The sequence below is a fragment of the Staurois parvus genome, unplaced genomic scaffold, assembly GCF_062004578.1.
Source record: "Staurois parvus isolate SC_StPar_1 unplaced genomic scaffold, SC_StPar_1.0 ptg000694l, whole genome shotgun sequence".
Taxonomy (NCBI): domain Eukaryota; kingdom Metazoa; phylum Chordata; class Amphibia; order Anura; family Ranidae; genus Staurois; species Staurois parvus.
The window spans coordinates 5,218,825-5,363,003 of record NW_028318490.1 but is presented as its reverse complement, the minus strand read 5'-3'; the positions used below and the strand labels follow the sequence as shown (position 1 = coordinate 5,363,003).

The following is a 144,179-nucleotide window of genomic DNA, read 5'->3' as shown; positions in this document are numbered from 1 at the left end:
TGATGCTCACTAAAGCGATTTTCAGCCTTTAGGGGCATCCAGTGGTTATGGCTCATACATACTTACATTGGTCCAAGCTGGCCAAGCAAAAATACAAGATGTTTATGTGAATTGCAGCAGTGACAAGTGAGTGAACCCCTGTGGTCAGTATGCAGTGGGGCAGCCACTCAGCAGAAGCCCGGAAGTTTGCTGCGTTCACTGTAGTAGCACTAACTACTACAGTGATTGTCAGAATCCACAGCGGTTTAAGATATGCATAATTACACTGGTCCAAGCTGGACGAATGTAACTATGCAATAAAAATCATACATAGAGTTCATATTAAAATGTTTGGAGATCAAAGTTCTTATTAATATGATTTGGTTGATATGTAATTGTATATTGCAGTGATTCTTGCAGAACCAAAAGGTTTGCCTCTTTACCCGCCTCCTTCTGCTGGCAAAGTATTAACAGTTACTGGGTAGTATGGTGGCATATGCCATACTGTACAAGGTCTTCATTGGTCAAGAAGCTGTGCTTTCACTGAATAAAGTATGTATATAATAAATATATCATATTGTAACGGGAGTCACTTTGGGTGGGGGGGCTCATGGAACCCAGCCCACTTTGGAGAGGTGGGGAGACCCCTGTGTCAACTCCCCATATCCCTATTATGTGTAAGTCACCCTGTGCCTGTTAGGGGTACAGGGTGATCTGTCCTAATATTGTGTAAACATGTATAGGTGGGGTGGGGGTTGTAGATTGTTTAATGCCATGTGGTTGCATCCCATTGTTCTATTGTGTGTCTTGCTTGGGAGCAAACTATTATGGGATGTATGTGTTTATGTGTATTGGCTTGGTGGGTGGGGGGGGTGTCTCCAGCAGCCCTCCCTCCTGATGGGACTGTCTGCTGGTGTGAAGTTTGAATACCTGTGTTACTAAATGTAATTGCCCCGCCCTGTGTCATTATGCAGGGAGGGGGGATTTGTCTCGAGTGTATATATCTTCTATCTGTGTTCAAATAAACTTCTCTACCTCTGGCTTACTTCAAATCTGGTGTCATCTGGATCTTGGGGTAACCATAGCCAGATTCACTGGTCTCATGTTCCAGAGCCTGAGAAGCAGCGTCTTGATGGGGATACCCAGTCGTGGGTGTCTGGGGTCCATTACACATATAAATATATAATAACCACACAGCAACATCCAATCACAGAAATGCTATTTTTATTCATGGAATATTATTCTGACCTTAATGCTTTTCTCCCTTTTAACTAGTCCCTCCACTAACACACAGAAATCAGCAGAGGAAAATCTTTATCAAACACTGTGCAGCAAACATTTATATTTGTATGAAAAGAAAATCACACAAGCACAGCAATGTGCACAATTAATATTCATAATGTTAGGAAAAAAGAATGAAAACACACTCCATTTATTGCTATTAACGCGTTTAAAGAACCTCTTGCTGTATAAAGACCTACCTGAAAACCTATAATGCTGCAGCAAATGTTACCCTTTTGCTGTTATGGTGAATGAAAGGGAGGGAGGAGTGAAAGGGATTTGGTAAGGAGTAAGGACATGGCTACACATGAAATGTATGTCTATAAAACTCTATAAAACCAGCTATATGCTATTAATCATAGACGATCACCCATTGACTTGTGTCCGCTACCATAGAGAAGGTCTACCATCTCAGCTGTTTTTCATTATTATATATTAGTGTGATCGCACGTGTAGCCACTTCCTTATACATTGAGCCTCTTTATGTGGAATAACAGGGTCAGAATATGGAATGTGAAAGTTCCCCTTTTACAGGAGGATTATTTAACTGCTGTAGGGGTACTTGAGCATCAGAGCCTCTCCTGGCACTAACTTCAGATTCTTTATTGGGATACTACTACCCTCCTTCCTCTCTGAATTTGAGCTCAGCACCACCGTACACTGCTCTGGTAGGTTTTTGTGCTTTATGGTCACACTTATCTCCTCATCTGGGTCAAAGTTTAATATGGACACAAATCTTTCATTTTGGTCCCAACTGCGCTCATATGCTAGTGATTTGTCACATTGATGAAGTAGTGTGAAAGCTCCATGTAGAAGTGATCGCTCTTTTCCACGCAGCTCACTCAAACGTTTGTACACACTGAGGATTGAATCCTTGTTGTCCTCTTGTCCCTAGAAACAAAGTGAATAGGTCAGATTTTTTTTTTTTGAAGGTAACCAAAAGTGATGAATATAAACATATGTAAGCATGTCAGGATCAGGGGCGGACTGACCATTTGGAAACTCAGGCACTGCCCAAGGGCCTAGGGTCAGTAGGGGGCCCCATGAGATGCCCTTGGTACCTTTTTCATAGGCTTTGAGTTTGGGCAAGGACACAGGGGCCCCATGATCCCCTATTGCCCGGGGGGCCCCATGAGTTGTCAGTCCGCCCCTGATCAGGATTATGTCAAAAGGTTTCTGTTAAAGCTAATAGTATGAGGGGAAAGGTTTATTGCAAAAGAGCAAGCATCCTCCCATAATCCTCTCTGAAATCCAAATTAGCTGAAATCTAAAATGTCAGAAATATCTAATTTTCTGTTAGGGTATAGGGAGCTAAAGAATACTGCATGTAAAGTCAACAATTCGTATTCCTGATATGTGCCTGTTGTACCATGTACGTGAAAAGATATCCTGATCTCTTTGCATTGCTTCCTTTGTGTGAAATCACTGGTGCTAGCCCCTCTGCTTTCCTATCACAAACTGACCACACTAGGCAGGATAACACACCATGGTCAGTTTTTCCTAGCGTACCCCCCTCCCACGTGCACAGCTCCACTTTTGCTAAGAAAACAAAATAGCTGTTTGTTTCACCATGTCCTCTTATAGACTGATTTATAAATGGAAGGGTCTGTGAGGAAAGCTGCAGTGTCTGCAGCATCACTTTAGATGTAATTGAAGGAGACATAAGGCCAAAACTTCATTCTGCACTCCTATGACCCGTATTCATCAGCTGATGTTATTGAGCTGGTCCAGGCTTTGGGAGAAATCCCACCTTTAAATTCGGGATCCACCCAGTTTCCTGACTGACAGTCACCGGCTCTCTGCTCACTGAAGACTGAGAACTGAGTGATCAGCAGTCTTTGATCGCTCAGTTCTCAGTCTTAGAAGCAGCAATGGACAGATACAGCATCGGACTGATTCTTCAGCCACTTACGTGAGTATGTTTGTTTGTTTTTTTTTACATCCCATACCTCTTTTAAAAAAACTATAGTATCTTACCAAAAATGAAATTCCGATTGCAGAGGACACCTAAAATGTTTTTTGCATCTTAGTGTAAATGTTTAAGAAAATCAATGATCTAATCACACAAGCAAGAAAAAACATTTATATACACCTTTAGGCTATGATTTTGTATTTGTTTTTCTTTTGTTTTGTTTTTTAAGCCAAAAATGGGGTTTAGCTTTAGCAGCATAAGCCTATATCCTTTCATAAACAACTTAAAGCAGCTTTTCTATTAAGCTAAACTTCTATAAATAAAAAAAAAGCTCCCAGGATGCTAAAAGTACATTTTGCAGGTCAGAAGTTAACACAGCTTTAGAGTTTTCACATCAGAAATATTAACAAAGCCTTTAGAGGTTTAAGTTGGGAAATGTTTTTTCCCTTTGGCGGAAACTTGGTTTCTAAGTAGAACAAAGATCCAAGAACTTGCTGACACCAGATTATCTGAGAACAATGATATCCGCTGAGTCAGGAGGAAGGAAGATCCCTGCTGCCTGGAATACTAAAAGCAGAAATGAAAATAACTGCCTGGCTAGAGGACTTTAGTATAGGCAGGGGGCATTCATCATAAAAGGAATACATATATAAAGAAAATATTGGTAGTTAAATGCAGGGAATAATATTTGTACTACTAGAATGACGTTTGTACTGCTAGCTTTCTAATCAAAACTTATTTGAATTCAGCTGTCATTACAGAAGGATGTCTCCCATACTCATAGTAAAAATACCAGATTGTATCTCTAAAGTTACTTGTTCATGATTTTTGTACAAGTTTGAAATGTATTGTTTTTCTAATGGTATTTAAAGCTTTGGATGAGGTGGAGATTGTAATATCACCACCCCACTTCTCCACCTTGTCCAATCAAAATCTTGCATTTATTGAGAAAAATGAACAGTACCCTTGCCAATCTTTAGGGCAGCACCTCAGCACAAAATCTGGAAGACAAAGATGATCACTGTAGTAGTAGCAACTACTACAGTGATTCTCCACTAGACATGTGCATTTCGTTTTGTAACAAATGGATTTGTGTCCGATAATTTAATTTTTGGATGTATACAAATCTCCAAATGGACAATACAAATTGGCAGATACTCAGAAAATAAAACTCTTATAGAAGGATTCAGGTTGTTTAATGTACTGAGTTACTAATAGACATTAGATGATTTTCATCTACTCCTGCTAACAATATTTGGGTGTGTATGAAGTCCCTGAGGCTGTTAGAGACATTATAGGCAGAATTTAATACTCATACTAGTCCACTTTGACCATCCCTGTTACTCATAAAAAAAAATTCAGCCTGCAGCATCATATGAAAAAATAAGCTACATACTTATCTCTACATTAAGTGGCCAAATTTTTTGTTTGTTTCCACTGGTGCCAGTGCCATTCAGCACTTTTGACATCTCCCTCACTGGCTGCTGGGTTTCCTCCTACCAGCTGTTGTATAACTACTTTGTCTAACAGCAAGGCCGCTAATAGGGAATACTGGCCCTCTTGCACCGGACCCAATTGATTCAGCAGGAAGGGGGGGGGGGTCGCTGGGACCATGGGCATTGCTAGCACTGGGCATGTGTTTGTTTGGGGTAAAGGGGGGTCCTATTGCAAGAATTTTTCTTTGGAAGTGAAAAACTTCCCCAAGCAATTTCCCCATTGCTTTCTAATTGAATTGAGATTGCTTGAAAGAATGTGGGGTTTACTTTGGCCATTAGAGTGGTTGCGGAGACAGCTTGGAGGAAGAGTGAGGCCTATCAGGTGGGCTGTACAGAACTGGGAGAGGGACCTTGGGGCCATGTTAGGTAGCATATGCATGTTTGTCACCTCAAGAAAGGGGTCCAATGTGGCACATTGAAGCATATCCTTATTCTTTACACTTAACTTTTGCATTTTGCATTAATTAAATCTCAATACATTATGGGACCTTTGCTGTTTATTTCTGGTGTGCTGGCTATTTATAAATCAGCTATAATAAAATGTATTGGACTGCTACAGGATCAGTCTAAATTATTTATTCCTCTACCGACACTTGGTACGTGGACTTCCATTTCATACCTATCAGTATTTTAACTAGTTTATCCACCTTGAATTATACAGCAATTCTCACCTTAAATGTGATGTTCTCATTGACATTTGAGCTCTTTTCTGGTAATCCTTTAGAAAATCCATGGTTTGTGCTATCATCCCACTGCATGTAAGGAGAACTGGCTGCAGGCTGAGGGGAGAAAACATGTCAGAGATAGAGTACTCTTTGAAATCTACACATATTACAGGGTTTGGATATACAGTACTGCAACATAATTTTAAAATAATATTTCATTTGACAGAGTTCATAAAAATAATGAGCAAGACAGCCTGCTTTCTGCTGCTTGACTTTAGTATGGAATAATAAGTATTTATAAAGAAAAACGCTAAAAAAAGTTACAAGTGATTGTACAATTTACACTTACCTGCCCAGGTAAGTCTTTGAGTCCAATTTCATCCCCATACAAAGTAAGAGGTGTGCCTTGAAGAGTGAAAAGCAGTAGCTGGTAAACACGTAGCAAGTTCTCGTGCACCGCAGAGGCCATGTGTCCCAACCGTGGTCTGACCTGTGGGGAAGGATTTAACACATGATTGCATAAAATATCATGGATAGGTATTTACAATTATTAATATGGTGAATTTATAATTTGCTGGCAAAGGTTCTAGACAAAGAACACAAGTACCTTATCAATCGGCCAGAGGTTCCATACTCCAAAGGCTATTGATCATTTGTATGACATGGGATAAAGAGGTCTTCCAAGTGTATGTTATTTTATAAATGAACACAATGGGGTTGATTTGCTAAAATTGTAGAGTGGAAAATCTGGTACAACTCTGCACACAAACCACTCAGCTTCCAATTTTTTTTTTATAAAGCTTAATTGAACAAGCTGAAGTTAGGAGCTGATTGGCTACCATGCACAGTTGCACTAGATTTAACACTCTCCAGTTTTAGCCTGTGAACCCTACTGCATATCAAATAAACTACCCACAGCCTGTGTATCATGGTGCCATTGGAACTTTTCAGTCCAATGTCAGACGTCTATGATGATTCCTATCTCTAAATACATTTCTAAACTGTTGCATCACTTATTCAAATTTTTTATTGGATGAGCCACTGACTTGTATGGGTAATATGAGGGTACACAACATTCAAGGATACAAAAGATCATCTGAACAGATCAATATCACATTTCCACCCCATATATTTCTATGGCATTCTAGTACATTTTAAAATATGAAAGGTGAGATCTTTGGTTACTGTTTACCAAAGTCCTACATTTTCATTACATAAGAAAAGCAAAACAAACTATTAAAGCGGTTTCACACTTTAAAAAATTGTAATGTACGCATGTAAAACAAACTTTGGTTGAAAGGCGACTGCTGCAATGTAGATTTCGCAGAATGCATTAAAGAAAGATCTTTTATCAAATTAGTGATTGTCAGAAAATTGTTCTGCATTGCTTATACTCTCCTTGATACTGTATGTTGGATTATACATTACTCAGCACCAAATGCAAAGATACTGTATATGGGATACAGTTTTATTAATTTCTCGTGTGCAGCATGCAAGAACACCAATCTGTTCCCAATGTAATAAACACACTTTTTTTCCTTTAGTGTATATAACTGCACCCATGGCCTCTCCATTATCCTGCTACTAAAGCTGCCCTTACCGCCCAGAGGATCCTGTCCTGTTCACTGGCAACTTGTTGGTACTGCTTGATGCGATCTCCTAGAGAGTTTTCACTGGAGTTGTCCTTGTGGATCAGGTAACGTGCAGTTAACATGCCGCTGGCAGTGTCATTAAGAATTGTTAGAACGTTGTCATTGTGAGGGTCATTAGCTGAGGCAAGCAGCACCCTGTCAAGATGAAAGATGAAACATTATGGTAGCAACTATATATCTAACCAAAATACAGTTAAAATAAGCAAGTTATGGTCAGACAAAAGCTGCCAATAACACAGGAAAAATTAGATTTGCTATTCACCTTGCTTTCCCATCTGAGCTGTGGTTGGTAGTAATGTTCCTCAGTTCTTCAAGAACCTCACCTGGCTGTAATATAGGAGATGTGATTGAATGTCAGCAAAAAAAACAACAAAACATAAAACAAACAGTCACTTTTGTCAGTAAATTGCAAATTTCACTCTGATTTTACATACATTATCTATGTTCTCAATCCCATTGAAATGAATTCCTCCAATGCCAAAATCGAGCCAGAAGTTCATGGCTTCCTACAAAAGAACAGAGTTTTTTTAAATAAACAGCTTTTTCGACAACATATGGCTATGTTTTTCTTACATTATTAAAAAAAAAAAAAGTGGCACAATACAGTGGCATGGTCGCCAGCATCTAGGGCAAAGCAAGTATTGTCCCCCCTAATCCGCTGAACGTTGGGGCCGAGTCCCTTCCACCAGCATGTACAAGCTGTAGCTAGCCCCATTGACTGAGAAGTATAGGACTTAAGAAAGGAGAGGGGGATTTCATACAGTGACAACAAGGAATTCCTCACCTAGTGATGTGTCAGATTTCTCACCTGTCCTGTCAGACAAGAACAAATAGGGTGCTGGATTCAGATTTTCTAAGGGACACTGCAATTGTCAATAGGTACATTGGCTTCTGTTTTACAGCACGTTACAACCACATTTAGGGCCTAGCATGTAACATGTTCCAATACCTGCCCCGCTCAACCCCCTCACATGTGACAACATGGATCCTCTCCCCTGCACAGCCGCATCTTTCAGTCACAGAAACCTGTTAATGAATAAACTACAAGTTCCTTCTGCCACTGCAGCAGATGGCTTGATGTTCTCAATGGATTGCAAGGACACTGGTGAGCGCCCTCATAGTCCACGGACACTTCCTCCAGCTTTCAAAAAGAAATCCCATACAGGAGGTATGAGCAAGAATTCTGGAGGACGTGTCTGCAGGAGTCTGACGTTGCGCCAGCAATTCACTAACCGCGAGTTCCATGCACTGTAGGCTCCTGTAGGAAAATATAATAAATGCACATTTTTTCTGCAAAATATATGTGCATTTTTTTTTTTTCCAGAAAGGTGAACTTATCGTTTAAGAATTCTGACTGCTTAAATGGATACTAAATAAAACTGCAGTGTGATTTACTGCTTAGAAAGTTTCAGGAGGGCAGGTTCTGCCAGTGTTGGTGAATGCAGCAAGCCTTTGCATTCCCTAACACTAGCGTAACCTGCCCTCCTGAAACTTTCCAAGCAGTAAATCACACTGCAGTTTTCTTTAGTAGCTTCTCACCTGAGTCCATTAAGCAATCCGAATTTTTAAGTCCCAATGAAGGGGAGGTTGTTTGGCCCCCAAATCACAGTGGCTATATTCTGCAATTAATCAATTTTATCATTAAATTGCCATTGACTTTTGGACATTTTGAGCTCTCATTGGATTGGATTGTCAGATAAGCACAGTGCAGTACAGGCAGGCAGCTGCAGGGTGATGAGGTGTGCGTCTATGGGATCAGGGAGGTGACAGCACTGGCTCCTCCTCCTCCAATACTTCCTTAGGACACGGCTCTGACAATCATCTTCAATATTGCTCTGTGCCTGCCTGATTATCTCTGCTTGTCAGGAGACGGTCCAAACCCCATGTCCAATTTGTCGCTTACACCAGTGAAGCCAGGTAATAGAAAGGAGGCCCCCTTAACCCCACCTTTAAGAATTTTGCTCTCAGGGCAACTGCCCCTGTGGCCCCGCCAAGCTACACCATTGGCACAATATAAACATGGAGTCATTTAGTGATAAGGGAATATATTTGGAAGCAAGACAATCCACAAGCACTAAAGCTCACCTTAATTTGGTTCAGCAATTCACTATCTGGTGATTTCACATTGTAATGAAACCAAACATTGGTGCCACGGTAGTTTGGAGTGAGATCCAAAACAATCTGAATACCTGACAAAAAAGAAAAGTGTAAGACAGATCTGTTGATTATATCAGCTGCTGGGCTGTCATTTATACATCTTAACCCCTTAAAGCCGGTGCCTTCTGGCCCTTTAAGGGGTTTCTGACACCGGGAGGTGGGGTGTGGTTTATGATCATGTTACCCCCATGATAGGCTGTCACATGATCTAGTGTTAGTGATCTAGAACTAGTGATCGACAGCTTTTCGTTAGGTACCAGTAACTGTGCCGCAAGTGCGCACGGTGCGTGCTTTCGGCACAGTTGTTTTTCTTTGGGTACGTAAATATGTGGCCTTTCAGTGTCACAGCCCACCCACCAAAAGGCCACATATATACATACTCACATACTCAGCACCAAGAGGTTAAAATATAACTGAAGACTGATTTAGACTGAGTGGAGAGTAATTGGAACATCAGTCAAGTTTGCGGTCTGTGTCCCCATTAGGGAGATTGACCCTCTTCTTTCTTGTGACCATTATCACAGAAAGTAAAAATAAAAAAAAAATCCAAATTTTCAGTGGTCACAGGAACAAAGGAGAAATCTTATAATGGGGAGACAAGTACTGATAACCCAGGTGACTACCAGAGATTTCCCTCACTTTGGAAGGATTTCCTCTCACTTCTTGCTGTGGCTATGGGCCAAAAAGTGATGGGAAATCGCACCATGGGACACAAATGCCAAAAAAACCTACATGGGTTATAGTCCTTCTGTACTTTATCCATAATAAGTCAAAAAAAGGCTTGTCTTCTGTTCTACTTTAACACAGAGGAGACATCCAGTTTGTGGGGAAATACAGTAATTAAAAAAATCTAATAATTCATCACAAGTGTTCTTTTAAATTGGGGAATGCGATATATGGACATTATGGACTTCTCCAGGGTGTCACCCATCCTCTGGAACTCCCTGCCCCAACCCATCAGATTATCACCTACTCTCCTCTCCTTTAGGCGCACCCTGAAAACCCATCTCTTCAGGGAAGCCTACCCCACCCCCTGCTAACCTGCCGACCTCCTCCACTCTTCCTACCACTCCATCCCCCACAGCTATCTCCTCCTGTACCACTATCCCCTCCCTCCTAGATTGTGAGCTTGAAAGAGCAGGGACCTCGATCCCCTCATGTTTTGCATTGTATTGGTATTGTTCTGTCACATGTTCTGTCCCCCTTTGTAATGTACAGCGCTGAGCGAACCATTGGCGCTTTATAAATACTGTATAATAATAATAAAAAAAAAAATTTGCAAACGTTTAAGGCAGTTATCCATTAGCAAGAAGATATCAGTTTTGTGTGGTTATATGAGAGTCCAAGTACAATATTCCCAATGCACATGTTCCTGAAGTTGTCTGTAAATGTAAATGACTACTGCAACGACCAACCGGCTGGAAATTAAAGACATTCAAGGTAAGAAGTATGTCACCAGCACACCAAGGATCTCGAGAATGGGTCCAAAGCACGTGCCTGGTGAAGGGCTCCTGCAAAGTTCTGAAACATTGCTATTGCATTCATGATATGATCACTGAATAATGCTTTTGACCCATTCTGGAGATCCTTGTTGTGCTAGATCGGGGGACAGCAACCAGTAGATCGTGATCTACCCGTAGATTTTGGCCAGGTGACTGGTAGATCACAGTCAGGGCTTGCTGACCCGCCATATCAGAGCATCAAACAGAGTGCAATGCAAAAGGATTACTGTCTCCTCTGTAGTGCCGGCTCCTGCACCCTGTCATGGTTGGTGGGTATAGCACCTGCCAAGCATGACCCATTCAAGTGAATGAGGCCGCTGTTCAAGTGCCCTGAAACCTTGTGCAATACAGCAAACAAGGGGTTAAACAGACAGTGGTGTGTTGCTTTCTCACCACCTGCCTTAACCCCTTGGACCCTGCAGAAGCATGCAGTTGCGGGGCACTTGCAGAGTGGCCCCATTTACTTGAATGTGTCTCGATTGACAGGCAGTAGCACCTACCAAAAGCAACAAGGGTTGTAATTCCTGCTGTAACACGTTTATACCTTTGGCTGCTGCCGCAGCATCTAAAGGGGGTAGGGATTGGTAGCAGTAAAACCATGACTCAACCACAGAGTTTTATTTCCCCCCCCCCGCCAACTTTACATGTGAACGAGCCCTAAGAGTGCCGCTGCCAGATGCAACTAAGGGCTCATTCACAAGTTCAACAGACACTACTGCTCCTCTGCATAGCAATGTTTGACAGGTAGTGAGGAGGTGATATGTTGCCTCCTCAACACATGATTTAAACCAATGATTGCCGTGCAAAGCACGCGATTGTGACATGGTAGTACTGCAATTAAAGGTTTAAATCAGGTGTGAGGAGGTGACACTAACCAACACTGTGCCCAGTGATCTTTGACTTATTCCATGTTGTTCAGGTAGATCTCCACCTCTTTAAGGTTGCCTACCCCTGTGCTAGATACATACTTCTTGCATTATATGAAAGAGGGTTGCAATCAGGAAGAAGGGTTAGCCGCACACCGAATAGTTGATGAAATATCACAATAGTTTACTGAATCCATAGGAGATATAAGGCACCAGGACAAGTACAGAATTGTTGACGCGTTTCACATGACCGCGTTCTTATTCATAACCATGATATGAATAAGCACGTGATCGTGTGAAATGCGTCAACAGTTCTGTACTTGTCCTGGAACCTTTTATGTCCTATGGATTCGATAAACTATTGTGATATTTCACCATCAACCATCCGGTGTGCGGCTAACCCTTCTTCCTAACTGCATTATGTGTGGTGGTGAGCCAGAGCCTGCACCTGCCTTAGTTTGATGTGGATCGTTTACCGGTAATTTCTTTGTTTATGAAAGAGGGTTACTAAAATTTACTAACTTTTTTACCTAAATAAAATCCAGATAGATAAATTCCATAATAAGTCTGTTATGAAATGAAATGTTAGGACAATTAGGGGTGCTATGTTAAAATGGCTGCTTTAGCAATGTAAAGGTGTAATATACGATCCTGCTTTAAAAATTAAAAAAATATTTATTGTATAATAATTAAGAACACAGATTTATAGAGAAAGCATACTCACTCTTCTTACGAGCTGCCTCTAACAAACTTTTAAATTCATCCATTGTGCCATATTTCGGATCAATTTCTTTAAGCTTGGTATCTGAAAGCTTGTTTGCAGAAGTAGTATGCAGGGGTCCAATCACCAGTCCTTTAACTTTAAGGGTGGCGAGGGAATCCAGGCGCTCTTGTATACCTAAACAAAGTAAAAATGTAAGAATTAAAACTTTGCCTGGCTAGTTATGATCATGATTACTCCTTACTCCCAAACGCTAGCACCCATCTACAAGTATACAACAGTATGCTGAGATACTTGAAATCCTTACACATCTTATAGAAAAGCAAATACTGGACTAGTGTGTGACCAACAGATACAGTCACTTCTCTCCAGTTACCAGTGTCTTTAATAATCAATTGAAAATTATAAACTGTAAAAATAAGGAGGTTTCCATTGATGACCTTCCTCTGAAAATGCTAATTGCTTCACTGTCTCTGGACTCAAAATTCTCCAAGTCACTGCATGCTGCGGGTGAAGTCAAAAGTTAGAACTCCTGATCTCCAAAATTGTTCCCTCAAAAATAGTGAAGCCACTGAATCAATATAACAGGCAGACACTTGATACAGGTATAGATTCCATGTAGCACCATAAGTCCTTATGCACACTGGACATTTTTACAGCGGCTGTATTTGGCATTTCTTCTACAGCCAGTAAACTCCCCAGCATGTTGTCCTATGTGTCCATGCACACATAGGCTGTAATCAGCGTTTTTTGGCTGGAACCCCCCCCCCCCCCAGAACTAGTGGATTTCTAGGAGTTTTGAAAAAACGCTCTATAGCTAAAAAATGCGGCAAACCAGTGTTTTTGGACATATTTTGAGCAAAAAAAAAAATCTTTTTTGGGAGGTTAAAAAAAACAGAAATGTGGCTAACCGCTAATGCAGAAACACTAATAAAAAACTCACGTTTTTAACGGGACTTTACACAGCTAACGCTACCCGCACTATTAAAACGCCCAGTGTGCATGGAGCCTAATACTAAGCATTTTATGATAAATATACCATATAAAATGTTCAGAGGTCTTGGACTTTTTGTACCCTTTTAAACATTTAATATTGCACCAATTTGAATATCTATCTTTAGCGGCATAAGTAGCACATTAGCTACACAAAAATATATGTAGTGATTGAACCTTATATTTCATGTAAAATTCAGTCTTTACCATGGAATTTTTGGACAGAATTCACACGATTTCCAAAGAATTATAAGCACAGTACTATGCAATAGCTAATGCAATATACTCCCTCCGACCACTTTATTATTAGGTACACCTTGCTAGTACTGAGTTCAACCCCCTTTTGCCTTCAAAACTCCCCTAATTTTTCATGGCATAGATTCAACAAGGTGTTGGAAACATTCCTCAGATTTTGGTCCATATTGACATGAGTTACTGTTGTCCTTCTATCATCTTGAACCAGTCTGCCCATTCTCCTCTGACCTCAACAAGGTATATTCAACAAGGATTTTTTCATCTTTTTCGGACCATTCTCTGTAAACTCTAGAGATTGTTGTGCATGAAAATCCTAGTATATCAGCAGTTTTTGAAATACTCAGACCTGTCCATCTAGCACCAACAACCATGCCACATTCAAAGTCACTTGAATCTCCTTTTTTCCTGATTCTGATGCATGGTTTGAACTTCAGCAAGTTGTCTTCACCACGTCTAGATGCCTAAATGCATTGAGTTGCTGTCATGTGATTGGCTGATCAGCAATTTGTGTTACAAAGCAATTGAACAGGGATACCTAATAAAGTGGCTAGTCAGTGTATTTTCAGACCAGCTCAGACTGGTACAGAACAACTTCCTCTATTATATTGGGTTTTCTGTGCAATCTTGTGATTCTGTGTCACTCTTACATTAGCAAACTAGTAGCCTGATGTTAAGACACTTGAGCTAAATACATATTTTCTACAGAGACCTGAAAATTAGTGGAGTGATAATTTATAACAAGCACCAAAGGGGTCAGATGTCCACACATATTAGAAAACGTCTAGGCTCCTGTAGAAAGATATATGTCCATTTTCACATTAATCATTCATAATCATCCTCACTGCTAGTAATCACTATATTTCTTTTTTACTCACCAGCGATATCACCAACTCCATCAGCATTTGAATCCTGGAAGGTCTTGGGGTCTCCTAGCTGATAAAGAGGTCCCTTGTTCCACCACTCCAATACAGGTAAAGGATGGCAGCGGGGAGCTTGGACAATGATAACGACTGCCCCAGCCAGCATTCCTAACCATCCTAGCCAGAACAGGATCAGAAGAGCCCAGCGGACTCTCACCCACCCTGGGGTGTCAGCCACTTTCAGAAGCTCTTCCTTGGACAGGCCAGTAAATTTCTTGGCTCGGCTGTTGTTATCATCTTCATCCGCCAGTTTAACTTTAACAACGCCATTTTTTTCATTGCCATCTTCAACTGGAGGATCCTCCGTCCCTGCAGCCATAGGTTGCTTCTCTGGGTCAATCTCATTCAGCTCAACATCCTTCATGTCTAGGGCTGTATCTTGTGTCATGTCTACTGCGGCTGATCAAGCTAACAATGTAGAAAAAAAAAAAGAGAGAATGTAACATAAGCATATACATCAATCAATGGTACAACATGACATATAAACACAGTATTATTATAGAGAATGTAGGTATATGTCCAACTATGGGTTTTCTCAATCCCGTAAGACCAGGCTATAGTATTCATCTGGCTAAAACAAACACAATTAGAGCTATCTCACCAGTTTCTGCTATGTTCTCAGGCAGCTGTCGGGGTCCAGTCTGCTATGCTTGAATGGCTGTCCTTTAAATAGATCCTCTGCCCCTCCCTTTACTGCAGATACAGCCTCTTTGTTCTCTTAAGGGGGGGGGGGGCTGCAATGCTTAAATGTTTTCTCTCATGCAAAATACATATGTGAGCAAGAAAGAGGTTACAGTAAAATAAAAAAGAATGTATAATTTAAAACCAACCACATGCACAGGATGGATGTTATTGAGCAATTAAAAAAAATAAGCCACTAGAAATAATATTAATCACATCTAACAATCCTTTTATTATTATATTAATTTTATTATTTTATAATTATTATTTATTATAGGTACTTATATAACACACACACACTATATATATATATATATATATATATATATATATATATATATATATATATATGTCTATACACATTTATATAGACATACATATGAAGCCTACCCCACCTCCACCTAAGAACTGTACTTGAATCACCTTCGCCAGATCATCCCCCGCAGCTATCACCTTTTGTATCACCTTCCCCTTCCTTTAGATTGTAAGCTCCACGAGCAGGGTCCTCCTATTCCTTCTGTACTGAAATGTATTGTAATTGTATTGTCTCCCTTATATTGTAAAGTTCTGCGCAAACTGTTGGCTCTATATAAATCCTGTATAATAATAATAATAATAATTATATATATATATATATATATATATATATATATATATAAATGGGCGGCACAGTGGCTTAGTGGTTAGCACATCTGCCATGCAGTAAATGGGTCATGGGTTCAATTCCCAACCATGGCGCCTCCTGCATGGAGTTTGCAAGTTCTCCCTGTGCTTGCATGGGTTTCCTCCGGGTACTCCAGTTTCCTCCCAAACTCCAAAGACATGCTGGTAGGTTAATTGGCTCCTGTCTTAATTGTTCTAGTTTCATCCCTGGCTGTGCTGGATCTCCTGCATGGTAGGGGTTTGGGAAAGACCTGAGATATATATAAATATTCAAATCAACCCCTAACCCTCAAGGGGTGTACAATCTAAGGTCAGATGCCTTTACTAGAGTATGGGGTCTTGTGAGCTACTATGGTGTATACAAAGTGCTAGTGAATATTGAAATAATTAAATATTTTAAATATGACTAAAATGAATGTGAAACCAATGCAATGGTGAAAATAAAATTAAGTTGTGTGTAAAAACTGTGAAGAAATGTGGTTCGGTTACACTCTACACATACCCATACCATTGTGTTATAGAGAATACAGTCAAAAATAGTGTCGCGCTCCACTACCAATTGCAATAATATAATTGTGAATTAATTATCAATTCACAATTTTATTATGGCAATTGGTAGTGGAGCGCGACACTATTTTTGACTGTATACATCAGATGCCTTGTCAAACATTTTCTTGCATGTTTTAGCCTGGGTTCACATATATACGGGTCCGGTTTGCAGTGCGATTTGTAAAAGAGTCCAGTGCGATTTATTTATCTCAGGTGCAAACTGTTAAAGTGTATGACACTGGACATTGCACCTGATCCGGGCTGAAAATCGTACCTGACTCTTTGTTAAAATCGCACTGCGGACGGCCTGCACATGTGTACTGGCTCCATAGAAAAACACATCCAGTTTGCATATATGTGAACAAGGTCCTAATCCAGTATTTCTAAAGGGGCCTGTTTTCACCCCTGTATTAAACTGCAATATGTTGAAAAAAGTTCTTTATGCTGCGGTTTTGTGATTCACAAAAATGTAACACTATGCATCTGAAATGTATGTCAGTGCTGCACTGGTGTTATTGGCCCTTAGGGCCCATTCAGACCTGTCTGGTTGTATGCATTTTGTTAACATTCAAATGAACTGGCTGAATAAGCAAATTAATAGGCTGCCAATGCACTAGAACAGGGGTATCAAACTGGCGGCCCTCCAGCTGTTGCAAAACTACAAGTCCCATCATGCCTCTGCCTTTTCGGAATCTTGCTTGTAACTCTCAGTCTTGCAATGCCTCATGGGACTTGTAGTTTGGCAACAGCTGGAGGGCCGCCAGTTTGACACCCATGCACTAGAAGGTGACAAAAATTTCACATGCAAACTGACATGCAAAGTGTTTGGACATTTTTTTGACCAAAACATTTTTTTTTTGTAAAACAACGCAGGAAAACGCCGCTAAAGGCAGCAAACGCCGCTAAACGCTAATGCAAAAACGCTTAAAAAAGCAGAAAAACTCAGGTTTTTAATGCAAGTTTACCCAGCTAATATTACCAGCATTATCAAAACGTCAAGTGTGCATGGAGCCTCAGAAGCAATTTATAACTAATTTGTCAATCCAATGATGCCAGCTTTTTATGAGCAGAGGATTCACTTAGGGTGGTGAATGCAAATGACAGTACAGTGCCAAAAATAACAGATTTTATCAGGCTCCTTATTATCATTCATTCACACAAATGCCTTTTTTCCAGGCCCCCCCCCCATGACTAGGGTTACTGATCGTTTTTGGGAAACTGCTAATTTTGCTCTGAACAGCAGATTTGGTACCAAAAAGCTAGAAAAAAACATCTGTGAAATTCAAGTGTACTGAATGTGGTGCAAAAAATGATAAAATCCATGTGAGTTCAGAATTATGTGCATAAATGTAATTATGCACATATACAGTAATTCTTGCACAGCTCTTTAAAGTGATACTAAAGTTTCAAATTAAAAAAAAAAATACATGTTATACTTACCTGCTCTGTGTGGTTTTGCACATAGCTGCCTCTATACTCCTCTTCTCAGGTCCCCCACCAGCGCTCCAATCAGCTTGCTATAGGGGTACTCATGCGTGCTCACTCCCAAGCCACCTCTGTGTGTCTATAAGACACAGAGAGTGCGGCTCAGCTCTGTCCCTTCCTCACTGGCTGTGATTTACAGCAATGGGAGCCAATAGTTCAGCCAATGTGGAGGGAGAGACCTGGGAGAGCTGAGGCTCCCATGCACAGCGCTGGATCGAGATTGCATGAAGATTATTTACCTTCATGCACAGAAAGCACCACTTTGCATTTGTGTAACAAAGACCAATCGCTGTTGCTTTCTCATTATGTGCAGGGTGACTGGTCTTGGTTCCCACTCCTGCAGTTTTCTGCAGGCAGCCTGTGATGAGTGCAGCCTGCAGTTCCTCCCACAGTTCTGCTCAATGCACATGCTCTGTACAGCACAGTGATGATGTCACTCCTACTACTACGAGGTTGGCAAAGGAATTTGGTGCACACAAAATGGATTTATATACTTATGTACTTTGTGGCTATTGTGAAATATATCTAGCTGAAAGTTCCACTTTAATTGAATTCCTCTAAATATCTTCACGAGCTTCACAAGGCCACATTATGTATTATTTCACTGAATTTTCCACCACAACAGGTAATACTACGCACTTTTGGAATTGTGGTGACTGTTTAAAATACACATTTAGCAGGTGTCCTAAATTACAAACAAATTCATAATATGAGTATGTAGCATATAGTGAATTCCCACAAGACACTGATCAAATACCTAATATTATGTTAAGCACCACAATGTGACCACCACTGATTTTGGTAAAGAAAGTTTTATGGTATAGTTGAGTTTTGGGTTAAATATTATTATTATTTTACAGTATTTATAAAGCGCCAACAGTTTGCCCAGCGATGTACATTAAAATGGGAGACAGATCATGCGACAGTACAATAACAATACAATGCGATACACGAGGGGTTCGAGGGCCCTGCTCCTTGGAGCTCACAATCTAGGAGGGAGGGGATAGTGGTACAGGAGGAAATAGCTGTGGGGGGGATGGAGTGGTAGGAAGAGTGGAGGAGGTCGGGAATTAGCAGGGGGTGGGGTAGGCTATTGAATATTCCTGAAATTATTAAGTTCCTGAAATTTAAAATTTTATTTAAAATTTTAATAAAAATTTTTACTGAGGTATGAACATTAAATGTGTTGTTAGAATGATGCGTGGCAAGAAAGCTGACAGTCGGAACAGCACTTCCCACAAGTAAGCGCTCAAATACCTAATATTCCGTTAAGCACCACAATGTGATCCGTGAGTCACTCTCCCCTCCAGACACCTCGCTCACCAGATACAAAAGCTTGTCTAGCACGGAAATTAAATTGCCCAATAGTCACTTGATGCTTGATAAATGTTTCCCTCAGTGGTCAAAAAAATTCTAATAAAAAATTTAAATCAAATTTTCAACTTCAGGAACTTAATTTCAGGAATTTTCCATTTTTAACCCAAAACTCAATTATACCATAAAAGTTTCTTTACCAAAAGCCATTTTGGGGAGTGGACAGGGTCCCCCCTCATGGAGAGGGTTTAAAGGCTTAAACGTAGAAATAGACATTAATAGCTTTAGAAGTGAAAATTAATAGAGAAATAAGTTTTGCCAATTTCCCAATTATTATAATAATTTTACTGATTTTGTTAAAGAAAGTTTTATGGTATACTTGAGTTTTGGGTTAAATATTGAATATTCCTGAAATTATTAAGTTCCTGAATGTTAAAGTTTTATTTAATATTTTAATTAGAATTTTTATTGAGGTATGAACATTAAATGTATTGTTAGAATGATGCGTGGCAAGAAAGCTGACAGTCAGAATGGCATGTATAGAGGCACTTTAGCCCTTACATGATTGGGATATTGTAGTGGCAGTGAGGGGTTTCATTAATGAAGATTTTAAACTGTCATTTGGTTGACAACCACCAGAGGTTTACTGTGTTATATATGTGGAACCTTGAGAGGTTGGGTACTTGGGGGCTTAAGTCCATGGTAACGCTCCCTATAAATATCGGCCTCTCACGTGGTATGGTCACACTTCAGAGAAAGTTGTGATGACGAAACGCGTCAAGGTGTGACCATACATGAAGTCAGTATGCCGGCTGGAAGTGACAATCGTCCACCAACTGGAAGTGACGCAGCATGCTGAGAGATTCTGGTCACATTGTCCTAACAGTGGTTTATCATTTTAAGACTATATGTATCAAGCGTTTTTATCTATACATTTGTGAGTGCAATTTTATTGGGGGATTGATTGTGCAATAAACCTTTAAATGGGATTACGCTATGTGGCTTGCTTTTTTCCCCCTTTTTGAGTTTTAGTGATTGGTTATGACCACTGAGAGGTCCATTAATCAAGCATTAAGTGACTATTGGGCAATTTCATTTCCATGCTAGATAAGCTTTTGTATCTGGTGAGAGAGGTGTCTGGAGGGGAGAGTGACTCACGAATCACATTGTGATGCTTAACGGAATATTTGAAGAGTAAATTCATTAGTGAAGGAGTCTCACCTATATAATTAAGAGGACTTTTTATTGGTGGACTGTTCTTCTGCTCTTGTCACACACTTTATGTCACCTGGTGGTGGAGAGTATATTAAGAAAAAAATAAAAGAATGTCCCATGGGGTGGGGTCCCATGCGTGATGTCCCCAGGTGGCCCCGCCCCTTACATATTTAAGAACTATCCAACCACCGGAGCAGGCAGACTTCCGGGGGCCATCGTTGGGAGTGTAGCCTTTTTTTAAATTCTTTTTTCGGGGCAGTGGCAGACATCGTGATTGACGTTGGATCTACTGCTGGGGACATTCTTTAATTTTTTTCTTTTAATAAAGGACTTGTCAAAGACCGTGTCCTGCCTTTTTTCACACTACACTTTTGTTGTTTTTGAATGAGTAGCGGGACCATGTACCCCATACTCATTCACATAGGGGGGGGCGGGATCTGGAGGCCCCCTTGTTAAAGGGGGCTTCCAGATTCCGATAAGCCCCCTGCCCGCAAACCCCCACAACCACCAGCCAGGGTTGTGGGGAATAGGCCCTTGGCCCCATCAACATGGGGACAAAGTGCTTTGGGGGGGATCCCCCCTGCCCCAAAGCACCTCCCCATGTTGAGGGCATGTGGCCTGGTATGGTTCAGGAGAGGGGGCTGCTCGCTCGTCCCCCCCTTTTCTGACCTGCCGGGCTGCATGCTCAGATAATGGTCTGGTATGGATTTTGGGGGTGACCCCCACGCCATTTTTTTTTTTTTAATTTTGGCGTGAGAAAATCGATACCAGACCCGAAGGGCTTGGTATGGATGGGAGGGGGGACCCCATACCGTTTTTTTTATTTATTATGGTGGTGGTTTTTAAATGTAATTACCTCTTTTTTTTTCTTCACTATAGCACAGAGGTTCAGCTGTCACTTTCCCCCCAGCTAAAAGAAAGAAAGTTTCCTTTTAGTTTATTTCCCCGGAGTTAAAAGAAACAATGTTTTCTTTTAGTTTCTTAAAAAGAAACAAAGCTTCCTTTAACTCCGGGGAAAGAGACAGCTAATTCTGTGAGCTATAGTGAATAAAAAAAAAGCCAGCAATTGCATTTAAAAATCAACAGCAACATACACTTTGAATTGCGAAAAAAAATCGTAAAAAATACGTAAACCGAGGCATTATTTTCAGAGGCAATCAAAGGCTTAACTGTGTGCCTATTAAATGTAATGTGTGCAATATGTGCTGCTTTTATTAGGCAATGTGGCTGTTTTATCTCCCTGCTTTGCAGGGAGAAAAAAAAACACCCGCTCTCCAGTTTTAGTAAATCAACCCCTTGACATAAGATTTGCTTGTTAGCAAACACACACATCTTTTATTAAATCAGGCTCAATTACCTATATTTGCATGTTCAAGCATTTCCCACAACAAACCTTTCCTAGCCTGAAATAGTGTCGCTTGTCCTTGCACACTGGCGGCTGAGACAGTTCAAATGTAAATGACGTTGTCTTTCCCACACTTGGGCAATGTACAGCTTCCCATAGAGTTCTTGTACATGGTACTGATGTGTGAACATCAGATATTCCAGGCAAAAGTTTGACAAGGGGGTGTGATGTACACATGTATACACATCTATGCGTGTCAAATATTGCCCATCAATACAGTTTTTTGTATTTCCTTCACTGATCTATATGCAGTGTAAGTTTATACGCCTGTGTGTACAGACCCATTAAAAACAATGGGCTGCATTTAGATCAGTAAAAAAAGGCCTAAATGCCTAATAAACACGGCTTTTTTGGTATCCGTGTGCAAAACCCAATAGACAAAAATGGCAGTTCACTGCTGTTCACGTGTATATGACGGTACTATTGTCAACACAAGCACAGTGTATAAATGTATGCATAAAAAATAGAAAATGTTTTATCTTCTGTACATGCCTATACGGTGTATGTTTAACTAGATGGCACCATTTTATACCAAGTACAGCAACGCACAGCCATTCATGTCCATGGGCTAGGGTTACCACCTTTTCAAGCCAAACCCAAACACTTTAATGGCACGCAACAGTTTATTTTTGTGGTATACACTATGCATATATTTTGTGATTGAATATAAAAATCTAATAGAAGACTTGTCAGGAGGAGACATCCGGAGCATGGTGTGTTAGCCCCATTATTATCTATATATATTCACTACGCTGCTGCCACATCCCTAATGTCATAGGACAGTCACCTCTTAACCAAATTTAAAGAACATAGCAGATTTTTTCACAACAATCCCTTTTTTCTTGCTAATGAAATCCTATATTTATTTTCTTTTTATGGGCTCATATTTTGACATCTATGTGTATTAAAGATTTGAAGACTTCATTAGACCTCACACACAGCACTGACCACATAGAGCTCTAATAAATCAAAACACTCACTGTCATCAGAAAGTTTCTCCCTGTCACTATAGAGACTGCCAGTCTACCAGGCTTCCATGGTCACATGACCTGGGGCTGTAAATCTATCAATGGTCACTCCCACATGGAAGAAAAATATATTTGAAATATATGTTAAAAATATTCTTCCCAAATATATTGCCATAAATTTGAAATACTACAATTTTGTCCATATTCAATATATTTCAATAAATATACATATATTCTCAGGGGCGGACTGACAACTCATGGGGCCCCCGGGCAATAGGGGATCATGGGGCCCCTGTGTCCTTGCCCACCCTCAAGGCATACCCAAAAAAGCCTATAAAAAAAAAAGGTACCAGGGGCATTTCATGGGTCCCCCTACTGACCCCGGGCCCTCGGGCAGTGCCCGAGTGCTCGAATGGTCAGTCCGCCCCTGTATATACTGCATGTTGAAATGCGTTTTTATTACAAAATATATGAAAAATATTTTTAAAAATACATTTCAAATATACTGTATGTGTTTAAAAATACAAATCTACATTTTTGGAATGCAGTTACAAATATATGTAAAAATATATGTTACAATTACTTTTTATGTTAAAAAAATCTGAAGAATATATTAAAGTATATATTTTTTAAATATATTCTTCAGATTTTTTTTAACATATAAAAAAGTCATTTTAACATATATTTTTACATATATTTATAAATGCATTCCAAAAATGTAGATGTGTATTTTTAAAGACATACAGTATATTTGAAATGTATTTTTAAAAATATTTTTCATAGAATTTGTAAAAATAAATGCACTTCAACATGCAGTGTATATATATATATATATATATATATATATATATATATATACACATACTGTACATACATATATATACACACACGCACACACATATATATATATACACACACACATATATATATTTATCGAAATATATTGAATATGACCAAAATTGTAGTATTTAAAATCTATGGCAATATATTTGGGAAGAATATTTTTAAAATATATTTCAAATATATTTTTCTTCCATATGGGCTGAAACACCGTCCTGCCCACTTCCTCCAGAGCCCACTCTTGCGGCTGAGACCAGGGCACTATGAGAGTTGTAGTTAACCCACGGAGCTGTGTTGTGCACCAGGGGAAGGATTTCCTGATTATAGAGATGAGAAGGGTGGGAGAAAGTGGATTTGATTGCGGATGGCTTCCGCGCTCGGTGGTTGTGGTCAGGGCTATTGTTAGAAATTGTGGGGCCCTGTACACCCTACATGACAAGGCCCCCTAAACTTGACAGGGTCAGAGTCTGGGTCTGAGCCCCCCCTCCCCCCTTCCAGTCTGCAGGCAGCCAGCAGAGAAAAAGGAGGTGGTGAGAACAGTGAGCTGTGAAGAAGTTAGGGTGTAACAAGATTTCGCTGACAGTAGTAGGGGTTTAAAACTTGTACAGAACCAGGGTTCAAATATGTGTATATAACATACAAAATGCAGGTGTCAGGAACATGCATTGTATATAGTTCAGGGGTCAGCAGTGTTTAACGCACATAGTGCAGGGATCAGGAGTGTGTAATGTACATGGTGCAGGGGTCAGAAATGTGTAATGTACATAGTGCAGGCAACAGGACTGTGTAATGAACAAGGTGCAGGGGTCAGGAGTATGTAATGTACATAGTAAAAGGGTCAGGAGTGTGTAATGTACATAGTGCAGGGGTCAGGAGTCTGTAATGTATAGATTACAAGGGTCAGGAATGGTAGTGCTTAGAGTGTAAGGGTCAGGAGTGTTTAATGTACATAGTGCAGGGGTCAGGAGTCTGTAATGTATAGATTACAAGGGTCAGGAATAGGTAGTGCTTAGAGTGTAAGGGTCAGGAGTGTTTAATGCACATAGTGCACGGGTCAGAAGTCTGTAATGTATAGATTACAAGGGTCAGGAATGGGTAGTGCTTAGAGTGTAAGGGTCAGGAGTGTTTAATGCACATAGTGCACGGGTCAGAAGTCTGTACTGTACATAGTGCAGGGGTCAGGAGTGTGTAATGTTATGCAGGGTCAGGAGTGTGTAATTTACATAGAGAAGGGGTCAGGAGTGCATAATGCACATAATGCAGGAGTCAGGAGAATGTAATGTATAGACTACAAGAGTCAGGAATGGGTAGTGCTTAGAGTGCAGGGGTCAGGGGTGTGCGATGTACATAGTGCATGGGTAAGAAGTGTGTAATGTGGTGATGAGGCGATATGAAACCTCACTGCTTATCAAGTGCGCTCTGAAGAGCAATCCGAACATGGATTGGTCTTCGGAGTGTACCACAAATAGAAATGAGCCCAAAGGCTGTCCAACCATTCCACTAGTTTCTGTCAATTCAGCGGGCAACTGGGGACAGGAACAGGGCTAATACTGTTTACTTTGGTTCACTGCTGAGTAACCTTGTAGTCTGCAGCAATTAAAAAAAGAAAAACTTCCCTGGGCCCCATCTGCTCAGCTGGAGGAAGGAATAGGCGGATTTAATATTTTTGGAGCACCAGGGGAGCAGGGGCGGACTGTCAACTCATGGGGCCCCCGGGCAATAGGAAATCATGGGGCCCCGGTGTCCTTGCCAACACTCAAACCACACCCAAAGAACTCTATGAAAGGTATGGGGGGCATCTCATGGGGGCCCCTACTGATCCCGGGCCCTCTAGGGCAGTGCCCTAGTGCTCGAATGGTCAGTCCGCCCCTGCAGAGGAGTAATCCTTGTGTTGTGCAGCATTTCCAACAACTTGAGTCCTGGCCTCCTCTTCTATACCAATCCACTGGGGCGTATAGGATAATGCCGGCCATAGACGGTTCGAAAATTGGGCGATTTTGTGTCCGAAAGATTAATTGCCCGATTTTCGCACTGTTAGTGGGTTAATTCTTTGGCTGTTTTTCGCGTTTTCTCCACTTTTGGATTATCGGTCATGTTGGAAAATTTGTGGAAAATGACCGATTTTCGCGTCAATGATGGTCAAATCGTACGATCGTTTTTACGAAAAAAATATGCGCATGAGCTGTGACCTGGAAGGAAAAGAAGTTTTGGCTGTACGAAATTTCATTTCCGGGACAAAGTTCAAAGCTGTTGAATGTCAACAAAACATTATTAGATGGCTTCCTGTGTGTGAACAAATGTACAGCTTTCTGTGTGTGATGTACAGAACATGCATTTGCTATGGTTATTGCTCTGTGCTACATTGTTTGAAGAATCCCCCACAAAGTAACATTAATTTATGTCCAATCTCACCATATATTAACCATTATTCAAACATTTACACCCAGAATAGTGAAATATACACAAATATTTCATTCAGATATAAAAAAAAGTAAAATAGTCAGAGATCTTTTAAAGCAGCACTGCTTTATTGAGCTACTTTGACCATTGAAGAAGCCAGTCTTTGGACCATACTCTGCTCTTCCTTTTTTTATTCTTTTTTTGCTCCTCCAGTGCTACCAAGCCAAGCACCATTATGGCAATTTTTCTTTGACATGTTGTACGATACGATAGTGATGTTCGTTTCGTCAGGCTCTCTGTATAGTGTGGGAGGGTCTGAAAGGTCAAAAATGACATAATTTCTTGTTATATGGCATGATTTCTATGACTTGGTCGGTTGATTTTCGTAATAATTGATGGTTACGTTGGTTTAACGAACGACCAAAGTTTTGTTTATCGGACATAAAAACGCTCAGTTTTCAAGCCGTCTATGGCCTGCATTAGTCACTGGTCACACCACTGTGATTTAACATCACACAATTTGTGTGTGATTTCAGCGTGATTTCAGGTGCAATTTCTGAAGACTTTATTGCTACTTGTGAAGATTTTCAACAATTTCTTGCAATTTGCTGGGCTTTTTCCATTATATTCTATGTATGTGAAATCGTAATAAACTGCAGAAAGAGTAATGCAAGAACTACTTTATATATCGCTCTGCAGCAAATTGTACATGTGAAGACACTGACATTCACATTCATTAGATGCGATTTCAGGTAGCATTTCAATTCACAAATTGCACCGGTATGACCGGACCCTTACTCCACTGGACTATTTGAAGATTTTCGGGCAAAGGTGGAGTAATCCGTGTGCTGTGGTCTCAGGCAAGTACAGGGCCTGGTGGATTGGTATAGAAGAGAAGGCCAGGACTCTAATTTAATCCCTTGATGCTGGCACCTCCCAGCCCTTTAAAGGGGTTTGTACCGCAGGGAGGCGGGTTTAGGTTCATGTGACTGCCGTCACAATTACAATGTAAATACAGTTGCCGCTTATTGGCTGCACTTTTCCACATGTGGTTTGGGTAAAGTAGAGATGGCCGCCGGCCTTCTTCGTGGCCGTGTGCGGCGTGATGTCACTCTGGTAGGCTCCTCCCTAAGGGAGAATGTGAGAACGTGCTGTAGCACGAAATGCGTCATGGAGGAGCCTACCAGAGTGACGTCATGCTGCACACGGCCACAAGGAAGGCCAGCGGCCATCTCTATTTTACCCAAACCACATGTGGAAACCCCTGCATCTGGAACCATCACTGGCTGTTGTCTTGGAGCTGTTTCTGGAGGTGATATGAGCAGAGTATGACCTGTGTGATAGCAGTACCATCCTGAGTGTCCATGTTATGCTTGATGACCCCACAGCCCCTGCCCAGATCCAGATGACCCCCTACAGGATATATCACATATATGCGCAATATTAATGCACTTCTGGTAAGTGCATAAGTTTACTGGTCCTCGTCACTGAAGTTCACCAGCATAGAACACAGATTATTATTATCTCTCCTGGAGCTGCAATATATTGATCTGAACGAACTATTTCACTCCTGTCACATTATTATATCTTCTTGTACTTTGATATGTCATCATCAGACGTAATGTCACCTCACCACTAACCACTTGAGCCCCAGAGGATTTACCCCCCTTAATGACCAGGCCTTTTTTTGCTGTTTGGCGCTGCACTAATTCAAATGATAATTGCGTGGTCATGCAATGCTATACCCAAACAAAATTTACGTCCTTTTTTTCACACAAATAGAGCTTTCTTTTGGTGGTATTTGATCACCTGTGCGCTTTTTATTTTTTGCGCTATAAACAAAAAAACCACAAAAATTTTGAAAAAAAACAATATTTTCTACTTTCAGCTATAAAAAATATATCGTAAACTCAAAGTTAGTCATAAATTTAAGCCAAAATGTATTCTGCTACATGTTTTTGGTAAAAAAAATCCCAATAAGTGTATATTGATTGCTTTGTGTGAAAGTTATAGCGTCTACAAACTATCGTATAGATGCTGTAATTTATGCCTTTTTTTGCTATACAGCGCTGCACTAATTCAAATGATAATTGCACGGTCATGCAATGCTGTACCCAAACGAAATTTACGTCCTTTTTTTCACACAAATAGAGCTTTCTTTTGGTGGTATTTGATCACCTGTGCGCTTTTTATTTTTTGCGCTATAAACAAAAAAACCACAAAAATTTTGAAAAAAAACAATATTTTCTACTTTCAGCTATAAAAAATATATCGTAAACTCAAAGTTAGTCATAAATTTAAGCCAAAATGTATTCTGCTACATGTTTTTGGTAAAAAAAATCCCAATAAGTGTATATTGATTGCTTTGTGTGAAAGTTATAGCGTCTACAAACTATGGTATAGATACTGTAATTTATGCCTTTTTTTGCTATACAGCGCTGCACTAACTCAAATGATAATTGCGCGGTCATGCAATGCTGCACCCAAACGAAAATTACGTCCTTTTTTTCACACAAATAGAGCTTTCTTTTGGTGGTATTTGTTCACCTGTGCGCTTTTTATTTTTTGCGCTATAAACAAAAAAACCACAAAAATTTTGAAAAAAACCAATATTTTCTACTTTCAGCTATAAAAAATATATCGTAAACTCAAAGTTAGTCATAAATTTAAGCCAAAATGTATTCTTCTACATGTTTTTGGTAAAAAAAATCCCAATAAGTGTATATTGATTGCTTTATGTGAAAGTTATAGCGTCTACAAACTATGGTATAGATACTGTAATTTATGCCTTTTTTTGCTATACAGCGCTGCACTAACTCAAATGATAATTGCGCGGTCATGCAATGCTGCACCCAAACGAAAATTACGTCCTTTTTTTCACACAAATAGAGCTTTCTTTTGGTGGTATTTGATCACCTGTGCGCTTTTTATTTTTTGCGCTATAAACAAAAAAACCACAAAAATTTTGAAAAAAAACAATATTTTCTACTTTCAGCTATAAAAAATATATCGTAAACTCAAAGTTAGTCATAAATTTAAGCCAAAATGTATTCTGCTACATGTTTTTGGTAAAAAAAATCCCGTGCATTAGTGGGCAAACTGGCGCTATCTAGGAGGGGCGCTAACACTATCGGAAGTCACCAGTGACACTAATACAGTGATCAGTAAAAATCTGTTCACTGTAATCAATGACACTGGTGACAGGGCAGTGAAGGGGTTAACTGGGGGGGGTGATCAAGGGGTTAAACGGGATTACTGGTGTACTGGCGGGCAATCTGGCGCTATCTGGGAGGGGCGCTAACTCTATCGGAAGTCGCCAGCGACACTGATACAGTGATCAGTAAAAATCGGTTCACTGATCAGTGACACTGGTGACAGGGCAGTGAATGGGTTAACTGGGGGGGGGAGATTAAGGGGTTAAATGGGATTACTGGTGTACTAGCGGGCAATCTGGCGCTATCTGGGAGGGGCGCTAACACTATCGGAAGTCGCCAGCGACACTGATACAGTGATCAGTAAAAATTGGTTCACTGATCAGTGACACTGGTGACAGGGCAGTGAAGGGGTTAACTGGGGGGGGGGTGATCAAGGGGTTAAAAGGGATTACTGGTGTACTGGCGGGCAAACTGGCCCTATCTGGGAGGGGCGCTAACACTATTGGAAGTCGCCAGCGACACTGATACAGTGATCAGTAAAAATTGGTTCACTGATCAGTGACACTGGTGACAGGGCAGTGAAGGGGTTAACTGGGGGGGCGATCAAGGGATTAAACGGGATTACTGGTGTACTGGCGGGCAAACTGGCGCTATCTGGGAGGGGCGCTAACTCTATCGGAAGTCGCCAGCGACACTGATACAGTGATCAGTAAAAATTGGTTCACTGATCAGTGACACTGGTGACAGGGCAGTGAAGGGGTTAACTGGAGGGGGGGGGTGATCAAGGGGTTAAACGGGATTACTGGTGTACTGGCGGGCAATCTGGCGCTATCTGGGAGGGGCGCTAACTCTATCGGAAGTCGCCAGCGACACTGATACAGTGATCAGTAAAAATTGGTTCACTGATCAGTGACACTGGGTGACAGGCAGTGAAGGGTTTTACTGGAGGGGGGGGAGGGGGCGATCAAGGGGTTAAACGGGATTACTGGTGTACTGGCGGGCAATCTGGCGCTATCTGGGAGGGGCGCTAACTCTATCGGAAGTCGCCAGCGACACTGATACAGTGATCAGTAAAAATTGGTTCACTGATCAGTGACACTGGGTGACAGGGCAGTGAAGGGGTTAACTGGAGGGGGGGGGCGATCAAGGGGTTAAACGGGATTACTGGTGTACTGGTGGGCAAACTGGCGCTATCTGGGAGGGGCGCTAACTCTATCGGAAGTCGCCAGCGACACTGATACAGTGATCAGTAAAAATTGGTTCACTGATCAGTGACACTGGGTGACAGGCAGTGAAGGGTTTAACTGGAGGGGGGGGGGGGCGATCAAGGGGTTAAACGGGATTACTGGTGTACTGGCGGGCAATCTGGCGCTATCTGGGAGGGGCGCTAACTCTATCGGAAGTCGCCAGCGACACTGATACAGTGATCTGTAAAAATTGGTTCACTGATCAGTGACACTGGGTGACAGGGCAGTGAAGGGGTTAACTGGAGGGGGGGGGGCGATCAAGGGGTTAAACGGGATTACTGGTGTACTGGCGGGCAAACTGGCGCTATCTGGGAGGGGCGCTAACTCTATCGGAAGTCGCCAGCGACACTGATACAGTGATCAGTAAAAATTGGTTCACTGATCAGTGACACTGGGTGACAGGGCAGTGAAGGGGTTAACTGGAGGGGGGGGAGGGGGCGATCAAGGGGTTAAACGGGATTACTGGTGTACTGGCGGGCAATCTGGCGCTATCTGGGAGGGGCGCTAACTCTATCGGAAGTCGCCAGCGACACTGATCAGTAAAAATCGCTTCACTGATCAGTAACACTGGTGACAGGGCAGTGAAGGGTTAACTGGAGGGGGGGGGGGCGATCAGGGGGTTAAATGTGTCCTAGAGTGTTCTAACTGTAGTGTAGTGCTTGTGTACTCACTTTTTGGATGTCTTCTTCTCTGTCTGGAACGGAATGTGTCCAGGCAGAGAAGAATGACATCATAACCTGCCCTGTGTATGTCAACACAGGACAGGATAGGACAGGGACCGATCATGTGATTTCAGCCAGAAATCACTGGCTGAAATCTAATGATTGATCCCTCCTGGATCAAATAGTGTCACCCGCGGGTCGGCGGGAGCGCGCGCGCGCGCCCCCTGCCGGCGAAAGTGTCGGGAGCGCGGAACCCGTTTTTAAACGTGGTTTTGCGCTCCACTGCCGCCCTGCACACGTATATACACAGTGGCAGGGCGGCAAGCGGTTAAATATGTGCTTCAGTAGCGATCACTACAATATATGATTTGTTTTATATTATATGTTCTTATCATTTTTAGTGCTGCATATATTGATTATATTTAGTCAGTGTCCATTAATGCCGCCAGTCAGTGACCATCAGAGCCGCCAGTCAGTGCTGCCTATCAGTGACCTACAGCGCCGCCTATCAGTGACCATCAGTGTTGCATATCAGTGCAGCTTTATCAGTGCCACCTCATCAGTACCCATCATTACAGCCTATCTGTGTCCACCAGTGCTGCATATCAGTGCAGCCTCATCAGTGCACATCAGTGAAGGAGAAAAATTAGCTGTTTGCACAATTTTATAAGAGAAAATAAGAAAAAAAACTTTTTTTCAAAATTTTTGGTCTTTTTTCTGTTTGTTTAGCAAAAAATAAAAAACCCAGTGATGATTAAATACCACTAGAATAAAGCTCTATATGTCTCAAAAAAATTATAAAAATGTCTTATGTGTACAGTGTTACATGACCGCGCAATAGTCATTCAAAGGGCCCGGTAGGCACGTGGTTAAGGTGGTAATTAAACTCAATTAGTGTTTTATCTGCAGTCAATTAGCCTCAGAACCTGTGTAATTAACCATTTTCTCTCTGCCCAATAGCAGTTTTACTGCTACAGGGTGGTATTCCTGTGCAAAATCATGTATATAAACGTCATTTTGCACTTTTGCTACACGGGGGCACTTGTGCCCCCGGAAGAAATTTTCAGCTGTGAACTGTCACAGCACAGCACAAAACGATCTGCGAGCCTCCGCGAGCAACACCTACAGATTGTAAGTCAGGAAGCAAGAACAGAGCTATGGCTATGTTTACATAGCACTGTTGTGACGGGAAAGTCATGAATCATTTCTCTCTGTAGAGCTGAGAACACGATCCATCACTTCCCCAGTAAAAGCACGACGTACATCAAGCACATAGCTAGGCACACACTTAACCCTTTGATTGCCCCAGATGTTAACCCCTTCCCAACCTGTGTCATTAGTACAATGTCTGCATAATTTTAGCACTGATCACTGTATTAGTATCACTGGATCCCACAAAGTGTCAGTTAGTGTAAAAATGTCTGCCACAATATCACAGTCCCGCTGATCGCCACTATTACTGGTATTATAAAACAAAAAAAATTCCAGTATATATACTAAAGTTTGTAGATGCTATAACATTTGTGCAAACTAATCAATATACACTTATTGGGATTTTTTTACCAAAAATATGTAGCAGAATACATTTTGGTCTAAATTTATGAAGAAATTAGATTTTTTTAAATTTTTTATTGGATGTTTTATAGCAGAAAATATTTTTTTTTTCAAAATTGTCAGCATTTATTTGTTTATAGCACAAAAAGTAAAAACTGCAGAGGTGATCAAATTAGAGTTGCCGACTCATCCCTTTAAAACCAAACACATATTACTTACACAGGTTCTGAAGCTAATTTAACCACTTAAGGACCGCCCTATAGCACATATACTGCTACAGGGCAGCACCTGTGCGCAAAATCATGTATAAATACGTGATTTTGCATTTCCGGGTAGGAATGTCAATCACCGGGTCCCTCCCGGTAATTACCCGCCGGGGCCTGGTGATTACCGACAATCATCAACAGGGAGGAAGACTATTTTATTTAGTCTTCCTCCCTGTCAGCTCGAGCCTTCCTGCCCAGTGCCATTAGTACAGTGTCAGTGCTTTTTTTTTAGCACTGACCACTGTATTGGTGTCACTGGGGATGTCAGTGACACCGTTAGTTCCCCCCCCAGTGTCAGAATGTCCACTGCAGTCCCGCTAAAAATTGCTGATCGCCGCTATTACTAGTAGAAAAAAAAAGTCCCCGTATCTATACCGCCATTTGTAAATGCTATAACTTTCACGTAAACCAATTCATTTACATGTATTGGGATTTTTTTCAGCAAAGACGTCGCAGGATACATTTTGGTCCAAATTTATGACGAAATTTGATTTTTTAAAATTTTTTTACTGGACATGTTTATAGCAAAAAGTCCAAAATATTGTTTATTTTTTTCTCAAGATTGTTGGCCTTTTTTTGCTTATAGCGCAAAAAAAAAAAACCGCATAGGCAATCAAACACTACCAAAAGAATGCTCAATTCCTAAAAAAAAGATGTAAATTTAATTTGTGTGCAGCGTTTCATGACTGCGCAATTGTCAGTTAAAGTACCGCAGCACCGTAATGCAAAAAATGGCCTGGTCAGGAAGGGGGGGGGGGGGGAATCCTCTGGAGGTCAAGTGGTTAATGCAGATAAGGCACTAAGTGAGATTAATTGCCACTGTAATCAGCCACAGAACCTGTGTAATTAATATGTGTTCGGGTTTAAGTGGATGAGGTGGCAACCCTAGATCAAATACCACTGAAAGAAAGCTCCATTTTGGGGGAAAAAAGGACATAAATTTAATTTGGGTGCAGCATTGCATGACCACGCAATTGTCAGTTAAAGTAATGCGGCACTGTATCGCAAAAAATGTCCTGGTCAGGAAGGGGAGTAAATCCTCAGGAGGGCAAGTAGTTAATGAACAAACACATACCAAAGAGCATCACAACAAAGGCATATTAATTGCAAAAGGGTAGTCCTAAGCATGCATGTACATGATGGATAAAGTACCAGTTTGGCAAGTGGTTAATACGTGTTCAGGATATGTGTTCAGGTTTTACCCTCGGTTCACACCTAAGCGTTTTCCTCAGCGTTTTGCAGAAACGCACTACAGTCCATTTAACATGATTTCCTATGGGACACGTTCACATCTTTGCGTTTTCACCCGCTGCAATTTTTGGAAAGGGTCAGGGACTTTTTTGAATGCAAAACGTTGCATTTTTGGTTCTATAGACTTCAATGCAGAAAAGCATGTAGTGCATAAAAAATGTGGCAAAAATGCAACGTAAAACGCACTGCAGAAACAGATTATTATACAGGATTTATATAGCACCAACAGTTTGCTCAGCACTTTACAATATAACGGGAGACAATACAGCAACAGTACAGTTCAATACAAGAGGGATAGGAGGGACTGCTCCTCAGAGCTTACAATCTAGGAGGGAGGGGCTAGTGGCACAAAAGGTAATAACTGTGGGGGATGGACTGGTTGGAAGAGTAGAAGATTCCATTATTAGCTGAGGGCAGGATGGGCTTCCCTGAAGAGATAGGTTTTCAGAGATCACCTAAAAGTGAGCAGAGTAGGCGATAGTCTGATAAATTGGGGTAGAGAGTTCCAGAGGATTCGGGAAGCTCTGGAGAACTCCTGGAGACGAGCATAGCAGGAGGAGACAAGAGAGCTAGAGAGCAGATCTTGCGAGGAGCGAAGAGTACGGTTTGGGTGATAAGATCAAGTGCAAACTGCATAGGTGTGAACCCAGCTTTACATCCCGGTCCCGACTTTGAAATTGTGTGACTTACAGTGAAGTCGTATGACATGCCGATTTCAGGTGTGATTTGCAAGTCAACTAACACAGCTGTCTATGCAAATCGTACCAAAGTAGTGAAAGTACTACTTTAGAAATCGGTGTGGCTCCAAGTCGGAACCGCACTGATATGACCTCTGTAATTGCAGACAATAGGGTGCGACTTGTCATGTGATTTGTATGTTGTATAGCATGCCATGTCGCACCCAGAGTGAGCGGGGACTAAAGCAATGAGGTGACAACCTATTTATGAGCCATGATAAAAGTATGAACTCCTCCCTCTGTGTCATGTGTACACTACAGAGGATGAAGGATGAAGCCAGACAAAGCCGTTATACTTCTATCAGGGGATTGCTTTCTCAGTTTATCAAGTACAGTTACTCTTCACTTCCTATTTATTATCACATGACTCGACAACAGCGCGCCTTATAGAAGACGGAAATCCGGCTCAGCAGAGCGGGGAACTATGTGCGCATGCCCGTGATCATTCCCAGAGGGCCATGCGTGTCCCGTGCTGCTATTAAAGCCTCCGTCCCGCCTCCAATCGGCCATTTCGTTTGACCTTCTCACCACGGAGGTAAGGAGTACGGTGGTCTGGGTTATGGCTGCAGGCACACGTGGCATCTGATACGGGTGGAGGGGATTCCTGACCTGGTGATTGTTCTTTATACCTGGTGGGGCTTCCATGGGGAGGAATATGCTGATAGCTAGCTGCATGCACGCCCTTCCTCCCGGGATGCAGAAGTCATGAGGATAAAGGGACATGCAGCATCAATGTGATGAGGCCTGTAATGTGTACCCTATGGGCTGCTGGGAGGTTTCCATCTCAGTGATGTTGGGCCTGTGGAGCAGAGGGTGAGGCTCACGTGTGTACCCATGCATGTGCCCACCCTGTGCAGGAGCATGCTCCTTACTCCCTGTACACAGGGAGCAGATGTCTCCTGTGCAGGAGTGTCTTGAAACTGGCGTCCCATTCATTTCTAATGACACACAGCTTTTGTCATAGAACATGTGGCTCCCTGTGGACCTGCATTTTATATTTAGATACATTGGCTGTGCCCATGCAGATGCATGTCTCAATGAATGGGACACAGGCATGTGATAGATCTGCATCCCCAAGCTGGTAAAAGATCGGGATGCATGTCTGCACCCTGTGTGCTATTACAGGCATTTATATAGCCTCATCAGTGCTTTACATATAGTACATTCACATCATTACCTAACCCTCAAGTACGGTACAATCTGAGGTCTCTTTCATGCATACTAGGGCTGATTTAGATGGGATCGAATTAACCTACCAGCATGTCTTTGGCGTGTGGGAGGAAACTGGAGTACCCAGAGGAAACCCATGCAGGCACAGGGAGAACATGCAAATCCCAAACAGGTGGTGCTGTGGTTGGAATTTGAATAAATGGCCCTAGTACTGCCAGGCGGAAGTGTTAAGTACTGTGTGGGCCCTTAACCAGCTCTTGTTTGGCCGTACATTATACAACTTTCCTTTAGATTTACCAAAACCATAAAATGAGGTCAAACCATTTGTATGCAGTTGGTCAGACCCATGCATATAATATAAGGGTGGGCTTTTTTTTTCTAGGATTTGCCACTGCAAGGCTGCATGTCTGTCCCTTTTTCAGAGGGTTCTCTGTATAAAGTCCAGGTGTTTTGCATTTCTGAATTTGCCTCCATATAGCTGCTATGTCTATTCCTGCAATGGAGAAGCAATATGCTCTTTAGAGGGATTGTATAAAGCCTGGTTGATTTTTATTTGTGGTGAGTGCGTAGTGGAGGATCTACTCTGCACGGATGTCACTTCAACGTTTTAGTCATTGATTTTTCACAGTGATGGACACTTCACCCTTTGGTCTTTATTATTTCCACTTGTTTGACTAATAAGTCCACAACTATTTTGTTCATAGATTTTATTTTCCATATAAGCACTGCACTTTTATACATATAACTGGGTACAAACATTTAGAAGTTTAAGTTGATCCAGGGAATATCTTATTGCCTCATGGGGGTCAGGAATTTTTTCCCCTGCAGGCGCAAGTTGGATCATGCTTTGCTGGGTTTTTTGCCTTCCTCTGGATCAACTGTGGGTGTAGGATTATACCTTTTTATGGTTGAACTATATGGACTTGTGGGTTTTTTGCTTTTTCAGCCTGACTAATGTAGCATACCTGAAGGTAAATCTAAAGGAAACAGGACAAGAAAATTGTATAATCTATGGCTAGCTTTAATGGCACCCATGTTTGTTCTGTGGTGCTGGAACACCATGTGCTTCCATGCAATGTATTTAAAAAGGGTGGGGCCTTTTCTTGCAGGAACAGTGGCCCACTTAAATGAATGGACTGCTGTACCTGTGATGTGAGCCTAGGCTGTGATTTTTTTTTTTTTTTTTGGCCCCCCTCCCATGGCCTATTCACTAAACTAATAGTCTTCAGAATGCAGTGTAAAATGAAGGAGGGGGTTCTCCCCGTCTCCCCTTCATCAAATCATTCACAGAATGCAATCCGTTCTCAGAGAAAAATACTGGCGTTAAGCTTATGCCAGATCTGCCTGTACATCAGTGACAAGACAAATGTAAAGCATCACTCTTTCAAATAAAAATTTGGTTGTCCTTCCACTGGGGGTTGTATGAGGACTAACACTCATGGTTTTTCATCCCTTGGTTTCTCATTTCTGGGTGGGCTTTATTGATTTATTAAATGGTGGGTGTAGACCTGTGCCATGCTTTCCCGTGCTGGCTGAGCACATGGCTCATTCTCCTGGGCTGGGTGGAGGGTGTAGTCCTTGTGTTGTCTATGATGAGACTAATCACAGACCTGTTCTGAACTCCATGAGGACAGCTTTCATCTCTGAGCAACACATGTTGGCAGGGCTAGTACACTAATGTAAAATGGCTTTATTGCTGTAGTTTAAAATTTTTAAACATTTTTGTCTTTTAGGTGTCAGCCATGCATAGCAGAATTGGCAATGGTAAGTGTTTGCTGTTGAGGTGACAAATCTCTAGATGATATATATGCAGGCCTGCCACAAAGATGATAGACTTGAACTCTCTCTTTCTGTATTGGCAGTGGAGATAACCTCACTGGCTGAGTGGCAGCTGTAATAGGAAGTCACTCCATCTAAAACATGTCTGTGGGTGCTCATCCCTGTTTAGTAAACTGCAGCATATGTCCTTGCAGATGTTTAATTTGGCATATTGCATTCTCCTGCTATAGCAGGGGATCTGGTTTGCTTTTGAATAATTAATAATCAAATATCCGCAAAATTTCTGGTCTGTTGAAATGTTGATTGTCAGAGGCCGTTAACCACTTGACAACTGGGCTATAGCCGAATGACTGCTACAGCTCGGTTGTCCAGTCCTGGGAGGGCGCCATATGACTTCCTAGCGGTGCGCATCTGTGATTGTTGAGTCCTACGGACACAGCTGATCACATGACATGGTAAAAGGCCAATCACAGTAGCTGATCACATGATATGGTAAAAGGCCAATCCGTGGCTTTTTATCACATGATCGGCTGTGTCCAATGACAGCAGATCACTGGGTAAATGCAGTTGGCTGCACAGCGTGAAGAAAGTACTGCCGATAACTGGCAATTGTCAAAAAACAGATCGGCACTGGTGATCAGTGCCGCCTCATCAATGCATATCAGTGAAGGAGAAAAATTACCTGTTTGCAAAATTTTATAAAGGAAACAAACTTTATTTGCTTTTTGTTTATAGCACAAAAAATAAAACACCCAGTGGCAATTAAATACCACCAAAATTCTTTGAAAAATCTCATATGGGTACAATGTTGCTTGACCGCAATTGTCATTCAAAGTGCAACAGTGCTGAAAATTGGCCTGGGCAGTAAGGGGGGTACAAGTGCCCAGTAGGCAAGTGGTTAAGCACAAAATTTGGATACAGGCTGTTGGTCTTCAGTTTAGAAGGTCCCTGCATTTTAAAGTGTAAGTGTGCCTTCCACAGTTTCCAGTTAGTGATCCAGTTGTCTGTCTAGCTGGTCAATGTCCTAAAATGATCTGTTTAGATACAGCATGTCTGCAAAATGGGTGGGTATAGGCTAGCTATCCTCTGGTAGAAGACTGTACTTTGCTCATCTGCTAAAGTGTTCTCTACCCCAGGAGTCTCGACTTTCTAAACAAAGGGCCAGTTTATTCTCCTTCAGACCTTAGGGGGCTAGAAAGTGGCCAGCAGAACTGGAAATTTTCCTGGCATCAGTGGGGGGGGGGGGGGGGGGGGGGGAACATCACCACATTTGGCATCATTGGGATTAATGGTGCCCCATTTGCATCAGGTGGAAAAATGGTGCCCCTTCATTATCAGTTGGCAGGATAGCCTCTTCAGTTGGAGGAATAGTGTCCAAAGGGCCAGATCCAGCCCCTGGGCCACAGTTTATGGACCCTGCTGCAGCCCATAAGCCTGTCCCAGGGATCTTGGAAAGAATAGTGTCCCAGTGGGAGACATTTTGCCCCTTTATCAGTTGGGCAGAATAGTCTTGTCATTGGGAGACGTGGTGTCCTGAGGGTTGAATAAAGGGAAACAAAGGGCTGCGGTTTGGAGACCACGGCTCTAGCCCATAAGTCTGTCCCATGGAGCTTGCATGCCAAGTTATGTTATAACTTGGTTATCAGAAATCTACAATAGAATATTGGAGTAACTTTATGATCCCTGTACTGTTCAGACTATAAAGCACTACCTCCCAATTCTCAAAATTAGAGCTTCTTTTGAGCACAAATTCCCCTGAGTGATCTATGTACATTGCAAGGAGTTGCCATGTCCTACCTTTTCAGAATTCTGAGGACATGGTTGTTATAAAATCCCTCCCATTCTCCACGTTGTGTCCATGTGCAATCAGCTGCTGCACTTGCAGGGCACTGAGGTAAAATTGCAGGGCCTGCATCCCTTTAGACATTATTTCCCTTTGGGAATATCACCAAAAATGACTAGTTGAAGGGGATGCCCAAAATCTGACTTGTATCTTAAATTTCAGCTTTTTCTAAAATAAACATGCCAATCACACAAGCTGGAAATTACATTTTTTGGGGGCATCTGTGTACAGAATGCCTACAAGTAACCATATTGCATTTTACAGAATTACAATGCTTAATCCAGTACACTGGAGAACACAACTTGTATGTAATCATTCTTGCACTGTTCATGTTTTCTAGGATATGAAGATGGCTCCCAACAGCATCACAGGTGAGCAGTGAACACATGCAGGGTATAATGTGGTGGACATCGGTGATGATTTAATATAGACAAGCATATATCTGACTTATCAGTGAATGTTACCTTTGTTCTGAGATGCTGTTAATGACCAGAAAGGCCTGCTTCCATTTTACTTTAAACACTAACAAGTTTCTCTCTCCTCAGGGTGCCTTTTCATTTCAAAGTGTGGCACAGACTACATCAAATGGGTAGGTGTCATGACTTTCTAAGGGGGTTACAACAAGGTTTTTTGGGCATGCTAAATCTAGTAACAAACAGCAAGTGACCGTCACTATGCAGAGCTGAACCTAGTTTGTGACCAGTAAAATGGGTAAACCTTCTAGCGCATAAACAGAACCCTGAGATTTCTAGGCATCTTTTAATTCAAACCTCAAACTACCTATTGTTTTACTTGGTAAATGCCACCTACTTCTGCTTTGATTACTGGATTACATTGTTAGGGGGATGGGTTATTGGAAAAACCGCTATGAAATAGTTGGTGTAATGATTGCTACATTAGTTACTACTTTGCTCACTGTCCTGTCCTAGCCATGGGCAAAGACTTTAAAATCTAGTGTAGAAATCATCAGTATGTGGTCACAACCTGAAATGTGAATTTTGTGTGCAAAAACCAGATTAGGGGACAGTGTACCAACAGGAGCTTTCTGCTAGGAAATTGAGTTTGGGTGAAGAAAGCTAGTTTGATGAGATTTCCAGGCCTCAGGTAGTATGGTGACCATACCATGTAGATGTGTTTGAGACCAATTTCCCAATAAATGGGTCAAGATGGTCATACCAGTGAGCTGCCATTTTCAGTTTTTTGTTTTATATCATTAATATGCTTGGCAGAATCCCCTCTTTAGCCTCTTGGTTAAATGTGTACTTTCAGCGCTGGCCATACTTGGTTCTTTGGTTAAAAATCCCATTTGACATGCATGTAAACTTCATTGCTCTAGGCTTGTGTAATTAGTCTTGCTCCAAATGATGACTTAAAAGTCTCGTTCGTCTGAAATATTCTGAAGAATATTCCTAGCATGGTGGAGTTCTGATGGAGTGTAGGATAGGCTGTTAAATTGTTGCTGCTATTATTACAAAGCTAATGATCCTGTGTTCACAGCAGGTTAAATGTGGTGGAACATACAAAGACAAGACTTCAGCAGGATAAATCAAGGTAAGCATGGATTATGGCAGGTGTTAAACTTGTGGTCTGAAAGGATGAAAGCTTAACTATGAACATGGACGACACAAGTCTCATGGCAACTAGTCACCAAAGCCCTGATCAGACTAAATTTTGTCAAAGTACAGTAAGCTTGGCTGTGCACACTATAACTTTGACTATGAATTTTGTCTTACAGATGTCTATGGCCTAGAAAAGACCTTGATGGTATAAGACAGGTAAATGCAGTATTTTACTTCATTTCTGCTCTTACTTAAATGCACATTTGAGTTGCTGATTTGCAAAAATTGTTGAAGGCTTATGGGATTTAATCTACCGCTAATGCACTAAAATAACCAGCAAAAATATGAGCCTGTTATGATGACATTTTACCGCCCCAGTCTGATGTCTTGTGACTGAGTGGTATGTTCTGATAGCCCATATTCAGGGAAGTGCTCTGCAATTGGTTAAACTGCTGTACATACATGCACTTAGTGTTTGGATTGACAAGTCACTTTAAATTTTTTTTTTTTTGTAGGTATACCTGGGAATCTGGTGACACTGGATTTGTGTACCAGGTAAGTTGAGAAGCCTTGTTCAGGTTTTGACTATTTGAGCCAGTTTTGGCATTTTGTGATGACTTCTTTACCGCCCCAGTCTGATATTTAGTGATGGAGTGGTATGTTCTGAGTAGCATCTATTCAGGGATGTCCTCTGAAATTCTTTCACTGTCTTAAGGAATATCTTTCTCTTCACAGAAAACTGTGCGCTGTCCTGTGGGTAAGTAAGGAATATTTCTCTTTTGGGGGTGTGGGGTTCACTGCTGTGATGAGTCTTACTAGCTCACTTTGAAATAATAATGAAAATGTTTGAACTCCTGAGCAGTAGCCACTGTAAAGATGCAGATCTTGTGTACTTGTAAGAGTAAGTTAACTGACTATATTTTTGATTGCAGGTTTCTCAAAATGGATTTGCGAGGAAATAGGTGAGCAATATTAAAATAAAAAAACTTGACTAGAAAAATGGTAGCATGGGGGCTAAAGCTAGGTAACCTGAAAAATGGCAAATGCATAACTTGACTGCACATCTGAACAGTGAATCTGCAACTTTGTGGCGCTGCTGTCATATGGTGGATGTTGCCCAGGCATCAATAGAAACCATTTTTGGAATTGGGTGTCAGTTACCTATATCCCTGGTTAGGGTGTTCCCATGTGCAGCCTTGGATACAAACTGCCTCTGGTAAAGGGATCTACTAATGAACTAAACTTAATAGCTGCATACTGGCTGAAGTGAAGGTAATTGCCTCAGTTACAGCTGGCAAGTGGTAAAGATTTGCTCATGGATTGTGGTTGACAAGCTAGCTTATGTGTTGCCTATTTAACATCAAACTGATGATGATTTCTCATGGAATCTCGTTCGTCTGAAATTCTGATGAGACCTTATTATAACTGACAGTTTAAAAAAAAACAAATTGGGTGTATGCTTGCTTTTTTTGGCAGTGTCTGAATTGATTATCTTTTTACAGGAATTGATGGGACTACATGGAAATGTCCAGAACGGGAAAGCATGATGCATGTAAGAAGCTATACACATAAAATATGGGATGTGACTAGGACCCAAATGGATGTTAACCTGTAAACTAGTCTATCATAAAACTGAGATTTTATGAGAAACTTGAGGGGACACCAATGATGAATCATCCACTATACCCTGAGCTGGCATTGTGCTGGCTGTGACAAGGATTGTCGCTATACTGAAGAGATCCCCCTGTAGCTGTAGAGAAGGGCTGACTTTGAAAGACATTGTGTTAAATATTTCATTTTTTGTTTTCAGGTTTTAACTGGAGGGGAACATTTTTAAGGTAAGCTTTGTGGAACAAAACTCTGTATAGATTAAAGCAATTTTAAAGAATTTTTTTTTTCTTTGGGGAAAACACGTTTCTGTACTTGCCTACTGTGCAGTGATTTTTGCACAAAGCAGCTTGGGTCCCCTGCAGGTTCTCCTGGCCCCTCATGTCTGCCCCCATTGAAAGAAGCTTGCTATGGGGGTACCTTCTGCTCCATGTCAATTCAGAGCTACTGCTTAGCCCCTCTCGCCTCATTGGGTGACTAGCTGTGGACAGTGGTGGGAGCCAATGGCTCCTGCTTGCTTTCTGCCAATGAGGCAGAGACTCAGGACAGCCAAGGCTCATTCATATCACTGGATTGCAGTGAGGCTCAGGTAAGTTTTGGGGGTACTGCTGCAGTTCACCTTCATGCATAGAATGCATGAAGATAAACCTTCAGCCTTTACAACCACTTGGTTTTATCCAGTCTTTCTGCCTTTATGTATAGAAGCTTGGAATTTGCCTTACTACAGTGTGGGGTTTTTATTTATCTGTTTGGGAGATCTTACCAGTAAGTTTCAATTTGACAGTGGTAAGCAACTTGCAGTTGGCAATGGTGTTGGTCTACCTTGACTGCTGGGCATACTTTGTAGGTCTGCATATGCCTCCTATAGACCTGATATGTGGCACATTGGTTGGATTGTACACCTGCAGAATATTTCTGATTTCAAAGCTGTGGCTAGCATCAAAGTGATCTTACTGGTAAGATCAAAGGCAAACTTCTTGCAACATTTTTCTTAGACTGTTGTACACACAAAGGAATGATGCAAAACATACTAAAACATCAGTGTGCCTGCTTGTGTGGATGTACAGTGGTATCTTGGCTAATTGGTATGTTGAGGATATGGTTTTAAAATCAAATGGCTACAAAATCTTAACTAGCTAGAGTTAAATTTTTTAATCACCTGGATGCTGCCTATGTCCCCTGCCTGCTCTGCACTGAACTGAGCAAGTGAACTCTAATCTCTTCTCCCACTCTGGTGTTTTGCCCCTCCAGCACTCACTGGAGAGCTTGGCTGTGGAGGGGGTGAGCATCAGCTTGATTAGATTTAGCCAGGCTTCTGAGTGGATCCTGACCATATAGTTGGGATCTTTTCAGAGCCTGGACTGGCTGAGATCAGCAGACTAGGCTTTAGCCCATGGTCAGCTGAAAACTGATCACAGGAGTGCAGCGCTAACTGCACACCTGTGATCCATAGAAGTATAGCTAAACATTTTGGCTAGAGGTCTGATTTCCATAGGTCAAGAACTGCTCCCCACAGGGCTTGGCATAAATGTACATTGTACTGTTAAAATTTACAAGTTAATCATGCACTCCATAATCTGAATGCAGTGATGGCACAGAATGCTGATGTGGCAAGATTTGACAGTTAACTGGCTAAGTCAGTATCTGCTTGTCTTGAGCATGTGTTTATTTTTATTTTCTAAAGTGGTCCTAGAGAAACTTTTTGGCTTGGGCAAGATCTATGGGCAACATACTTGTGCCTCAGTGTATAGTTTGGGGTTTTTCCTTTCTCTGGGGCACACCTGATGTGGAGGATAATGCTGGTGGCAATGGCTTTTTGTATCTTGTAAACTATCCCCAAGGATGAAACCTTCACATGTCCGACCATCTGAACTCCACCAGAGCCTGAAAAGGTGAACCCACTGGTGTAGCCATTTGGAACAGATGGATAACCTGTTCCTGATGGAACAGTCTGAGGGGATTGCATTCTGAACTGTCAAGCAATGTTAAATAACTTTTCAAGTTGTGTAATAACATTGTTCTTTTTGTAGGTACAAGGACTTGTAAGGAGCATGAGAAGCCATTCAATAAAACACCACAAAAGCACTTTACACTTTAAAACTGCCCTATTTGTGCTCACATCTCAGGCCTGAGGGCAGTCTTGCTCACCAGCAGCATTTACAACACTTGTTAACTCTAACCTCGACTCTCAATGTATATCCTTGTCCTTAAAATACTATTGAACACTGTACTGGATGGACTTTTGAGATTTAACAGTTTACTATATTGTAGCTAAATAAAAGTTTGAAAACAATTTGTGTGGATCATTGGTTTTAGTGGGTTTCTAAGGATTTTGTACAATACAAGGTAATATGTGCACACAATGCTCCACAAGAGAATCTCAAAACCTTTAGGAGTTTAAAGAACTAAAGGGGTGGAGGGGGGAATCTGTTGTGGGTGAAGTCACTCCTTGGCCAAACCAAATCCACCTGGCTGGATGTAATATATACAGCTTGTCCTTTTTTGGATCAGTTCTTCATTCAAGAGGTACCATGACATCTACACTGGGTTGGAGAACCTCCAGGGTTAGTCTAGTACTGCAACTGTAATGGGGGGGTTATCAATCTGTCTAGTGTTTAGCCAGTGACAGTCTGTTTAGGAGGAATTCAAAACACTGGCTTTGCTGAGATGGGGTCAAATTCTAGAGCTGAATGATGGTGATAGTTGGGTGGTGTGTGCTACAATCTTTCACATTTTATACTTCAGTGTTACAGTACATAACTTGTACAGGCTTCCAAGCTAATACATAAAATGGACTCAGGAGAAACAATCTGCAATTGGTAAACTTTTTTAGCAGTTGATAAACTATATTGTATGTCAGATCAGTGCTGCTTCCTGTGACTCATAGGTAACTTTTTTCAATTGCTGGTGCATGATATCAGAAGGGTGTAATAAGGAAATTATAAAATGGAGATGTAAAGTAGAGGATCCAGTAAAAAACTAGATGGGTAAGGGCAAAGTTCTGTGGCAGCCTGTTGCTAAATTGCTTGGCAAAGGCAGCAGCAAATTGAGGAGTAGACCTCGTCTGATAGGTCTATTGAAACCTTTCTTTGAAAGCAAGATTCTCTAATTTGCCAGGCATGCATAAGGTATTCTATTCTAATTTCCTCTAGCTTGTTGAGCCACAGTGGTGGGGACCTTCCATTTTTCAGGGGGTTTATAGGCATTGGCTTTGTTCAGTAAGCGAAGGACTGACTTGAGGGCTCGTTCACGCTTGACTGTTATACCAACACTTGCCAAACGCCCCTATAGCATTTGGCAAGCGTTGGTCCGGTGTTTGCGGAGCGGTTTTTTAACACTCGGTAAACATCGCATGTGCGTTTTTAGCAGTGGTTGCTAGGCATTTGCCGAGCGTTAAACTCTCCCCAAACACCTATAATGAAGTTTAAATGGTGTTACTGCTCCGCAACCGTCGGGTGTTTGCAGAGCGGCACCATAGACTAGAATAGGAGGCTTCAACACCTCCTGACTCGACCAGAGGTGTCTGTTATTCCGCAACGCTAATGCTCCCATTAGAACAGCACCATGTGCAGAATTGTCAGGCGTTTGGGAAGCGGTTTTACTGCTTCCCAAATGACTGCTGCCTGCACACGACACTAGTGTGAACGTAGCCTAAGACTAATGGAGCTGTGTAGAAGAGGCAATGATCATCTGGGAGTATGGAATCTGGACATGACCAGAATATACAGTAGTCTTTCCCTGTGTTGCAGTGCCAGCAGATGTTTAACATTGGAATAGGAGGTATGTAATGAAGAGGTCAAGTAATTGACACTTGTCTCCTGCATTTTTGTAATCTGATTTCTGCATATACAGCCATGGCCAAAATATTTACTAAAGGTTTTTCTTTTTTATTGTTACAACACAAAGTGAAGAAAAGCCAAATCTGACATTCTAACCCCCAAAATGGACTGAATAAGATTATTGGCACCTTCTTAGAATTGTAAAATTGCATTCTGAGTTTGCTTCTGAAATGAAACTCGGCTTTGTTAACAGATATTAATGTTCCTATGTCTACTGTACACTATCAAATTTACAGCCCATTGTGCTGTAGCTAATCTCAATGTGGGCAAAAGGGGAACTTGTGCAACACAGGATTGTTTGGAAGAAGAACCTTGATCAAATATAAGCTGACCTCCAGGCACATGGTACAACTGCTTGCACTACATGTTGCTATCTGAATGCAAAGAGAGGGTAGACCCAGGAGGACCCCCCCCCCCGGCTTACAAATTAAAAAAAAAAGCCAGGTTAGTTTGCCAAAACTTAACTGAGGAAGCCAAAATCCTTTTGGGAGGATGTGCTGTGGACAGAAAAGACAGCTTTTTTTTTTTTGGTAAAGCCAATCATTCTGTTTTCATTAATTAAAAAAATATTTAACCACTTGCCTACTGGGCACTTATACCCCCTTCCTGCTCAGGCCAATTGTCAGCTTTTGCAATTTGACAATTGCATGGTCATGCAATGCTACCCAGATGAAACTTTCTTTTTCACACAAATAGAGCTTTCTTTTTGTGATATTTAATTGCCGCTGGGTTTTATATTTTTTGCTATAAACAAATGTGAAAAAATCTGAGTTTCTATTTTACAAATGGTTGGTTCATCTCCACTGATGTGCATTGATGAGGTGGCACTGATCAGGTACAATCTGTATGCTGCTAGTTGTCTGCAGTACTTTCCTCACTCTGTGATGGTGAGGTAAAAGGCTGCTGTGATTGGCCTTTTACCATGTGATCAGCTTTGTCCTTGGGACACAGATTACTGAGGGTGCATTCTAGGAGGATTTCATGATGCCCTCCCAGAACTGGACAACCGTGCTGTAGCTGTCATTTGGCTATAGCACAGTTGGCAAGTGGTTAAATAGCCAGCTATAGTGGAGGTTCACTGTTTTGGGGGTTGCTTTGCTGTTTCAGGCACTGGATGTCTTGACTGCATGGCATTATGAAATCTGAAGACTACTGGGGTGCAATGTAGAGCCCACCCACTGTCAGAGTTGGGCCTCCATCAGAGGTCATGGGTTTTACAGCAGGACAATGACTCTAAGCACTCAAATGGTTAAAGACAGCGCTGGAGTACTGAACTGGCCAGCAATGAATCTAGATCTCATAGTACACCTGTGGAGAGATCTCAAAACAGCAGTTGGGGAAAGGAACCCTTCCACTCGGAGAGACTTTTTTTTTTTCTTTTCCAGTCAAGGCACCCTTTAAAATAGTCTTGAGACACCCCATTCTAAAATGTGAAAACTCTTCTAATAGTTCTATGTAATGCAGCAACATCCACACATGTAGGACACCCAACATTAGAAGTGGATTTTTTTTCTACCAAAGCAAATACACGTTTGCACACTGGTACTGACTAGTATTCTAATGTTTCTCTTCTCCCTCAGTTTTTCTCCATCACTGAGCTAATGTGACACCAGCACTGATGGAGAGGGGCAAGGGTGGGTCAAACTAGGATGCTGTGCAGGCAACTGACATTCTTATCAACTTATGATGTCATTGGTTGTCAGGATGCTGGTGGCTAGAAGGTCATAATGGTGCACAATGAAAACCTGTGCCTTTGTGTAACTAAGAGGCAAGCTTGTTCCACTCATTGGCTTGTATACAAGTTTTGGGAAATTATGCATTTTGCCAAGGCACCCTGGTTGAGAAAGGTTGGAAACCGTGCCATACATACTGTGTATGCATAAAGTATTCAGACCCCTTAATTTTTTATTTTATGTTGCAGCCTGATACTACAGTTGTTTAAATTAATTTTTTCCTCAATCTATACTCCATACCCCATAGGAGCAAAGTGAAAACCAGAATTTTAAAAATGTTTGCAAATTTATGAAAGGAAAAACTGAAATATTCTATAGGCATAAGTATTCAGACCCTTTGCAACAACACTTGACATTTAGCTCAGGTGCCTTCCATTTCTGTTGATGCTGAGAAATTGATTGGACATGATTTGAAAAAGCACACACCTCTCTATAAAGGGTTTCACAGCTGACAAGGCATACTATCAGAAACAAAAGCTGTGAGGTAACAAAAACTGCCCGTGGAGCTCAGAGACAGGGTTATTGAAAGACAGATCTGGGGAAGGCAAAATTCTGCACTGAAAGTTCCCAAGAGCATAGTGACCACTATAATTCTCAAATGGAAGAAGATTGGCACAACCAGGACTCTTACAATAGCTGGTCGCCCAGTCAAACTGGGCAATTGGTGTGAAAGGGCCTTAGTAAGAGAGGTGGCCAGAATGGTCACTGAGCTCCAGAGATCCTGTGTGGAGATGGGGCAAAGTTTCAGACGCACAACCATCACTGCAGCCCTCCACCGATCTGGGCTTTATGGCCGTGTGTAGGTGGAAGCCTCTCCTCAGTGCAAAATACATGAAAACCTACTAGGAGTTTGCAAAAGCTGCACTGTACTGTCTTTTGGCTGAACTTGTACAACTCCTGGCTGTACTGGGCACACTTAGGCAGTATATCATGCTCCTGGCTGTCTTGCACAACTCTTGGCTGCACTGGTATTGAGCTGTAAGGTAAAACACCCCACAGTCACTTCTCCACTTAGCAGCAGGACCAAGTACTCGCTCAGTCCCAGAATAGTAGAGCTTCCTTTTTTTATGGCTCTATTCAGACTCTGACCCAGGCTCTGTTTGGTAGGCCGCCTAGCTGAAACCTTGATGTCTGCACAAGACTCATCAGCTTCCACTCTGTCTCTCATCCTTTGCCCCAGGGCTAGAGCGCCTAGCACAGGGGTTTCCAGAAGGCTGGACCCTGGAACTCTGCACACTGGCTGCCAGGCCCCAGACTATTTATGGGCTTTCCCTCTGCCTGCTGGGCATGCCTTCCCAGGGATTGGCCGAAGGCTGCTTGTCCTGCTGTCCCACTATATTTCTAGAAATATCTAGAAGATGGGGAAGTAGCAGAATAGCAGCCTGTGAGGCAATGAACAGCCCCAAGCAATTAAACCCTGTTCCGTTGATTACGGTGAAACTAAAACTAAATTTAGCTAGAAACCTACTCTGACTAGGAGGGTGCTACATCTCTGCTGTTTTAGAAGAGTTAAACTTATTGGTAACACTATTTCCAATAGTCTTTAAGAACAGTAGGGTTCCTGTATTTTTTTTGTTGACTGTCAGAATAGCCAGAGTAAGGGTTAACAATTTTCCACCTGGTTCCTTTGTTTTTCAGATTGAAATATAACAAATATATAGAGCGGGATGGTGCTGACATATTTGTTATATGCACTATATTGCCAAATGTATTGGGGCACCCCTTCAAATCATTGGATTCAGGTGTATAAAATCAAGCACCTAGGCATGTAAAATATATAGAGTAAGAGTGAGCGCACATAAAAAATTGTAAATAGCTGCTAGAACATAGGATAAAACCTCTTAATCCTCAAAACAGAACATGTAATATAAATATAAATATGCAGCGCTGTATCAAATAGTGCACAAAAGTGAAAAAAATAGGGTAAGGGTGCGAGATCTGACCAGTGATCATGCTATGGCTGTATTTGGGAGTCTCTGGGGCCCATAATCCTGGTGTCCTATGTGGGTTACCTGTCTGGCCCAGGAGGGCCTTTGGACAGTGCCATTTTCTTGTAGCCCACAGCAGCCTTCTCCTGGCTTCTGAAGGTCGGGAACACATGGCTGTCCCCTGGTAGCACCTTGTGATCTGTGGTGAGCCCTTCCTGGGGATTCCATTATCTCCTTCTCTTCTGGGCAGCTTAGGGGTGGTCTTCTTTCCAGCCTAGTACCCTGGGATACCTAGGTGCGGCATCGCCTGTTGGATAGTTTGATCCCTATGGAGTCTCAGGAACATGTTACACCCGGACCCCCTCCTGGATATGGTAGATCCTTCCTTTCCTATAGACGTGCTGTCGGCCATCCTCCCGCATGGAGACAGCGTTTGGACGCAGGGTTAGTAGGAGGCCCTCCACAATCACCCTCATACTTGGACTACTCTGAGCCCCAGTCAGGCTCTTTTGCTGCCAGTCCCATGTTCACTGCGGACCCAGATAATGACCCCCCCCCGACTCCTCACATGAGCAGGATGGGTCCTCTGCCTCTGTCATTGCACAGGAAAAGGAGTTAGTTTCCGCTCTCATTGATTCTGTGCAGGAGATGCTGAAGATTGAGGATCCCCTGGGAGCATCTGATGTGGTACTTGTTTCTTTTGGTATGCACAAACCAGCACGGACTGCTAAGGTCTTCCCTTACCCCCCATATTTTGTAAAAATTTGTCTATAAAGACTGGGGTCACCCAAAACATCCGTTTGTTCTCCCAAAGTGCTTTGCGGTATGCTACACCTGTGAGGAGAGCCTCCTGAAAAAGTGGACCTCTCCTCCTGTTGTGGACCCTCCAATATCCCAGCTGAACAAGGCTACGGTGATCCCAGTGGAGGAAAACCCCCCTCCTTTAAGGACCCTGCGGATTGCAGGGGGGAGACGGTGGCTTGTTCCATGTTCTCCACTGCTGGTTCTGCACTCTGGCCTGTCCTGGCCACGGCCCTGATTTCCCAGACCCTGACCGAATGGGCCAAGGTTCTACGGCAAGCCTTGACTTCTAGCCAGATGGCTCAAGTGTACGTGTAACTGGTGGACCAGTTGGTCCAGGGGCTAAAGTGTGTTTGTGACGTGTGTCTTGATGCTTCCCCACTCCTCTCCAAACTTTCTATTTCGGCAGTAGTGCGGTGGCGATTCCTGCGGCACAAGTATTGGTTGGCTGACCAGACCTCCAAAAAGGCTTTGGCGGATTTGCCCTTCCTGGGGGTCCGGCTGTTTGGAGCTACGCTGGATGACATTATCAAGATCCTTACAGGTAGCAAGCGTACCTTTCTACCACAGTCCAAGAAGAGAAAAGAACTACATAGTAGGACAGGGCCGACTTTAATAGTACGTAAGCAAATTTTTCGCTCCCTGGGTCCTCCGCAAAGATATCCAAATTCTTCAAGGCTCCCGTGGGAGGAGCCAATCACCCCTGGACCCAGAGACCCTCTAAGCCCACGGACAAGCCTTGCTCAGCGTGAAGGTTTGCCACCACCCAATTCCAGGGTGGGGAATTGCATTCGCTGGTTTTTGGGCTCGTGGACTTCCATTCTTGACAAGTGGATCAGGACTTCCATTCTTGACAAGTGGCTACAAAGTAAAATTTCACTCCTTTCTGCCGGATAGGTTCTTTCCCTCCAATCTGTGGCTTTCACTGGCCCATCTGCAGACCCTGTACAGGTCTGTGCAGGATCTGCTTCTTCATGGAGTGATTATCCCGGTTTCTGAGTTGGAGCATTTCAGGGAATTTTACTCCAACCTGTTCACCGTTCCCAAGACGGATGGGGTTCACCTGATCCTGGACCTCAAAGCCCTGAATGCCTGTGTGCGGGTTCACAAGTTCAAAATGGAATCCATTCACTCGGTGGTGGCCTCCCTTCACCAGGGGGACTTTCTGGTGTTTATAGACATCAAGGACACTTACCTGCACATTCCCATCTACGTGGGGATCACCATACATTCCCTACAGGACGGGTGGATCCTGAACCACAGAAAGTTGGTGTTGACCAAATTCTTGGAGTATCTGGGGATGATCTCGATTTGGAGCAGTCCAAGGTGTTCCTCCCAATGGACAAACTACATAAACTCTGGTCAGTGGTCTGGCAGCTTTTGGCCTCCAAACAACCCTCCCTGCAGATTTGCATGCAGGTCCTGGGCCTGATGGTGGCTTCCTTTGAGGCAGTTCCGTATACCCAGTTCCATATAAGAACTCTGCAGAAGGAAATAATATCCTAAAGGAACAGGTCTTCCTTGGCCCTGGACATTCGAATTCACCTGGGGCAATCGACGAGGGCCTCTCTCCTCTGGTGGCTGCGGTCTCCGGCTCTTCAGAATGGAAAGTCCTTCTTTCCTCTACAATGGATTGTAGTCACAATGGATGCCAGCCTGTCGGGCTGGGGAGGAGTCCTGGGATTGGAATCTGCTCAGGGTCTCTAGACTCCAGGGGAAGCTTGACTGCCCATCAATGTTCTGGAGCTTTAGGTGATCAGATTGTCGCTGGCGCATTAGATGGATTGCCTATGGGGTCTGCCGATCCAGTCAGACAACGCCACTGCAGTGGCATACGTGATCCATCAGGTGAGCATGAGAAGTGCAGCAGTGGCGCTAAAGGCATCTCTCATCCTGAGATGGGCAGAAAGGTTTGTTGCTCTGTCCACCGTACATATTCTGGGGGTCAAATTGGCAAGCAGATTATCTCAGCCATCAGACATTGGATCAGGGCGAATGGTCCCTGTACCTGCAGGTGTTCCATCAGTTCTGCCTTTGCTGGGGGATGCCGGATGTGGATCTTTCGGTGTCCTGCCTCAACTGGAAGATTCCAAGGTTCATAGCAAGATCGTTAGATCCTCTGATGGATGCGACAGATGCATTGGTGGCACCATGGGATCAGTACAATCTCTTCTATGCCTTCCTACCCCTCAGGCTGATTCTTAGCCTACTACATAGGATAAAGACCAAAGTGATCCCGGTCATCCTGGTGGTTCCGAACTGGCCTCACTGCCCCTGGCACACCAATATGGTGGCGGATGCTTCCCGGCGGCAGCCTTTTTGAGAGGACCTTCAATCTCCCTGGGTGCCTGGGGTGGTCTAGTGTTCCATCCTGGTCCAGGGCCAGTGTTCCACCCTGCTTTACTGTCACTGGCTTTGACGGCATGACTATTGAAAGCCAGGTTCTGAAGGACGGGGTTGTCTGGCTTGATGATTTAGACTATGCTAAAGGATCGTAAGTCTACCTCCTGGAAGATTTACCATCGCACCTGGAGAGCTTTGGTGTGCAGCACTGGGGTTCCATCCTCGCTCATTCTTGGTGGCTCAGGTGTTGGCTTTTCTCCTGCATGGCGTGGATCAGAATCTGGCCTTGAGCACAATCAAGGGTCAAGTCTCTGCTTTGGCTGTTTTCTTTCAGCATCCCTTGGCCACGTATTCTATGGTTTGCACTTTAATTCAGCGGGTTCATCATGTGGTGCCTCCTGTACGCTCACGTTGCACCCATGGGACTTAAATTTAGCACTGTCAGTTCTTCTGCAGCCTCACCTTGAGAGAATTTGGGATAATCCCTTACACTTTAGCAGAAAGTTGCCCTTTTGGTTGCTATCATTTCAGCTTGGAGGGTGTCAGAGTTAGCGGCCTTGTCCTGTAGGCTGCCTTATCTGGTTTTGCATAAAGGATGCTGAAGGTGGTGTTGGATTTCTACCTAAATAAGGATATTGTCCTGTCTTCTCTGTGTCCTCAGCTGACACACCCTAAGGAGGTGGCTCTGCACTCCCTGGACGTGCTTAGTGCAATTTGTGTGTACCTTTCTGTAACAGCTGCCTTTTGGAGATCATATTCTCTTTTTGTGCTCACAGATGGTCCGAAGAAAGGCCTGGCGGCCTCTTCTGCCACAATTTCCCTGTCACTGCACACTCCACCCGGGAGGTTAGCGCCTCCTGGGCATTCCGATATCAGGCATCTGTTTCTAAAGTTTGCAAAGAGGCGACCTGGTTGTCTATGCACACGATTACTAAGTTTTATAAACTTGATGTGTTCCGATGCTAGCTTGGGCCACAAAGTTTTGCAAGTGGCCATTTAGGATACCTGAGCACCCCTTTGGGTGGTTCGGAGTGTTGGCATGTTTACCTGGGTTTTGCTCCATTAGTTGGTTTATCCTCCCTTCATTATGACACTGCTTGGGTACATCCCTGTTTGGTTGTGGATAAAGAAGATGCTGTGTCCGTCAATGAACGTAAGAGAAAACGAGATTTTTTTGTTACTCCCCATAAAATCCCTTTCTCTGAGTTCATTGATGAACACAGCACCCACCCATCTATGGATTTTTACACCCTGACACTGCTTGTGACTGACTGAAGGCCTATAGCAGAGAATGGGTTTTATGACCAGAGAGGACTGCCCATAGGAGGTGCCAAAGTTTTTTTTCTGCCTAGTGTCCTACTCCTGTAGGTGGGGCTATAAAACCCTGTTTGTTTATGGATAAAGAATATACTATGTCCACCAATGAACTCAGAAAAAGGGCTTTTATGGTGAGTATCAAAAAAATCAATTTGTTTTCCATTTTGGATTGCATAAGGGAGGGTTTTAAGCCCTGTCCATTTATTTTTTTTTTCCATCTGTGTCCCATTGGAGAGATTTACCTTCACTTCCTGTTCTATAGCCAAAACAGGAAGTGAGAGATAATCCCCACAAATTAAGGGAATTCCTTGGGTACTTCTGGATCACCAGAACTAGTGTCCCCATTGGAAAATTTCACCTTTATTATTTTGCTTGGGATAGCCCACAGTTTTTTGCTTTTCTTTTACTTTCACTTTCAATGATAATGGTAAACAGGACAAATAGAGAGGGTGGATCTCCCTAATGGGCACAGACAAGGTTTGCAATAAAAACCTAATAGGTGTCCCAATCTCTCTCCATTCTGTCCAAACCTTTTAAAAATTGCCTTTTGTTATATTTGAATCTTTGCTGCAGCATTTGGCAACAAATATAAATCTAAAAGAGCAGAATATTAGGTTTATTTTTTGCCATCTCTGTCCCATTAGGGAGATTTACCTTCACTTCCTGTCCCCTAGCCAAAACAGGAAGTGAGAAAAATTCCTTGGGGACCCCCAGGTCACCAGAACTAGCTTCCCCATTGGAAAATTTGCCTTTAAGTGGTTCTCAAGGCAGAAGGGTTTTTTTTGCCTTAATGCTTTAAGGCAAAAACCTAGCTGCTGCTCCCCCCATCTCGAGCCCCATCTTGATCCAGCAATGTACATGAAACATGAGAGCAGTGGCTCTCCCAGATGTGTCTCTCCTCATTGGCTATAAATTCTGAAGAACCCTCTGCACACTGGTATATACCCTTTCAAGCAGACTATGCAATAAATAGGGATATTTAGTTCACACATATTGCAATACATGCCTAAACTGGCCAACTGCGTCAAAGTAATCCCTCTATGGCCAGTCCTACTCTGCTCTGCCTACGCAAATGCTACTGTGGACACAATGCTAACATAGGGGAAAAGACACAATGGGGGAGAGCTACAAGGTCCAGGTCTGGCTACTGACCCAACAATACAACAAACAAGAGATACCTGTGCTCAGGTATCTCTTGTTTGTTCTCCTCATTGGCTCACACAGTAGTGGGAGCCATTGGCTCCTGCTGCTGTCAATCACAACCAGTGAGCCAATGGAGGGGGGATCAAGTCACACTCTGTGTGTGAATAGATAATGTCCATTCACAAGAGGGCAGCTTGGGAGTGAGCCTGCTCAAGTGCCCCAGCAAGAGGCTTGCTATTGGGAGCACTCGACAGAAGACGTAGAATCCACATAGTGTAACTGTTCTTAAGTTTATTTAATAAAAACAGACTAATATGCAAACAGGGAATAAAGTTACAGCATCAAAGAACAACCCGCCACTGCCTGTACGAGCCAGTGTAATGATGTCCATGCAATGCTCTGCCCTAATGTATTTCAATCCAAAGAACGTCTACACGAGAGAGACATACATCCATCTGAGAGCAGTCTAAGCCACGCGCTAATCATTTCTGATATTTATGAGTCACTCCTAGTGTGTGTGGTCGGCCATGAGTGGCACAAGTGGAGAGCCATCCATCCATCCATGGGCATCATAAAGCTTTATTAGACCTTTTATGCTTTAGGGGTCTAATTTTCCGGTAAACTGATCGATGTGATGGTGACCCGGAGCACTGGTTTGGTGGAGGTGGAGCAAGGGATACACTTCACAGTGGACTTTTTACTTTATAGGGTTTTTTTTTTTTATTTCACCAGAACTTGTTGCATTTATGCAGTTAGTTGTTTAATGAATGTATAACAATGCAACACATTGTTTGTTTGCATTCAAATATTTATTGTTTATTTGGTATACAGTAAGCGTGGTTTGTTTTCTATTTTTTATTTTTTTTTAACCACTTGCTTACCAGGCACTTTTACCCCCTTCCTGCCCAGGCCAATTTTCAGCTTTCACCGCTGTCTCACTTTGAATGACAATTGCGCAGTCATGCAACACTACACCCAAACAAAAATGTTATCTTTTTTTTTAGATATATAGAGCTTTCTTTTGGTGGTATTTACTCACTACTGGGGTTTTATTTTTTTGCTAAACAAACTAAACAACACTGAACATTTTGAAAAACAAAAGTTTTTTCTTAGTTTCTGTTATAAAATTTTGTAAATAAGTAATTTTCCTCCTTCACTGATGTGCGCTAATGAGGCTGCAGTTATGGGCACTGATAGGCTGCAGTGATGGGCGCTGATGAGGAGGCATTGATGGACATTGACAGGCATCACTGATGGGCACTGAAAGGCAGCACTCATATATGGCACTGATAGGCAGCACTAATAGGTGGCACTGACTGACACTGATAAGTGGCACTGATTGGCAGCACTGATAGGCGTCACTGACTGGTACTGATAGTTGGCATTAAAAGGCAGCTATGATGGGCACTGATTTGTGGCATTAATGTGCACTGGTAGGCACTGATATGTGGCATTGATGTGCACGGATGGGCACTGGTATGTGGCATTCATGGGCACTGACAAGTGGCACTGATCAGTGTAGATGTCCCCTCTGAGGAATGCCACTTACCGTGATTGGACACAGCCGATTACATGACAGAGCCAGTGTCATTGGCTTTTTACTGTGATCGGTAATCCGCTGTGACCCAGGGACACAACGCACCACCGATCGTTGCGCCGCATGCCCCCCGGGGGGTGCGATTAGAGTCGGAGGACGTCATATGAGGGAGAGCCGCCGCCCACACATAATTTCCTTATATGGTGGGCAGGAGGCGGTTAAATTGCCTGATTGCCATTCAGTCCAGCTTATTGCTGGACACAGCAATAGTTTTCTCATCCATAAAATGGTATACGTATAAAAGCTACCAATACAGTGGCTAAATGGTTAGCACTTCCTCCTGTCAGCACAAGGGTCATTGGTTCTAATCCCAGCCATGGCACCACCTGCCTGGAGTTTGCATGTTCTCCCTCCATCTGCGTGGGTTTCCTCTCACACTCCAAAGACTTGCTGGTAGGTTAATTGGATCCTGTCTAAATTGGCCCTAGTATGGGAGTCAGGGACCTTAGATTGTACGCTCCTTGAGGGCAGGGACTGATGTGAATGTACAATACATATATAAAGCACTGCATGAATTGACAGTGCTATATAAGTACCTGTAATAAATAAAATAAATAAATACCAAATAAAACCCAATGAAAAAATACCTGCCAAAAGGCAACACTTAGCAAGTGAATTTTGCATCCTAAGGCTTACTTTTTTTCCATAAAAAACATCTGACTTTGCTGAGCTATAAATGAAATGTGTTCCTAAGAAAGAATCAAGGGTTAATATCTAAACTGGCACAGTGTGTGTAACTCTTGCCAATTTTTTCATATCTGGCATAGTGTCAGGGTTATTAATATGAAAAGAGGGAAGGTACACGGGGGGACATAATAGAATGGTTGCAGGCTGGCTGTGGGGCACTCTGACCATGTTGTGGGCACTACTGGATGGGGTACAAGGAGGTAAAAAGTGTGGTAACCCGTTTCTGGGCCCCCAGGGATTCAATCCACCAAGACCGAGTCAGTGTTCTCTGCGATGTGCCACCCTGACTTACTACAAGCTTCTTGCTGGAGAACAGAGAGGCAGTGTTCTGTTTACAGAAGCCACCGCAAGTAGGGCAAATGCATTGTGTTTGTGTTGCTGCTATATTAACTGCATGTTAATGAATAATATACAACTAAATGGTTTATTATTAGTGATGTTAGAATTTGTATGATCAGCATGAAGACATTAATCTATAGTTTATATATTATTATGAGTCCAACATTAACTTGGCATGGCCATTAAAGCACGTGCTGTGCAAATGCTGTACCTGGATTCCTCACTAATCCAAGTCTTTGAAGGAGTTCTATGGTCACTGTATACACTTTCCATTTATAACATCAGCATTGTATTAGGAATACAAAAAAAATAGTTATTAAGTACAATGCAATATAAGCTGACTTGAAAAACTCCATGTTGTGAGCTTTTCCTGTCAGCTGTCCATCTCTTGCCATATGTCCTTGGAGTCCCAGCATGCTTTGCAGCTTCTCCTCTGCTGTTTACCTTAAATTTATAAGGACTACATCCTGCCTGTAAAGCAGTGATTCCTGTACTGACTCCGCCTCCTAAAACTCCTCCCCTCAGGACCTCTTTAAATCAGAAGGCAGGCTCTGTGAAATGTGTGACAGCAGTGCCTATCAATGGGGCATCAACAGAGCATCACAGAATTCAAGGAAATACATGTGTTGGGATCGTTGCAAAGTAAGTTCACAAACTTCAACATACAGTCATGGCCAAAAATATTGGCCCCCCTGCATTTCTGTTAGATAATGCACCACTTTGCCCAGAAAATTGTTGCAATTACAATTGCTTAGGCATTCTCATGTTTATTTCTTTTTTTTCTATTGGTATGACACAAAAAAGTGGAAAAAAAACAAAAAGCCAAATCTGACACATTCCATGCAAAACCCCAAAAATGGACTGGAAAAAAATATTTGCACCCTCAATTTAATATTTGGTTGCATACCCCTTGGAAAAAAAATGAAATCTACCACTTCCTGTAACCATCAATGAGTTTCTTACACCTCTCTACTGGAATTTTGGACCACTTTTCTTTCGCCAACTGCTTCAGGTCTCTCTAGATTGGGAAGGTTCCTTTTCCCAACTGCTGTATTGAGATCTCTCCACAGGTGCTCTATGGGATTGAGATCTGGACTCATTACTGGCCAGTTCAGTACTCTCCAGTGCCTTGTCTTAAACTATTTCTTTTGTGCTTTTTGACGTGTGCTTTGGGTCATTGTCCTGCTATAAGACCCATGGCCTCTGACAGAGACCCAACTTTCTGACACTGGGTCCTACATTGCACCCCAGAATTCTTTGGTAGTCTTCATATTTCATAATGCCATGCACACGGTCAAGACATGAAGTGCCTGAAGCAGCAAAGCAACCCCAAAACATCAGTGAACCTCCACCATGTTTTACTGTAGGGACTGTATTTTTTTCTTTAAATGCCTCATTGCTTTTTCTGAAAACAGTAGAATGATAGGCTTTACTAAAAAGCTGTAATATTGTTTCGTCTGTCCACAGCACATTCTCTGAAAAGGATTTTGGCTTTCTCACGTAAGTTTTGGCAAACTCCAATATGGCTTTTTTTTTTGCTTTTGTGTCAGCAGTGGGGTCCTCCTGGGTCTCCTACCATAGTGTCCCTTTTCATTCAGATGGCAAGTATAGTGTGAGCTGACATAGTTGTACCCTGTGTCTGAAGGTCAGCTTGAGATTGTCTGGAAGTTGATTGAGGTTCTTTAGCCACCAATCAAATAATCCTTTATTGCAATCTTTGATCAATTTTTGTCTTTCGTCTACATCCAGAGAGACTAGCTACAGTGCCATGGTCTGTAAACTTGTTGACAATGTTGCACACAGTGGACACAGGAACATTAAGATCTCTGGAGATGGACTTGTAACCTTGAGATTGTTCATGATTTTTCACAATTTTTGTTCTTTACTGCTCTTTCTCTTCTCCGTGGTCTATGTGCCACACAATGACACACAACAGAAAGGTTGAGTCAGTTTTTCACCATTATAACTGGTTGTCGATGTGATTTCAATATTGTCAGCACCTGTTAATTGACACAGGTGAGTTTTATTACAAATTGCAGGAGTATCACAAACTTGAAATGCAATTATTTCTTACAATTTTGAGAAGGTGCCAATAATTTTGTCCAGTCTATTTTAGGAGTTTTGCGTGGAATGTGTCAGATTTGGCTTTTTGTTTTTCCACTTTTTTTGTGTCATACCAATACAAACAAAAGAAATAAACATGAGAATGCCTAAGCATTTGTCATTTCAACAATTTTCATGGTAAAGTGGTGCATTATCTGACAGAAATGCAGGGGTGCCAATATTTTTGGGCATGACTGTAGTTCAGATTTCTAAGAGTAGGCTAGAAATAATTGAAAACAATATTCTGATGAAAACTGTATTTTTTGTTTTTATTTTGCCCTTTGATGCGCTTTAAGTATGGTTGTGATTATGAGCCTTTTTTTTTACGTTTATTAACTGGTATTAACCTCTCTGGGAGATCTGATCCTGCCACTAGAAAAGCTGATGCTTTTTCTTTTTGCTGACTTGTACTGTACAGTTCACTGAACACGATCGGATATGCTTCTAGCTATTTGGCTTATTCAACGCAAACATTGCTGGCAACCAATTACATTTCAATAGTTATTTTACAATGAAAGTTAAATCTAGTTTTTATGCACTATTGTACTTTGAAACTATAGGTGTCCGTTTATGAACAAGTGGTAAATGATCGCTGCTCAGTTCTTCGGCATTCTCGGAGAACACAGTTCTCCTGTGAATGCCTTTTTATGAAGCGGTATAGATCAGTTCTCCGAATGAAGGGAGAACGGTCTACAAACGCTGGAAAACGGCTGCTTTACTATAATCTCATGAGATTACAGTAAAAGATCAGTTTACTAAGCAAAGGTAAATTATCGCTGCTTAGTTTGCGGTTCCTCCGATTCTCGAGCTCTGGGCTGGAGAAGCTGGAGGAAGAACACAGATTTCCAGTGAAGGGCTGAACATGTTCTCCGCTGATCTCCTGAGTGTCATAAACTGTGAATGACCAGAGAGTAGCTGCGATCCTCTGAATCACAGCTATTCTCTGTGTCATAAACGGACACCATAATCCATAAACCATAATTAGGTAAAGGCTCACATACACATAAATGCCAAAATGTGTGTAGCTTGTCAAAAAAGGTCCACCGAGAAAAAAATACACATACAAATATATTTAAAGTGTAAATTAATAATGGAACTAGGACCCAGCCGATGTCTTAGGAGCTCAACAACAACCTTAAAGTGCAACTACACTCCATCTGAGCACCACAAACCAAAAATGCTATTTAATTCATTGTTAATATTCAAAGCAAACTCCCCCATTCATCCATGTCTCCATGATTTATTTTGCTGCGAATTCCTTTTGAAAAATACCCCAGGTATTTCTGGCAGTGGCCATCTTGAGTAAAGGCAGATGATTCCTGTAGCATTAACTTCCTGGAATCCATCTGCCCTTAGCTCAAGCATTGGCTGAGCTGAGAACCCTGCCCCCCCCCCCCTCCTGAAGACTCCTGAACATCATCTGCCTAGGCCTATGACATCCTCTACCTAGGCCTGAAAACCAGGAAGTAACTGAAGAAATGTAAAAAGTCAAAGTTTAAAACAAGTAAATGTGATATACTTTCTTATCTATTTACTAATGCTAGCTGCATAAGGATTAAAAATAGTCCATGTTAATTAAGAGAGTGAAGTTCCACCTGCAGTAAACCAAGCAGATAGTGCAGGGTAGGGATGCACCAATAACATTTTTTCCACAGCGAGTACCGATACTTTTTTTGCTACTTGCCAATTCCAGGGGTGGACTGCCAACTCATGGGGCCCCCGGGCAATAGGGGATCATGGGGCCCCTGTGTCCTTGCCAAAACTCAAAAAAGCCTATGAAAAAGGTACCAGGGGCATCTCATGGGGCCCCCTACTGACCCCAAGCCCTCGGGCAGTGCCCATTTCCAAATGGTCAGTCCGCCCCTGGCCAATACCAATTACCTTTAACTGCGGGCAACTGTTTTGTTTGCACTTCAGCTGTCCGCAGGGGAACCCTGCGGACAGCTGAATGAGTGATTGGTTGTTAAGGACGTGGTGGCCGTGCTCTCTAACCACTCCAGCTCTTGCACCAGCTCACCCCTCATGGAACAGAGCAATTTTTACATTTCATCTATGGACCTGTTTATTTAGCGTTAAATTTGTCATTACTTAAGATAACATCGTAATACATATATTGTTTTTTTAAGGACAAACAAGGCTTTCTTTTTGTGAATATTGTCATGCAACAATTATGTTTTTTCACAATCCGTAGACAATTAAATGTAACAAAACTAAAAAAACACACTTTTTTCTTTTTTTGAGCGCTGTTAGTTTAAAAATAGTGTTACTGTACATAAAAAGTGTCCATTTTATTCTGTAATTTGTCTTGTTTAAAATTGCACTAAAATTATGATTCTGGCACAAAGCATTGAAAATAATTTTTTTTTCATTTTTGCACTTTTTTCAATGTGAAACGTATAAACACATGTTAAAGGTGCAAAAATATTAACAAACAAAGCAAACCAAAACAAAAAAAAGTTTTAATTATTAATAGTTTATAAAATAGAAATGAACAAAAAAAACCAGCAGGAAAATAATAATTAAATGGAGAAAGAGAATAAATAGTTAATTAGGGCTGATTAGAGTAAACTAAGGGTTAATAGGAGGTTAAACAGAGGAACATTTAAAGCAGAGTTCCAGTCAGTTTTGTGTTTACTAAAAGTCAGCAGCCACAAAAAACTGTAGCTGATGACTTTTAATAAACACACACTCACCTGTCCCAAAGTCCAGCGATGTGCTAACTCGCGCCTTCCTTTCTCTGCCTCTTCTCTCCTCGGCACAGGCATCACAACTTTGGGCACCAGGCTGTAACAGCTTGCGGCTTCACAGCCGAGTGCCCACTGTGCATTCTCATTGGTCCGGCAGTTTTCTGGGACCTGTGAAGGTTCCCAGGAGACTGCGGGAGAAAGGAGGGGGTCGGACATCCAGCTCACTTCGCCGCTGTGAACTGAGCAGGAAGTGGGAGCGGGTACCTGTCAAAAACAGGTATCCGCACCCCCCTCCCCCCAAAAGGTGACAAATATGGCAGTGGAGGTTGGAGGAGGCAAATAATTGAGTGGAACACCGCTTTAATTAAAAAAAAAAACAACTTTTTTTTTCCTTGACAGATTGCTTTTAACTGACCTCAACTACAGATCGGAAGTTCATCCCTTTGATCTTTAGATGAATAACAGAAAGATACAAAAAGAAACAATGTTTCTTTTTAACTTTCTGTTTTAGTGGCTGAGCAATGTTGTTAATAAACATTGTGAAGCTGCTTTTTTTTTTTTTTACAGTTCCTAATGCATGTTTACACATCAGCTGTCAGCTGTCATCGGTTGTTAAGGATGTGGCAGTCCCGCTTCTTAACAACCAGTAATTGCCAGCTTTTATTTAAATTTACATTTCGGAGATAACCAAAGCTGAAGGTATCGGTTTCAGGTATCAGAGCATTTGCACATGTACCGATACCCCTGAAAATGCTTAGTATTGGCAGCCATACCAATACCTGTATCTGTATCGGTGCAACCCTAGTGCAGTTTATAAAAGCTGTGCACCTGTCTGTCATTTCACAAAGGACAATGCAATTGTAGGACGTTGGTGTCTGATGAGACAGGCATAGCTTCTCTAAATGTTTGGTAATTCTTGTCAATATAAAGGAAGGAGGAGTCATATCTACTACCATGCCCAGGACTATATTCTCACTTAATCTGTAGAATGGGTTACACACTTACTAAATACATAGACAAAGAGGACATCTGAACTCTTTTCAATCTAAACATTTAAAAATTGGTTTTACTGTGTTTGCTTGTTATTGTAAGGGCTTTTACAACTCGGTGATTAGATCAGGGGTGTCCAACCTTTTGACTTTCCTGGGCCACATTGGAAGAAGAGGAATTGTCCACACATAAAATACACTGACAATAAGCATAGCCAATGAGCAGAAAAGGTTGGGCAGATCATAAATTAACAATCACTAATAATTGTTTTCTAATATTTTTATTATAAAAGTAAAAAGAGGGCAAAATAAAACTAGTGTGATATTTCACACTGTTTTTAATAAACTAACACATCAATATCTGGTTTAATGGATGTAGTAGTAATTCTCAATGAATTCTGAAGGTGCTGATCAGATATTTTGGTTCTAATTTTGCCCTTTGTGTCGTTCATCCTTGAAAATAGTTGCTCACAAATACAGGCGCTGTCAAAAACTGATGACATGAATAAGGTGTGATTATGAAGAGTTGGGTATTTTTCTTGCAGAATATAAAACTTATAAAAGTCCAGTAAAGAGACACTGACAAATGTTTCTTCTGCCACGTGTTCGCTATCTGTAAATGCATTTTTACAAAACAGTTAAAAAAATCAACATTTTAAAGTAAGTTTATGATTTTGTGTTGGGCCACATTCATAGCTTTCTTGGCCCGTGGACCACAGGTTGGGCACCCCTGGATTAGATAGCGGATCTCACATTACGTATGGCTGCCATAAACTGCAATCTCTTAACACTTGTGCATAATTCTGTTTGTTCTGAATCAGCTACTTTTTATTTTCTGGACAGGGTCTGAGCAACACTTCTGCTGGTTCTTATCTCAAAGCTGTGAGGATGAAGAAGTTCTTGGGATGGCCTTTGTCATGGTGGATACTGACCTTCCACTCTGTCAGCTCATCATTGACCACAGTGGCTCTGGACAGCAATGGTTGAATCCAGACAGGGAAGCTCATGCACTACTGAGCCCATTGTGTGGTCTGAGATTTGAAGTGACCTTACCATTTCAAAAAGCACAAAATGCAGCTGAATTTTGTGTGCGACCTTTGTGTCCTATGGGAAACAAAGAATCTTCCAACACCGGGACTTCTGGACGTTGTCCCCCTTTTTTAGTCACCCTGTGGAACTAACATCCAAGCCCATCTATGTGTGATGTAGGGTGGACAATGAAAATTGGAACTAATTTTCTCCAGTGCTCTGACTGCTTAAGCTAACCAGGATTAAACAAACCTAAATGATCAGTAAAGATGTACTCCTAAAGACTGATAATAGAGGGATGCTGTGTATCAGACTTTACATCGCAAACGTTTAATGCTTTTATCTGCTCACACATTTAGGCTAGGTTCACAATGCTGCTATCCAACTTTTATCCAAATTTCAGTGCAATTTATATGCAACTTGGATGTGGTTTGCATATTCTATGGAGTCAAATCGCACCAAAGTAGCACAGTTACCGTTTCCAAAATTGCTGCATAGCATCGCATTGATGTGAACGTACGCCATTGAAATGGGATTTCCCTTGTCATGCAATTAATGGGATTCATTCTGTGCAATTCAAGTTGCATCTGAAATCATACTAATGTGAGCCAGGCCTTAATGTGCTTGCTGCATCTAGACCTGGTGGAGAAGGAGATGGTTTGCTCCATCTACCCCTGGCATCAACAGCTTTGACATCAGAGCATACACCAGGGCAGAAAGAAACCTGTGACAGGTTGGATATACTGTATGTAAGCAGAGATTTTGCTGACAAGCAGCTTGGTTTACATCTAACTTTGCTGCTAATTGGCTAGATAAATATCCCCCATTATAAGTTGTTATTGTAACGTTTACTAAGGCTGGCCATACATTATATAATTTTCTTCAGAATTTTGCTTTAGATTTACCAAAAACCATATAATATGAGGTCACACCTAAACAGCTCTTTCGATTGTATCCAATTAGGCAGGCCCTTGCACTACATAGTTATTATTATTATACAGTATTTATAAAGTGCCAATAGTTCGCTCAGCATTGTACATTACAAAGGGGAACAGAACATGTGACAGAACAATACCAATACAATGCAAAACATGAGGGGATCGAGGGCCGTGCTCTTTCGAGCTTACAATCTAGGAGGGAGGGGATGGTGGCACAGGAGGAGATAGCTGTGGGGGATGGAGTGGTAGGAAGAGTGGAGGAGGTCGACAAGTTAGCAGGGGGTGGGGTAGGCTTCCCTGAAGAGATGGGTTTTCAGGGTGCGCCTAAAGGAGAGGAGAGTAGGTGATAAACTGATGGGTTGGGGCAGGGAGTTCCAGAGGATGAGTGACACCCTGGAGAAGTCCTGGAGGCGGACATGGGAGGAGGAGACCAGGGAACTAGAGAGAAGGAGGTCTTGTGAGGAGCGGAGTGTGCGTGCTGGGCGGTACTTGGATATTAGGTCAGTGATGTAGTTCGGGGCAGTATGGTGGACGGCTTTGTACGTCAGTGTTAGGATTTTGAATTTGATCCGTTGCGCAATCGGAAGCCAGTGGAGGGATTGTCAGAGGGGGGTGGCGGAAACGGAGCGGTTGGAAAGGTGAATGAGTCTGGCAGCTGTATTCAGGATCGACTGAAGCGGAGATAGCCAGCGGCGAGGCAGGCCAGTGAGGAGGGAGTTGCAGTAGTCAAGTCGTGATATGATAAGGGAGTGGATGAGCTGTTTAGTGGTTTCTGGAGTTAGGAACGTGCGGATTTTGGCGATGTTGCGGAGGTGGAGTCTGCACAAGTTTGTTAAAGATTGGACTAGGGGCTGGAAGGATAGGTTGGAGTCCAGAATGACACCAAGTACTCTGGCCTGCGGGGCGGGTTTGATGGTAGCGTTGTTTGATGTGATAGAGAAGTCAATGGGGGGTGGTGTCCGGGCTGGGGGGAAGACAAGAAACTCAGTATTGGAGAGGTTCAGTTTAAGGAAGTGGAGCGACATCCAGTCTGATATGTCGCTCAGTAGGTGTGTGATTCGGGCAGAGACCGAGGGGGTGAGGTGGGGGGTTGAGAGATAGATATGTGTGTCGTCGGCATAGAGGTGGTAGTTGAAGCCGTGAGAGTGTATGAGTTGGCCAAGGGAGGAGGTGTAGATGGAGAAGAGAAGGGGCCCGAGGACAGAGCCTTGAGGGACCCCAACAGAGAGGGGGAGTGAGGGGAAGGTGGTAGCATTATAGGTAACGCTGAAGGAGCGTTGTGACAGGTAGGATGAGAGCCAGGAGAGAGCAGAATCTCTGAGGCCGAGGGAGTGTAGTTTTTTGAGGAGGAGGGGGTGGTCAACTGTGTCGAAGGCCGCAGAGAGGTCAAGGAGTAGGAGCACTGAATAGTGGTCATTAGCTTTGGCGGTTAGAAGGTCGTTGGAGAGTTTGAGTAAGGCGGTTTCGGTGGAGTGTAGGGGACGGAAACCAGACTGTAGGGGATCAAGGAGGTTGTTGTCGTTGAGGTGAGAGCATAGGCGGGTGTAGACTAGGCGCTAAAGGAGTTTAGATGTAAATGGGAGCAGGGAGATGGGTCTGAGCTTGTTCGGGTCACTGGGGTCCAGGGAGGGCTTTTTAAGTATGGGGGTGATGTGTGCATGTTTCAGAGGGGAGGGAGAGATTGAAGATGTGGGTGAGGGAGCATAGGATGGAGGGGGAGGGAGGTCGTAGGAGTTGTAAGGGGATAGGGTCGAGGGGGCAGGTGGTGAGGCGGGCATCAGAGAGGATCTTGGAGACTTCCTCGATGGTAGTAAGGTCAAAGGTGTGGTGTGTTGGTGGAGCTTCAGTATGAGGCATGTAGGGTGGGGTGGAAGAGGAGGTCAGAGCAGCGGTGGGGCCGTGGGAGAGGGGTGATGAGGGGTAGCTGAGTAAGGGGGTTGGAGGGAGTTTGAGCAGCGACGAAGTCCCTGCGGGTTATGTCGAGGGGGAGGGGGGATGAGGGGGTAGCTGTGTGAGAGGGGACAGGTTGAGAGGGCGTGTGAGTTGCGGCGATGTCCTTGCGAATTGTGTCGATCTTTTTTTTGAAGTGATTGGCAATCTCAAGGGCAGTGAGTGAGGTGCTGGGTGGAGGTGGGGGTGGCGAGAGTAGAGAGTTGAAGGTGGAGAAGAGTCGGCGAGGATTGGAGGAGAGGGCCTTGATGAGGGTCAGGCGGTAGGCTTGTTTGCCAGCGTGGAGGGAGGAGGTGTAGGTGTGGAAGGCAGATTTGTAGCGGGTGAAGGCTTGTTGGGATTTTGTTTTGCGCCATAGTCGCTCCAGGGCACGACTGTGTCGTTTGAGGGTTTTGGTGTGATCAGTCTGCCAGGGCTGGAGCGGTCGGAGTCTGATGTTGCGTGTTAAAGGTAAATCTAAAGGAAATTGGGCAGAAATTGTAATAAAATTGTATAGTGTATGGCCGCCTTAGTGTCAATGTTTGATATGACTTTCACATTTTACTTTATTGTGTTTCCATACACATTTTGATGGTATTTCATATACCTATGTGTAGATACTACCCCTAATTGGTATCTGTATGGCTTACATCTGAAGTTTGAAACCTTGCTTAGCACAGAAACTGTTGAAAAAAAATCTGTTACGGCATAAGCTACATAGAGATTGCTTTAAAGCAGTCCGATAGACAAGCTTTCAGTAAAGAAAACTAAAGTGAAATTAGTGTGGAGCACTAATAAGCAGAGCCACCTATTGAATGAGCAAATATAGTTACCATGTGTAGATACACTATATTGCCAAAAGTATTGGGACACCCCTTCAAATCATTAGATCCAGGTGTTCCAATCACCCCCATGGCCACAGGTATATAAAATCAAGCCCCTAGGCATGCAGACTGCTTCTACAAACATTTGTGAAAGAATGGGTCACTCTCAGGAGCTCAGTGAATTCAAGCGTGGTACAATGATAGGTGGCCGCCTGTGCAATAAGTCCATCCATGAAATCTCCTTGCTACTAAATATTCCACAGGTCAACTGTTAGTGGTATTATAACAAAGTGGAAGCAATTGGGAACAACAGCAACTTAGCCACGAAGCAGTAGGCCATGTAAAATGACATATAGTCAGCGCATGCTGAATCGCACAGTGTGCAGAAGTCGCCAACTGTCTGCAGAGTCAATAGCTAAAGACCTCCAAACTTTGTGTGGCCTTCAGATTAGCACAATAACAATGCGTAGAGAGCTCCATGGAATGGGTTTCCATGGCCGAGAAGCTGCACCCAAGCCTTGCATTACCAAGTGCAATGCAAAGTGTCGAATGCAGCGGTGTAAAGCTTGCTGCCACTAGACTCTAGAGCAGTGGAGGCATGTTCTCTGGAGTGACAAATCACGCTTCTCTGTCTGGCAATCCGATGGACGTGTCTAGCGGTTGCCAGGAGAACAGTACTTGCCTTACTGCATTGTGCTAAGTGTAAAGTTTGATGGATGGAGGATTGGAGTGTGGGGTTGTTTTTCAGGGGTTGGGCTTGGCCCCCTAGTTCTAGTGAAGGGAACTCTTAAGGCATCGGCATACCAAGACATTGTGGACAATTTCATGCTCCCAACTTTGTGGGAAGTTTGGGGATGGCCCCTTCCTGTTCCAACATGACTGTGCACCAGTGCTCAAAGTAGGGTCCATAAAGACATGGATGAGCGAGTTTTGGGTGGAGGAAATTGAAGAGCCTGCACAGAGTTCTGACCTCAACCCGATAGGACACCTTTGGGAGGAATTCCTCATTGCCTGATCTCACAAATGTGCTTCTGGAAGGATGGTCAAACATTCCCATAGACTGTCCTAAACCTTGTGGACAGCCTTCCCAGAAGAATTGAAGCTGTTATAGCTGCACTGGGTGGGCCAACTCAATATTGAACCCTACAGACTAAGGCCGGGATGCCATTAAAGTACATGTGCATGTAAAGGCAGGTGTCCCAATACTTTTGGCAATATAGTGTATATTAGAATATATAAATTGACTTTTTGTACATATTTTCTTTATTTATTATGTTCAGAGTTAAAGATACAACTTAAAAAATATTTTTTTATTTAGTCAAGCATATATGAAATATTGCATATTAAAGGCCAACTCTGGGCTATTTTTTTTAAATAATCCCTCAGGATGTAAAAAATAAATCTCTGGCTGTAATACTCACCTCCTCTTGGGTTCTGTCACCTCTTCTCTGCCACAAGATGTTGTAGTCTGAAATCTCCTGGAATAGGTACGTATAATCAAAAATATAAGATATACATGGAGGTGGCCTAAAGGGGAAGAGGGTCCTCTGGAGGGGACTCCGAAGTTGGGCTCTAATTCTGTACGTTCTCTTTGTGAGCAAGCATATGGAACTTTAGACTCCTTTTCTCATAAATGTATCATATGTCTTTTTACTGCAATAAATATTTGAGACATTCCTTTTACAATTTTTAAACTATCAGTTTTATTAATGGTGTCCAATGGATCTCACGTCAGCTATCTAGGCTTTGCCTTTCCCATACTACTGGAGGACTACTGCTACTACTTGTTAACTTGAGTTATATGAGCGGTTGCATAGGAAATCAGAAATATGTATGTTTTTGTTATATTTTTCATACTATATGTTATTAATGGCGGATAAATAGTATTATAAACATTCTCATTATTACAGAAATGTTTGATATGTGTAAATGTATGTCTAAAATGTCCTCAACAAGGTCTTTTTTTCTGTATACTAAAATGAAAAAAAAAATACATACTTGCCTCTAGGCTGCAGCATTGTTCTGATGCTGTATCTGTCCCCTGCCAGCTCTAAAACTATGAATTGTGCCCCGCTGGCTCTAAGACCATGAACTGTCCCCACCAGCTCTAAAACTGCTGATCACTCAGCTCTTAGTCTTTTCGGAGCAGAGAGTGGTGACTCCCAGTCACCGCTCTCTGCTCTGCACCTGTAGTGCTCACCGGAGGGTTGTGCTGGAGAGGGGCGGTACATCTGGCTTTGGCTCTCATGCTGAGAGTCAGAGCAAGCTGTCAATCAGGCAGCTGGGTGGATCACAACAATAGAGTTGGGTTCCTTCCAGAGTCTGGAGTGGCTCCATGATGTCAGCCACCAGTGACCCACTGGAGAAGTATCACCAAAAACCTTTGGACATGCTTCATAAGGGCAGCAATAACAGCCACTATATTCCTCTCACTTTAGGCTTCTTTTTAATCAGTAATTATTGAATTACTCATATTGTATTAAAAGATAAAACTTTATCCAGAAGAGCTGAACTACAGAAAGACTGTTGAATATTGCAATACCAGAGTATATGATTCCACTGTATATATCTTAATGTGCTAATTTAATCACATTATTGTTACATGTCTTAGTACCATAACACATGGTAAAATGGGAATTACTTTTTTTTTTTTTAAACAAGTTGGAATGCCTGTATGATATCAAATAATTTGAGCGGACCAATATTCAGGCAGTCTTTGTAAGCAATTCTCAAATTCAGCCATTCTCAACCCAGGTTCTGTGGAATCCTAGGGTTCCTCCAGAGGTTGCTTGCCAGTGTTTCCTTGAGCTGTGGCTGACTGATGTCCCATTTAATGGTGCTTGCATAGTTTTGGGCCAACACCACTTTTCAGAGCCAGCTGCATGACAACAACACATCTTTTTGGCTGTCTGTAAGAGGGAATTCAGACCACCACTAACCACCCATGAATTGATTTTAGCAGTTGTTCCCAGACATCTGAAAATTATTTCCAGGGTTCCTCTGGAGAAAACGTTTGAGAAAGTCTACTCATATTAGATATATAGTTTTCATATATTGGTTTGTGTATGGTACTTGTCTCACCAGAGGGTCACTTCCAAATTTAAAGGTGATCAACTTTCATGATGGCTAGCAGCCTGACGGCCTTAGAGAGACCCTAAATATGGGACCCTTTCTGGCTCTGGGCTTTGTTTGGTAAATGCCAGGATTGCCAGAATGGGTGGGCAGGACAGGAGTGGGCTTGTGATCTCTACTGAGCTGAAGAAATCCACAATTTAAATTGCTCTTTCTTGTCATATTAGTATCCACCAGTGCTTCCCTTTAGTCTACAGTAATTTGCTAACATGTAGGTGTTGCAAGCAGCCTCTGCACTGGCCAAACCAAGTCTCACCCATAACACCACATTTTTTAACATTGCTGGTTTTTGATTGGCAAACTGTAGATTTCAAATGCGCCACTGTGATGTTACCCTCAAGCGCATCAAAACATATCAAGACCCATCCACATGTTGGTACATACACATAATTAAGTCAGATATTATTAATACAGCCTATAATTAATCCTATTTCTACCATTGGCAGAATATGCTGCATTTTACACGCTTAAATTGCATTACATAGACCTGCTGAAACATGCTTTTTATATATTGTAACATAGAGTATGTTCCAAATATCATTTAGTTAAATAGCTTCTTATAGGTTAAAAAAGACACATATTCATTTGGCACAATGTCCTTAAATAAATCAGTTTGTTTTCTATATTAATCTAGGGAAGGCCAAATATCCAGTTTAACACATGTGCCAATGAAACCCATCTACAGCACGGCATTTAAATAAATAAGTGAATGCTATAGAATATATGTGAAACTTAATAATGCCATATCCAAAGCTTAATATTTTATTTTAAGCAAATATTGGCTTAAATGTCTGTACTCTCAATACCACTAAAATTGTCTAATTATAGTCACAGTACTGGAACAATTAATGTATTTATTTATTTATTAAATATAGCATTTATTATAACAAGTATTTAGGCTAGTCCCTATTATAAAAGTAAAACTTTAAGTGGGCGCTTACACTCTCCAAATACCATGAAACAAATAAAACCAAATAAAAATAAAAGAGATATGGCGCCTTTCCTCCAAGCTAAATTACTGCCTGTGCAGAACCATAATACCATTCACATATTACCAAAACTGAAATATAAACATACAAATATAAAATGCAGCGCTGTGTGGTGTTTCCCTAATATAGGCAACAATAATGATATAGAAATAAAACCAAACATGAAATTATGGAATTTAAATCATAAATTAAAGAAATGCAGTCCTGTAATAGTGCTCGCTGTTCTCCAGTGCAAATGATAGAAATGCGCACTAACCAGAAGCGTATTGGTAATACGCATGTGTATAAAATATCCTGAAGAATCCCCTCTCTTTCTGGCCAGAAAATGGATAGGAGCTGGAAAATGTGGAGATGAAGCGCCCTCGTGTGGTGAAGATGAAGTCCCACAGGCCAGAGATATCCTTGCAGAGATGTGTGGAGTAGGTAATTCCCCTACTCTGGAGCTGGTACAAGGGTCACTCTGAGGCTGCAAAAGTTGAAAGGCTCCTCACAGGAGACACAGGGAAGAACTCATAGTGTAGTATGTAAATGTGCTTTATTATTCAAAAAAAGTGTTTAGTGAGAATCACAGTGGTGCCAGATACAAATGAGTGACTGACCCTTCCAAAATCAAAGATGGCCGTCTTTTCAATTACACAAAACCAGTGTAATTGAAAAGACAATAGAGACAAGATTCATTTATGAATTGGACACTCTTCATCCAGCTGGACTCAACATTGAACTTGACGTCAACTGCTTCATTGACAATAGTTGAATTCCATTCTTAAACATACTCCAAACACACCTGAGATACTTCAGTTATTTATTTTGATGATTGTTTCTTGTTCCTAATTATATTATGTAGTTTTTATGCATTTATTATAGATATATTATATATTTATTATATACATGAATTATCATAGATTTTTAACATCTTACTATGTACGTTTATTTTTATATATATTTGCGTCGTTTAGCCACTTACTATATTATTGTCGTTTACATTCGATTATTATACCATGAAGGTTGAGATATTTATCATGTATGCCACTTTACCATGCCTTTTTACCATGAGGTCCCTTTTGTTATATATATATATAGTTTTTATATATTTATATATATATAATTTTTTTACACATATTGACTTCCATTCATTTAGGCGGTTTTTATCCATTTTTAATTCTTTTATTCTATTTTTACTGGGTGCCTAATACAGTATAATTATAGACATTTGTTATATGTATTTCAATGCTTACCCTTTTAACATATTGGTTACAGATATATTTATTTTAATATCTACCTTTTTACTTATTTATAAGTCTTGATTGTATTCCCCTCTCTTTTGTATTATAAATATGAATTACATTATAACACATTATATGTTAATTTTGCTCCAAACATTCTATTTGAGTAATCATGGAATGATCTGTAGTATTGTGCATTATCCAGCATCATCTGCACCCCCACACACGATCCGAGATCTGTCACGTCTCTCGGCACATTTACTGTGATCGTATCATGCCCATGGTAAAATGGTGCCGCGCATGCGCACTTGACTATCACGGCCGTCCCGACTCCGGCAAGATGGCGTCGATGTAGTGCACATGCGCAATTCACTATATATAAAGACGGCGCTAGTCATGGCGTTCCTCTGCTCTACCTCAGAAGAAGTGCGTGTGCACGAAATGCATCAGGTGGAGCCCAGGACGTCGTTGGCATCACGCCGCCGGCGCCACGTGGAGGCCCGGCGGCCATCTTTGATTTTGGAAGGGTCAGTCACTCATTTGTGTCTGGCACCACTGTGATTCTCACTAAACACTTTTTTTGAATAATAAAGCACATATACATACTACACTATGAGTTCTTCCCTGTGTCTCCTGTGAGGAGCCTTTCAACTTTTGCAGCCTCAGAGTGACCCTTGTACCAGCTCCAGAGAAGGGGAATTACCTACTCCACACATCTCTGCAAGGATATCTCTGGCCTGTGGGACTTCATCTTCACCACACGAGGGCGCTTCATCTCCACATTTTCCAGCTCCTATCCATTTTCTGGCCAGAAAGAGAGGGGATTCTTCAGGATATTTTATACACATGCGTATTACCAATACTCTTCTGGTTAGTGCGCATTTCTATCATTTGCACTGGAGAACAGCGAGCACTATTACAGGACTGCATTTCTTTAATTTATGATTTAAATTCCATAATTTCATGTTTGGTTTTATTTCTATATCATTATTGTTGCCTATATTAGGGCAACACCACACAGCGCTGCATTTTATATTTGTACATTTATCTTGGGACTTCTTATGTGTTTTCCTTGAATGTTCAGCTGCTGACATTTTGGAGCACTCACTGTAGCCTATTTATATATGAATATAAACATAATGAAACATTATAGGTGCGATGCAATATTTTTTTTCAGCTGCCCCTTTAAGAGTAGGTGCGTTGCAATTTTTTTTTGTAGCTGCCCCTTTAACCACTTGCCTACCAAGTGCTGTCGCACTTTGAATGACAATTGCATGGTCATGCAACACTACCAATATCAAACTTTAATCATTTTTTTTCACACAAATAGTGCTTTCTTTTGGTGGTATTTACTTGCCGCTGGGTGTTTTGTTTTTTTGCACTATAAACAAAATCTTTGTTTCTATTATAACATTTTGCAAACAATTAATTTTTCTCCTTCACTGATGTGCCTTGATGAGGCTGCACTAATAGGCAGCACTAAAGGGTACTGATAGGTGGCACAGATAGGCTGCACTGATAGGCTGGCACTGATATGCAACAATGATGGGCACTGATGAGGCGGCACTGCTGGGCACTGATGGGTGGCACTTTTGGGCAGCACTGATGGCGGGCACTGCTGGGTGGCACTGCTGGGCACAGCTGGGTGGCACTACTAGGCACTGATGGGCACAAGTGGGTGGCACTGCTGGGCACTTGTTGGCGGCACAGGTGGGTGGCACTGTTGGGCACTGATCATCGGTGGCGATCCGTCCTCTGACAATTGCCGGTTATTGGAAGTACTTTCCTCACGCTGTGACAGCGGGAGGAAAGTGCAGCCAATAACCGGTAACTGCATTTAACAGTGATCTGCTGTGTCATTGGACACAGCTGATCACATGGTAAAAGGACGCTGTGGTTGGCCTTTTACCACATCACATGATCAGCTGTGGCCTACGGACACAGCGATCATGGAGATTGCCAGGGGCACGCGGGAGGGCACGTTCTGGGAGGACGTCATATGAAGCCCTCCCAGAACTGGACAACCGCGCTGTAGCTGTCCTTCGGCTACAGTACGGTTGGCAAATGGTTAAGAGCTCCTGGTGGTGCTCCTAGTTGTGAAAGTTAAACTTTAGTGCTTACAATCCCCATAGACTCCCCGCACTCAATCTCCAATTGCCATGATTAACATAAACAATAAATAGTGCTAAATACATTTGAACACCAATATGGAAATACTGTTTCTGTGCCACCAAATCTTCCCAAAGTTCTTCACCTCCTGTGTCACCACAATGCACTCAACAAAGATCCATGCCCCAGATGCTTTCCAACTGCTGTTCCTTACTTTTTCTCCAATCATCACTTGTCCTGTGTACCCGATGTCTCTCCATCAATGTCACCCAAAGACCTCAAAGACAAAATCTCTCATTGTGCACTATTTAATTAAGACTTGGCAATAAAAAGTATTAAAAATTTTACACTTACAAACCATGGTGCCCAATATCTCAGCACCAATACACTCAATATCTGTGCACTGCTGTTCTACTTTCTGGACCTTTGCGTGCGTTCCAATACTGGAAACTTGAAATGATGTAGGGATTTGGCCGAATGTAACAATCGTAAGCAGCCTCTACATGTTTCACCATGTGGCATCCTCAGGAAGCTTCTGTGAGCATTGGTCTCTGATTTATATGCCTCTTTCACCAACTCGTTCAACTCAGGTTCCCTTCCTTATACGGCCAAATGGACTGCGTATCTTGGTAGAAACCTTGACCAGGCAACTTGGACCAAGATCTGACTCACTTCCTCTAAATGTTCGCAGTACATCTTTACCCAAGAAAATGCTTTATTGCTAGTACATGACCCCTGACCGTATCTCCAAATTTACCCCCTCAGTGTCCCCAATGTGCTTTAGGGGTTGCAGGGAATGGGACACTCTCCTTCACATCTGGTGGACCTGGTTCTGGACACGGGTCTATGCTATGATCCGGTGTGGTTTCAATGTTTCCCTGGCTCGCAACCCCTTGGGAGGCCCTGCTACATGAACCAATCTTATTCTTATCAAGAATCCAGAGGAAACTGGTGGGGTTTGTGATCTTGGCTGCCCAGCAAACTCTCGCTGAAAGAAACAGAGACTCATGGGCATTATGGTGCTTACCTCCATTCTAGAAGGCATGCACGCCCAGTACCTTAAGGTCTGCAGTCCTTGGATTCATTATAACATCCTGATGAACAGGCTGTAACCTGCTTTCTCTGTAAATTATCTTGGCTGCAGGTTTTGTGGCCTCCCCGGTGGAACCATGAGGGTCCCCTCTTTCCCCCCACCTTTTCCTCCTCTCTCTTCCCAGGCAAGTATCTCTACCCTTTCCTGCTTCTTTTTCTTTATCAGACCTTCATGCAGAGGTGGGTAAACTTACCTATTCGCTATTCCAACCCACCTGTCTTGCTTTGGTGATGGCAAGGGCTGGTAGACCTCTTTTGTTTTCGCCATCCTACAAGGCATTTTTTATAGATAGCGAAGATTGTCCTCCTTTTTTCAGATGATCCACTGCACATGACAAGTCTATGATTTTCTTTTTAGCCATGTTTGCAGTTTTCTATGATCATTTCAGCTGATGTCCTTTGCTAAGATATTGTGATCAATATTTTGCATACCTTTCTTCGTTCCTGTAACTGTTTTTCTGGATTGTATCATGGCTGTCTGTTTACAGCTTTTTGTAACATTTTGAAAATCCTAATAAATTCTTCGTGAAATAAACTATAACCAGTAGCATAACTGGTACTATACTGAATATGGTATTGAATATGTGATGTCATCAGGGAGCCAAGAGGAATTTCCTCCTTTTGAAGTCTCTATCATCTTAAAGCCAATCCCTGGTTGGGGATGGGGACTATGAACATTCTGTGATCCCTCTTATTTTATACTGGCTGCACAGTCTGTATGCAGAAGAGATACTTAACATAAGACAATAATGATGAAGCATCAACTGGTGATTTCTGGATTCCAGGTGTCTTTAATACAGGTAACAAGCTGAGATTAGAAGCAGTCTGTTAAAGGGAGTGCTGCTAATCTCATTTTGTTACCTGTATAAAAGACACTTGTTCACAGGAGCAATCAAACAAACAGATTCCAAACTTTCCACCATGGCAAAGACCAAAGAGCTGTCCAAGGATGTCAGGGACAAGATTGTAGACCTACACAAGGCTGGACTGGGCTACCAAACTATCGCCAAGCAGCTTGGTGAGAAGGTTGGGGCAATCATTCGCAAATGGAAGAAACACAAAACAACTGTCAGTCTCCCTAGGTCTGGTGCACCATGCAAGATCTCACCTCGTGGAGTGTCAATGATCATGAAAACAGTGAGGAATCATCCCAGAACTACACGTGAGGATCTTGTCAATGATCTCCAGGCAGCTGGGACCACAGTCACCAAGAAAACAATTGGTAACACACTATGCCAACAAGGATTCAAATCCTGCAGTTCCCGCAAGGTCCCTCTGCTCAAGAAAGCACATGTCCAGGCCTGTCTGAAGTTTGCCACTGAACATCTGAATGATGCAGAGGAGGACTGGTTGAAAGTGTTGTGGTCAGATGAGACCAAAATCGAGCTCTTTGGCATCAACTCAACTCACCATCCCAACTGTCAAACATGGTGGTGGAAACATTCTGCTTTGGGGGTGTTTTTCTGCTAAGGGGACATCAAAGGGACGCATAAAAAGGGACGATGGAAGGGGCAATGTACTGTCAAATCTTGGGAGAGAACCTTCTTCCCTCAGCCAGGGCATTGAAAATGGGTCGTTGATGGGTGTTCCAGCATGACAATGACCCAAAACACACGGCCAAGGCAACAAAGGAGTGGCTCACGAAGAAGCACTTTAAGGTCCTGGAGTGGCCTAGCCAGTCTCCAGACTTTAATCCAATTGAAAATCTGTGGAGGGAGCTGAAAGTTCGAGTTGCCAAACGTCAGCCACCAAACTTTAAAGACTTGGAGTGGATCTGCCAAGAGGAGTGGGCCAAAATTCCTCCTGAGATGTGTGCAAACCTGGTGGCCAACTACAGGAAACATCTGACCTCTGTGATTGCCAACAAGGGATTTGCCACCAAGTACTAAGTCATGTTTTGTGAAGGGGATCAAATACTTATTTCCCTCATGAACATGCAAATCAGTGCATAATTTGTTAGACATGCATTTCTTTTGAATTTTTGTTGCTCTTCTGTCTCTCAGTGTTACAATACATCTACCTTTTGATTTTTAGACTGATCATTTCTTTGTGTGTGGGCAAACATTCAAAATCAGCAGGGAATCAAATACTTATTTCTTTCACTGTATATAATGCATATGGGCTGAAAGTGCACACTCTTAGGTTTAATTTGAGGGTATGTACATCCAAACTGGAGGAAGGGTTTAGGATTTACAGCTCTTAAGAGTAGCTACCCCCCCCTTTTTCAAGGGACCAAAAGTAATTGGACAATTAAATCAAAAGCTGTTCCATGGCCAGGTGTGGGCTACTCCATTATTTATTCATCAATTAAGCAGGTAAAAGGTCTGGAGTTGATCCTAAGTGTGGTATTTGCATTTGGAATCTATTGCTGTGAACCTAGTGGAATCATCATATCCTCTACTATGAACCTAGAGACCAGGGGATCAATGTATGGCTTCCCCCACCTGCAACAGAGGTCTTGAAACAACTCAGGGAGAAGAAAGCACACTTTAGAGAAGGGCTGGAATGTGTAGTCATGAGACTTCTTGTATCTTCCTTAGCCAACTGAATCCTGCATGGGTGACCTTGCAGATGAGAAGTCATGCAATGAAGGAATAACCAAAATACCTTGAGTTCCAGAATACAGCCCCAGTTGAACCCCTATCGCTCAGAACTGTTATGGCACAAAAACATTTACTTAGAACAAATGTGAATAAAGCACCTGACCAGATGACATACACCAATGTATCTTAAAAGAGTTGAGCTCTGTTATTTCAAAGCCATTGTTTCTAGTTTTTAGGGAAAAAGGAAAAAGAAAACCCCTAGACACCCCTCCCCCTCCTTTTAAGGCCCCACACTTCTTCCCTTCCTAACCTTTTCTAGGTGGTCATATCTGCTAATTGCATATGATCTCCATGCTCTAATCCATTCAATCTCCTATGCCCAGCATGTCCATATACCGCCTCGATTTCTTGAATTCCACCCACTTTCCCCAGATAGCATTGTATTTCTCTAGGGAGTCTTCTACTATATACATTGTCTTTTCAACCTGATCGATTTTTAAACCCACTCTTTTAGGCTCGGGCTATTACTTGTTTGTCGGAGCCTGGGGATCAAGCTTTTAGCCGCATTTAATAAATGCGGTACTAGAGATATCTTATATTGTGCTATCAGCTTCTCTGTGTTATGGAATAAACATCTCCATGGTTCGACCAGTATACGCTTATTTCATAAACTGTCTTGGCAATCTCCTCCCAGAAGGGCTGTATCTTTGTACATTCCCACCACAGATGAGCGTAGGTTCCCGGCGAGTCACATCCCATCCAACATAGCAGAGATACATCCACCCCAAACCTCCCACCACAGATGAGCATAGGTTCCCGGCCAGTCACATCCCATCCAACATAGCAGAGATAAATCCACCCCAAACCTCCGCACCCTCAGTGGGTTCACGTACCACCTAGCAAAACAGTGAAAACCAGAGGCCTGGGAGCTAAGGTGAATGATAGGTGATTATTGAGCATCAGTTTGTGGCATGAATGGCAAAACATAGCAGCTCACATCATCATATGAACCAGATGAACAGAAGAAGTACAAATGTATAAACAGCGCCAGGGATTAGTGTCCACAATAAGACAAATTTGTCCACCCATGGAGTAATTAGAGGTAAACTGTATATGACACATTTATTGAAGTCAAGCAAGTATTAAGACCACTGGTGGATAAAGTCACAAACCTTATGAGAGGTTTTACAGAAGCCTGGATTGCCTTGATGACTCATCACCCTGGTGATGTCCAGCTGAAAAGATGGAAGGTTGGCAGCAGTGATAAAATCCAGCATATGGGGATACTGGATCACTGGGGAGGGACGGAATTGTGCCTCAGTAAGCTGGTAGGAAGCCAACGCAATGGAGGGGCCGGTGTGGGCAGAAGGGGAAGTGATCATCCTGGGTCCTCCCACTGGACAGGAAGCAGCTGGGCCATCGGGCCAGATATGATGTCACGGTCCTGGCGTGATGCTGAGACAACCAGATGTTTTAGTAACTGGCTGTTTTATACCCTGCTCGTGTATTGGTTTCAGCCTGACTTCCAGTCCAAATTTGCCCTCATTCTGGATTGTATGTTGAGAAGAAAAAAAAAAAAAACACCCCAACAAAAAAACACAATTCTCGGCAACTGGCTCCAGCTACACCTAATTTGGTGTTGCCCCTTGTCCATGTCTCCCGAGAGATCTTCTCCCTGCACATCCATCTACCTAGTTCCACAAGTGCCCCAGACACTAAATACCTCCCCTGCTGCCCAATCACACTAATCCAGGTCCTTTGGCCTATGTCCCTTCCGACGTAGCCCACTATCCTTAACAAATGTAAATAGGAACTCTACATTACGGTCAACACTCACTACCTTATTCATTCATATAAACAGAAAATCTAATTCCAAGAAGTTCCCCCTAGACATGAATGGTCCAGAGTCGTACTAATATCTTCTGCTATTTCATGCACTACTCCACCTCCCCCTTGCCTTCCTCCCCACTATCTGGGTCAACTGTTTATTACCCCATGGGGATATTATCTCCCTACTTTCCTCCCATCCCAGAAGAGCTGGGGGGGATATATTTAACTTGTCACAAAAGTCCTACAAGTCTTCTGGAAATCTAAGTACTGCAGTACGGCCATCACTTTTCCCTCTTAGGCAAGCTGGAAAGCCCCAGCAGTATTGAATATTAGATAAAAGCATTTGCTCTGTCAATGGCTTAAGGACCATTCTCCTAGCCAGTGCTTTTGCCACCAGATCTGTGTAGATGATTCCCGGGGACCGACGTGCTATATCCGTTATCAATGCTTTCTTATGTGCATAATGGAACCTTGTGATAACGTCCCCTGAGGCATCTGCTATCTGACTCCGGAATCTTGTCATTCGGTGCACTCTATCAATTTTTAATGTTTCAGAAATCTCCTTCTGCAGCATTGGGTTGAATATCTCTCTTATTACCACTGGTAGCTCTTCATCTTGGTATTTCTCCGATAAGCCTCTTATGTGCAACTGTTTGCACCAGTTCCAGTTCTCTTGGTCTTCAAGTTTATATAATAAAGATCTATATGCGCTCTGCAAAATTTTCATCTGCTCTCGCACCTCCTCCAGCACTTGCTCATGCATATCAAGTCTTTTCTCCAACTCCTTTGCTCTCCGAACTGTGGCGATGTCCATTTTCAATGATGCTTCCAGTTTTGCTAACATGTCTGCTAAGTCATCTTTTTTTTTTTAATCCAAACAACTTTCATGGTCGAGATAGTAGAAAGAATGGAACAGTACTTACAGAATCCACAATGACAATACTGCAACAGCAGGATTACACATAAATAGAACAATGTGGATACGTAGATCCCGTAATGGACAGAATAACAGAAATAGTAATCAAACAAAACAGAGACCACAAGGATCCAAAACTTTCTTGACAATACCTTGCTTTTTCCTTTTTATTCCTTCCCGTGCAGATGTAAACAGAAATGGGGGAAAGCCAAGGTGTATCCAGCCAACCCTGCCATACCTGCTGAAACTTACGATAAGCATTAGGATATTGGTACATGAGTTTCTCCCGCAGGAGTAAAGAATTAACATAATCTATCCATTGCTTACTAGTCAGCGGAGGCGATGATAACCATTACCTTGCTATCAACTTCCTAGCCAGATATAAAAGTCTAGATACCATAATATACACTCCTGGTTGGAACAGTTCTTGGTCCCTGCTAAGTCATCTTTACTTAGCGGTGAACTACGGTAATTTGTGCATCCTGGGGCTCTGCTATCTCCTCTTATGGTAATGCTAGCTCTCTCCCAGTTGCTTCCATCGATTCTTTGCTCTGTGCTTTACGGCTCTCCATGGGGTTGCCCTCCCAGAGCTTCTCAGTCTGCTATTCACCGGACCACCGGGGTGCGCCACGATTGCTTCGTCCATTACAGGTTTTTGCTTGCCCACCACTGACTGGGCCAGAGTTGTCTGCAACAGGCTGCTAGAGCCTTCCTCCATCAGGCTTGTTTCAGCTGACATGTATCGCTGAATTCCCTCTGGGCTGGGAGCTATCTCCATTACTTTTCCACCCCGGCTTATTTGTTTTACTTCTCATCTCTCTCCTGTCACTGACACACTGCCAGTCCAACCGCCACCTTCAAACAATCAGAACGTAGATTGCTGCACATTCAAAAAACAGAAAAAAAGACAGCAGATACAGAGATTGCATTCCTAGCTTTCACTGTGTGGATGTTTACGTGGGTGGATGGATGAATAAATGAATGGCTGGGTAGCTGCATGGTTAGATGAGAAGTTGACTAAGCCCAGGCAAATAGATACAGGCAGAAAATAAATATAGGGATGCAAGGCTGGCAGAGGAGGTGATTAGCTAGCTGATGTACAGTCAGGTCCATAAATATTGGGACATTGACACAATTCTAAAATTTTTGGCTCTATACACCACCACAATGGATTTGAAATGAAACGAACAAGATGTGCTTTAACTGCAGACTGTCAGCTTTAATTTGAGGGTATTTACATCCAAATCAGGTGAACGGTGTAAGGATTACAACAGTTTGCATATGTGCCTCCCAGTTGTTAAGGGACCAAAAGTAATGGGACAATTGGCTTCTCAGCTGTTCCATGGCCAGGTGTTTGTCATTCCCTCATTATCCCAATTACAATGAGCAGATAAAAGGTCCAGAGTTCATTTCAAGTGTGCTATTTGCATTTGGAATCTGTTGCTGTCAACTCTCAAGATGAGATCCAAAGAGCTGTCAGTATCAGTGAAGCAAGCCATCATTAGGCTGAAAAAACAAAACAAACCCATCAGAGAGATAGCAAAAACATTAGGCGTGGCCAAAACAACTGTTTGGAACATTCTTAAAAAGAAGGAAATGCACCGGTGAGCTCAGCAACACCAAAAGACCCGGAAGACCACGGAAAACAACTGTGGTGGATTATTTATTTATTTATTTATCGAGTTTATATAGCGCCAAAGGGTTTGCTCAGCGCTGTACAATAGAGGGGGGACAATACATGAAACAGAACAGTAACATCAAACAGTACACAAGGGGTAAGAGGGCCCTACTCTTTCGAGCTTACAATCTAGGAGGGAGGGGGTAGAGGCACAGGAGGAAACGGCTGTGGGGGATGGAGTGGTAGGAGGAGGGAAGGGCAGCGGCTGTTAGGTGAGGGTGGGGTAGGCTTCCCTGAAGAGGTGGGTTTTCAGGGAGCGCCTGAAGGTGAGGAGGGAAGGTGACAGTCTGATGGATTGGGGTAGTGAGTTCCAGAGGATGGGGGAGGACCTGGAGAAGTCTTGCAGTCGTGCGTGGGAGGAGGAGACCAGGGAGCAAGATAGAAGGAGGTCCTGTGAAGAGCGAAGGGTACGGGTAGGGTGGTACCTGGGAATCAGGTCGGTGAGGTAGTTAGGGGCAGTGTTGTGAATGGCCTTATAGGTCAGGGTGAGCAATTTGAATTTAATGCGTTGGGCAATGGGGAGCCAGTGGAGGGAGAGGCAGAGGGGGGTGGCAGAGGTGGAGCGGCTGGTGAGGTGGATGAGTCTGGCCGCTGAGTTCAGGATGGTTTGAAGCGGGGAGAGCCTGCACTGGGGTAGGCCGGTGAGGAGGGAGTTGCAGTAGTCCAGGCGTGAGATAATCAGGGAGTGTACTAGTAGTTTAGTGGTGTCTGGGGTAAGGAAGGAGCGTATCTTGGAGATGTTCCGGAGGTGGAGCCTGCATGTGTTTGTGAGAGATTTGATATGAGGTTGAAAGGAAAGGTTTGAGTCCAGAATGACGCCAAGGACCTTGGCTTGCTGGGCGGGATTGATGGTGGTGTTGTTGGTAGTGATGGAGAGGATGGGGGGGGGGGCGCGGGCTGGGGGGAAGATGAGAAGCTCGGTTTTGGATAGGTTGAGTTTGAGGAAATGGAGCGACATCCAGTCAGAGATGTCGTTTAGGAGGTGAGTGATGCGGGCGGAGAATGTGGGGGTGAGGTGAGGGGTGGATAGGTAGATTTGAGTATCATCAGCATAGAGGTGGTAATTGAAGCCGTGGGAGTGTATGAGTTTGCCAAGAGAGGAGGTGTAGATGGAGAAGAGAAGGGGTCCAAGGACAGAGCCCTGGGGGACCCCAACAGAGAGGGGGAGTGAGGAGGAGGTGGCACCGTTGTAGGAAACGCTGAAGGAGCGTTGGGATAGATAGGACGAGAACCAGGAGAGAGCGGTGTCTCTGATGCCAAGGGAGAGTAGTTTATTAAGGAGGAAGGGGTGGTCGACTGTGTCAAAGGCCGCGGAGAGGTCTAGGAGGAGGAGGACAGAGTAGTCGCCTTTGGCTTTGGCGGTTAGTAGATCGTTGGTGATTTTGAGGAGGGCGGTTTCGGTGGAGTGAAGGGGACGGAAGCCGGACTGTAGTGGGTCAAGGAGGTTGCTGTCAGTCAGGTGGGCGCTTAGGCGATCGAAGAACAAGCGCTCAAGGAGCTTGGAAGTGAGTGGCAGCAGGGAAATTGGTCTGAGGTTGTTGAGGTCAGTGGGGTCCAGGGAGGGCTTTTTGAGTATGGGGGTGATGTGCGCATGTTTTAGGGGGGAGGGGAAGACGCCAGTAGAGAGGGAGAGATTAAAGATGTGGGTAAGGGAGCGGATGAGGGAAGAGGGGGGTGATCGGAGGAGTTGGGAGGGGATAGGGTCCAGGGGGCAGATAGTGAGGCGGGCTTCTGAGAAGACTCTGCTGACTTCCTCAGTGGTAGTAGGGCTGAAGGAGTGCAGTGATGGGGGGGTTACGGTAGGCAGGGCCTTGGGTGTGGTGGGGGGCAGTGCCGTTGCGAGGTCAGAGGAGGGGAGAGATGAGGGGGTGATGGAAGGGGGGAGGCTAGATGGGGAGGTAGATTGCAAGTTGACTATGTCCTTGCGGATTGCGTCAATCTTGTTGTGGAGATGAGTGGCAATCTCGTGGGCGGTAAGTGAGGTACTGAGTGGAGGAGGGGGGGGAGAGAGCAGGGAGTTGAAGGTGGAGAAGAGTCGGCGAGGGCAGGTGGAGAGGGTGTTAATCAGGTTAACAAAGTAGGCCTGCTTGGCGGCGTGGAGGGAGGAGGTGTAGGTGAGGAAGGCAGATTTGTAGAGGGAGAATGCATGAGGGGACCTGGTTTTGCGCCATAGTCTCTCCAGCGCACGACTGCGACGTTTGAGGCATTTAGTGTGGTCGTTCTGCCATGGTTGGAGCGGTCTGGGTTTGATGTTGCGTGCGGTTAGGGGTGCCAGAGAGTCTAGGGTAGCTGATAGTGAGTCGTTGTACGTGGAGGTGGCTAGGTCAGGACATGACAGTGGAAGGATGCTGTTGTGTAAGCGGTCGGCAGCCGAGTGGAGGGGGGCCGGGTGCAGGTTGCGGAGGTTGCGGCTGGTGATGGTTTGGTGCACTGGGGGGGGGGAGTTAGGGGAAGGGGAGGTGGAGAACGTGAGGAGGTGGTGGTCGGAGAGAGGGAAGGGGGTGTTAGTGAAGTGGTTGAGGGTACAGAGGTGGGAGAAGACGAGGTCCAGGGTGTTCCCATTGATGTGGGTGGAGGACTGAGTGTATTGTGTGAGTGTGAAGGAGGAGGTTAGGTGGAGGAGTTGGGAGGTAGCTGGGGTGTTGTCATTGATGGGGATGTTGAAGTCCCCGAGGATGATGGTCGGTAGCTCAGAGGAGAGGAAGAAGGGAAGCCAGGCGGCGAAGTCATCCAGGAAGAGGGCTATGGATCCGGGGGGCCTGTAGATCACTGCGATCCTTAGGGGGGTGGGTGAGAAGAGCCGGATGCAGTGAGCCTCGAAGGAGGAGAAGGTTAGGGAGGGGGGGTTAGGGAGGACCTGGAAGGTGCTCAGCGGTGATAGGAGCAGGCCGACACCACCACCTTTGTGACCGCTCAGTCTTGGTGAATGGGACCAGACGAGACCTCCATGGGAGAGTGCCGCAGGGGAGGTAGTGTCAGTGGCCTGTACCCAGGTTTCGGTGATGGCTAGGAGGTTGAGGGAGCGGGAGATAAAGAGGTCATGGATGGCAGTTAGTTTGTTGCAAACCGAACGGGCGTTCAGAAGTGCAACCGAGAGAGGGGGGATGGATGCGGGGAGGAGGTGCACAGGTATGAGGTTGAGGGGGTTGCGGCGGCTGGCGGGGGCAGGGGGGTCCCTGGAGGGGGGGAGAGGTGGTGAGGGGCCAGGGTTCGGGGAGATGTCCCCAGCGGATAGGAGAAGGAGAAGGGTGAGGAGGGTGGCATGGGAATGGGAGGTGTAGGAGCGTGTGGGTCTGGTAGTGGTGGCACGTGGGTCGACCGGGGAGTGGAGTACCAGGAGGAGGTGGTGAGTGCCGTAGTGGGGAGAGGGCAGAAGTGAAGGGGCAATGTAGAGCTGTTTTGGGGGGGTGGGCGGGTAGAGGGAGGCGATTTTTGGGATGGAGGAGAGGAAGACGAGGAGGAGAAGTGCAGGTGGCATGCTGGGGTGAGTGCAGTGCTGTTCGGGTCGGGGGAGGTGAAGGGATACGGGTCAGGGCGAGGTGATGTGGAGAGTCTGTATCACCGTGGAGGAGGCCACTAGAGTCCTTCTGTAGCTGCAATCTGTGAGTGCAGTATGCTGGCATGCGAGGGGTCTTCAGTGGGTCCGGTGGATCGGCGAGTGGAGGGGTCGTAGGGTGCGATGTCTGGGGGTGTTGGTAGGCACAGCGTCTGGTGATGTTGGCGGCTCGGTGGCTGGAGATTCGCTGGGTGGTCCGGGAGATTCGCTGAGCGACGTCTTGATTCGCTGGGTGGTCCGGGTGTTGGGTGTCCAGAGGTGGTAGCTGGGTGCCCGGTAGCTGGGTGCTGGGTGTCCAGGGGTGGTAGCTGGGTGCCCGGTAGCTGGGTGTCCAGGGGTGGTAGCTGGGTGCCCGGTAGCTGGGTGTCCAGGGGTGGTAGCTGGGTGCCCGGTAGCTGGGTGGTAGCTGGGTGCCCGGTAGCTGGGTGGTGGGTGTCCAGGGGCGGTAGCTGGGTGCCCGGTAGCTGGGTGCAGGGTGACCAGGGGTGGGCCCAGAACCGATGTATGGGTTGGGCAGCGGAGCAGCGATCAGTGGGCCTGAGCTGATTCCTGGTGGTCAGGGATGGACACAGGGCTAGTGGGGAGGGCCCTGCGAAGGCTGGCAGGTCTGTGGGGATCGGTGGTGGCAGCTTACCCGTTCTGGTGGTGCTGCCGTGCAGGTATCCTGGGGTGGTCCTGGGCTGCTGTCAGCTTGGTGGTCCTTGCTTGCTGTTCCTGGTGGTCCAGGGTAGTCAATGAGGACCCAGGGCTGATGGGGAGGGCCCTGGGCAGGCAGGCAGGTCGGTGGTACCCGGTGATCAGAGCGGAGACGGTCCGGGCGGATGTCCGGCGATGCGGTCCGGTCGCGGCAAAAATTGAGGCCCCGGCTTCAGGTGCACGGGTAGGCCGTGATTCCCGGAGCTCCGGAAAAAGGTCCAGAAGCTTACCCTGGTGGTCGGGCTGGGCCGGGAGTGTCTTAGGGGCCCCGCTGGGGTCCGCTGCGGGCCGGATGGCAGCGGATTGGGGCTAGGAGCGCAGGAGCTCCTAACACATGTCTGCTCCCGCCGCCATCTTGGACATTCTTTTTTTGATGACCGATTCTGGATGACCGAAGAATTCTTTCCCTGGTGAAGAAAACACCCTTCACAACAGTTGGCCAGATCAAGAACACTTTCCAGGAGGTAGGTGTATGTGTGTCAAAGTCAACAATCAAGAGAAGACTTCACCAGAGTGAATACAGAGGGTTCACCACTAGATGTAAACCATTGGTGAGCCTCAAAAACAGGAAGGCCAGATTAGAGTTTGCCAAACGACATCTAAAAAAGCCTTCACAGTTCTGGAACAACATCCTATGGACAGATGAGACCAAGATCAACTTGTACCAGAGTGATGGGAAGAGAAGAGTATGGAGAAGGAAAGGAACTGCTCATGATCCTAAGCATACCACCTCATCAGTGAAGCATGATGGTGGTAGTGTCATGGTGTGGGCATGTATCGCTACCAATGGAACTGGTTCTCTTGTATTTATTGATGATGTGACTGCTGACAAAAGCAGCAGGATGAATTCTGAAGTGTTTCGGGCAATATTATCTGCTCATATTCAGCCAAATGCTTCAGAACTCATTGGACGCCGCTTCACAGTGCAGATGGACAATGGCCCAAAGCATACTGCAAAAGCAACCAAAGAGTTATTTAAGGGAAAGAAGTGGAATGTTATGCAATGGCCAAGTCAATCACCTGACCTGAATCCGATTGAGCATGCATTTCACTTGCTGAATACAAAACTGAAGGGAAAATGCCCCAAGAACAAGCAGGAACTGAAGACAGTTGCAGTAAAGGCCTGGCAGAGCATCCCCAGGGATGAAACCCAGCGTTTGGTGAAGTCTATGCTTTCCAGACTTCAGGCTGTAATTGACTGCAAAGGATTTGCAACCAAGTATTAAAAAGTGAAAGTTTGATTTATGATTATTATTCTGTCTCATTACTTTTGGTCCCTTAACAAGTGGGAGGCACATATGCAAACTGTTGTAATTCCTACACCGTTCACCTGATTTGGATGTAAATACCCTCAAATTAAAGCTGACAGTCTGCAGTTAAAGCAAATCTTGTTTGTTTCATTTCAAATCCATTGTGGTGGTGTATAGACCCAAAAATGTTAGAATTGTGTCGATGTCCCAATATTTATGGACCTGACTGTATTTTTATATCCAATTTATTATAGAAGGAAGAGGCACACTGCATATTGAGATAAATAGGTGAGAAATAGGTGTCTGGCTGTGTGGTTGGATGGAAGCGTGGGTAGGTAGATATTTGAACAATAAACAAGACAAAGTTCTCCAAAATGTCTATGGCAACCACAACATGCATAGAAAACTGCCACAATCCACCCTGATAGTTCCTAAAATCACCCACCTTTTCTTTTTTTTGCACTTCAGGAGAGGAGGAAGAGCAGACTGATTGGGGATGGATCCACAAGGATGGCTCCAGTGCTGCTCTCTGTCAAACTGTCCACCCCTTGATAATTCAACTAAGCCAGGCAGCAAGCCAGCCATCTGAGTCCTCAGCATGCAAAGGAGGTACTGGGAATGACCAGCAGTCAGCCCACAGACTCCAGTCTGCTGGTATCTGAGCTGTCAGGTGCTGACTGGAGGGACCGAAAGCAAGCAAGAGGTCCGCTGTGGGCATGGGCAGCAAGGAGCCAGGTCACAGTCCTTCCAGTCCCGGTCTCAGAAGACTCTGTATGTGGGGGTTAGCACCTGAGAGCAACCTGTGGCTCAGTGGTAAGGGGGGGGGGGGGGCGTGGCAAAGCAGCAGGTATCCATTGTCCAGGTCCTGGACTCAGTGGGCTCTATGTGTGGCGTTTAGTGGCGTGGAGCGAAGCGGCCAGCCACTACACCTGTTTGGGCAGCGTTACATGTAGGTGCTCCTCCCCCATCCCTCAGCCTCGATCTGAAAGAGAGAGATTACAGCAACTTCTCTTCTTGCCTGACTTGAATTTGACTTTCACTGAATAAGAGAACATGGCCGGAGACCCAGAAGAGGGTGCCCTGGGTCTGGTAAGAAACTAACACCATACAAGTTAATCTAGTCTGCTGGGAACTGTTGTGCTTTCTTCAAGGGCCTCAATTTTGCCAGTCAAGGTTTTTTTCATCATTGGTCACTGACCAGTGGGATAAAACTGGGACAGGTATAACAGATTAGAATTATCTTTATATACTGTTGCTAGTTACCTGCAATTCAGTTGTGTTAATTACGGTTAGTCAGAATACAGGATACAAAGAGTTCAAACTTGACATTTCAGCGTTCAGAAATTAGTAGAGGTATCCAGCACATGAACCAAATATCACATGTTCTTATACAACCAGGAGTGGAAAGAAATGGCAGTGCAGCCCTCCTCAGATCGGGAGAACCCAACACTGCACAAAAAAAGACATAAAATATACTCATAAATCTAGTGAGCTACAGGCATATAAATGCATAAAGCACACAATGTAAGAGTCCGCTCTCCACCTCCACCTGGAGACAGGATGACTTAAAGCAGCTGACATATTTTGGGGACCCAATCTCCTTTCTCAGAGCTACAGTGCCTAAAAAGTATTCATACCCCTTACAATTTTCCACATTCTGTCATGTTACAACCAAAAACGCTAGCAGCCTTATTCACTGTATGCATTATTGGGACTGTACTTATGCACATACTGGGACTCTTCTTATTTGCACCACCGTAAAGCATGGGCCCCAACACTAGCTGGCTGAAGAACTATGCTGTGCTGAGGACTGCTCACCCAGATACTTGCTTCACAAAAAGTTTGCCCAATGTCCATAGTAAGAGGTTCCTCTTTAGGGAGCCCTATATTTCATTGCAGCCATTCATGTAGAACACATTATAAAACAGTTATAGCATGATGGCTAGGGGGGAGTTATAGTAGTACTGATCACCGTTGCTGTTGCAGAGGATATTGACATCTGAAAACGCTTTGCTATCTTCTTATAGCCTTCTCCAGCTTTGTGAGCGTCAACTATTTTCAGTTTCAGTTTTCTAGACAACTGCTTAGAAGAACCCATGGTGCTGATTGTTGGGGCAAGGTCAGATGAGTCTGGGCATTTAAAACCTTTGAGATTGACATCACCTGGTCTTCCCAGACAATGATTGAGAACAATCCATGACACTGGCAGGTCTCTGCTTTGCAAAGGGGGCAGTGCATGCTATAAATTCTGCAGGGTGCCCAAACTTTTGCAGACGCCATTTTTTTGTTTTCTGTTATTTTGAAAGTGTAAATGATGGAAATAAAATCTAACTTTTGTTGACATATTATAAGAATGTCTAATCTGTAATTTGATGCCTTTTGGAGATTTTTCCATCTTTCCTTGGCTTCTTTATGCACATTAATACAAATTTTTAGCTGGGGTGCCCAAACTTTCGATCCCCACTGTACATGCTCCTATACACCCTCCTCACACCGCCAGCACTCCCCTCTCTATGACAGCGGGTGGGGGGTTTTGTTCCTGCACCCACTGTCACAATTAAAAAACAGGGCTTCGTGCACATGGCCGCATCATTCATTCACAGTTTCCTGTAAATTAATGGATTACAAGTATCGTCTGCCATTGTGGCAGATGGCTTGTAGTTCTCAATGAACTGTGAGGGCACTGGTGAGTGTCCTCATAATTCATTGATTCTTCCTGCCATTCTGTAACTGCCTTCCTGTACGGAAGGTATGGGCAGACAGCTGATTGATAGTCTGCAGGATCCAGGCATTACTCCCGCAATCTACTGATCACGGGTACAATGCGTTACAGGTTGGAATGTAAAAAAAATAATAAATGCAAATTTACTTACCTGCAAAAAGACGTGCATTTATTTTATTTTTTTTTTACAAAAGGTGAAGTTAACCTTTAACCCATGACAATATACTGAGTTTCTCTACCACTAACCAGTCTGGTGTTTACTTTCTGATATTGAAACATAGTTGTGTGCAGAATATTTATATTTTTGCTCCCACTAGTATTACAATATCCATCTGCTTAACCTGGTGTGTCAGAGGGGCCAATGTTGTTCCCAGAGTTGAGGCAAAAGAACAGAGAACCCAATCTACCAAACAGCTCCTACGAGGGTAGCGCTAAACTATAATGACAATTTTTTTATTCTGTCAGCACTCTAGATTGAAAGTAGGAAATTTAGCTGTACTGCAGCATCTGGGATAAATAAATATGAAGCTAAAAAGTATATTACCATAATAAGTACATTACACAAAGCCATCAGAGAAAGGTTACAGTCCCTCAAGTCATAAAAGGAATCACATATAGTGATATTTCTTTTATATTTATATACAGTAAATGTACATCTTTGAGAAGCTTACACTCTAATGTCCCCATTACAGTCACAGTATTATTTTACAGACCTGTCTTGTCACCTGTAAATCTTGGGAGTTACCTAAGATTTCAGTGTGGTCTCCCATGAGTCTGACAGAATTTCCCGCGTTTCTAGCACCCAGCAATGCAGTCAGGTTGGACTGAGCGGGTAGAGTGATCTCCTGCCCGACAGTCACAGCAAAGTCCCAGCAGGAGGCAGAGCAGTGCTGCAGCATGTGATCAGTTAAGTTATCCACTTATAACCATTGCTGGGCTGGGGTTTATTTTGCTGATGCCAACAATTGTTACCTATCTGGCTCCTGCTGACACCAACAATTGACACTTACAGTATATTGTTCCTACTGATTCCAAAAATGTGGGCTTATTATCTCACTGAAACCAACAATCTGAACTTTTTTGTATACCTAATTTGCTTCCACTGGCACTAAATATCGGGGATTATTTTATCCCACTGACACCAATGATTGGGCTTATCTTATCTCCCTGACACCAAAGATTGGGACTTATTTCATCTCATTAACACCAATGATTGGGCTTATTTTATCCCACTTACACCAGTAATTGGGACTTATTTTATCCTCCAGACACCAATGATCGAGACTTATTTTATTCCACTGACACCAATGATTGGGACTTAGTTTATCCCACAGACACCAATGATTAGAACTTGTTTTATCCCACTGACACCAATGATTGGGACATATTTTATCCCACAGACACCAATGATTGGGTCTGATTTTACTGCACGTGACACTGATTGGCACCTATTTTGTTCCCACTGACACCAGCGATCAACAACTATTTTGCAACCACCATCACCAGCACAGATCTCCTTGTATGGCAGCTGAAAGCCGCAGGAGGGAGAGGAGGAATTGGCTTCCAGCTGCTTCATTGAAAGCCATACAGGGAGTTTGGTGCTTGTAACTATCCCCACCACTGCACCGATCATCTCTGATTGTGCATAGGATTTCCCTTCTGGAAGCCCCCTCAGGACCTAAACCCCCCCCAGGTCTCTGATGCCTCATCTTCACTGACACAGTGCCCAGCTCCTCCCCCATACTCAACAATAATGGAAGAGGAGAGAGCCTAGATCTGCTCTACCTCCTCTTTTCTCTGCCCACACTCCAGTCCATGCAGCTTCTGAAAAGCAGTTTGGGCAGGAGCAGCCGGCAGCAGTGTAATTCTTCTGAATGTGCCAGTAATCCGGGAACCATCCATGTGAGTCCTTTCTCTTTTCCTTCCTCCCTCCCTCAATTCTTTTCCTTCCTTCCTTCCTCCCTCCCCTCCTTTCCTTCTATTTCTTCCTTCCTCCATCCATCCATTCCTTCCCTCCCTTCATCCATCCCCTCCCTTCCTTCTTTCCCCCCTCTCCCCTTTTCTTCCTCCCTTCCTCCATCCATGCCCTACCTTTTCTTCCTTCCTTCTTTCCTCCTCCCCCTCCTTTCCTTCCTTCCTGCATCCATTCTTTTCCTTCCTTCTTTCCTCCCTTCGCTCCTTTTCTTCCTTCCTTCATCCATTTCCTCCCTCCCTTTTCTTTTATACTTCCTCCATCCTCCCCCTTCCTCCTTCCCCTCCCTTCCTTTCTCCATTCATTCCCTCCCTCCCTTTTCTTCCTTCCTTCCTCAATCCCCTCCCTTCTTTCCTCCCTCCCCTCCTCTTCCGTCCTTCATCCATTCCCTCCCTCCCTTTTCTTCCTTCATCTATTCCCTCCCTCCCCTCCTTTCCTTCCAGTCACTCTCATCCTCCCTTTTCTTCCTTCCTCCCCATCCATCATTCCTTCCTTCCTTCCTCCCTCCCTCCCTTTCCTTCATCCTTGTTCTCTCCCTAATGACACTGTCCACTGCCCCCACAAAATCATTGGGAAAAAAATAATACAACAATAAAATGTAAAAAATTGTTAAAAAAAAAAAAGTTCTGGCACCCACTCTCTACTGACACCATCCACTGGCCACCCAAAAGCATTTTGAAAAAATGATCAAAATAATAAAACATTAAATTGTAAAACATATCATATAATTGCAAAAAATAAAGAACTACTGACACCATCCACTGCCCTACTGATACCTTCCTGCACATATTACCCACCACCATACACTCCACGCTCCTCTCCCTATGCATACCACCCACTGCCATACACTCTGTGCTCCTCTCCCTACGCATACCACCCACCGCCATACACTCCACGCTCCTCTCCCTACGCATACTACCTACCGCCATACACACCACGCTCCTCTCCCTGAGCATACCACCCACCGCCATACAATCCGCGATCCTCTCCCTGAGCATATCACCCACCGCCATACAATCCGTGCTCCTCTCTCTGCACATGCTACCCACCTCCATACACTCCGCGCTCCTCTCCCTGAGCATATCACCCACCGCCATACAATCCATGCTGCTCTCCCTGAGCATATCATCCACCGCTATACACTCCGCGCTCCTCTCCCTGAGCATATCACCCACCGCCATACACTCCGCGCTCCTCTCCCTGCACATACTACCCACCACCATACACTCCGCACTCCTCTCCCTGAGCATATCACTTACCGCCATACACTCCGCGCTCCTCTCCCTGAGCATATCACCCACCGCCATACACTCCGCGCTCCTCTCCCTGAGCATATCACTTACCGCCATACACTCCGCACTCCTCTCCCTGAGCATATCACTTACCGCCATACACTCCGCGCTCCTCTCCCTGAGCATATCACCCACCGCCATACAATCCATGCTCCTCTCCCTGAGCATATCACCCACCGCTATACACTCCGCGCTCCTCTCCCTGAGCATATCACCCACCGCCATACACTCCGCGCTCCTCTCCCTGCGCATATCACCCACTGCCATACAATCCGTGCTCCTCTCTCTGCACATGCTACCCACCTCCATACACTCCGCGCTCCTCTCCCTGTGCATATCACCCACCGCCATACACTCCGCGCTCCTCTCCCTGCACATACTACCCACCACCATACACTCCGCACTCCTCTCCCTGCGCATATCACCCACCGCCATACACTCTGCGCTCCTCTCCCTGCACATATCACCCACCGCCATACACTCCGCGCTCCTCTCCCTGCACATACTACCCACCGCCATACACTCGGTGCTCCTCTCCCTGCACATACTACCCACCGCCATACACTCCGCGCTCCTCTCCCTGCACATATCACCCACCGCCATACACTCCGCGCTCCTCTCCCTGCACATACTACCCACCGCCATACACTCCACACTGTACATTCTCTATTTACGATCGCTATATTCTGTACTATGCAAGTCATCTCAGACACTATTTAACCACACTTCTTTTAAGCTACGCCCAATTGTGAAAGCGCTATTTAAACCACACCCCCTTTTTGTAGCCTTGCGTATGGCATTTTTTCTGTATCATTGTCTGGGGCCCACTGATTTCATGATACGCCTCTGCCTATTGGCTGATTTTACTCATTATGAACCAGTAATTGGACATATTTAACCTCCAGATCTAGGAATTGTGTTACTTCCTATGACACCAACAATGGGACTTCTTATACTCATGTTCTCTTCCATGTACCCTCACTCTCTTTACTGGCACAGCACGCAGCTATTTCGTCTGACAGAAAAGCTTCTCCTTGGGTTGCCATCTCTGTGCTGGTGGCAGGTTGCCCTTGAAACTGGTTGAAATTCCCTAATCTCCTGCACCTTGCTCAGTGGCAACCACAGCAACAACCATGTAAAAGGTGAATGGAAGGGTGAGAGTCTGATGGCAGAGACTAGAGGAGGAAGTTGGGAAGGATAAGGATCGTGAATCCCAGTGTATGTATGGAGCAACTACTACCACACACTCTACTACTCGATTCATCCACAACAGCAGATCACGTGGGCACAGCAGCCGGTCATGTGACGGTGACGTCACCGGGTCCCGGTCGGTCCGCTGCTGGGCAAACATGGCGGCGCCTGCACGTAACCACGTGTGGGTTGGTACTGAGACCGGTATTCTTAAAGGTAAGTGGTCCTGGCTGTAAGTTAAAATCCGGGCTGCTGGGACGAGCGGAGAGGCTGCTGCCTGGGAAGGGCAGTGTACTGTGAGTGGAGGGGTCCCAGTGTTCTGCCCTCATCAGTCTTCTAAAATGCTTTTTTTAGTCTTTATATAGGTAGAAGGGACGGTTAGTCCTGACGTATTTGAAGGCCGGCCTGTGTGTTTGTTTTCGTACAGCCCTCTGTCAGCAGGACACGTGTATCCTCTTTGTCTGCATTAATCTGATACTTTGTGTTCTAATGGCAACAAGAATACAGGAAGGGGTGTCAGTTGTGTGCGAAAAATGCTACCTACTGATTCCTATTGTCAGTGCTGGGTGACTTACCTGCACTTGTCCCAAGGGGCTGGGAATGAAGGACAAGGCCTATTCCAACACTTCTCTCCTACATGTAAAAGTCAGAGGGGCTTTCTGCTAGACAATTACTCAGAACCCCCAAATATATATATTCTATTGCCAAAAGTACTGGGGTGCCTGCCTTTACACCAGGGGTGTCCAAACTATGGCCCTCTAGAAGTACTACAAGTCCCATCATGCCTCTGCGTGTCTTGCCTGTGGATGTCAAAGTCTTGCAAGGCCTCATGGGACCTGCAGTTCCTCAACACCTGGAGGGTCGTAGTTTGGACACCCCTACTTTACACGCACATGAACTTTAATGGCCCCCCAGTCTTAGTCCATAGGGTTCAATATTGAGTTGGCCCACCCTTTGCAGCTTCAACTCTTCTGGGAAGGCTGTGCACAAGGTCTAGGAGTGTGTCTATGGGAATGTTTGACCATTCTTCCAGAAGTGCATTTGTGAGGTCAGGCACTGATGTTGGACGAGAAGGCCTGGCTCACAGTCTCTGCTCTAATTCATTCCAAAGGTGTTCTATTGGGTTGAGGTCAGGACTCTGTCAGGCCAGTCAAGTTCCTCCACCGCAAACTCGCTCATCCATGTCTTTATGGACCTTGCTTTGTGCACTGGTGGGCAGTCATGTTGGAACAGGAAGGGGCCATCCCCAAACTGTTCCCACAAAGTTGGGGGTATGAAATTGTCTTGGTATGCTGAAACCTTAAGAGTTCCCTTCACTGGAACTAGGGGGCCAAGCCCAACCCCTGAAAAACAACCCAACACCATAATCCCCCCCTCCACCAAACTTTACACTTGGCACAATGCAGTCAGGCAAGTAACGTTCTCCCGGCAACCACCGAACCCAGACATGTCCATCGGATTGCCAGACAGAGAAGCGTGATTGGTCACTCCAGAGAACACGTCTCCACTGCTCTATAGTCCAGTGGCCACGTGCTTTACTCCACTGCATCCGACGCTTTGCATTGCACTTGGTGATGTAAGGCTTGGATGCAGCTGCTCGGCCATGGAAACCCATTCCATGAAGCTCTCTATGCACTGTTGTGCTAATCTGAAGGCCACACCAAGTTTTTAGGTCTTTAGCTATTAACTCTGCAGACAGTTGGTGACTTCTGCGAACTGTGTGCTTCAGCATGCGCTCTGTCATTTTACACTTAATGGCTGAATTGCTTTGGTTCCCAAACAGTTGACCGTGGAATATTTTGTAGCAAGGAACTTTCATGGATGGACTTATTGCAAAGGTGGCAACCTATCGCGGTACCACACTTGAATTCACTGAGCTTCTGAGAATGACCCATTCTTTCACAAATGTTTGTAGAAGCAGTCTGCATGCCTAGGTGCTTGATTTTATACACCTGTGGCGATGGAGGTGATTGGAATGCCTGAATCCAATGGTTTAGAGGAGTGTTTCAATACTTTTGGCTATATAGTGTGGTTTTTTTTGTTTGTTTTTTTGCAAAGGTCCTAGAGAATAAAATGGCTGTTGCAATATTTTTATGTCACATGGTGTTTGTGCAGAGGTTTTTCAAACGCATTTAAATAAAAAAAAACACCAAAAACATAATGAATAAAAAAAAACACAATATATAACCCAGTTTATTTTGTAAAATATGAAAGATGTTACACTGAGTAAATAGATACCTTACGTGTAATGCTTTAAATTTGCGCACTTTCGTGGAATGGCACCAAAGTATGGTACTTAAAAATCTCCATAGGTGGTGTTTTCAAAATTTTTTACAGGTTACTAATTTAGAGTTTAGAGCTAGAAATATTGCTCTGATGTTTGCAGCGATACCTCACATGTGTGATGTGAACACCATTTTATATATGTGGACGTGACCTACATATGCCTATACCACTGTGCATGGGCACGGTGGGGGGATGGGGGCGCTTTTAATATCTCTTTATTTTTTTTTACACTACCCCTTTTACATTTTTTTGGATTACTTTTACTCCTATCACAAGGAATGTAAATATCTCTTGTGATAGAAATAAGCAGTGGTAGGTCCTCTATATGGAGAGATCTGGGATCAAGAAGACCACCACATCTCTCTACAATGGAAAGCATTAGATTAAAAAAATTTTTTGATCTCATGCTTTTAAAAAAAAAAAAAAAAAAAGCCTTGTTGACATCAGCCATGAACCAGAAGTGACACCATGACATTGTTCCAGTCCTCCTAGGTCAAAGAGATGTGCGGAGGCCATCTTTTCTCTGCTCATCTCTGTGGCCAGCCGCTGCCAGAGCCAGTTTGGTTCCAGGGCTTACCAAACATCCAAGTAAGCCTGAGAACCACCGGAAAGTGGCAAAGGGGGTGGCTGCAACTGGAAACAAAATCTTTAAACGCTGCACCACCAACCCCTCGATGAATGCGATGACGTCATAAGTCAATCCCCACCCAACACGTTTTGCCTCCTATCAGCACTATCGGGGGAACAGGAGAACCGGGGAATGCCTGGGAGCAATGACTTTACCCATATGTTTTCTATGGCACATCCATTGTCCACTGACCCTCCTGTCCCCTGCAGGCTGACACAGGGAAGCTGGATCACATGACCAGACTGTTCCAGTCTGAAATTGGGCAAATATACAGATCGTTCTTACACAAGTTAGTCAGCATAGGTGTTAGGAGGGAAGACGGAGCATTTTTAAGATTAGTTGGGTTTCTCCTGGAATTCTACTTTACACTTTATCCAAAAGTAAAAGCTTAAAGTTTTGACTTAAAGCAGAAATAAACTCACTGGTTTTCTCAAAACATCTACATGCAGGTCATACCTTGAATTACAACTGATACAGTTACTAAAAAAGAGCCTGCCTGCTTGCAGTGTTTCAGTTAAGTTCTACTTTAATAAACAAGGTGCAGTTGTGTTTTTATTTAAATTTCCCTTACTCATGGGTTAGGAATTTAAATAAGCAGGATCTTAGGATTTTGGCTTGCATATGATTGGGTTAGAAAAGTGATATAGTTTAGAAGTTTATATGCATTACCTATATCTAATTCCTAAGGCTGGCCATACACTATACAATTTGCTGTCCAATTTCCTTTAGATTTATCTATGTAGTGCAAGGGCCTGCCTAACTGGATACAGTTGAAAGTGTTGTTTAGGTTTGACCTCATATTATATGTTTTTTGGTAAATCTAAAGCAAAATTCTCAAGAAAACTGTATAATGTATGGCCAACCTTGTAGTGTATTTTTTTTCTTTGAAATCATTGCATTCAGTAAATCCAGTTTGACATTGCAGGCATAGATCTGGTGAAGAAACAAGCCATCAACTACACAGAAGTTTCCTCTCTGGACAGGGGACAGGAAGTGAATGTCCTGTGCTTTGGAGACCCACAGGAATCTGAGGTGAGAAGAGTACCTGTTCTGCCCATTAACTAAAGCCAACTGTTACAAGATCCACAGCCCAATCCCTACCACACCCATAACAACCAGTTGGATCCCTTTTTTAATTTATCATGTGGCTGAAAGTTGAAACCTAGACCTGGAATCATAGGGAGGCATTAGGGTAACTAACATTTTTGTGCTCTTGAAAATAAAGCCAACCATGGATCCTTTCACACCATATTGCACATAAAAATGCACTGAAAATGCATGTGCAGTAATTTGGTTTTGCATACATTTTTGTGTGTGATGAATTTATATGCATTATTTTGTTTTGCAGTGTGATAAAGCCATTGTACTCTGTGCCCCTCCAGTGTCCTACATTTATCCAGTGCACAAATATGCAGGACAGTGAACATGGTGTGAACAAGCCCTAAAAGAAATGCACATGACCTTGCCTGATGTCCATTTTAAATTCCCTTTTTTTTCCCCTTAGGTCTTACTGGGCAGCCAGGATGGAGTAGTGAAAGTTTTCAACTGTGAAAAATCAAAATTTACAGAATTTCATGAATGTAGAGGAGGAGAGGGAGTTTTCAGAGGGCTTGGTGTCGTGGACAAGTAAGTCTTCAATGTAACAGAGGAACTACCTTATTTATCTTTATATCTGAGGGAACAAGTGTATGTGTGTTACATAATAGCAGGTTGGTCCTGCTATTGTGATGTGGAAATCCATCAGTCTCCTAAAGGGGAGCTTTGGCTATAATTGATAACCTCAATCTTGAAAGGTTGCTTTGAGGACTAAGCCCTGGTTCACACAGAATGTGACTTTGAAATTGCGATACGTCACTTAAAGTAGCGCGATTTCAAAAACCGCAGATCAGTACAATTTCAGGTGCGACTTGCCTGACATTTATGTGACTTCATGCACAGATGTCTATGCAAGTCACACCTGAAATCGCAGAAAATAGTGCAGGAACTATTTTCAAAATTGGCACGACTCAGATGAAGTCAAATTTTGAACGGTTCCATTGCTGACAATAGGGTGTGACTTGTCATGCGATTTGGAACTGTCAATCAAATCGCATAAGTCGCAACGGTGTGAACTGGGGCTAATGGGCTTTGCACGTATAGGAGGTAATTAAAATTTAGATATTCCTGCACTTAATACTTATTCCTTCTTTCACTTGTGCCAAAGATGTCAACCAACCTTTCCTGTTTCACAGATACATATACCTTGATCCAGTAGCTGCGGCCTCCAGTGTTTACATCCAGTGCCGTATCTCTCTCTATCCTGATGGTGCGAGTGTATTACAGCCTTATAAACTTCTATGGGGCCCTCTCTATTTGTCTCTGGCCTCATAGCAGTGGGGCTATAATGCGCCAGTGCAGCCAGGACAGGGAAACTTACTTTGTTGTCAGACACTGTGACTATCGTATCCAGGTATGCATGCATCTGTGGAATGAAAAGTTGGGTTAGGTTACGTAGGGGAAAATGGGCAAAAGAGGATAAGAGCAGTTTATCTTAAAGTGCTCTTATGCTTTGGGACATGCTGTTTCTTATGCATCATATTTTAAAGTGTTACTAAACCCATAACCGTAAAATCAGTCTGTGTATACAGTAAAGCATGCTTGTTACACTCACTGTGGAACCTAAGGGGTTAATCCTCTGCATTGTGTAAAAAGGCCATTTGGTCCTGTTTTCTCTGCCCCTCCTCTTTTTCAAATGTCCACCTGATGAGACAGACTGAACTCGTAGTCACATGCTCAGTTTAGTGTGTATTGCTAGAGAAGTGTGTGTGTTTTTTCCTCTTGGGAGAGTGTATATGTGATTGGCACAGGGCCAGTCAACGTTGTCCAGACAGAGGACGGGTTTTGCATCCTCCTAGAGCAGAAAGAAAACTCCTATAAGTTTTAACCAGTGCTCTGCTGAAGTCACAAGACTTTTCTAACTGATGAGAAAAGGTATTTAGCAGTTTTATATTTACTACAATAATCACATTTCAATGTTGTATGTACTGTGGGAGACCATATTTAGTGAATGCAGGGTCCTGGATTTAGTAACACTTTAAAGACAGGTTTTGCAAAGTAAAACATGATTTACTTATCTTTTCCATTGCAGTGGCATCATTACTTGTGTAGACTCTGGACTTATGAAAGTATGGAAAGAAGGATCTGAAAATGTGAGTAGGACTTGCTGTTATATTGGGTTAAAAAAGTTTAAAACTGAGCTCCAGGAAAATAGCTAAATACACAGATGAACTACACATAAGAGAGCTGTTTTAATGCTAAAGGATTTGTTATTTTGAGTACATCTAGCCCAGAAATTTACCCAGGTCTGCCACACAGCACAACCTTGCTTGGCATGACAGGAGACCCAGTATTTTTCTTGAAGGTCTTGTCTCTCCCCCAGCTTTTCACTGTTAAGTGAGAGACTGATAAGCTAATATCCCTGTGACTCTTATCAGCATGCGCCTTGTTAACACATGAGCACTGCAGCACAACTGACTGGCTCCATGTGCTGCTTCTCCCTTTACTCCCATGTCCCATGCCTTAAAGTGGCGTTTGTCATTTTTGTATTTTATTAAAAGTCAGCAGCTACAAAAACTGTAGCTGCTGACTTTTAATAAACACACACTCACCTGCACCAGGGTCCAGCGATGTGCTCACCTGCTCCATCCCTTCTCTGCGTCTTCTCTCTGGCAGCTGCATCACAACTGTGGGCACCGGGCTGTGACAGCTTGCAGCTTCACAGCGAGTCACGCTGCACATTCTCTTTGGTCTGGCAGTCTTCTGGCACCTGTGAAGGTTCCCAGGAGACTGCAGATGGAAGGAGGGGGTCGGACTTCCGGCTCACTTTGCTGCGGCGAACTTAGCTGGAAGTGGGAGCAGGTATCTGTCAAAAACAGCTGTCTGCAGCCCCTAAAAGGTGCCAGATATGGCAGTGGAGGGGGGGAGTAGGCAAATTAAGCAGAGCTTATACTTTTGAGTGGAACTCCGCTTTATTATCTTTGTCTTTTATCATTGCCTGGCATTCATCTTTAATAATTTTACTCTGTATGAATTTTGTTATTAAAACTAAACTTTCTTTTGTCTGTTTCGGTACTGCAGTTAGGCAAAATAACTTGATACACAGTCCATCTTCAACCTGCTGAATAGGCTGTGAAGAAGAATCGATACACTGATGAGGTCATTACTCTGTTCCCTGTTCTGTCAGAAAGTTCCCACTGGTAGCACTATGCATGCTACTAGAGCTTGATTCACTCATACCATTGCCCCTTTCTGTACCATTCTTATTCAGGGAGGTAATGTGCAGAAATGTTCATGTACTTAAATCGGAGTTCCACCCAAAAGGGGAAGTTTCGCTTTAAAGATTGGTCCTCCGCTCCCCATTAGAATTGGCACCTTTGAGGAGCGGGTACCCGAAATTGACAGGTACCCACTCCCACTTTCGCTGCGATCGCCTAGGCAATCGGAAAAGGAAGTTGTCCTACCCTCCCTTCCCATAGTCTTGTGGGACACGTGACAGGTCCCAGAAGACGACAGGGCCATTCAGGAAGCGCAGCACTGCCTGCCCATGCGAAGTGGGCACCCGGCTGTGAAGCTGCAAGCTGTCACAGCTGGGTGCCCACACTAAAGTTGCCGGCGCCTGGAATACAGGACGGCCGGTAAAACTGGCTGCAGTGGGGGGATCATGGGGAAGATGAGTGGCTGTTTTTTAAAAGTCAGCAGCTACAGTATTTGTAGCTGCTGACTTAAGTTTTTTACAGTGTGAGTGGAACTCCGCTTTAACCAAGCTTTATTAAAATAGAAGTAGTAATTTGTTAAGAGTAATTATTTGCATTAAATTGTGCTTGTTATTTTAGTTCATCTAGCAGTCACACTTCAACTGTTTTAACATTTGCAAATATTGCATCTATCTGAAAAGGCATTTTATAATTTTTGACTCTTCAGTGTCAGTTAAATCCTGTGTTTGTTGTGGTGTTTTTTTTGTATTTGGTTTTTTTTTGTTTGGTACATTTTACCCAAGCTAATAAAGCTGCCTAATAATCATGTCCGCCTCAAAGTGTGAAACACTTTAAGCCACACCCTTCTTCAATAAACATTCCATATCTGTTTAGAGCTGTAAAATGTGTATAGAAATAATGTCAAAATACTGACTTGCCTCATAATTTTGCACACTGTGTTGCATCTGGCCATAGTGCTGCCTCAACATGCATTCTACAGCAGAAGTTGATGTTTTTTATTGATTGTAAGTGCTCTCTTATTGTCCGTGAATGGTAAAACGTAATATATTTAAAGAGAAAATGTATTTGTATCAGCTTGAGGTGCAGGTTGGTCCTGGAGTAGCAAAGATGCGGCAGTGTGATGTTCAGCGAAACAAAGTCGGGACTGGAGGAAAAGAGCATGACCTAAAAATCTGGGATTTACAAAGAGCAGAGGAACCTATCTTCAAAGCCAAAAATGTAAGTTAGGTAACACGCATAATAACATGTGTAAAACTATTCTCATTCAGAATGTTAACTGTGCATCAATGTCCGTTACCTTCTCCCTATATGGATGGCAGTAAATACAAATTACAAAGAGTGTTAAAGGATGCCTGCTTTTGGATCAGACCAGATGAATTTAATGGTTTGTATGAACATCATGTAGCCATAATTAGGCTTGTATTGACCAGATTTGGGCTTGTGTCAATGGCATCAATTTGGAACACTTCAGAGATCATTTAGAATTCATTAACCGGTCCATGTGAACTGCTTCAAGTAGGTTTTATCCATCGACACAGACCCTCAAATTTTCAGTTTTGTATTAAAAATTGTGTTAAACACTTCCATTTGGCTTGGTCTGAAATTATGCTCAATAACCCATATAAAGTAGCACTTTTTTGTGCTTTGCAAACTGATACATTGAGGCTGATTTATTAAAGGATTTTAGAATGCTCATACAATAAATTGGATAATAAAGTTATCTTCACCCAATCCATTGTTAAGAAAATCCATTTTTTTTTTTAAAAGCCTAAATATCTAAGTAGAATGTATGCTTCCTAATATAGACAGGGGAACGCTATTTTTTAAAAAAAAAAACACTAGCCCGTGTATGAATACTGAGAAATTTTGATTGCTAAATCACGTCTTTCCCTAATGCAGTATTATGAACACAGAAATTTGTATTGCAAATCATTCATGTCTCCTTATTTTGTTTTATTTTAGGTGAGGAACGATTGGCTAGATCTCCGTGTACCTGTGTGGATTCGTGATTTGGATTTCATCCCAGAGACAGACAAAATTGTCACCTGTACAAGCTACCATCAAGTGAGCATTAAACCTCTCCAATTTTAGTTGGTGACCATACTTAAAATCTTTCACTGTAGTTTGTGATGACTACATAGTCCTTTTTAGAAGAGCTATTTAGCTAGGTCTTCCAAAAACGCTTGCATGCAGCTGCACACTAGTCCAAAAAACATACATATGGCTCTTCACACTGTATGGGGGCTGCCCAAGCAGATAAATCCTTATTAAATTAGGCATGCAGGCTTTATAAATGACCCATGTCAGAAAATGTTCCTCTGTGGCTTTCCGTGGCAGCAAAGCAATACTAGACTGGGTCCTAAAATGAGTAACGCACTTCCAGGTTGCACATGCATGTGTGCATTTCTGTTTGAACTATATAGGTAAAATTTCATTTAGCGGGGTGCTCAGCCCTTATGCCAACCCTGAAATTTGAAAATGGGACCTAAAGCACCCTATTAGGACTTGTCAACAATAACTGGGAGTTTTTTTTTGTCCGTTGTCTTTGGGGGAAGGGATGAGTCTACAGGTTTGCACTTACACTAACTTCATGATGAGGGTAAAACAAATCCTAATGCCTGAACATAATTTTGCAACTTCGATATGTGCTAATAAAACTATACATATCCTCAAAACTAATTTACGTATCTAGGTGAATTGTATCGTGTGTGTGTGTGTGTGTTTTTGTTTGTTTTTTTTTTTACGACAAATTGGGCTTTCATTTCTTGATAAATGGTATTCAATATCCATAAATTTTTTTTTTTTTTTTTTAAATGATTATCAAAGTAAAACTGGCCCAAAATGTAAAAAAAAAATACTTTTTTAAAATGTAGCTGTATTTTTCTTGCTACTACCATAACCTACCTCCAAAGAACAACCCAAAATAAATTCTCCTGCTTGTGACAATCTGGACATATGTGTATGCTGTTTGTATCTGACCCTGTATAACCCAAAAAACAAAACCTTTTTTTAAAATCCTTGTCACTGACCTTTTTGATCCTGACATTTGACCGTGACTCTAACCCTGACTTAAATAAAACCTTTTGTATTTGGACAAAATTGATATAGCATACAGTTCAGTTTTAACCACGTTATAGCCGAATGATGGCTGCAGCACGGTTGTCAAGTTCTAGGAGGGCGCCATATGATGTTCTCCCAGAACGCGCGCCCCTGGCAATCTCCGTGATTGCTGTGTCCTACGGATTCGGCTAATCATGTGATGAGGTAAAAGGCCAATCATAGCGGCCTTTTACCACGTGATCAGCTGTGTCCAATGACACAGCAGATCACGAAGTAAATACAGTTGCTGGTTATCGGAAGCGCTTTCCTCACGCTGTCACAGCATTGGGAAAGTACTGCCGATTAACTGACAGCTGTCAGAGCAGATCGGCACTGATGACCAGTGCCCTGCAGTGCTGCCAGTCAGTGCAGCATCATCGGTGCCTCCTCATCAATGCCATCCAGTGCTGCATATCTGTGCCACCTCACCGGTGCTGCCTCATCAGCGCACATCAGTGAAGGAAAAAAATTACATGTTTGCTAAATTTTATAATAGAAATAAAAAAACTTTTTTTTTTTCTCTTTCAAACTTTTTCTTTTTTTGTTTATAGTGCTAAAAATAAAATGCCCACTGACGATTACATACAACCAAAAGAAAGCTCTATTTGTGTGAAAAAAAATTATAACTATTTCATATTGTGTTGCAAGACCGCAAAATTGTAATTCAAAATGTGATCGCATTGAAAGCTGAAAATTTGGCCTGGGAATGAAGGGGGTAAAAGTGCCCGGTAGGCAAGTGGTTAAGCAGTGCTTGTACTGATGAGATCTCTCCACCAGGTTAGAGTGTATGACCCCAATACTCCACAAAGACGCCCAGTTCTGGAGGCTTTATTTGGTGAGGATCCACTGACAGCACTGAGCATTACTCCAGATGGCAGGTACTCTCCTTTTAATAAGCTCCTTTTTCTTTTCCTGTAACATGTTTCCTTTTTATGCTTTTGTTGTGACATCAAAGCACTGTGTTGGCCTGAAAACACTAAACTCTATTTATGGGCCTGAAAGAAGAAAAACTAATAGACTTTTATCATGTAATTATTGTACTGTAGTTTAGAAAATGGAGAAACTGACTTCTCCCACCAGAACATTCATTCAAATTCGATGTAGTCTTCATGTCTGAGTAGTAATGAGACCTTTGAAATTGGACTAATCCTGTGTTATAAAACCTCCGAGAAATGATCAATGATGGGCATTTGCTCTTCTCTTTGGTTCTCCGTTTGAGCATATCCTTATAAAAATGAGATTTGATTTTCTTGCCGTTTTGGCACTTCTGCTATGTACTTTGCTATGTATAATATGTCTGTTGAATGTGATTATGCTTTGGTTTTGACAGACAAGTTCTTGACTAATCTTGTGAATTAGGCTGTTTTTCACATTGATCTGTTTTTTTCCACCTAAAAAAAAAAAAAAAATGGAAGAAAAACGCATGACCATGTACTCATGTGGAACTCTTCACACTGATCCGTTGCAGGTCTGGTGCTTTAAAATCCTGCTTGCTCCAATTTTGGTGCAGTAAGAGAAAAAACGCACCAAAGACACACCTCCCCATTGAAATCAATGGAAAACTCTGTAAAAAAGGAATTGAAAATGTGAGTTTGGTGTGGTTTTTGAGTCGCATGTCCTGTTAAAAAGAAAAAAAAAATGCACCACAAACACAGTAAAAAATGCATATGCATGTTGCTTCAATATTTGCTATGGATCAGTAAAAAAGTAGCCTTACCGGGTTAAAACCGAATTCTTGCGGATGATTAACCTCACTCAGCATAATATACTTTTAGGTAGTTGCTGCCAGGTTGCTTTTCTCATTGGCTTCTTGTATATCTTCGAAAGTACAGGAGTGAGAGATTCCCAACCGTGGCTGGCTTATCACGGTGTACTCTAGTTAGTCTCACTCTTACTGTGGTCTTCCTAATAATGTAGTATAAGAGAGTGCAACATGTCAGCATCTTCCCTGAACTTTTAATTTGCATGTTTGAAATGGCTTAATTTGGAACTCTTTGCTTCTTTATACAGGTCTGTAGTGGTTGGAAATTCTCATGGTAACATGGGTGTAATTGACTTGAGGAAAGGTAAGGATTTTTTAATTACAGAGCAAGCATACTCTTATAATACAGATGCTCCTTCAATATATAAAACCAAATCAAGTTATTTGTCAAATATATTGACATTTTTTTTTTCTTTATTCTGCTGTTTCCTGAGAGCTAAACTGGAAACTTCACCTGTCCAGTCAGGTTAGATTTCATGACTAATGGCCATTAAAGGGAGGCCTGCAGACACTTTAAAATACATATGTTTTGTATAATAAAGTCATTATCCATAGTATTCCTCCTAGATATGCATAATTTCAGCTCTTGAGTCTCCTGTCTGCAGTGGTGACTATTGAGCAAGCGCAGTGAACAGATATTCAGAGTTGTCCCTATATACAACAGAAATGCCTCTCCATCCTTTCTGCCTCTGGATTTCTGTGTTCATTAACCACAGCATTGTCGGCTAGTTAGTTGCCCATGTTCATTGTCCCTTTTGCTAAATGATTTGTATTTTTCTATTCTTAGGTCGCCTCTTATGTTCCCTGAAGGGTGGCGCTGGTTCTGTGCGCTCCATTCAGTGTCACAAGTCTATGCCTGTTGTTGCTTCCTGTGGCCTAGACAGGTTTATGCGGCTCCATAGTATCAATGACAAGCAGCTTCTACACAAGGTAAATATCATAGGGTTTATGACCGAACATTAGTTAGCAATGGCAGCTCATATTTGTATTATAAAATGTGTGCGTTACCAGAAACCTGTGCTAAGAGAAATATGTATACTGCAGCTGCTGACCATTTTTTATTTGCTAAATTCTGGTTGCCAGGCTCCTACGCTGATCCACTGGCTTCAGTACTTTGTAACTGAACCAGGACTACTATGCTGATTAGGAGGGCTGACTTAATTTGCTACATACCTGTTCTGTAGTAGAAACTCAATTTTAGCAAATGGATCACCCTTACAGCTAGCTTTTCAGAAGGAGAGATGACCAGTGGTATCATATTTCCTCCATCACTGGTTAGATAAATTGTATTGCAATTACATTTCTTGTGAAACAATTCCACAACACTGTAGCATAATACCTGACTGCTGTCATGTGTTTTCGGTAAGTAGAGCACTTGACAGCAAAACTGACAGTGTGAAAGGTTTGTCTGGGGCTATAGCCCCTAAAGCCCAAAGGGTTCACGCTAGTGGTGCACCGAAATGAAAATTCTGGTAACGAAACCGAAAATTCAAAATGAACTTGGCCGAAAACCGAAATGCGCAGTTTTTAAAAATGAATATATATTTTTTGGAAAAAAAAATACACTTTGATAAAAAAAAAAACAATATATACCCCAATTGTTTTGTAAAATATGTAAGAGGATGTTACAGCGAGTAAATAGATACCCAACATGTCACGATTTCGGGATGTGCACGCTCGTGGAATGGCATGAGACTGCGGTACTTAAAAAATCTCCATGGGAGTAAATTTAAAAATTTCTACAGGTTATCAGTGTAAAGTTAGAGGAGGTCTAGTGCGAGAATTATTGCTCTTGCTCCAACGTTCGTGGCGATACCTCACCTGTGTGGTTTGTACACCATTTACATATGTGGGTATGGCCTACGTATATGTTCACCACTATGTGCGAGCATGGGGGGACGGGGCACTTTAAACTAAACTTAAAAAATGTATTTAATGGTGGTGGGGGTTTTTTTTTTTTTTTTGCACTGTTCCTTTTAAAAAAAAAAAAAAAAAAATTATAATCACTTGTATTCTTATCACAAGAAATGCATTCATCCCTTGTGAAAGAAATAATTAGTGACAGGTCCTTTTTATGGAGATATATGGGGTCAATGAGACCCCACATCTCTCCTCTGCAATGTAAAGCATTAGATAAAAAAAACATTGATCTAGGGCTTAATAATAAAAAAAAAATGTCCGGAACTGGAAGGGACATCGCTCCGGTCCTCCAAGGGCATAGAGATGTGTGGCGGCCATCTTTCCTTCACTCATCTCTATGCCCAGCGCCGGGATCGATGGTTTCTCAGGTAAGGCTGAACTACCGGGTGGGCGGTGGCAAGGGGCAGGGTTTTTTCGGCACCTGTATCGGTGCTTTTTTTCATTTCGGCCAACAGCCGAAAGGGTTGTATTCGGCCAAAACGTTTCGGCCACCGGCATTTCGGTGCGTCCCTAATTTTCTCTAATGAACCAATATACCGTACCTAAGATGGCTTATAGTACAGCATTAAGAGTAACATAATATCCCAAGAGTTTATCTGAACGTTTACTTTAGGATAATTTACAAAGCTATAACTCATTTATTTTACTAAATGCTCATCTTAAAACGGTAGTAAACGGTAGCAACAAGAAAAAAAAAAAAATTTGGTCCTGGGCAGTTTAATCCTAGTATGCACCACATACTAGCACATTATTACAGACTTGTCCTCCAGGCGCACGCTGTCACCACTGTAGCTGCTTCCATCTTCACCCGATCTTCCTTCTGGGTTTGCGGACTTCGGCAGTATGAATGGCCAAGCTGCGATGACACGTGCTCGGGAGATTTTGTTTGTGGCACATGGTTCTGAACAAACAGCACAGGTATGCCGTTCTTCATAGCGCATACGTCGGTGATGTCCCTTACTACTTCTAAAATAAATATCTAAACCATGCATGTTTAGGAGATATTTGCTGTACTTTTAGGTAAGCCTTATTATAGGCTTGTGCAATTAATAGAAGTAGGTGCTCATCAAAATAGTGCAATCGTGATCATCATACAAAATAACTATGAATTAACATGACATATAATAACGTGTCATAAAAAAGTGCTCACGGGGGGATCTCTCCCTCCACAATGCCACTCTTCCTGTGGTTGGCGTTCGTTTCAGTGCCGAGAAGTGACATCACAGGAACTAGAAATGAGGCATACGACGCGAGCCAGGCAGTCATCCCTTCTGGGCATTAGAACGCAGGACAAGCGGCGATGTGGAGGGAGTGATTCCCCCCAGTGAGCTGTTTTGGGTTGGTGCTGCTTGTGGCACCTGCAATATGTGAGTGGAATATATTTTATTTGCACGTTTTTGAACAAGGAATTTGCTGCACTATGATTATCTTCTGAGATACTGAGAATGGAGAAGGTGGTTTAATGTCATTTGATTGGAGGAGGTTGAAGGATTCTGCAGGATTGTACATCACACCTAAGGCATACAGGATCTGTGTCTACAAGCTTGTTGGCTACTTTGTTAGCTGAGTTGATCTAGTGAGTTCCCATTTCAGCCATACATGTTGGTGGAACACAATCTGGAGTTGCAAGAATTTGTCACCAGTTGGACTGTTGCATTTGAACAATTTTTGAGATTTTGGATTTCATGTTTTTTGTGACACATTTATTATATATGTTATGTTGATTCATAGTTTATTTTGTATGAGTATCACAATTTCACGATTTTGATGATCACCTAGTTCTATTAATTGTACATATATGTTAAGTGTTGCTTTACTTATAGGGACAGCTGCCTATTTTTATTGAATTATATTATTTTAGTTCACAATTTTGTTTAGGTTGGCACTGCTGCTTTTTGCCTAGATCGCATAGCTTATTATAGGCTTGCCTATAGGTAAAAATCAACCAAGGGAGTTTACTCCCACTTTAAATGGCAAATAGTTGCTATTTTTTTGCTGCACACAATTGTTGTAGCAAAAATGCATTGGTTTTTCCTTTTTTACGTCTTGTCCAAGAGTAAACTAATGGGCCTCGGTTCAGTCGATTTTCAGCCTTGAGTGTGGGTTCAATTATATGCGGTGTGACTTTCAAAGGGATTTTTCAGCAGTGCTGATACGATTCAGATGCAGAGGAGGAGGAGAACAAATTGCTTAAATCGTGTTCGAAGCTGAGATGTGCAATTTGGAAGCGTTCCCATTGAAGACAATGATCCTGGAACTCACACAGCATTTGGGCTGCACTGCTCTAAAAATGCACAAGACCCTTTTCAAAGTTGCACTGCGGGTGAACAGCCACAGTAGAACAATGTTATTTGACATGTCATGCGATTTCGAATGCGTTTTAGAGCACACGGAATTGCATATGTGTGAACTTAGGCTAAATGTCTCCTAAAGGAAAATCTTTAGTTTAACTTGTTAAATGTAAATGTTTTGAGTATTTTTGGTTGTGACATACTGTGTATTGTATTTTATATTCTTTGATAAAACAGGTTCTTTAATCATTCCAGCCACTTGGTGGAGCTTTTTTGCCTGTTGGTTGCATCACCATACAGTAAAGCTACATTAATATCTGTGTTTCTTGTTGTGTAGTTGCAGAGCAGTATGTTTTAGACAAATGTTACACTAAATATAATTCCACATTCACACACCTTTATTTTGGTGCGATGCATTCAAAAATACTCTCCTTCCTACATTTATTGGTGAGGAATCCCTTTCCATAGGAATAGATGGTAATGTATATGAAATGCAACCTGAAACACATCTAAAATTCTTTGGGGTTGATTTACTAAAGGCAAATTGGCTGTGCACTTGCAGTGATTTTCCTTTTTGAATATATAGTAAAGCTTCACTTTCGAAATACCCAATCAAAACCGCATATGAATGTAGCCTTAAAGTGCAAGACTGTTTCTTGTTGACAGATCTATCCTTACTATGTGGAACAAAGTAGAGTGTGTGTGCTCCACTATTAAACTCCTTACATAACACACATTTATTGCATAATTAACAAACTCCAGTGAAGCTCTTTATTCCTAAGGTAATCTATAAATATAGTGAAAAGTGTGATAGTACAGAGGTTGTTTTATACTTACCTGACTAGTATTGATTTTCTTTTTGTTCCTTATACAGGTGTACTTAAAATCACGGTTAAATTGTCTTCTGTTGACATCACGTGACAAGTGGGAGGTAAGCTGGAAGCATGCTCGCACGGGCTAATAAGAATTTTCTCTTTAAAAAAAAAAGTGCGTAGTGGATGTTGTGGACCCTGAGACACAAGAGCAGATTGGTATGTGTGAAATTGTATGAATAGCCCTTCTTCTTTTTTTTTTTTTTTTTTTTGGCTGAAGAGGAGAGATTAAAACTCAGATTCTCTGGTAGATGCCCACTCGCTCTTTGAATGAAACCATACCCAAAATGCATTCAGTCCATTGCATTAAAAACTTTAAGCTCAACATACTGATAAAATGGAGAACATTCTCCCCACCTGGCAACCCTGGACATCTCGCTTCTTCTGGGATTTGACCAGGACCTTCTGTCTTGTGCGGGTGTGCAGGTCTGTCCATAAATTCCCTTGCTCTTCTGGCTTCTTTTATTTCTTTGTTTTTCCCTCCCTGCTTTGCTCTTCCAATTCCCCCCACCACAATTTTCTCTTTATCAGTGTTTAATTTTATCATTGAAAACATTTTCATCACAATTTTCAGCAGCTGCGTATTTCCAGTGACAAAAACTAGATGAAAATTACCCCACATTTTGGTCAACTGACGAAAACAATGACAAAAATCTGTTTAATTTCCGTCAATGAACAAAAACGGAATGAAAATGTGAGGGAGGGACATTGACCCACCTAAACATCTGGTTTCCGTGGAGCTCTGCCTGTAAAGCCTGTGAGTGTTTCCCCTGCCAGCAAGCAAGGTAGCGACTATAGTGTGTTTAGTGGTGTCGCATGCTTGGCACTGTGCATTAGAGGCCTCCTCAGCGCACTGTCTAGAGCAGCAATGGGCAAACTACGGCCCGGCGGACCTTTTAATCCGGCCCGCGGAGCGTGATACATTGGCTGTCAGGATGTGTGTAGGCGGGGCAGCGTGAGGAACGTGAGGGGAGCTAGGCTCCTCTCACAGTCCGCCCTGAAGACTGGAACGGCGCGGGAACACGGTGAGAGGAACGCGCGGAGCAAAGGTAAGTGAATTGACACAGGGGGGACTTGGCTTACTACTTGGGGAATGAATTACTATAGGGGGGATGAATTACTATATGGGGGATGAATTACTATGTGGGATGAATTACTATATGGGGGATGAATTACTATGCTTACTATGGGGGAATATTACTATACTTACTATGGGGGAATATTACTATACTTACTATGGATGACACATACACATCATTCATCTACTCTTGGTCCAGCCCCCGGGTCCAATATATGAACCCATTGCGGCCCTCAAGTCAAAAAGTTTGCCCACCCCTGGTCTAGAGTGTCTGTGTAGTTTGTGCAAACCTTAATACCAGACACTAACACTTTTTTTTTCTCCAATATGAGTTTGGAAATTCTAGAGAAGAGCTTAAATATTGCTTTACAATTTAACTAAACCTATTTTAATCGCCTAAAATGTACTGCAGATTTTAGTCTATTAAATATGACTACAATGCAACTAAAATGGCATTTTAGTCAAAAAACTGACTAAAAGTAAATCGAAATTTGATGCCAAAATTACCACTGCTCTCTATACTACATTGGAGTTCCCCCCCCAACAAAACCCTCTCTGGGAATATCCTCTTGTTTTATATATCTGACCCTGCCAAACATTTAATTTGACATCTTATACCTCAATCTGACAGTTTGAGGGTTTATTGCAACCTCAAGGTCTTTACCTACGTTCTCTCCCTAGAGATTCTAATAATTTTCTGTAATTGTTTTTGAAAACAAAAAGGATTGTACAGTAAAAAGACACATCTGGGAGTACACCATATGCTGGAGATCCGTCTCTAATCTTATCTAACATAATCTGATGTCCTCATTTTATATACTTGTGTAGAGCCACAGTATTTTGAAGTTGAGACTCAGAAAAATGCTCCATTATTTGCTGTTGATCATCCTGACATTGAATTGATTGTGAAATCTCCTTTTTCACCAGGGCTGATCTCCCCACACCACAGTGGGGTATTTATTTTTTTGCACAGGTTTACTTTTGTTGTCTGTGTCCACTCTTAGTGGATTCACCCTATATTTGTCCTGGGGGATGGAGACAGAGTAATGGAAAACATTAGGAATATCATTAATGATCATCTTCTGAAAATGCTATTTATCTGATATTCTGACAGTCGGGGAAAGTCGGAATGCCTTATCCTGATCAAGGAATTTCACAATCATGACTTTGGTCTCTGCATACTGTTGTTTCTTATTGGTCCTCATCGGTATAAGGTGTTAAATCTATGAAGCTATAGGTAAGGTTTTGCAGTTACCCATTGAAAGTAGAACTGAAGGTAAGACTCTTATAGAATAAGGGAGGGCTATTACCACTGTAATATTTTTTTTTTTTTTTTTTTGCCATCTGTGTTTCTTTTGGGACACTTTCCCTTCACTTCCTGTCCCACAGCCAAAACCAGAAGTGAGAGAAAATTTGTCCAAAGTAAGGGAATTCATGTTTGTCACTGGAAATAGTGTTCCCATTGAAAGATTTCCCCTCTATACCTCTTCTGGTGGCAACACAAAATTTTGGGTTCACTTTAACTCTTGGTGATAATGGTGAACAAAAAAAATAGAGAGGGTAAATCATCTCAATGGGGCATAGACAACAATAAATACCTGACAGGTGTTCTAATCTCTCTCCACTTTGTCCAAACCAAACAAAAAATGCCTTTATGGTTATGCTTTAACCTTGTTGCAACTACATAACACATATATATGCTGCGTCCAAAAAATGGCATTTAATCCTGGGCACCACATATGTTTCTTTGTTTGTGCTGGTAGTGCACTCCCAGCACTGAGACTGGGCTGTCAATGACAGCCCTGGGTCTCCTACCAACTACTGGAACCCAGGAGAACTGGATCTCAATCACGTGATCCTTGTCATAGCCTCTGATTGGCTATCACAGTGATCATTTTACTCTGTAGCCTGTCTTTGTCTTGTTTCTCCTCTTTTGAAGAGGAGAAACAGACTTTTTTGCTACAATGTATTTTTACCTCCTCCCTAGAGGAGATGTCTATACAAAAAAAAAAAAAGTCTGAAGAAAAAAAAAACAATCCAAATCAAAGGAATACAAATGTAGATTTAACTAGTTTTAGGGCTTGACCTAGTTTACGGAGCATATATGGCAATGTACATTTTGAGTTAAGTCGGCCATACATAGATCAAAAGTTGGTCAGTTCAGAATTTTGATCCATGTATGGGCGCCCTGGTTGTAGTCAAGTTGATCTATCGATCGACTGCCTTAGTGGCAGTATATTAGTCAGTCAGTGGCAGTGTTGTGGTCTGTATTTTAGGTAAGAAAAATAAAGTATTTAGTGTCATTGTAAGTGTCAGCATGTTTAGGTAGGCACAAAAAAAAAAAAAAAAAATGCATACTATAGTTACTTGGCCCTCCTATGGGATCATAGTATTGGCAAGTTTTTCTTTCATAATAAAACAAAATCAAGAGATATCCTTTACCATTTACCACCAGATGAAAGTCCAATCTTTTGTGAAAAAAAAAATCAAGATCTAATGCACCTGGATACACTAAGTAGTTGCGATGATACAGTTGTGGCCAAAATTATTCAACCCCCAATGCTGTAAAGGGGTTTAGGGACTATAGTGTACATTTGGAATTGTATTCAGAATCAAATCCTACAAGGACGTTGTAACTACCCAAATGCAACTAAAATGACATCAATTGTTTATGTAATACAGTAGTAAATGGTTCTTATGTGGTTTCTTCATTGCCACAATTATTCAACCCCTTAAAGACTACCACTCTGAAGAACAGAGGTTCATACAGGTGCTTTCCATCAGGTATTGAAAACACCTGTGGATGTCACCGAGCAGCAATCAAGCATAATAAGCACCAATTAGGCAGCTTTAAAATGACTGTGATACTCAGCTCCTTCTAGACATTTACTGGTGTGGTTACAAACATGGTGAAGGCAAGAGAATGGTCCAGGAAGACAAGAGAAGAGGTGATTTCTCTTCACAGGAAGGGCAATGGCTATAAGAAGATTGCAAAGATGTTAAACATACCAAGAGACACCTTAGGAAGCATCATTCGCAAATTCAAGGCAAAGGGCACTGTTGAAACGCTACCTGGTCGTGGCAGAAAGAAGATGCTGACTTCGACTGCTGTGCGCTACCTGAAGCGTAGAGTGGAGAGAAGTCCCCGTGTGACTGCTGAGGAACTGAGAAAAGATTTGTCAGATGTGGGTACAGAAGTTTCAGCCCAGACAATAAGACGCACACTGCGTAATGAAGGCCTCCGTGCCAGAACTCCCAGGCGTACCCCCTTGCTGTCTCCAAAGAATAAGAAGAGTCGACTGCAGTATGCCAAAAGCCATGTGGACAAACCACAAAAGTTGTGGGATAGTGTTCTGTGGACTGATGAAACAAAATTAGAATTGTTTGGGCCCATGGATCAACGCTATGTTTGGAGGAGGAAGAACAAGGCCTATGATGAAAAGAACACCTTGCCTACTGTGAAGCATGGTGGAGGGTCAATCATGCTTTGGGGCTGTTTTGCTTCTGCAGGTACAGGGAAGCTTCAGCGTGTGCAAGGTACCATGAATTCTCTTCAGTACCAGGAGATATTGGATGGAAACGTGATGCAGTCCGTCACACACCTGAGGCTTGGGAGACGTTGGACCTTTCAACAGGACAATGATCCCAAGCATACCTCCAAGTCCCCTAGAGCATGGTTGCAGAGGAAAGGCTGGAACATTTTGGAGTGGCCATCGCAGTCACCAGACTTAAATCCGATTGAGAACCTCTGGTGGGACTTAAAGAAAGCAGTTGCAGTGCGCAAGCCTAAGAATGTGACTGAACTGGAGGCCTTTGCCCATGAAGAATGGGCGAAGATACCCGTAGATCGCTGCAAGACACTTGTGTCAAGCTATGCTTCACGTTTAAAAGCTGTTATAACTGTAAAAGGATGCTGTACTAAGTACTAAGATTGAATGTCACTTGGGGGTTGAATAAAACTGATAATGCTGTGAGCACAGAAAAGACATTTGTGGTTATTTCATTATAACTGTTATGTTATATTTGTCTGACCTACAAGTGCCTCTTTAATGTAAATGTAAGCAAGATGACTGAATGATCAAAAGCAATGTCAAACTGGCCAAAACACTCAATTTCAGTGGGGGTTGAATAATTTTGGCCACAACTGTATGTACAGTTATACGAACACCTCAAAGTTGCATAATTGGACTTGGGTATTAAGGTTTGTTGTGACCTTTGGCATGATGGGAGTAAAATATTCAGCTTTTGTTAAGGCAAAGCAATTTTTCATGTTCTCTAAAAAGTGCTAAAGACAGTAGTAGGTGACCAGATTTGTACCCATCTGACTTCCTGCAGGCTGTAATAGGCACTGGTTGTCACATGTCTGTGAATACTTGGCCATACCATTACAACTAGTTTGCATAAAAAGTATAGGAGGTTGCAGGTTGGTCTAGTGAGGGCTTTTGTGTTACAGGTCAAGGAGGCACCTATTAAAGCCTGCATGCAGGCTATGAATAACCTAGGGTTCAAAATTGGACATGGAGCCCTGAAGTTTGACTGTAAGCTTTTCATTAGCCAGGGATTAGTGTAATCTAGCTTTGACCTCCAAAATATGAAGTGTCTTAGACACACTTTTGCAATAGTTTGCATGCCCTCAGTCCTTTAATGCCCTCAGTCCTTTAATGCCCTCAGTCCTTTAATGCCCTCAGTCCTTTAATGCCCTCAGTCCTTTAATGCCCTCAGTCCTTTAATGCCCTCAGTCCTTTAATGCCCTCAGTCCTTTAATGCCCTCAGTCCTTTAATGCCCTCAGTCCTTTAATGCCCTCAGTCCTTTAATGCCCTCAGTCCTTTAATGCCCTCAGTCCTTTAATGCCCTCAGTCCTTTAATTTTAACGCTTTCACTGCCAGGCCTATACGCTGTATGGACCTGCATTCGTGCTTTTGCTATAAGCACTTGGATCAGCATCCTCTGCAGAACAAACAGATAGCTCTGATCAGTGGCTCACAAGCTGCTGATTAGAGCTATTGATCTCAAATGTTAACACCACCCCTACTACTGCTTCCCTGCCTCCACCTACTACTACTACTGCTGTTCTATTAAATGTCCCCCCTGCCTGCTGGCTTCCCTCAGGTGCGGCAGGGACTTTGAAGCACAAAAACATGTCTGCCTGCCACTCTGACACCCAACATTCACACATGTAGGACACCTAATGTTAGGTGATTTATTCTTCCAAAACAAACACACCTTTTTGTACGCTTACTGATTAGTATTCCAATGTTTCTATTCTTGCTCAGTTTCTCTCCCTTATTCAACTAACGTGACCCCAGTGCTGATAGAGAGGAGCAGGGGCAAACAAGGATGCTGTGCAAATGCCTGGTGTTCTCTTTATCAAGTGATGACACCATTGGTTGTTAGGAGGCTGGTGGCTTTATGTATAAATATGTAATGCGGCACAATGAAAACCTATGGCTTTGTCCAACTAAAAAGCAGGCTTGCTCGACTTGCTGGCTTGTATGCTGTTTTTAGGCCTTTTTTGTTTCTAAGGCACCCTTCAAGAAACATGAAGGCACCCTGGTTGAAAAAGATTGGTATGTAAAGTCATAGGTGACAGCTTTCCCTTTTGAGGCTTTGATTGAAGGTGCATAAAGGGGCTTTAAATTGAGCACTTTCCTTTATATCGATGGTAGCTAAACAAACTTTGGCTAGAGCTTGTAAGCCAGGGGTCCTGACCATAGCACAGGTCAAACATAAAATGTGATTTACATATTGAAAAACTGGCTGGCACTATGATAGAATCAAATAATTTAGGAAGGTTTGGAACCCCTGGACCTCGCTTTATGTAAGGGCTCACTTTCTACCATACAGTTGTATGCATTTCTTATCTACTCTTGGGATTTTGCTATGCAAGGAGAGTTGCTACTCCTTGTGAAACATATCCACATGTGGGCTTGATGTTACTGTATTGTTTACTATATAAAATCTTTTGGGGGGGAAAAAAAAAACCTCATGTTGCAATACAGTAAATCTTTCATTATGGGTTGAGCAGTTCTTGGCTAATGAAGGTAAATAGGTATTATACTTTAAGTTATCATTTGACTCATCTTCAGGAAGAAGAGTTGGCTCCACTCCCCACAGAGGATGTGAAGGATGAGGAAGATGATGAAGTCTGGGATAACATGGAACCTGTGCTGGAAAAAACCTCTTCCAGGAAGCAAGGAGGAAAAAGGGGGAGTACCGTAGAGGATATAGCAATTGCAAATACTCTGACAAAGAAGAAAAAGAAGAAAGTATGAATTATGTCAAATGTTAAAATGCCCTGGAAGACTGATTCTCTTTCTTACAAGCAGTGGCAAGACTGTACCTATTGAGTTCCACTGAACTTTATCTACCCTACAGTTTTATGGTTCCATGTACTATGAGAGATAAGGTTGGATAGATGTTAAATTGCAAAGTCTGGACAGTCTGTTATAGATGGAGGGAGAACAAAAACATATGTTTGTGTATAATGATATTTTTATATATGTACATAATTGCCAAGGTTATATTATAAATGTCTTTTATGTCTTCTGAAATGTCATGAACTTTCATAAAGTGCTTTTGGCTGTTTATGGTTGATGTAAGTGAACTCCAACAAGAAACGTCTCTTATTTCTGCTATTTTGTTGTATCTGTTTGATAAGTGCAAAGAAATATCTCTTAATCTTAAGAGCTGATAATTTACTGTGCTCTCTGCTACTGTTATCAGAAGTGTTTCAGCTCTCTTTGGACTGCATAAACTCCACAACCCCAACCCAGTTCCCTCCTTTGCCTCTTATGGAGAGTGAGTTGTTTTGTAGGCCTAAAACACTTCCTGACCTAGAGTGACTACACTGTTTCTTCATAGATACATTGCTGTCATTGAGTGTTGTTACCATAGTACAGGAAATATGTTGGTGACAGAATCACCAAGTAAAAGAAATAAAAAAGGGTAATATTTTAGAAGAAGCTGCGCCTGTAGGGCCTGAATTTTTGTTGCAAAGATTTTCTGTATCACAATCCCACTGAAGGATCATACCCATTGCAGACAAAACTCTTGGACACAAGAAAATCTTTTGACGCAACCAATCAAGCAAGCTTCTATGTTAAAAATGAACCTCTCTATTTTACCCTGTGACAAATAAATATTAAAATAACTTCAGAAATTAAAGCTGCTGTGCACAAATGCGAATCGCAAATACTTCAGCCTAAAGTCAAAATGACAAAATACTGTGCAGCACTATAATTAACCCCTTCAACATAATGCAAAACAAAACGTGAGTATTATAAAAAAGGACTTTATATACACATTGTATAACACCAGATTATGTTTTTCACTATGAAATCACCTTCCCTGTTGCATCCAATAAATACAAAGTGACCGTATCGCTACCAGATGTCTGCTCACCTCCTGTAAATGACCTCACTTAATGTTCAGTCTCATGCAAATGAAACTTAAAACAGTGCTTTATCCTTAAGATTATTTTATTTCCAATATAACAGATACAGTTGCACTCACTTGTACATGGTGCCCAGTTGCACCTCAAAGTACAGCATGTACAGAAGATACAGTGGTCCTGTGCAATATCGTTTGCACTGCTATGATTCCCGAATGGCATGATGTCATCCAAAGGTCCTGTCCTTAGGTGTTTCGTCATCCACACATGTAACTTCTTCAGGGGAAATGTGAATCACTGAAAAAAAGCACTTTATGACCAAACATTAAGTGAGAGGTAATTTATAGGAGGTGAGCAGACATCTGGTGGCGGTGTGGTTACTTTGTATGTATTGGATGCAACACGGATGGTGATCTCATAGTGAAAAACATAATATGGTGTTATAAAAAAGGATTCTATATACATATTGTATATACTCACGTTTTGTATTGTTAAGGGGTTAATTATAACACTGCACAAGAAAATCTTTTGTTTTCAGTTAAACCCATTTATTTAATTCTATAGGCATCTTGGAAAGTTGACGTATTTTTCATTTCAACCTTGGTTTCTGTGTTTCCTTTTTTTTGGTCTGGCCTGCCTCTGACATGACTTTGTTTATACATCCTCCTGGGATATCCCTATTACATATCCCAGGAGCCTGCAGGAACAAGGATGCATGGCAGCTGGATGGCAGAATGTTATCAGGGCTTGGTCTTGCCGACATAGGAAGGGAAGATAGTGCAACAAGGACTGGTGGATCACAGCAGTATGAAGGTGGTTGTATGTTTTTATCTTTATCGTATCTCATGTGGCACAGAGCGTCTTTATATTCAGTATGGATAGGGTTATGCTGCCACCTTCAAGACAAGAAGTCTCCTCCCAGGCATAATTCCACCCTGTTAGCAAGGCTTCAGTTTTTTGCTAGTGTCGAAGGCGATGGTGGTGTCTGTGCAGCTGTGTGGATAAAAATAGCTAGCTTCTCAATCATTTCATCTGCAGTGAGACTACTGTTTTCCAGATGCATATCCTACAGCTTGTCATTGCTCAAAGGAATGGTAGTCGACCCTGCATCTAACTATGCAGAAATGGCCTGTAACATTATGGGTCACCATTGGACCCTTCAAAACAGGAGTCTGCACAATGATAATGCCTTTTAGGCTAGTAGGGTGCTATACAGGTCCTGGGCAGTTCTCCAGAGCTGGGTAGTCAAGTCCCTGAAGCCCATCATGCTGAATGCAGACTGAATCCTCTAGGAAGTCTTGCGGCTGGATTAGGGCATGCCCTGGGGTAGTTTCTACTGGTACCCTCTACTAGTGACCCCAGAACCCATGTCCCTTCCCCCATTCCTGGACGGGAGTGGGCTGAGTTATTTGGTTAATGTGTTTATTTCGTCATTTTACTTTTGCTTCCCGGGCCTTCCCAAATTCTATATAGCTGTAGCGTTAGAGCGTTTGAGTTTAGCGGCAGTATTGGTGCCAAATTCAGGAGGAAGAGAGCCCTCTCTGCTCTGGGTATTCATTTGGTATATTTGAGCCTGTGTAGTGTAGCTGTGATGTCACAAGTGGGGTGTAGAAAGGGTCACAAAACACCCCTTGGGCACAGAGGTGCAGAAGAACCTGTCTGCAGTTCCCCATGCAATGTATCCTCTGGGGCTCTGTGCAGATCTGACTCCACCTATTTGGTATCACACTACCACTGACACATGTTTTTTCTCCAGTTCCTTTGTGACAGTGGAGGAGTTCTCATCTGCTATTGCTGAGTTTCAGCAGCAGCTGAGTAATTGCTGTTTTGAACCAATTTTGGTTGCAAATGAAAGTGTTCCCCTTCTCCTCCACCCCTCCATTGTGGAGGAGGAACCAGTGAAGGAGTAGGTGAAGAAAAACAAGTGTATTCCAGTAGAAGGGAATGCTGCAGTATCCCTATCAACAGGAATATACTGATGATGAACCCTAGAGTAAGAGTTATATGAGACCCGAAACTTCAAAGGTTATGTGATTGAGATCACAAAGTCTGCAACAGCATCCCCAATGCTTAACTACACATCCTCATTTAAAGGATGTCTTGTAAATGGACTGAGCTCATCCTAACAAGGTGTTCATTCTGCCATAAAGGTTCATGCAGCAATACCCCATGGAAAGTGAGTCTCTGGCCAACCCATTTACATCCCCCCCCCCATTTTTTTTTTTTTTTTTGCCCCCTGAAGGAGGTATCTGCACATTTCAGATACTCACCTATCCATTGGATCCAACGTTGTCCTGCTGAGATCCTCTCACACCCTGCCACCGCTTTGTCCAGGGCCGTTTTCTCTGACATAATCAAGAAGCCCATTGGCTCTTCTGGGTTCAATGGGTGGACCCCTCAATGGTGTGCTGCTCTGAGGGCTCAGGCAGACTTGCTCAAGCTCACAACAAATTCCTCAATTTGCTTTTGCATGAGGGTTCTGAGGAAGAGGTAGAGAGAGGTAACCTCCTTCGAGGAACTGCCTTTGGCAGCCTCATTCTTTTCCCTTTTTAACAGAATGTCTTGATGGTCTGGGACAGGAGCACACAGTCGTTGGATTCCCCATTCATTAAACCCTAGTATGAGACTGTCTCTGGACTAGTGTATCTCCTCATGGATGCTGAAGATGGAACAATTTCTCTGTCCAGGAGAGGTTGTTGACATCAAAATCTGGGAATGGAGGGTGATTCCCCTTGCCCTCCTGCATTGATTGGTGCAGCTGTTGGGCCTTCATCCTGTCTTGGCTGGAGCTCCATGTTCCTCCATTGTCTGCCTTCCATATTCCAGGCAAGAAAAAATTGGCAGGGGATTTTTCTCAGCCGTCAACGCCTGCCTTCGGGAGAATAGGCTCTTCACCCAGAGGTGTTTGAAGAACAGTGAAGAATAGTGAGGCATCTCAGATTTGGATCTTCTGGTGTCCAGTTTCAATACAAAGTGGGAAAGGTTCTTCTCCTAGACCAGGGATTCACAAGCTTTTGCTATGGAGGTGCTGGTGACACAGAGGGACCAGGTCTCCCTATTTTATAGCTTCCTGCTGTTACAGCTTCTGCCTTGCCTGATTCACAGGATTCTACTGGAAACAATTTTTTACGCCTTGGCCTAGCCCTGGAGAACCTGATACTCTTGACGTTGTGAACATGTTGGCAGATGACCTTTGGATCTTCTGGATTGATCCAACTTTGTATTACAAGGTCCAGTCTTCTATCCTTATCACTGGCTTTAACCACATGGCTGTTGTGATCAGGGTCTTGAGAGACATAAGATTCTTAGATTAAGTCCTTTCTATCCTATGGAAGGCTCGAATGGCAACTTCAAGGAAGACTACCACAGAGATTGGAGATCTTTTTTTGGCTTGGTGTGAGGCTAGGAGATTTCATCCTCGCAAGTGTATCTTGGTATCCTGGCTTTCTTTGGAGTTGAAATGGGTTGGCCATGAGTGCAATAAGGGGTCAGATTTTGGGCTTTGCAATCTTTTTTCAGAGACTGATGGTTCACATTCCTTTGCGTATGCCTTTTTGCAAGGTGTCATGACTATTGTTCCACCAGAAAGGACTCCATTGACTATGTGGGAGCTTAAATCGGTAATGTCTGTATTGTAGAACATATGCGGGATATTCCTTAGACTTTCTAACTCGAAAGTTTATCTATTTTTTGGTTGCTATTTTTTTGGCTCACAGATTCTGGAATTGACTGCTCTTTCCTGTATACAGCTGTTCCTGCTGTACCACCATGACAAGACAGTTCTACAATCTTGGCTGTCATGTTTACCTGAGGTTGGTTCTTTTTTCCATCTCAATTAGACATTGTGTTGAGGTCTTCTGTCCTAAGCCACAGTTGCCAAGGATCAAGGCTCTTCGCTCTTTGAATGTAGTTCATGTTATCAGCTTGTACTGCTCTATTTCGACAGTTGGATTCCTTTTTCTTGCTTCTTGAAGGCCCAAGGAAGGGTCACGTAGCTTTCATATCATTTATCTTTGAATCTGTCAGCTTATGGTCTAGAGGGCAAAGTTCCACTGTTTTCAGTGACTGCTCTTTTCACCAACAGTGTGGGTACGTCTTGGGTTTTTTTACATCTGGTTGCAGTAGCTCAAGTGTGGGAAAACTGCTATCTGGTGTTCAGGTTAACATCCAAGTGGACCTTAGAGCCGCTGAGGATGTTACCTTTCAGTTGATGTGTTTTGCGGGCTGCTGCATAAGGTTCTAATCTATTTTGGTTTAGTTGAATGTCTTCCCCTCATACTCAGTGCTTTAGGACAACCCTGTTTTTCATGAATATATAGATGCCCTGAGTCCTTTGATGTACAATAAAGAAAATATGATTTTTGGTTTACCTTTTAAAGATCCTTTTTTGGAATACATCATGGGACACAGAGATTCTGCCCTTCCTTCTTTATAGTTAATGGCTTGCTACAAATATTGAAGCCTTGCCAAATGGGGAGGGGTTTTGCCTGGGAGTGGACTTCCTATATAGTTTTTTTTTTTTTTTGTCTGTCCACTTACCTGAAGGTGGCAGCTTAACCCCATTTGTAATGAACATAAAGACACTCTGGCCCTGATTCACTATTGGGCGTGGGCGCATATTCATGGGCTTAAGCCCAATTTTCATGGGCGTCTGTCTATTTTTTACCCTGCAACCTAATTCACTATTGACCAGAGCCCATAAGCAGATGTCCAATCTAATTCACAAAAAGACACACGCCCGGAATCAGACTCACAAAGCAGACTTGCTAAGAAGCAAGTCTAACACCATGAAAAATCACTGCAGAGACATGTTCACTTAGAAATTTGCTTTGCCAAATATCAGGACTTCACTTTAAACAATATCTGCTATTTCAAAAAAAATTAAGAATGTGTTAAAAATCGTTTTTTTTTGAAGGAAATCGACAGTAAAAATCTAGACGCCCGTGCAGTGTCTTTGGCAGATACAACTGAGCATGTGCAGAACACATTTTAGACTTCTGCCATGGGCGTTTGCTATTTAGCCACTGACTAATAGTGAATCTTACTGTGGAGTCCTCTGACAGCCGACACTCGGTCGTGACTACTGTGTTTAATAAACAGCACTCGGCATATCTTCATGTAATCTAATTAGATTTCCTTAGTTCTAGTGATTCTATTTTTGTTTCTTATACTTTATAATTATTTCTGTAATGATTTTACTTATTTCAAAGGTCTAGATAATATTTATTTTGACAGCTGAATGTAAAAATAAAGGTCCGCAATAAAAAAAAAAAAACAAAAAAACAGCGTGGGTCCCCCCTCTCATCCTTACCAAGCCCTTCAGGTCTGGTATGGATATTAAGGGGGAACTCCACGCTGAAATTTAAAAAAAAAACCAGCGTGGGTCCCCCTCAATATCCATACCAGACCCTTATCCGAGCATGCAGCCCGGCAGGTCAGAAAACCTGAACCATACCAGGCCACATGCCCTCAACATGGGGGGGTGCTTTGGGGCAGGGGGGGCTCCCCCCCCCAAAGCACCTTGTCCCCATGTTGATGAGGACAAGGGCCTCTTCCCCACAACCCTGGCCGGTGGTTGTGGGGGTCTGCGGGCAGGGGGCTTATCAGAATCTGGAAGCCCCCTTTAACAAGGGGGCCCCCAGATCCCGCCCCCCCCCTACGTGAAGGAGTCTGCGGTACATGCTCCCGCAGACTCCTTCACCAAAAAAAAAAGTGTGGTGTAAAAAAAACACAGTACAGGGTCCCCCCCCTTTTCTGACCTGCCGGGCTGCATGCTCGGATAAGGGTCTGGTATGGATTTTGAGGGGGACCCACGCTGTTTTTTTTTAAATTTCAGCGTGGCGTTCCCCCTTAATATCCATACCAGATCCGAAGGGCTTGGTACAGATGGGAGGGGGGACCCCACGCTTTTTTTTTTATTATTTCTGCAATAAAGGGAATTATTTTACATTCAGCTGTCAGTGGGGAACCCCGCTGACAGCTGAAACATTAACACATGGCTGTCGCTCCTACAATCCTGCATGATATGTTATCAACTCATGCGGCGTTTTAGTAGTGAAAACCAATGCAGCGCTCATGTTTCAGCTGTCGGCGGAGTTCCCCACTGACAGTTGAATGTCAAAGTATTGCAGGGAATTATAAACAGTGTTTTAAATAACCGGTGTGGGGTATTCCCTCCCATCCATACTAAGCCCTTCGGGTCTCGTATGGATGTTAAGGGGTAACTCCACGCTGAAATTAAATAAAAAACAGCATGGGGTACCCCCCAAAATCCATAACACATACTTATCCGAGCATGCAGCCCGGCAGGTCAGGAAAGGGGAGGGGGGGACGGACGAGCGAGCGCCCCCCCCCCCCCCCCTCCTGAACCATACCAGGCCACATGCCCATACCAAATTATTCAAACATTTGTAAACAGAACAATGAACTGAAATGGTTTGGCATTTGTACCCCAAATATGATGTTCCCTGAGGCGTTGGTAAACCGAGGTAGGCCTGTATTAGTATTGCAATCCTTTGTATTGGGATACATAGAACCAACATACATCTGAATTGGCAACATAGCACAACATTTGTGTCACATTGGAGATATCTGGTAGTTACACTGACCTTGCCCAGGGACCTAGGATTGATTCACAGCACAGAAATACAGGCTGGATTAGCAATGTAGCTCCGTGGATTAGTGGTTAGCACTACTGCCTCACAACTCTAGGGTTGTCGGTTTGAATCCCAACCACGGCAAGGAAGTAGCATGATCTCCATGTGTGGCTGTCTTCAAATAGATGTTCTGGCAACATCTTTGCTTTCTGTCTAAATGATCCCTAAAATGTGAATTAGAATGAGGCCTTGTCTGTTGAAACACCTTCAAAGCTGCACCTTATGTGAATGTCATACAATGGGATAAGGTAAGGGCCTGGACTACTAATAGATTTGATAATGATGGTTTACACTCCACCCACTTTTGTGAAGGATTTGGCAAGCAAAGAGCTGACAGAGAGAGAGAAGAGCGAGCCAGTGAGACGAAGAAGAGTGAGCGAGATATACATACTGAAGAGTGATAAAGAGAGACATTCAGAAGAGTGAGCGAGAGAGAAAAGACTTGGTTGGTGAATCCACACATCAAACTTGTCACAAATCCTGGCGTGCATTTTTCCCCCAAATGCATAGCAGACCCTTATCCCAGCAGGCAGGTACCGCACGCCTTCAAAGATTTATTTCCTTTGTTGATTTTTCTGCTTCGCTCACACTATATGCAATTGAAAATTACTCTTTAAGTTGCCAATTTTACTGTGTTTTCTAGAGAATTACTAACTAGTTGTGTTTTCAATTGTGTGTAGCATTGCGATTTCTATTTGAGTCTAGATGTTAAATTGCTAATAAATGGCCACAATTCTCAAATACCTTTGAACTCTCGCTGCAACAAATGGCGTATGTTAATACACTCACATTCACATTCATTATATCCAATATCAGGTACGATGTCAATGCACAAATCGCACCTGAAATTGCACACACCCTGGATGTGACTTGTCATGTGATTGACATGGCCAGCAGCTTGCTCTTTGCATGGCAAATTGCACACAATGTTACTGGGGGCCAACACCACTGTCACATCTAATCCGATGCGGCAATTGCCCAACTTACAGTGAAGTTGCACGAGTTCACAATCCAATTGGATGTGAACAGAGCCTACAGTGGCCAATAGGGTGCGACTTGGTCTACGATTTGCAAGTCGCCTGTCATGCCAATTGCATGGCAATCCCAAACAATGTTACTGGGGGCCACCCGGTCACATTAAAGCAGATTTCTAAGTGGTGTTATTGACACCACAGTCACATCATGTGACTTGCATAGAAGTTGCATGATTTCAAAGTCGGGGTACATGGTGATTTCAAGTGCAATTTGCAAGACATCCGACACCGATCTCTCAGCAAATTGCATGAAAAGTAGTGTATTCATTACTCTATTATTACTTGCGGCTCCAACCAAGTTTGAACCACAACAATATGAACGCTACAATAGCATGCTCATTGAGTGGGACTTGGCATGTGATTTGCACAACATGCAAGTTGTAAATCGTCTGCAAAGTCCCACCCTATTGTCTGCTATTAGAGCAGTGTTTCTCAACTCCAGTCCTCATGGACCCCCAACAGGTCATGTTTTCAGGATTTCCATTATTTTGCACAGGTGATTTGATCAGTTTCACTGCCTTAGTAATTACCACAGCTGTTTCATCTGAGGGAAATCCTGAAAACATGACCTGTTGGGGGTCCATGAGGACTGGAGTTGAGAAACACTGTATTAGAGCGACCATATGGGTGTGTTTCAAACACTGATTTCTTAAGCAGTACATGTTCTACTTTAGTGGCAATTTGCATAGAGATCTGTGTCAGATGTCTTGAAAATTGCATTGAAATGGTCAACTTTCCTGTAAGTTGCATGATTTGTAAATCAGCTTTGCCCAGAGTGTAATGTTTGGTGATGTTTGATTTCTGGAGTGTTTTACCAATTGATGGGAAATTCACCATACTAGTCAAATCGATTTGTCATTTTCAGTATTGCATACAAGATGTGGTCATGTGACTGTCTTAACTCATGGGAGAATCTGGAGGGAGTTGTGACCATAGTAGCAATAAAGGTTCCAATTGGGGTTCCCTTTCACATCCCTGCTCAGTTGTATGTTCTGTTGTATGCTGCACACATACATTTCACTGTATATATCTTTCTGATTTGTGGGGCCTGTATACCAAGGGTTAATGCAGGTAGGAAGAGGATTGATCAGGTGAAAACACTTTCACTGACCAACTTAAGGTCAGTGGTGGGTGTGGCTTCATTGGGTGTGGGGCCTTGTTTGGCATGCTCCAAATACAACCTAGCTTATATAAAGATGTGCAGCAGGGAGTGATTTGGCCTGTTACTAGGCCGGGTGGTTTGTGACTAATGCAGGCCATAGATGGGGAGAAAAACGGCCGATTATCTTATCGTTAGTGGACGATTTTGTCGGCCGTTTTTCGTGTATTTTGGACTTTCAGATTATCGGTGATGTTGGCAAATTTTCGAAAAACGCCCGACTTTATCCTCATTGATGGTCAAAAACGAACGATCGTTTTCCGAAAAAGGATCACAAAGGCCACAAAATGACATCATTTCCCGTTATAGGTTACTCATTAATCGGCCGATTTTCGTAATAATTGGTGGTCAGGTAAGTTTTTTAGACCGACCGATAGTTCGTTAATCGGCCGAAAATCTGCCGTTTTTCTCCCCATCTATGGCCTGCATAAGTCCTTGCATGGTGTGGTTTGGGGGAAGAAGAGATTTTGTGCTGAATTGCCCCAGACACCACTCAGGCTGTGTTTGGAAGTGGGCTGGAAACGTTTGCATATTTTTGGCCTTGTAAAGTGTTTGTGTGTTATTGCACAATGATTGTTTTTTCTCTTTGCATTGAAAGCCTCACACACGTCAATCGTTTTGTTTAAAATCTGCTCTTGTTTTAATTTTGCTTGCTTATTTAGACTCCAATGCATTTTTCTGACAAACCTGCTGACAAATGTATGTGTAGGGGATTTGTAGAGGTGGGAGGGTTTTTTTTTCACATGCTTTGTTTTCTTTATATTTTGATGTGTAGACTTTTTTTGTGAATGGATCTTCATACTAAGTGATTGTGTAAGTAAATCTTATGTGCATGAAAATGTTACTTGATTCATTTTCCCCTTTGTTTCCTGCTATAACCTGAGCACACACAGTTCATTAGAAGTATCTTTAGATTGTAAGCTCTTATGAGCAGGAGTGTTTTATTTTCGCCACATCAATGCTATTCTTTTTGTGACTCACCAAGATATTGACTATACCTACTTGTTCCTGCTGACCAAATAAATGAAGATATATTTGATTAATAAATGTTGGACTGTTGTTTTTGTGTTTATTTTATGTTCAATATATATGACCAACCTTAATAGTTTGTATACTTACAAGCTACATTTGAGTAGATTATATAAGAGTGTGAATATGCAAGTGGGTGCAAACTGGCTTTTTCAAAAACAAAACAAAAAAAAAAAGAACCAGTTTGCACCACAATATTATGTACCAATGAATACGTCACATTCACTGTGCAGCCAGCTACAGGTTTTCTACAATTCGATTTACAGTTATAAAATAGTCCACACTGTGTTGATTTTTGGCCTTTGGAAACCAATATATATTAGCCAAGGTTAAACAAATCACTAAGTAACACACATTCACGAAAGCTATCATAGCCGCGCATACAAATGCGCGATAGGGTACAAAATTGCGCGATCGCATACGAATAAGCGCCAAACAGGTGTACCCCATGGCGCACGAGCGGCTGTCCTCCCAGAAGTCCGTCATCACGTGCGCGCGCACCTGGAAGTGGTTGTGGGGAGTGTCAGTGGATGAGGAGTGGTTGGCGGTTTGCTGTGTGTCGTATATTTTGAGAACTCTAGTGGCATTTGGACATGGCGAGAGCACCGGTTTCAACTGAGGAGATGATCCTTATATGTAAAGTAAGTGTGGCCATTGCAAATATGTTTATAACATGTGAGGGACAGGTAATTGTAATTTTGTGGGTGGGGCCTAGCAGAATCTCACTTGGTGCACATGCTACTTATCTGTACATTAGCTCCTGGGTATTGATGGGTCAATTATATTAACCACTTGCCTACTGGGTACTCATACCCCCTTCCTGTCCTGGCCAATTTTCATCTTTCTGCACTGTTACCCTTTGAATGACAATTGTGCGGTCATGCCACATTGTACCCATCTTAAATTTAGATCATTTTTTTCACACAAATAGAGCTTTCTTTGGGTGGTATTGACTTGCTGCTGTGTATTTTACTTTTTGCTCGATAAACAACAAAATAGCTCATAATGAATAAAAGTCTGTTTATATTATAACATTTGGTAAACCAGTAATTTAGCAACACTGATGTGCGTTGATGAGGCAGCACTGGTGGGTGGCACTGCTGGCCACAGGTGGGTGGAACTGTTGGGTGGCACTGATCATCGGTGCTGACCCCTGCTCTGATAACTGCTGGTTCTTGGCAGTACTTTCCAAACATTCTGACAGCGTGATGAAAGTGCAGCCAAGACCCGGCAAATGCATTTCCCTGTGATCAGCGTGTCATTGGACGTGGCTGATCACATGGTAAAAAGCCGCTGTGATTGGCTTTTACCATATGACGTGATCAGCTGTGTCCTTAGGACACAGCAATCACGGAGAGCGCGTTCTGCCAGGATGTCATATGACGCCCTCCCAGAGCTGCCTGGATGCAGTGTAGCGTTATTCGGCTATCTGCGGTCGCCAAATAGGAAACCAGCTAGGCCTTCATGGATAATCTTTGAATATCTGGACATGTATACTGCGTATAATGCATTACATTCTACAATGTGTTGGTGTACATGGTATTACAGTGTGCAATGCATTCTCTATCCTGCATGACAGAGTACAGTGCATTACAGTCTACAATCTGTGGGTGTACACGGTATTACATTGTACAGTGTATTACAGTCTACAATCTGTGGGTGTACACGGTATTACATTGTACAGTGTATTACAGTCTACAATCTGTGGGTGTACACGGTATTACATTGTACAGTGTATTACAGTGTGCAATGCGTTGTACACTGCAGTGTGCACTAAAGCATTTTACACTCATGCACTGTACACACTAACGCATTTGACATTTCTAGTGTGCAATGCGTTAGTGTGCAATGCCTTGGACAGTACAATGCATTTGCAGTATTGGTGTATGTTTATTAAGCACAGATAATTAATCTGATTTTAGTTATCAAGGAGAAGTCTTCTCTGTCCCCCTGTTTATGAGGTGGAGGACAATTGTTTTCCGAAGAAGAGAGGAGACTTTTTTTCAAGGAGATCTGTATAGATTTCCAGAGATATGTGTAGATGGTTGAGGGGCTGCATGTGATCTCCGGAGATAATTGTGATTAACGATCACCTGAGTTAAACCAGTGAATGAAAAGTGTAAAAAAACATGGATTGAAAATAATCTGCACTGACCACTGTGTTTTGTCAAGCCACATATTGGCACATTCTGGTTTCACATAGATGCGATGTGAAATTTGCAGTGTTTTCTGTGCAAGCGCTGCACCGCATCACAACCGCAACCCCTTCATGCCACCTGCTGCGGCTTTCTAGGTGAAGTTACCAACACACCAAAATTGGTACACAAAGCTTATTGCGATTTGCCAAATTGGATGGCATGCCTATTCACACCCATGTGCATACCCTGAAAAAGGGTCCTGCACATTTTTGGCCCGGATGCGGTGCAATTTGAGGTGTGCAAAATGTTTGTCTCTAATTGCAACGCACACAAATTGCATGTGATTTGCCCAGGAGTGCGGTGTTAGACCACAATGCATGTATGTGAAGCCAGAATAAAAGGATGCGGATTTTGTCTACTTTTACTTGCGCATGTTAACATTATGTAAGTGCGTTATTCTTCTGTTTAACATGCTATAGAAATGCAACATGCATTTGGATGGAGTGTTTTTGTATGTGCATTTTGGAAGTATTCTAAACACACATTGACCCTAGGGCCACACCATATCTTATGCAGGCCATAGATAGGTCGAAAATCGGCCGATTTTTCGGCCGAAAATAAAATCGGCCGATTTTCGGATCGTTAGTGGGCTATTTGTTCGGCCATTTTTCGGTATTTGGCAGATTTTTTTTTCGGTAAAGTTGGAAAAAAAACGCCCGAATTTGCCGATCGGCCGATTTTCGCGGCAATGATGGGCAAATCGGCCGATTTTTTACTGATAAAAAATCTGCACATGAGCAGTGACCTGCAAGAGGAAGACAAAAAGAAGAAAAAGAAGAAGAGGATGAAGAAGAAGAAGAGGATGATGATGAAGAAGAAGAGGAAGATGATAATGATGAAGAAGAGGATGATGAAGAAGAAGAGGATGATGGTGAAGAAGAAGATGAGGAAGAAGAAGAGGATGATGATGAAGAAGAAGAAGAAGAGGATGATGATGATGATGATGAAGAGGATGATGAAGAAGAAGAGGATGATGATGAAGAAGAAGAAGAGGATGATGATGATGATGATGAAGAAGAAGAGGATGATGAAGAAGAGGATGATGATGAAGAAGAGGATGATGATGAAGAAGAAGAGGATGATGATGAAGAAGAAGAAGAGGAAGAAGAAGGATGAAAAATGAGAGGAATTCCAGTATGGCAAAAAGTGTCCCTGCAGAGAGCTCCGCTATTTCTTTGACAGTTCTTTGACATTTACAGCGGCTGCAACATTGTATCTATTTGTTTCCGAATAAAAACATCTGTATCCTAAATGGATACAAATACATTGTTGCAACCGCTATAAATGTCAAAGAACTGTCAAAGAAATAGCGGAGCTCTCTGCAGGGACACTTTTTGCTGGCTGTAGACGGGATGAAAATCAGCCGATTTTTTTTTACCATTGCTGGTAACGTCAGCCGCTTGAACAACCGATTTTTCATTTCATTTAAAAGAAAAATCGGCCGTTTTTCTCCCCGTCTATGGCCTGCATAAGCATTAGTGTGCCTGGGGGAGGGGGGGACCTTTGGCCTTTCCAAACACAGTAGATGCTCCAAGAATGTTTCCTTGAACTCTGGAAATGGTTAAAAAGGAAAGACACTCTAGATAGCCTGCACTGAGAATTGACTGTCATGATGACGTGTCAATGATTATTTGCTCTCATTTTTCAGGAGTGGTACTGCTTGCGGTTGAAGCTGGTAGAAATCCACCTTCACGTCCTCCACTCACCTTCACTTGTGGCCAGTGGATATTTTGTGGCCGCAGGCAAGAATTGGCATCGAGGACCTGCATAATGACCCTGGCATGCCTGAGGTGGTTTGGAAGCAGCACAGCAATTTGACCATCCCTTTCCTCTATGTTGGTTTTAGGGGTGCAGAACTGCTTCTCGTTCGTGAACGGACTGTCGCCGGATATCAGAGTCCCCATATTTTCAAGATATGTTTTAGCCATGTTGGCTTATTTTTATGTTATTTTCCAAGTGTGTCGCACCTAACCGCACAGTAGTGTGGTGCCATGCGTATTTGTGGCTGTGAATGGGGCTGTTTTTAATAGACGTGTGTAGGTGCAACAACGTTTTCATCATGGTACCTGCGCACATCTACATAGGGCATTGCATTTCTTTGCTGTGCTGGAAAATGTGTGTTCTTGCATGCGTTTCTGCACCACCAATGGTGTGAACAAGTCCTAAGGGCCGGTTCACACTATAGAAACAGTCTAGATGTGTTCCTGATGGGTTTTTTTCATGCCCTTTTGGCATGCATGTTTTAGTGTGTTCCAGTACATTTTGGATGCGTTTTGGACATGTTTACATTGCATTTTTGTATCCCTTCCACTTATTTTTTTCTATTTTCTTTGTATTCAATGTAGTTAGGGACATGTGCGTTTTAGTACATTCAAGGACGTTTCAATGTGTTCCAGTACAGTTCTGTGCAGAAACAATGCAGCGTGGTCAGCTTTGTTTACAGCACCTGCACTGAAAATGCAAGCGCTGATGTGAACTATGACATTGACAACCACATAACCTTCTTTCTGTGCGTTTGTGATGCCGAAAAAGCAACTGAAACACATGTAGTGTGAACTGGCCCTAAAGGGTATTAGAGGTCAGGGAACGGGACTGACCAGGAATTGTGAATTCAATCAGACTAGTGGTGAGATACAATCAGCAATCGTATAATAATGTGAGATCTGAGCTGTAGCTGATAGAAAATGAGACACATTCACTTGATCAGTAAATAGATAGTTAAAGAGTGAGGCGGTGATCCATAGATTTGCATATGGGACAGGTGATGACGGGGTGGGGGAGGGGGTCAAGTTGTATAAGGAGACAGATTTAAAAGAGAAAAATGTTACAATGAAATATACACGGCATGAAACTTGCACATTTCCTAACTGGCAGAAGAACAATACATAGGTAACATTCATCCACTTTCTAGTCATTAGGCAAAATCATAATTGATTGATCAATATTCCTGGCACTGACACAACCCAGAAAATTGATCTCCATTTTTTAGGATGTAGCCATGACTGGGATTAGAACCCATGACCCAAGTGCTGTAAGTTCTGAGCTCTAACCACTAAACCACTGTGGGAGACACAGTTTGAGCTATAATGTAGAATAGTTACATTGTTTAAAAATGATAGAGCGAGCTGGTCACTGATATAGACTAGTAAAATGGTATTACACAAGATAAATATAACCACGAACAGTAGTGCATGAACTCGTGAAAGGTCATCCACCCCTGTGACAGTGTACTACACTATTGAGCACCTTTCTGGCTCCTGTGGCTGAGCTAATTCCTCTGCAGGACCATTTGGGCACCCACCCTGATGGATGGATTGAGCTGGATGGCTAACCCATAGCTGCCAGCATATCGCTGCACCCCCAGATGTGTGATGTGTATAACCCATGCACATTAATACTTTTGTTCTGGTGAGTGTAGACCAGTCCCAAGGGTGGTTTACCTTTCATGAGTTCATGCACTACTGTCCGTCACGGAGAGACCACACGTGCCATTCATAGGCACTCTCTGAGTTGGTACTCTCACACGAAGGACATTCCATTATTCAGGAATGATTCTATGAACTTATTTTAGCACCATTTACAATATTACATCATTGTTGCAATTCTTTGCACTTTTTGGTTTTTACATGCGTTCATTATTGATCACATGCATTTATAGCGCTGTACTTGTCTTTAACATAGAATAGTTACGTGATTAAAGAGAATGAAGATATATAATTATATTGGGAAATTAGAAGTATATAAATTATTTGAGATATAAGTGTGAAAATGTTTAACATTTGAATACAGAATGTATGACATTCATTAGTAAATGCATTAGTTTCCTGATCATTTTGGAGACACAGCAAAAAAAAAGAAAGAAGAAAATAGAAAATTCTAATACAGGTGTACTATTTATTACATTCTAAGAATTCTCTTTTGCCATCATAAAAACGCCAATATTAATAAAGCTCGCGCTTGTGCGCCATCTAGCGAACATATCCGGTATTGCACCTAAACATGTGCCAGACGGGATACCACATTTAGTAATAGCAAAGTAGTCAGTAGACGCTCGTTAATGAGCTTGCTAGACGCTGGTCAGACGACTGATTGATTGACCGGAGTCTGCCTGAATGGTCAGACTCTGCTGATAGACTCACATCTTAGTGAATCAGGGCCTCTGTGTCCCAGGTTGTACTCCAAGAAAAGTATTTTACAGGTAAACCAGAAATCCCATTTTTTGTTTTGAACAGTACAAAAAAAGAGAGCATACAGAAATCATGTATAGGGTGGGGGGTTTCTCTTAAATGCATATACTCAAATATACATCTCAATATACAGTTGCAAGAAAAAGTATGTGAACCCCTTGGGATTACGTGGAGTTTTGCATGAATTGGGCATAAAATGTGCTCTGAATGGCATCTAAGTCACAACAATAGAAGAACACAGTCTGCTGAACATAATACTACACAAATATTAGATGTTGCCATGGTTTAATTGCACATAACATGTAAACATTCACAGTGCAGGGAGGAAAAAGTATGTGAAGCCCTAGCTTAATGACTTCTCCCACAGATAATTGGAGCCAGGAGTGAGCCAATTTTGACTCCAATCAGTGTGATGATATTGGATGTGTTGCTGACAGCTGTCCTGCCCTTAAAAAACACACACCTGTTTTGGGTTTACTGGTTTCAAGAAGCACTGTCTGATGTGAACCATGCCTCGCAGAAAAGAGCTATCAGAAGACCTACGATCAAGAATTGTTGACTTGCATGAAGCTGGAAAGGGTTACAAAAGTATCTCCAAAAGCCTTGATGTTCATGTGTCCACGGTAAGACAGACTGTCTACAAATGGAGAAAGTTTAGCACTGTTGCTACTCTCCCTAGGCGTGGTCGTCCTGTAAAAATGACTGCAAGAGCACAGCGCAGAATGCTGCATGAGGTAAAGAAGAATCCCAGAGTGTCAGCTAAAGACCTACAGAAATCTCTGGTACATACTAACATTTTTGTTGACACATCTACAATAAGGAAAACATTAAACAAGAATGGAGTACATGGGAGGACACCACGGAGGAAGCCATTGCTGTCCAAAAAGAATATTGCAGTACGTTTGAAGTATGCAAAAGAGCACCTGGATGTTCCACAGCACTACTGGCAAAATATACTGTGGACAGATGAAACCAAGATTGAGTTGTTTGGGAAGAACACACAACACTATGTGTGGAGAAAAAAAGGCACAGCACACCAACATCAAAACCTCATCCCCACTGTAAAACATGGCGGAGGGAGCATCATGGTTTGGGGCTGCTTTGCTGCCTCAGGGCCTGGATGGATTGTTGTCATTGATGGGAAAATGAATTCCAGAGTTTATCAAGACATTTTGCAGGAAAACGTACGACCATCTGTCCGCCAACTGAAGCTCTGCAGAGGATGGGTGAGGCAACAGGACAATGACCCAAAGCATACAAGTAATTCAACAAACCAATGGCTGCAACAGCACAGAATACGCCTTCTGGAGTGGCCCAGTCAGAGTCCTGACCTCAACCCGATTGAAATGCTGTGGCATGACCTTAAGAGAGCGATTCACACCAGACATCCCAAGAATATTGCTACACTGAAACAGTTTTGTGAAGAGGAGTGGTCCAAAATTACTCCAGATCGTTGTGCAGGTCTGATCTGCAACTACAGGAAACGTTTGGTTGAGGTTATTGCTGCCAAAGGAGGGTCAACCAGTTATTAAGTCCAAAGGTTCACATACTTTTTCCTCCCTGCACTGTGAATGTTTACATGTTATGTGCAATTAAACCATGGCAACATCTAATGTTTGTGTAGTATTATGTTCAGCAGACAGTGTTCTTCTATTGTTGTGACTTAGATGACGTTCAGAGCACATTTTATGCCCAATTCATGCAAAACTCCACGTAATCCCAAGGGGTTCACATACTTTTTCTTGCAACTGTACATGGTAGCGTTCGCTTAAAGCGATACTAAAGGTTCTTTTTTTTTTTTGTGTAAAATAAAAACGTTATACTTACCTGCTCTGTGCAGTGGTTTTGTACAGAGCAGCCCAGATCCTCCTCTTCTCAAGTCCCTGCCGGTGCCCCAATAGCAAGCAGCTTGATATGGGGGCACCCGAGTAGGTGTGTTCCCAAGCTGCTGTTTCGTGTGTCCATTCACACATGGAGTCGTGGTTTGGCCCGCCACCTCTCTCTCTCTTCATTGGCTGACTTGTTGCAATTGACAGCAACGGGAGCTAATGGCTCCTGCTTGCTGTCTCAAAAACAGGCAGAGATTCGGAAGAGTCAAGACCGTCATGCACATTCCTGGATTACGATGGGGCTCAGGTAAGTATTGAAGGGGCTGGTGTTTTGCACACAAAAGTTTTTTTTTTATCTTCATGCATAGAATAAATGAAGGTAAAAAACCTTTAAGTCTGAACTAGTAACTAAGAACACTGCACTATCTTCCCAACCATGATGGTAAAAATATAATTATAGTTTTTATAAACAAACATGGAACCTGTTTGTTTGGTTTTGTGGTTCCTGAAAATAGACCTATACTTAAGATTCACATTTCTGATGAGGCAGTAGGTGTTTTTTATTTTTACTGATGGCAAGAAAGAGGTACTCCTGGCAATGCTGACATAAGCATTATAAGAATCTTTAATTATAGGTCTATTTCCAGGAAACTCAAAACCAAATAAAGTTGCCTGACACAAATAAATTAGCATTCTTACTTATGTATTTGGAGATACAATATATATTATATCTCAAAGGGAGTCATAGTAGACCAAAGTCTCTTGCTTAAAAACACAATCTCTTTGTTCATACATTCATCTGCACAACAGTTTTGAGCCTCCTGGCTCTTTGTCAGGTGCGATAGTAATTAAAGTGGTATTAAACCCAATAGTAAACATTTATTATATTGCAGCTTACCAATTATTAGATGTGATTGCTGCTTTTTTTAGGATTTCTTCCTTCCTCTAATTGGCCATGACAGTGATCAGTCACTGTGAAGGCTGCCCCGTGTTTTCCCTCTCTGAATGGAGAGAGATACATGGTATCTCTCTCTCTCTCTTCTTTCAAAGAGAGAAAAAATATTGTGTGTAAAAATAATAATAAAATAAAACATTTTAAAAAATACCTAGATCAAGGTTTGATATAGGTCAGTGCCAGGATTAGTGTTTGGGTCAAGGTTAGGGCCAGATTTTTTTGGGCAGGATTCAAAAATGTATTTATTTTTTTAAATTAGTATCTGTGTTAGTGTGTTTTAGGTAGGATAAAAAAAGCAAAATGCACACTATTGTTTCTGGGCTGTACTATGGGTATAAACAACAACTAACACACACAAATGTGGTATTGTTGTGATTGTCAGGAGCAGGAGAATTTATTTTGGTTTGTTCTTTGGTGGTAGGTTATGGTAGTATCAAGAAATATACAGCTAAATTTAAAAAAAAATGTACTATTTTGGGCCAGTTTTCCTTTGATAATTACCAAAAACCCAGGAGATATTATTACCATTTACCACCAAATGAAAGCCCAATTTGTCCTGAACAAAACAAGGTACAATCCACCTGGCTGCACAAAATAGTTGTGATGATATGTACAGTTTTACTAACACCTGCCAAAGTTGTAAAATTGTGCTTAGGCGTTAACATTTGTTTTACCTTTAGGGGCGAAGGGGTTAAGCTGAACAAACAGCTCCAATTAATGCAATTGCAAAATGCAAGTCACACAATTGGACAGCACAGTCACTTCTTCCTACTAATACACATACATCAATTATCATAGTAACAGAGAAAGTGCAACAAAATACAATGTGAAAAACATATACAGTGCCTTGAGAAGGTATTCATACCCCTTGAAATTTTCCACATTTTGTCATGTTACAACCAAAAACGTAAGTGTATTTTATTGGGATTTTATGTGTAACACAAACACAAAGTAGCACATAATTGTGAAGTGGAAGGAAAATGATAAATGGTTTTCAAAATGTTGCGTCCATTTGTATTCTGCCCCCTTGAGTCAATACTTTGTAGAACTAACTTTTGCTGCAATTACAGCTGAAAGGCTTTTTGGGGATGTCTCTACCAGCTTTGCACATCTAGAGAGTGACATTTTTGTCCATTCTTCTTTGCAAAATAGCTCAAGCTCTAATATGCAACATAACACTTAAGGCTCATTCATTGGGGATGTACATATGCTGCAGTCACGATGCTTTGCTTCGTGGCTGCGGCAGGAGTTACAGTTGTGTTCAAAATAATAGCAGTCAGACATCACTAACCTGATGTTATGATCCACCTGGTGGTACCTCTGGCAGTCCACCGCACAGGATTTCCCAGAGCGTGGAGTCTAAGCCCTGGACTGCGTATTCACCAGGGCCCCTGATGGTGGGGATGGACTTGAAGCAGACCAGGACCAGGTCACGAGCTCTGAGCACTCCTACCCGTAGCAGAGAGGTCCACAGGGGATGACTACAGGAGGAGAGCCTGATGTGAAGAGGCCGACAGGCCCAGGCAGGATGGATGGATGGTTCGTAGTCAGACAGGCCAGATCGTTACCATGGGAGCAGCGAGATACAGAATCGGCAGGCAGAGGATAGTCGGGTCACACGCAGGGTCAGTACCAGGGTAGTCAATCCGAAGAGAGATCCAAGAGAGAGGTCAGACAAGCCAGGAGTCAGGATAGGAGAAGGCAGTGTAGTCAGGGCAATCAGGGTCAGCAATCAGGCAATAACACAGGAACAGAGCACAGGAACGCAGGGGAACACAGGGAGACCTCACGGCAATCAGTGTCAGCACAGGGCATCTTTAAATACCGCGCCCTGCGCTGTCATTGGTGCCCAGCGTGTACTCGCTGCGCCTAGTGTGCATGCGCGAGTCTCCTTCAGCCGCGGCCGGCCGGGACCTAGTGCTCATATCCCGGCACGAGCCGCCGAGACTGCGCATGCGGCAGACCCTGACACCTGATCAATCACTGTTTTTGGTAGAAATTATATTTCTACATGGCAAATAATTTACTAGCAGGTGTAGTAGAGTAATAGAAATCCAGCAGACCCAACAGTCATGACATGCATGCTGCTGATTCTGTGTAATTGAATCACTAAGGGGCATGTTCAAAATAATAGCAGTGTGGAGTTCTATTAGTGAGGTCATTCATTCTTTGAAAAACAGGTGGCAATTATTGGCCTTATTATTGGAAGGAAGACAGCAAATGTTGTACATGCTGGTTACAGTGCATTTCTCTCTGAAAAGTCTGAGGAAAATGGGTCATTCCAGACATTGTTCAGAAGAACAGCGTACCTTGATTAAAAAGTTAATTGGAGAGGGGAAAACATATAAAGAAGTGCAGAAAATGATAGGCTGCTCAGCTAAAATG

The 144,179-nt window shown here is 42.8% G+C and overlaps 2 protein-coding genes, 1 long non-coding RNA gene and 7 other non-coding genes across 12 annotated transcripts; 9 read left to right on the top strand and 1 right to left on the bottom strand.

Annotated features, from left to right (window-relative positions):
• Window positions 1–1,186: 1,186 nt before the first annotated feature.
• Window positions 1,187–15,099, bottom strand: LOC149446230 (amino acid transporter heavy chain SLC3A2-like). The gene is made up of 10 exons (XM_089652867.1): window positions 15,001–15,099; window positions 14,355–14,807; window positions 12,235–12,408; window positions 9,071–9,174; window positions 7,420–7,491; window positions 7,248–7,312; window positions 6,934–7,120; window positions 5,683–5,823; window positions 5,340–5,447; window positions 1,187–2,151 (listed from the first exon to the last, which is right to left on the bottom strand). Exons 2-10 carry the CDS (start codon window positions 14,785–14,787, stop codon window positions 1,804–1,806), a joined length of 1,632 nt encoding a protein of 543 aa, XP_089508993.1. The 5' UTR covers window positions 14,788–14,807; window positions 15,001–15,099; the 3' UTR covers window positions 1,187–1,803.
• Window positions 15,100–35,227: 20,128 nt separating this feature from the next.
• Window positions 35,228–45,043, top strand: LOC149446222 (uncharacterized). 2 transcript variants are annotated; one of them, XR_016306244.1, is made up of 12 exons: window positions 35,228–35,326; window positions 37,695–37,725; window positions 39,924–39,954; window positions 40,129–40,172; window positions 41,081–41,134; window positions 41,319–41,358; window positions 41,658–41,697; window positions 41,878–41,899; window positions 42,075–42,104; window positions 42,645–42,694; window positions 42,953–42,980; window positions 44,781–45,043. It is a non-coding gene; the product is annotated as an uncharacterized LOC149446222 (long non-coding RNA). The 2 variants fall into 2 exon arrangements; XR_016306245.1 differs by having other exon boundaries at window positions 35,326–35,403.
• LOC149446229 (small nucleolar RNA U25) lies at window positions 37,546–37,615 on the top strand. The gene has a single exon (XR_016306253.1). It is a non-coding gene; the product is annotated as a small nucleolar RNA U25 (small nucleolar RNA).
• LOC149446228 (small nucleolar RNA SNORD26) lies at window positions 37,780–37,850 on the top strand. The gene has a single exon (XR_016306249.1). It is a non-coding gene; the product is annotated as a small nucleolar RNA SNORD26 (small nucleolar RNA).
• On the top strand, window positions 41,492–41,557 carry LOC149446227 (small nucleolar RNA SNORD31). The gene has a single exon (XR_016306255.1). It is a non-coding gene; the product is annotated as a small nucleolar RNA SNORD31 (small nucleolar RNA).
• LOC149446226 (small nucleolar RNA SNORD31) lies at window positions 41,747–41,815 on the top strand. The gene has a single exon (XR_016306254.1). It is a non-coding gene; the product is annotated as a small nucleolar RNA SNORD31 (small nucleolar RNA).
• Window positions 41,940–42,005, top strand: LOC149446225 (small nucleolar RNA SNORD29). The gene has a single exon (XR_016306250.1). It is a non-coding gene; the product is annotated as a small nucleolar RNA SNORD29 (small nucleolar RNA).
• LOC149446224 (small nucleolar RNA SNORD30) lies at window positions 42,507–42,576 on the top strand. Its single transcript, XR_016306257.1, has one exon. It is a non-coding gene; the product is annotated as a small nucleolar RNA SNORD30 (small nucleolar RNA).
• LOC149446223 (small nucleolar RNA SNORD22) lies at window positions 44,585–44,710 on the top strand. The gene has a single exon (XR_016306256.1). It is a non-coding gene; the product is annotated as a small nucleolar RNA SNORD22 (small nucleolar RNA).
• A 13,221-nt stretch (window positions 45,044–58,264) lies between the features above and the next one.
• On the top strand, window positions 58,265–121,992 carry WDR74 (WD repeat domain 74). Of its 2 annotated transcripts, none has more exons than XM_089652865.1 (11): window positions 58,265–58,488; window positions 101,007–101,113; window positions 101,586–101,707; window positions 103,209–103,269; window positions 105,409–105,552; window positions 106,297–106,398; window positions 108,211–108,311; window positions 109,444–109,499; window positions 109,983–110,125; window positions 114,281–114,337; window positions 121,444–121,992. In XM_089652865.1, the coding sequence occupies exons 1-11, from the start codon at window positions 58,272–58,274 to the stop codon at window positions 121,627–121,629; spliced, it is 1,296 nt and encodes a 431-aa protein (XP_089508991.1). In that variant the 5' UTR covers window positions 58,265–58,271; the 3' UTR covers window positions 121,630–121,992. The 2 variants fall into 2 exon arrangements, with proteins under 2 accessions (XP_089508991.1, XP_089508992.1); XM_089652866.1 differs by lacking the exon at window positions 58,265–58,488 and adding an exon at window positions 97,239–97,383.
• The last annotated feature ends 22,187 nt before the right edge of the window (window positions 121,993–144,179 follow it).

Bases quoted from the DNA above. Each gene is read 5' to 3' on its own strand.
- WDR74 (XM_089652865.1), top strand. From the start codon at position 58,272: ATGGTTGCAGGCTGGCTGTGGGGCACTCTGACCATGTTGTGGGCACTA. The intron at 58,489-101,006 runs GTAGGGCAAATG...TTGACATTGCAG, and splicing joins GTTTACAGAAGCCACCGCAA to GCATAGATCTGGTGAAGAAA. The intron at 109,500-109,982 runs GTAAGGATTTTT...TTCTATTCTTAG, and splicing joins TGTAATTGACTTGAGGAAAG to GTCGCCTCTTATGTTCCCTG.
- LOC149446230 (XM_089652867.1), bottom strand. From the start codon at position 14,787: ATGACACAAGATACAGCCCTAGACATGAAGGATGTTGAGCTGAATGAG. The intron at 7,492-9,070 runs GTGAGCTTTAGT...GTTCTTTTGTAG, and splicing joins AATTGCTGAACCAAATTAAG to GAAGCCATGAACTTCTGGCT. The intron at 7,313-7,419 runs GTATGTAAAATC...CCTATATTACAG, and splicing joins GGATTGAGAACATAGATAAT to CCAGGTGAGGTTCTTGAAGA.